General features: G+C 41.4%; 1 protein-coding gene across 1 annotated transcript; it reads right to left on the bottom strand.

Moving 5' to 3' along the window:
• Positions 1-22,782: 22,782 nt before the first annotated feature.
• On the bottom strand, positions 22,783-89,920 carry LOC132825062 (sodium- and chloride-dependent GABA transporter 2-like). The gene is made up of 13 exons (XM_060840069.1): positions 89,743-89,920; positions 75,618-75,752; positions 73,040-73,180; positions 63,039-63,126; positions 49,751-49,883; positions 47,807-47,941; positions 42,734-42,837; positions 42,393-42,517; positions 32,738-32,850; positions 31,688-31,825; positions 30,659-30,761; positions 29,070-29,170; positions 22,783-22,983 (listed from the first exon to the last, which is right to left on the bottom strand). The coding sequence occupies exons 1-13, from the start codon at positions 89,918-89,920 to the stop codon at positions 22,783-22,785; spliced, it is 1,695 nt and encodes a 564-aa protein (XP_060696052.1).
• Positions 89,921-144,179: the final 54,259 nt, after the last annotated feature.

Below are 144,179 nucleotides of genomic sequence, written 5' to 3'. Positions count from 1 at the left end.
ATGCCCTCCTTGTCACTTAAGAAAGAAATAGCACTTTGTGATACAATATGTAATGGCACGTCCACTGATAGAATACTACTGTATTCAGTAGCTTTCTGGTCAAACCCACTTCACATGAATCATCTAGTCAAATGCAGCACACAAATTAAATCTGTCCCCAGTCACAGGCTGATGGAGAGAAAAATCCAACTTGAGATATCCAGTCAATATCACATACTCATGATTAGATTTTTTTTTAGATTAGACTTACAGATTAGACTTACAGTGTGGAAACAGGCCCTTCGGCCCAACAAGTCTACACCGACCCGCCGAAGCGCAACCCACCCATACCCCTACATTTACCCCTTACCTAACACTACGGGCAATTTAGCATGGCCAATTTACCTGACCCACACATCTTTGGACTGTGGGAGGAAACCGGAGTACCCGGAGGAAACCCACGCAGACACGGGGAGAATGTGCAAACTCCACACAGTCAGTCGCCTGAGGCGGGAATTGAACCCAGGTCCCTGGCGCTGTGAGGCAGCAGTGCTAACCACTGTGCCACCGTGCCGCCCAATGAGTTATCCATTCAGCACTCGTGCATTGATGAAATAGCTGGTCAGCATCATATAGTAGGAAGCTATCTGGTTAGAGCTGCTATGTTGATTAATTGATTAGAGCAGATTCACTACAGTGTGGAAACAGGCCCTTCAGCCCAACAAGTCCACACCAACCCTCCGAAGAATAACCCACCCAGACTCATTTCCCTCTGACTAATGCACCTCACACTATGGGCAATTTAGCATAGCCAATTCACGTGACCAGCACATCTTTGGACAGTGGGACGAAACCAGAACATCTGAAGGAAACAAACGCAGACATGGGGAGAACATGCAAACTCCACACAGACAGTTGCCCAAGGCTGGAATCGAACCTAGGTCCCTGGTGCTGTGAGGCAGCAGTGCTAATGACTGAGCCACTGTGCCACCAATTGAATTGCTTTTCAATGCTAGTATAGCAATCACCATATCCCATGAGTGAATAAAAATAATAAAAAAAACCTGGCAGTGCTAGTACATCAATGAATGTGGTCAGCTCCAGTACATCAATGAGATAACCAACCAGAGTTAATATATTGGTGGCATATCCAGGCAACCCTGATAAATTAGCTACATCAGTATGTTATTGAGTCAGGAATGGTGCATCAACAGAATACTCCAATATCTACATCACTGAGGTATTCACTTGGCGCCAGTATACTGGTGAATTATTATACTGGACCATTTACTTGGGATATATTAGTAGAAAATTCTGCTGTTTAGCTAAGCAACATCAGTGATTTTCCATAGAGTACTAGCATGCTATCTCCTAGCATAAGCTGAGACGATTTTTCATTTATCTTCTTATTCTAATGTATCTAATAACTTATTTCTAGCCTATCATTCTATATTAAAATCACAAAGGATTATTTCAGATCCCTGCAATGCCCCAAAGCGTGGCTGATTATAATTTTATTAACCTTGGTGTATTGAAGTCTCAGATCTAACTGGTACTAACCCCATGATTTCCTAAAAAATCAAACATAGAGCAGTATTTTATCTACAGACAGCAACCCTCACTTTGAGCTCATTGCTTCCATTCTCTTGAGGACATTATGACTAAACATACTTTTTTGACACCTTGGATCTTACTCATCACAGTCACCATATAAAAAGTCCTGTGACTTGCAATTTGGCTCACTGATTCTGAAATGTTATTCATTCTGCAGATGTTGATATTTCTACTCCTCCCTGACAGAATAGATAATTCAATATTTACAGTCTTGCATACACATTCTCCTATCACTGAAAAAGAAATTGTCTTATTAGGCATACAGAAGTTCAAAGTTCTGTTGAAGATAATTTGGTGCTCAAAAGATCCTATCCTTGTCACTGCCACTCCAACCACCACTCCCCACTTGTATATATTTTTTTAAAAGAAAGAACTGCTTATCCTTTCAAATCCTCACACAACACAAAACTAACTGATGTTGCCTGCCTGAGAAATTCAAAAGCTTGTCTTGGACACTTTTGTTTTTCTGTCAGAATACAAATTGAAACTGAAAGAAAGGAACCAAGATGTCTCTGCTCTCTTTGAAATTTGCACATGATTGTTCTTATTTATGGGGTTTAATAGAAGTATATGTACATGTAAACATTGTCCTGCATTTGGAACTTGATGTAAACCTCTAATAGGAAGTATAAACTGTAGATCTGATCATCATGTGAAGAATGTCTAGGATACTTGATGGCATTTATCAGCTCCAGTTCTGAAGCTGTTGCAGGATTTAGCTGTCATTACTTCAGTATGTAAAGTATATAAAACCTACTGCACCATCTCAATTAAATGTCTTGAGATGGTCTTTTCCAGTTTGTTGATATACAAGAGGATGGGAAGACCCACTTATTTAAATGTTAGACATTATTTCTGAAGAATAAGAATACAAATGAAAGAAGAATCATTGGATATTTTAACATGAAATATTTACATTCATTTAGAGTTTCAAGCACTGATCAATAAATACCACATATCACGATAATTTGTTTTGTATCATTTATGTCTGCATCTAAAATAATGGCTCAGAAATAAACCTAATGGTGGAGTTTCAGTTTTCGACACAATCAGGAAGATCAGAAATTGTACTAGCAAAGTTATATTTAGGTTTTCAATATAATTGATGTGCACAAACTGAAATATAATGGACATGATCCAGGCATTTGGACAATAATATAAGATGCATCTTTTCCATTAAAAAAAAATTCCTGAATATGCTTGAGGCCACAATTGAAGTATAGTGAGCAGTTCATTACAGCACTACTTTGAAAGGATATATTGTTTTTCAGAATGCAGCATAGAGTGACCAAAATGGTACCAATTACTAGAAAGGTTAAATTACATGGGGATCACACAATTAGGAATGAAATTAGCAAATGATCCAGGAAGTGCAGTGCAAGTTTGGAATTCCCCTCCAAACACAGAATTTGATTCTGGATTAGCTGTTAATTTAACAATAGAAATTGATGTTTTCTTTTTTATTAACTAGAAGTATTAATGAATAGGAGACTAAGACACTAATTTGTAAGTCAGTCACTATTTTATTAAATGATGGATCGCGTTTGAGGGGCTACATAACCTAAGATGCAAAGATTTTGTTTTAGCTAAGTTTAAGTTGCATTGAGCTTTTTGGAGGGATTCTCAGTGCAGGCTCCATGTAATTTCTCACCACATTTTACCAAACGTATCTCATTAACACATGCCTTACCCCAACTGCATTCTTCTCATCTGATTCCAAACTTATCTTACCATTTGGTGTTCACACAACAACTTGTCATTCAGTGGATATTCACAGAAAGACCAGTCTCACTTGTACCTGCAAAGTCTACCTACAAAGTCTTTGAGAAGTCACTGCTTTCCACCTGGACAAATGTTGGCAATCTGATGATGACCCTCACTGGCAATGTAATGGCACAGCAGCTACAAAACCACACTGCTGGCAGCATGAAGCCAATATGCCTGATACTCTCCTTGCACATTCTCTCACTCTAGTTGTTGGTTAATCCCTAGACCACACAGTTTACCTGTCCTTAACTACGTCCCATCTGAAGATCCTCTCTGAGTCCCTGCTATTCTTTCCCCAATATCATTCCCCAATGGTCATCTATATCTTGTCTGTGAAAGGCCATCATCACATATAGGCAAGTATTCAGACAAGTGCACACAAAAGCTTTTATTGACAGCTAGTACAAAGGGAACATAAAGGAAACTAATACAGACTGCAGTTTGCATTCATAATGCAAACCAAAAGCTGGTATCAAGACCTTTACAGTGCATAATGGTCTTCTGCACACAGCTCACATCTACAAGAATTGAATGTCAGTGAGGCCCTATCTACCTTGTAGCGCCTGATGCACTGAACTCTATCATCCACAAGGGGAGCTTCCTCCAGCTCATGCCCTCACCCTTCTTCTAGGATGAGTGATCCCAATCCCTGGCTTCTCAACATCTATCACACTGCCTTGTTATCTGCTTCAAATGTACAGAGCACAGCCCACCAGGATATTATGGCACTATCTATCTGGACTTAACTGGAGGGATGACCCAAGACTAATCCAAATTTAGGAACTATCTCTTCAGGTGCCCTATTGTGTCTCATCATGGCTCAGGTCACAGCAACCAACTTGTAGAAGGTGCTGCACCAGTTCAGTGACAACCACATTACATCAAAAATGGAGTAGCTGTTGCTTTCTATCCCGTTCCGGATCCACTTCAACCATTCCACTTTCCATTGCATTCATTAGAGTTCACCATCATAGTGGCATGACTTATTTTACAGCCAATTTCCCCTGGGGGACCCATAGAACACTTGAAAGTTCCAAAAGTGATAGGATAGTGTTGACTAGCATTCATTCCCCTTTTAAGTTATTGCTGCCAACTCTTGTGTCACTGAGATGACAGTGTCTGTTTGTCAATTACCAATGGCTTGATGCAATATAGATTTGACCAGAATTTGATGCCTCACTATGTTCACTCTGTACTCATAGCACAAAAGTGGAGAAACATTTGCAAATTAAATGATCACTGCCTAAAAGGATGGGAGAGTCAAGATCAAGGTTGAGGTTAGGGAAAGCAACAGCATTTGCAGAGGTGGGAATAAGGATGGTAATGGGGAAATTCTCAAGGTATATTGGGGTATGTGTAACAGCACTAGATGGGATGGTAGGCTATGGTAGGGGGATTTTTGGCAGTGACTGCTACCATGACCTCCAGAAGTGGAGTGTAGAGGGAAAAGGTGGACATCATTAAGGTATAATGCCAGAGTTCAGTAGGCAGGGAGAACAGTTGGAGATAAAGTTCAATGTGTGTATCTCCACATCACAGGGATGGTTGCAAATGAGGCGTTGGAGTAGAACAAGACACCAAATGAATGGCAATATACATCCAAATCAGGATAGTGAGTAACTTGGAGGGGAATGGGTAGGTGGTAAGGTTTTCATGAATCTGCTGTCATTATCCTTCTACACCTATTCTTACAGCATTGTATTTACCTGACTAGGCCAGTTCAGTTTCTGGTTAATGATAACACCCAAGATATTGTTAGTGGGGAATTTAGTGATAGTAACGCCATTGAATGTCACTGATGATGGTTAGATTTTCCATTGTTGGAGGTGGTCATTGCCTGACACTTGAGAGGCATGAATGTTACTTTTCTGCATTTGAGCATGCACTGCCTCAGTTTTTGAGGATTTGTGAATGATGCTGACATTGTGAATCACCAGTGAACATCCACGCATGATGCTAATTTCCACGTGTTTCTTATTGATTCCAGTTTTGCAGACCACGTTGCGCTTATGTGATCACTATATGATCTTTGCTTTGACTTTGTCACCCAGAGCAACTCATTGACTACTTTGGGAAAGAGAATGAAGCAAATGGGGATAAGTTATGAATAATGAAGGCAGAATGGAAACTTCTTGCATGCCAGGTGTTGCTCTGTATGGTCAGTTGGTGGGTTGAGGTTTTCCAGGGATGGATCTGCACCCTTATTGCTGCAGAGTGGGGGCAGGTGGGTGGTGGGGAGTAATATCCAGTCACAGTCATGATCACTGAGTTGCAGGTTTTAAACAGATTGCTCCCAAACAATAGTTTCATTGAAGGCCTCAGACTAAACCAAGAAGTTAAGTAGATATGCTTCTTTGGCAATCATAAAGAGAGGGTAGCCCTCTACTAACCATCTCCTGCACAACAACTCCAGGTTCTGTCAGTTCCTTTCTCTTGGATCGCTCTGTGGCCAGCAGAAACACCAGATGTAAGAAGGTAAAAAGTCTGGAATCTGGGCCTGCATTTATGTGTATTACATGGCAGAGAGGTGACCAGGGGCTTTCACAGGAGATCAGGTACTGAAACTTATCTCCATATGATGAGAAGATATGGTAAAGACCTCACAGTGTGATCATACCCCATTTCCATTGTTCTTTGATTTAAGCTGAAGTGGTTGAGGAAAATGCAAGCCAAGCTATTTGCCTAAACTAAGGACATATTGTTGTAAGTGCTCTGTATTTTCTTATATTTTCAACTTTAAAATAAAATTAATCTTGTGAAATAGATGTTCCTCTTAAGCAATTATATCATATAAGATGTCAAAGAGTTAAACTCATGAACATTTGATGAAAATGGACACCACTTGAAAATGTATTACAAAATTGTACAAGAGAAGAATTTTAGTTAAATACATTTGATTTGGAGCATTTATTTAATAACTTTCCTACAGTGGCCTTAGCAACAAAACTGTCTTCATGATTTTTGAGATTTGTAGCTCAGGTTGATGATAAGTATGTAACCATGTAACTGTCTCCTCAATCCAGGACGAAACCTATTCTATGAATGATGACAAACATTTTCTGTACATTGAACAAGATGATTATACTTTCATTGAGATAATATTAAATATTAAATATTGCCTTAGAAAATTTCCTAAGAACATGAAATTTTATAGACAGACAGATTTCTCACTACAAAATTGACATTCTGTACAAATTAATTCCAACCATGCACCAGAGAATATATCTACTTCAAGGAATAAATTCTGTGGGTTTATTTGATAAATTGATTGCAATGCACAACTGGCATCTATTTGTTTTGATTCAGGAAATCGAGTGTAGAATATTTGGTGGATTTCTTTGCACAATGCACATGATGGACAGGTTGATGCCATGTCATGACTGAAATTGGGTCTCTGAAGGAGGCGAATCAAATTATTGACATTGTTTCAGCCTGGAATTGCTCTGAAGAGCATCAAACAGGCACACTCTCCAGTAGACCATCCTGAGCACCGAGTGGAGACGATTTGAGCTCAGAATTCAGGTTGCCACACATCAGTGGGTCTTTCCTCGATTTCTCGAACTGCAACAAGTCATCAGCCGGACGAATGTGGTGAAGAATGCGCTACAGGAGAAAAATATATTCATGGATTTGTAACCAACGTCAGAATGGATCATTGGCAGGTGCTTTAGCAGTGAATTTAAATGTTGCGTGTATTTTGACACAGTGGGCAAGCAAAACAGTTTAGCCTCAATCCTCACATGATACTCAGTTTAGTTAGGAATTTTGGTGCAACGTTCAATGTATCCTTTATGATTTTCCAGATGCTGGTTGTAATAGACAGAAAAATCATACAGGACTATCTGACTCTTGTGCCATGAGTCCCAATAAGGGCTCTCAGAATACAAAATGATGCACCAACAGCACTGACTCTTCATTTGCTAGTTGAGCCTGAAGTCACCCCAATGATCCTCATTCCACTTTCCTGCCTTCAAGCTAACTTTTCAAACTTCATTTGGTTCGTGCTGCAAGACTTAGGAACTGATTTTTCTTTTAAAGATACATATGTTAATATGTTTGATGTGCATGCTTCATAGAAGATGACGTCTAATAAACCAAACACAAACGTAATCATGATGCAAGTTTCTGCTATAAGCAAAAATCAGCTATTTGCAGCTTATCTCAAAGATTGAACTGTTTAAGCCGAAGTGCAACCCTGCTAAAATCAACCAGGGTGCTCAACAGCAGTACGGCTAAAACATAGATCAAGTCATGAAGTAACCTGTCAGACTTGAATTCTTTAAGAAATCAAGACAGACATTTTGGTACCTAACTTAAATCTCCCTTGGGGAGTGAATGAAAGAACAGGAGAAGCACTCCAACCTCATGAATGTCAATGGGTTGGACAGAAGGATTTTGCATTCTTCATCCCTTGTTGAATGTCCCAATGTCAGGAGCAGAAATATATGGGACCTTCACTCAGAGTCCAAACAAGTGGCTACATAAAAGAACACACTGGGCAATGAATTAGCTATGCAAAGATGAGCAGCTTGGTTAATCATGTGACAGGACAGACAGGAAGTCATCAGCCCCATAGGTACAGGAGCCAACATTCAACATCACCCATATAGACATTAACTTGCTGATATCTAGTGACATCTTTCAGGCTAGTTTTCACTGAAACTTCTGCCATTTCATTTTTGAATGATCTCCTAGGATCCCTAGAGCTGATGCTCCCTCATCCTTGCCCCATCCAAATGTAATAGACTCCCTCCTGAAGTCCTGAAAGTCTTGAACACCCCTCCAAATCCACCCTTTGACCTGCTGTCACCACCTTCCAACTACTGTAGCATTCCCTTATGCAGACAATGAGTGGCCCTACAATGTAGCAATGTCTCCTTGAAGATTCTCCTTCAGTTCCTCTGGGAAAGACAGGAAGCTCTGCTTTTCAATGATGGCAGCAGCTACAAGTGAATCTGGATCCATATCTACAAAAGGCTCAATAACTTCTTCCACTTTACAAGGTTAAATGCCATGGTGTAGTCACTGCAAAGGGCATCCACAAAGTAAACAAGACAGATATTTGCCAGATGGAGTTTGGGTTGAAGGCCTCAGCATTAAGTGGACAAAATAGCTGAATATGTGAGAGCCAGGTCATGTTCTGGAAATAATAACTATTGCAGGAATGGTTACTAGGGGATTGTACAACTAGAAACTATCACAGACCTACATGGTCATTCAGTGGTTATGGTCCATTGTGACTACACTCAATATTTCTATCAATCTGTGAGACAAAGGAAGGCATTAAAACACAGAAGAGGAGATGGCACAGAGATTTTTGTAACTCTGGCATCCAATGTATAGTTTAATAAATGTGGTGTACAGATGGGCTGTCACTCACTCTCTCAATGAAGGGAGCCATATACACACACACATGTCAGAGACTTAACTCACCTGAGGCTGGATGGGCTCCTTCACTCATGCATGGATATGGAAGCCATCTAGAAACACTGCCAGATGGGTACATTCCAGAGACATGTTATTAACCAAAAACCGAACAACACTGCCCCCTCCACACACTGCTCCCAGTGTGATTGACCAAAGCTCTGCTTGCCATTATCAGCAGTTAAGGCACATCTATATAATTTTCACCAGGTTTTGATCTTTTTGATAGTCACAAAGTGCGACCAAAATCCTTTGAGATTTCTATCTGTTTTGCAGAGATCCAAGGTTGTCCTAAAGGCTCTAAGGCTGCATGGAGACCTTTGAGAGATAAATGTGTACTGAAGAGGGAATGTACTTTCCAATACATCCATCTGACTACAGATCATCTGGAGTATTATATGACCAATGGTGGACATATGAATGCCATATTTTGCGCCTACTACTAGGATTTTGGTGTACACCCTCTAGGTTGCTAACTTTATTGGGGTTCCATACATTTTGCCAGGTATGTTACATTTTCCAAGCTCTAACACCTCTTCCTCCATTGGCAAAAGGCGGTCCATTTAAGGCACACCATCTTGTTCTCTCACTGAGTCTCTCATATCCTTCTTATGCTATGGGGCTGAGAGCTGAGGTTTGACAAGAATCTTGCATAAATTCAGCGTAAACACTTTGCTCTTATACTCTATGCCTCTATAAATACAGGATACTGTATGCTTTATTAACTACACTCTTCGTCCTGCCACCTCAGTGATCTATGCACATATACATCGATGTCCTACTTCTCCTTAAATGTTGTACCTGCCATTTTATATTGTTGGTCCATACTCCTCCTTCCAAACTCCTTCCAATCTCACACTTTTCCACATCAAATTTTGGCAGGCACCTGTCTGCACACCCCACCAACCTGTCTCTATTCTTCTGGAGTACAACACTATCCTCATGGATTATAATGATGTCACGTTTCACATCACACAAACTCTGAAATTGTCCCTGCATATCCAGATCTAGATTATTAACATATATACATATCAGGAAAAACAAGGATCCTAATACTGACTCCTTGGACTTCCATTATAAATCTTACCCTTTTTCCCAAAATATATGAATTAATCACCACTCTTTGCTTCCAATTAGTCAGCCAATTTTGCATCCTCATTGCTACTATTTCATTTTTTTATGAATTATAACTTTATTCATACATCTGTTGTACAGTATTGTCAAATGTCTTTTGAAAGTTCATGCAAAGCACATCAACAGAATTATCCTCATCAAGTCTCACTGTTACCTTTTCAAAAGAAACTCCAGCAAGTTAAACAGATAAGAAAGTATTTTGAAGCTGAGATTGTGTGTCCTGCATGGTCTGTTGCCTCCCAGATGCAAGGGAACAGCACATAACATAATGGCTGGATAAACTTCTGGGGAAAGTGAGGATGAACAACCAGTGTTTATGGTTCATGTAGGAATCAGCTTGGAGGATTTTCAGGATCAGTTTCAGGAATTAAGGATTAGGTTGAAGCTCAGTACCTCCAGGCCAGTAATCTCAGAAATACTACCTGTGCCACAAGCTTCACCAGTTAGGCAAAGGCAGATCAGAGAGGTAAATGCATGCCTTGTGAAATCGTGTAGAGGGGAGGAGGTTATATATTTGGGACACTGGGATCACAATGGGAAAGAAGAAAGCTGCTCAGAAGAGATGGCCTTTACGTGAGCTGAAATGTAAATAAATTCCTGGCTGGGAGACTAAATAATGCCGTGGGTTGACTAATGGGCCTAGTTTTAGAAGCACAGGGAATAAAGTCAGGGAATGAAGAAAAATAAGTGAGGGAAGGTTTGTACTTTGACAATAAACAAAGAAATGATCACTTACCAAAAGGCAGGAAAGAAATAAGGACAGGGTTAAGTCGTATGTATGTAAATATATAGAGTATAGTGAACAAAATTCAGGAACTCAAAGCAGAAATTGCTCTAGGGGCCTATGACATAACAGCATAGACAGAAATGTGGCTCAAGCCAGAACATTCCAACTTATAAGGTTTTTAGTAGGAATAGGGTGTGTTAAAAAGGAAAAGGGTGTAGCAGTCTTAGTAAGAGATATTATCACTACCCTTGAACGAGATACAGTTCCCACATTAGAAACTACAGTACAATGTTGATTATCCGAACATCGATTATCTGAATTTCAGTTTATCTGAACAAGATCTCAAGGTCCTGATGCCTGGGTAAACTGCGTTATCCAAATACTCGACTATCCAAACATTCGATTGTCCGAACAAAATACTGCCCGCCTGTGTCGTTTGGATAATCAAGTCTGCCCTGTATATGGTTGGAAGTGAGAAACAGGAAGGCAGTGGTGACTTTGTTGTCACAGTACATTTCCAGTCCTACATGGACGGAAGCTGTGCTGAATCCGTTCTTGGAAAATGAGATACGCCAAGTGGAGAATATCAGCATGGTGGAGCGACCATAACATAATAAGGCTCAATATTAGACTAGAAAAGGATAAAAATCAGTCAAGAAATAAGATTCCAGACTAGAAAAGGGCAAATTTTATGGGGATAAAACTTGAACTTGATCAGGTTGTTTGGGAACACACTTGGTGCCTAAGACTGTAGGTGACAAATGAGAGACTTTTAAAAGAATGATAAAGAGTGTGCAAGCTAGGTACATATTGTGAGAAATAAATATATCCATCCAGGATTTGGATACCCTAAGGATATGAGAAAACAAGAAAGAAAAATGAAACATATGGTATGTACCAGGCTAATACTAGCAATAGAAGTCAAGAAGAGTATCTCAAATGCAAGAGAGAGGCTCAGAGTAGAATAAGAAAGGTTACAAGGAAGTATGAGAAAAGAATGGCAGGCTGCGCTAAAACAAATAGCAAAATGTTCTTCAAACATACTTATAATAAAAGATTAGTCAAGGATAGAGTGGGCACCATAAGGAACAAGCACAGTAAGCTGGTTATCAAAGCAAAGGATATAGCAGGGTCACTCGATGAAGATGACAATGGCCCAGTTGAAAATGTGGATGCTGAGTGATCAATAAAGGAGAGATGTTAAAATGGTGAGTAGCACTCCAGGTAGAGAAGTTAACAGATCAGGGTGGTATGTATCCTAGATTTCTGAGGGAGCTAAGGGAGTAAATTGTGGAGCCATTAACAGAACTTTTTTGGGCCTCTCTGACACCGAATTAGTCCTGGGGGACTATTAGATTGCAAACATGACACCATCTATTAAAGGAAGGGACAAAGGATAACCCAGGAAACTACAAACCTGTCAGCTCAACATCAATAGTGGCAAAACAAAAGGAGTCCATAAGAAGATAAAAATACACAGAAAAATAAATTAGTACGAGACAGAAAACATGGCTTTGTTAAGGTAGGTCATGTATGACAAATTTAATTGAATTCTTTTTTGAGTTGACACGGGTGGTGGATAAGGATAGTGCTGAGGATGGTGTATATTTGAATTTACAGAACGCATTTGATACAGTGCCACATAACAAGTTGGTTTTCAAATTAGAAATACTTGGGATTGATGGGTTCTTGGCAGCATGGATTAGAAGTTGGCTTAAAAAATAGAAAACAGATGGACATTTCTCAGACTGAAGAGTTGAAAGTGATGCCCCTTGAGAATTGGTGTTTGAACCATTATGTTTTCTGATTAAATAAGCCATTTTGAGATGGTTACTGAGAGCAAAATCTCTAAATTTGTAGATGATATTAAGTTAAGAAGAATCTTAAATTGTGGGGATGACACTGAGCAACTTCATTGGGTAAATGCGAGCACAGACCTGGCCAATGCAGAGTAATATGAGGTAAACCATTTGGTAGAAGCAGCATGGAGAGATGACATTGGATCAATGGTACAAATTTGGAGGGCGAACTGGTGCAGATGGATCATGGCTTCAAGTGTGTAATTATCTGAAAGTGGCCAGGCAAGTTGAAACAGTTGTTAAGAAGGCTTATCGGATCCTTGGATTTATAAATAGAGGTGAAGAGTATAAAAGCAAAGAAGTAATTTCACACCTCTAAAAATCATGTGTCAAACCACATTTAATATTGTGTTCAGTTCTGGGCATTTTATTTAAAGGGAGGATGTTAAAGCCTTGGAGAGAGTTCAAAAGAGATTTACTATAATAATACTAGAAATGAGGGATTTTAGATACAAGGAAAGATTAGAGAAATTGTGCTTATTCTCCTTTGAGCAGAGAAGATTAAGAGGCAACCAGTGAAGCTCTCTTGCTCCAAGAATTGTTAAAAACTGCTAGTATCCAGTATATGCCCTAATTCAATTTATTGGCTTATCATGTGTCTCCTTCAGGGGTTTGTACCTTAAGAACTGAATGGATTCTACTGATCTCTAGTGATAAGATTGATCTTTGTCTCTTAGGTTTAAGCTCTGTCAATTCTCAACGTTTTGCTTCTCTCACCATGGATTCTCCAGAGTCAAATTTTCCATTGACTGGAATAAATCTGCCAAAGATTCATCAGCAATTCCATCAACAATTCTGTCTCTTATAAATTTTGACTTTAGTCACCAGAGTCACAGTTTTCCACCGGTCTGTAGAGTCACTAACCTAATTCTTTACAGATTTGCTTGGATGCTGAACTCTATCAAATATTGCGCTTTCATGAATTTTATTCATTCTGCAGTCTAAGCAATTGTTGTCAAAAATATAAATTGCTTCTTTTATACTTTCGTGACCTCCAATGCCATCAGCTACATTCCAAAATGTGCACAAAAGCATACTTCCTTGTCCAGCTTATGAATTAGTACCGAGTATGGGAGCAATTCTGTATCATAAAAATTGCATTCTCCAAATGTCTAATTCGATTTGGCCCAACTCGGAAATTAAATCTTCCTGGCAAAATAGCTTCTGTTTCCAAGTTGTTTGAACATGATTATTTGTTTTGCTTGTTTAAAAGATATTCTTCCATATAGCAAAGCTATTACTGCACTACTGTACTGGAAGCTTTTCCTGCACTTTTCCAGTTAAAGTGGAGAATTCCTACCATTTGAAGGTAAAATGAAATCATTCGAAGAGTAAGGGAATTTAGCAATACTGTCAGATTGGAAAAACTGGGGTAGTTCTTCACAGGGAAAAACAACATTGAGGGTGTGGTACAAGGATCTAAAAGAGTTAATACTGAAGATTTCCCCCGAGAATCACAGATTTCTCTAAATGGATTCTACTAATTGTGACCTTATTAAACAATTGCCAATTTCCTTAAAGGCTTTACTGAATGAGTCCCACTGTCTACAGGAAAGATTTCTATTCTCTTAAAGGGAATTGAATTCTTCATTATTCTGTATAAAAACCCTTGTTGCCATGTTGTCACAGTTTTTTCTGATGAATCCCATTATGCTAAATAAATTATTCCTGCCTTTATCATGGTTGAACTAATCAATCTCCAGTCTTTTTAAGGCCTCAATGGTATTCCATTAGGCTTTATCCATTTAAGCTTCTAAATTGCTCCTCCATCACTTTAATTCCCAATCTATGACAGCCTTGGAGCTGTCATTTTAAAAAAATTCTATTGTGGCCTGTGATTTCCCTGTCATCATGCCTGGCGGTGCTTTTTTACTATGATGGCGATACTTGATTTGAGCAGTAACTGTTTCACTTTCTTCTCTCTTTCCAAGACTGTAAATTGCACCAGTTTTTTTTTACTTTGAGACCTTAATCCTTTGAGGTCCTAAGCTGTTCTCCCAATCTAAATTCCCTTAATCTTCAAATGATTCTGGTAAAACCCTCTGAACCAGGAACTGAAATACACGTGTGCGCCTAAAAGCCCTAGTACTGCACTGGAAATTTCAATCATAGAGGAAACCACCCAGCAGGGTGACCCCTTTAGATGACAGAGACTGAACTGATGAGGAACAGGTCCTCCAATTGAAGAAGCTACATCTCTCTGCCTCCTCCAATGACATGTTTTCTCTCTCCCCTGCCCCTGGCCTGTCCTCAAATAATAGAAGTTCTGGGTATAGGAGCAGCCAAGACAGAGGGAAGGGAACATGTGAATGGATATGCTACTCTGGGTACAGGACCACAGCCTGAAGGAGGGTTTGTCAAGGTCAGAGCAGGACTGGGTGAATTGGCTGTCAGCCATTTGGAGCAAGAAAAATGCTTCTTTGTGGTTGGACTCATGTTTTAGCCTTGACAGAATAAGGGAGGTTCAAGGTCTAGTAGAATGAACACATGACACAGGTGGGGGCGGCCTGGTATTGAGAAGAGAGAAACTCACCCACCTTGGCCCAGGTCAGGTTACTCACATGGCTTTCCAGTCTGCTTAAAAGATGGAGATGAAGCTTTGGAGAGCTCTCCAACTCATTGTTCATGTGGATAAAGGAGATAGCCAGGAGTTGGGAAAGGAAAGGCTCACTAACTGTCACCAATGTTCAACCACGTCAGCCTGAAGTTGTGATGTCAAATGAGCAGTGGTTCAAAGCTGGAAAGTGGCATCATGAAGGAGACTGGTCTGGTATTGGAGAAGATTTCTGTGAACTCAGCATTGAAGATCATCCACTATCCAGGTAATTGAAAAGACGTTTTAGACGATTATGTTTCAACCCAGAGGCTGGAGCTGTCTAGATGTCAATTTTGGAATATATATCAATCTATGTTGGGAAAATAATGTGTTTATTTTTCTCAGGAAGAAACTATCAGCTCTCTTAGCTTTCTGTGATTCTAGTGGAAAAAGTGTATTAAAAATATGTTAATTAACATCAATACAGCAGAATATGAAGTCACTGCTAATAAAATTGAACAGATGGTTCATCAGCAGCTGCAGTACAATATTAAATCTGCAACTTACTTTCCACAAATTTGTGAAGATAAATGTCATTAATTAAATTGTAAACAGCTGAAATCCCTTTCAGCATTTTGTGCCCTTTATATTCTATTCCAGGAAAATGCAAGGGTTCATAATTAAGCATAGAGTGACTGAATATCCTAAAGATTTTTAGCCAATCAGAGAGAATTTGTAAATGATCAATAACGCCTGACAAACCTCAAGAATTTTTTGGAGTGCTGAATAAAGTGGTAACCAAGAGAATGTCTGTAGCTGTCATTTATATGGGCTTCCTGCAGGCATCAGATAAAGTCTTTCACAAGAAACTTGTTAAAGTTGAAGCTCATGAAAATGAAGAGACATAATTGACCTAGTTTAAGAAGTTGGCTGTGGCAAAAGAAAGCTTACTCAACTCAGATCACTGTAACAAAAAGACCTCAGTTATTCGCGTGTCTTCTCATAGCTAAAGCTATTTATCACTTGTGTCATCTTAATGAATTGTTTCTCCAGCCTCACGAAGGCCTTGACATCCCCCCCATAAAAAATCGCAACCCAGGAGAAGTTTGAGAAAGTCGACTTGGTTTTAATGGAGATCAACTTTGTTTTTGCTGAAAGGGGCTCTGCCACGATTTGCTCCAGAATTTACCTGGAATGTTCATTGATGCTGAATGAAGTGAAGCCAGAGACAAGTTAATCCTGCTGAACTGTTTAAAGTACTATATTTTATCTATTCTTTGTCACAATGATATAAAAAAAATGGGCTATTGAACTTTGAAGTCCATCTACCAATTTAATACTCATGACATTCATGAGCAGGAAGAGTTTTTAAAAAGGGCCACAGGGATTACCAGTCAGCCAAGTTTCATGACACTGAATCTAGATTCAACTAGACAGTCTAAGCTGAAATCAACATTTTCTACATGGAAGTGGAACTCGTCAGCCATCCCTATGGGAGGTACACAAGAGTCCTGATTTGCACCTTTATGAGAAATTGTTGGAGATGAAATATCACCTTCATTCACCATGCTGAGAAAACTAATATTAGCTGATGGAATATCCTACCAACTTTTATTTCATGAGCTTTTTTTGGCAGATGAGAAGAGATGGATTTTTGACCGTAGAACTGAATACAGGCTTGAAAAAGCTATCTCTCTCTCAAGAAGAAAAACACTCGGTAACAGCGCTGACTGGAAGGAAACATCAGAAAACAGAACTTAAAAGATGGCTCTGATATTCACTGCTGCCAAAGGCCAAGAAACTAAATAACCCATCGTGTTCTGAGACTAAAACTTTATGCCTTGGGAATACTCCGAAGACACTTAAACGTACATTTATTCATCTTCCCTTATACTGATCACAATCCATTTTTAACTCTTTGCGTGTCTGTGTGTGTGCATATGCTTTCTGGTGTGTGCCTAAATGACTACACAAAGGCCTTCAGTGTAATGTATGAGCTGGACGCTTAACAGGCAATAAACTTGTGCTTTTTTTTAACTTGAAGAATCTTCACAATTGGCTTTTTACTGATAAGAACTTAAAGCTTTGTTGTAACCAACCAAGGAGGTTGAGAAGTCAATATTGAAAGAACGTCAGTGGGCCTCTTCTAGTGTTTTGACTAACCTTCATTCCTCATCCATGATTTAAAAAAAACACTAATTCATCTCAGTATTGTTGGTATGACCATGCTTTGTACAAATCGATTCCCTGCATCAATACAGTGATTACACTTTCCTAGGGTGTCCGGAGGTCATAAAATGTGCTGTATAAATGCAAGTTCATTCTTTTTAAACAACCAGCTGCAGGGTACTAATGTACTCTGAAAGAAATAACTATTTATCAGAGTAAAACTGAATAAGCCCAACTATTAGTAAAGCAAAATCACTATAATACTTTAAACATTATTGATGTAAAGAGAGACACATTGTTAAAGCTGCTTGCCTTGAATTCATTAGGAGAAATGCATGAAACCCAAAAGGTCAAATCCCAAAAATGGGATACTGATTGCCGTAGTAGCGTTGTCTAAGGAGTCTTCCAAAAAGAAAGGAAGGAAGTAGGAATGAAAACTGTGGCAGTGGTACAAAGGGAACTTGTTTCCAGAAGAATGCACCACTGAGGAAGACATAGCTCATGACAGTCATGATAACTATTTTCCAAACAGGGAAAATACATCTGAGTCTGACTTATTCAATTATAGCATCAACTGGGATTATAATGCAATACATAGCTAAGAATGATCTGATCAGGATAATCTTTATACTGAAGAATAACTTTGATATAGTCAAGCTTGCACCTGACCAAATGACTCAAGTTCTATTGATAAGATCCATGGTACACATTCCTACTATTACAATCAGTATCCCACTTAATTTCCAACAATTGGATTTGATATGTGCAATCCTATTACAATGAAAGCATGTTAATTTCTTTACATCACTTTTTTTGTTTTGGATTCTCTCTTTTATTATTTTGATATCTTATGTCTGTTTCCTCAAACATAGTGCTTTGTCAATCCACAAATATTCTATTCCTCCTTTTCTCTATGTTGTGTCCACTAACAAGTGCAGATAGCTTTGTTATAGACAGAAACTGAAAAGGAAACAGCTAATTTCTTAACTAGCACACTGAGGAAACAGCACTACTCCACCTTTGGTCCGCACGGTGACACAGTGGTTAGCACTGCTACCTCTCAATGCCAGAGACCCGGGGTTCAATTCCCGCCTCAGGCAACTGTCGGTGTGGAGTTTGCACATTCTCCCTGTGTCTGCATGGATTTCCTCCAGGTGCTCCAGTTTCCTCCCATGGTCCAAAAAAAAATTTGCAGGTTAGGTGAATTGGCCATGTTAAATTGCCCGTAGTGTTAGGTGAAGGGGTAAATGTAAGGGAATGGGTCTGATTGAGTTGCTCTTCGGAGGGTCGGTGTGGACTTGTTGGGCTGAAGGGCCTGTTTCCGCACTGTAAGTAACCTAATCTACTACAACTCCCCAGGATATAGCAAAGTATGAAAAAAAATTGGAAAACAGAAGTTAAGCTAACATTCCATGTTGATACCATTCAATGGTTGCATGAGCAGTATTTTTCACTAATATGTCACTGCAATCAGCCCAAAAAGAGTTTTCTTTCATATCAAATGGTTGTACAGTGTGCAGTATGAATTTATGTGTGAGAGCAATGCTGGGTACTTAGAATATACATCTCAATGACTGACTGATTAAAGCAAATGTGTTCCTCTGGCTGTTTGTAATATACAGAACAGGTTGCACTCAACCAGGCCATCCTTGCAAACCCCAAAACTGAGCATTTGCTTTTTCATGTAATTCTGCTGTTAGGCAGCATTGCTGCACCGTTTTAAGTCCACTGACAGCTACACTAACAATCTAGTTAAGGTAATCAGTCATGTTTATAATGGGCTCAAAGAAATAGGAGGTGGTACACTGGTAAAGTCATTGGACTTGCAATTCAGAATCCCAATTGGGTTCAAGTCTAATCATTGGAGATGGTGAAATTTGAGTTAAACAAAATATAATGGTGATAGCGTAATCTCTATTTTCATTAAAACCCCATCTCGTTCACTAATTTCCTATTGGGAATGAAAACTACCATTCTGGTTTGGTCCAAATGTGACATCAGACCCGCTAAAATGTGCTTGGCTCTTAACTGCCCTCCAGGCAATTGAGGAGGCCAATAAATGTTCACCTAGGTAATGGTCTTACATTCCATTAATGAAATGAAAAAATGATTGCTCTGTGGTGCTGTGGAGTCTATGTGGGTGTGGGTATCTGCACTCCCTTTTTGCTTTCCTCAAGAACCTTCTTTTATGTTTTTGGTTGCACTTCATTCCCATGCTTCTGATCTTTGGCCATCTGGTGCGGAGGTGGAAGGGTAGGTTAGAGGACCTCCTTGTGGATTTGCTCCTGGGCCTGGCCAGGCTGGCCATAAACAGGTCCAGGCAGCGGGCCATGGAAGGGGTCATTATGGCCGATTACCTGCCCCCTTCCATAGTTCTTTCGAGCCCGGGTGTCCCTGGAGGAGTATGTGGTGTCTGCCAACATTGGAAATTGCAAAACCGTTGGCAATGATCTTTTCATCTTCACTGTCAATGGGGTGGTGCCAGGGACTGGAGAGTGGCGAATGTTGTGCCCCTGTTCAAAAAAGGGAATAGGGATAACCTCGGGAATTACAGGCCAGTTAGTCTTACTTTGGTGGTAGGCAAAGAAATGGAAAGGGTACAAAGGGATAGGATTTATGAGTATCTGGAAAGACACTGCTTGATTAGGGACAGCCAGCACGGATTTGTGAAGGGTAGGTCTTGCCTTACAAGTCTTATTGAATTCTTTGAGGAGGTGACCAAGCATGTGGATGAGGGTAGAGTAATAGATGTAGTGTACATGGATTTTAGTAAGGCATTTGATAAGATTCCCCATGGTAGGCCTATGCGGAAAGTCAGGAGGCATGGGATAGTGGGAAGTTTGGCCAGTTGGATTGAGAACTGGCTAACCGGTCGAAGTCAGAGAGTGGTGGTAGATGGTAAATATTCAGCCTGGTGGTGTTCTGCAGGGATCAGTTTTGGGTCCTCCGCTGTTTGTAATTTTTATTAATGACTTGGAAGAGGGAGTCGAAGGGTGGGTCAGTAAATTTGCAGACAATACGAAGATTGGTGGATAGTGAGGAGGGCTGTTGTCGGCTGCAAAGGGACTTAGATATGATGCAGAGCTGGGCTGAGGAGTGGCAGATGGAGTTCAACCCTGTCAAGTGTGAGGTTGTCCATTTTGGAAGGACAAATAAGAATGCGAAACACAGGGTTAACGGTAGAGTTCTTAGTAAGGTGGAGGAGCAGAGGGATCTTGGGGTCTATGTTCATAGATCTTTGAAAGTTGCCACTCAGGTGGATAGAGCTTGTAAGAAGGCCTATGGTGTATTAGCGTTCATTAGCAGAGGAATTGAATTCAAGAGTCGTGAGGTGATGTTGCAGCTGTATAGGACCTTGGTAAGGCCACATTTGGAGTACTGTGTGCAGTTCTGGTTGCCTCATTTTAGGAAAGATGTGGAAGCTTTGGAGAGGATGCAGAGGAGATTTACCAGGATGTTGGCTGGAATGGAGAATAGGTCGTACGAAGATAGGTTGAGAGTGCTCGGCGTTTCTCATTGGGATGGCGAAGGATGAGGGGTGGCTTGATAGAGGTTTCTAAGATGATCAGGGGAATAGATAGAGTAGACAGTCAGAGACTTTTTCCCCGGGTACAACAGAGTGTTACAAGGGGACATAAATTTAAGGTGAAGGGTGGAAGGTATAGGGGGGATGTCAGGGGTAGGTTCTTTACCCAGAGAGTAATGGGGTTATGGAATGCGCTGCCTGTGGGAGTGGCAGAGGCAGAATCATTGGTGACCTTTAAGCGGCAATTGGATAGGTACATGGATAGGTGCTTAAGCTAGGACAAATGTTCGGCACAACATCGTGGGCCAAAGGGCCTGTTCTGTGCTGTATTGTTCTATGTTCTACCCTCAAGGTTTTCAAGGAGTGGTGGGCACTGCGGTGTGTGGAATGTTTTATTTCACCCTCCAATTCTGAATTGATTTAATTCCAACCTCCTCCCCGTGCTTCACTTTTTCAATCACCTAGGCATTGCTCTTTGATGAGAAGGGCACTGTTTGTCACTGGTCACTCGGATGTCTCCTTTCTTTCTGGTGATGGAATATGAATAAAGTTTTCTGCACTCGTTGTTTCTTCACTGTGTCCCACACCTGCACACACATGACATGGGTGCTGGGGAAAAATAAGTACTACCGCTCTTTGGCAGTAGTGTAGGGGCTTACAAGAGATTTTTTTTAAAAATTGATTTATTCACACTTGCTAAAAATAACACATTTCATGTGGAGGGATCTGTTCTCTGCATAAAAAACAAAAGACGTGCTCAAGTCTTACACCTTTCTTGAATTACTTGGAAATATGGGGAACTCACAATTCACTGTTACCTTCTGCATGACAATAACTTGGTCAATCAAAGATGACACTATCAACTAGTAGCACCCTTAACTCTCATATTTTAACTCGATTAAAATTTGTAACTTTTGTATTTGTCCCCATATGAGCGAGAAGGAAAACTTTGACAACATGTCTCATCTCAACAATAAAAATGATATTTGAAATACTTACACAAAAGTAAAGCACTTATTTTCTATTGTTACTATAACAATTTATGTGAAAGGAAATTGCCTGATATAGCTCAGTGATTCAATTTTTAGCTTAAGGGTTTAAAATCTCCTATTGCAGTATTTCATGATGGCAATAAATTGTCATCCCTCAGTCCTGTGGTTGCAAATCTTTTAGTAACTATTCTGCAGATGCATGACAGCAGCAGGGAAGCTTCTGTAAAACTGAAAAGCACTTGTATGTAAATTACTAAGTTCCTCTGCCACTGGAGGGGTTTGGACATAAAATTGAATGTATCAGCCCAATTCTTTATATGAGGCTATCGGTTATTTTATATTCAATGTAGAACCAACAACAAGGGCACACCCTAGACATGTGCATCTTATTTACAAATCACATTATGAAGTTGGCACAAATAATTTGATTTTTGTCCACAGTGTGAACTTTGCCCATAAAGGTAGTGTGCAGGGATTCCTTTTACTAGGTGTTCCTGCTCCCTGATATTTTCTGAACTTAATATGCATTGTTTGATAGTCCAGATCCCAAAATTAATTAATTAATCATTTCGTTTCAAAAGAGAATGTGGCTAGAGTCTAGTGTGGACAGGGGAATAAAGGAGTTTTGAGCACCCTCACTTCAATATTAGGTGTCAGCTATATTTGCTAGCTCAATGAGAAGGAGTATCCCATGAAAACACCGGAAAATTAATGGTAATATTTCGACCTCATGAAATGCTGTCATTACTGGACAGTATCAGCGAATATGTCAATCCTAAAGTTATCATCCTAGTCTGAGGACTTTCTGAACCCATGCTGATTGTGACACGTATAGGCTTTTATAACATACCATTCAGACATAGTAGTCATGATTTGGAGATGCCGGTTGTTGGACTGGGGTGTACAAAGTTACAAATCACACAACACCAGGTTATAGTCCAACAGGTTTAATTGGAAGCACTAGCATGTTGGACTATAACCTGATGTTGTGTGATTTGTAACTTTATACAATCAGACATAATCCTGGTTTTAGCACAGTTAGTAATTGTTACCATTCAAAGTCTATAAACAAAATAATGCATTACCTCTTTAAGGGTGCCTTCAGTCGTGCAGATCTTATAAAGCATCCAAAAAGGAACACATGACACGGAGGAGATTGCAAGAAACCATCCCAAAGCATAGCCCCATATTGGATATACATACGTTTTGTTGTATTTGAGAGGGCTGTATTTAATCAGTGAGAAAAAACAAGTACCCTGAAAGAAAAGGACACGAAGAAGTTACCAGCTGTGATGCATTATGCAGAAGGGCAAATTGAAGAGAAAGCACATTGGAACTACGAAGGAAGAGAGAGGATTTGGAGTTCAATGTGAGGTATGGCAATGTTACTGATCCTGGCCAGGACAGAATCAGAGGTCAGCAACTTGTCTACTTCAGGAGTTTACAAAAATGAAACCAAATGACTTGCAGAGGTAACTTCAACATACACCTTGCCAGTCGGTTATTTGATATCATTGAATTAGCTTTGGAAGCTTGCCCTCAAGCCATATCATGTGATACAGAGAGAAAGAAAAATGAAAGAAAATAAATTATATATTTCAAACAAAAAAAAGCCAAGAGAAAATAAGCATTTTGGGGGCAACTTAAACCATACCCACCTTGACTGGAATTTAATGGGATCAATCAGCCATCATTTGGAACTTGCCTGAATTTTCCTCTCAAAACAATTTGACTGAGTTCTTTGATGAAGTAACCTTGAAGGTGGATGAGGGTAGTGCAGATGAAGGAGTGCATCTGAACTTGCCAAAGGCTTTTGATGACGTACCACGTAAAAAACTTTGTTAGCAATCTCGTGAGATTGAAGGGTTTGAGGCAGAACAGATGCAAAATCAGGTAAGGGGCAAGAAGGTAGTGGTGAACAGCTGCTTATCAGGCTGGAGGAAAGTACACAGTGGTGTCCCTCAGAATGTGGAGGTGCCGGTGTTGGACTGGCGTAGACAAGGTCAAAAGTCACATGACACCAGGTTACAGTCCAATAGGTTTAGTTGAAATCACAAGCTTTCTGAGCGCTACCCCTTCGGCAGGTGAAGTGAGGAAAGGCAAACAGACACAGAATTTATAAGCAGAGAGATCAAAAGATCATACAAATGGTGTGAGCGGACTGTCGATAGATTGAAGAATAGGTCTCTGCAGAGCGTCAGATAGTGTGAGTAAAGTGCCAATAGTTAAATTGCAAGTGAAGGGATGACCTGTAATCTGACTAATTGAAGCAGCGAGATAACTACAAGAAAATAAAGCCAGGGTGGAGCTGGAGACAAATCAAAAGACTGGAATAATATGGGTATAAAGACTCTTATGCCAAGAGTCTAACCAAAGTAACAAGTAATCAAAAACTTTACAAACTAATTAAGGTAGAATAAGTTATCAAGGTGATGGTGTCAAAATTGGACAGGAAGGAAGATATTACAGATACAAAACAGACACAAGACATCACAGACAGAGTGCAGAAAATCCTCAAGGACAAAGGTGAAGAACCAGAGGTGGTGGTACATGTCGGCACAAATGATGTCGGGAAGATGAGGAGGAACATACTACAGCGAGACTTCGGAGAACAAGGAAGAAGGCTGAAAAGCAGGACGTCCAAGGTGGTTATCTCTGGTTTGCTTCCAGTTCCTCAGGCTGGTGAGGCCAGAAACAGGGAGATAATGGACTTGAACGTGTGGCTGGGGAACTGGTGCAGGAAGCAAGGATTTAAATTATTGGATCACTGGGGTATGTTTTGTGGTAAATTCTACAAGACAGACTGTTTGCACCTTAATAGGTTAGGGACCAGCATTCTGGCAGGCAGGTTTGCTACTGCAACACAGCTATGTTTAAACTAAGTAGCTTCAAGTGGACAGGGCCTGGGAAATGAACATTCAAGGCTACACGTGCTACCGTAAGGACAGACTGCGGGCAGAGGGGGTGGGTGGCCATGTTGGTAAGGGATGATATTCAGTCCCTTGCGCGGGGGTCCTAGAATCAGGGGATGTAGAGTCAGTGTGGATAGAGCTGAGAAATACTAAGGGTAAAAAGACCCTCTTGGGAGTTATCTACAGGCCCCCAAACAGTAGTCTGGATGTCGGATGCAAATTAAATCAGGAGCTGAAATTGGCTTGTCGCAGAGATGTTACTACAGTTGTTATGGGGGATTTCAACATGCAGGTAGACTGGGAGAATCAGGATGGTATTGGACCTCAAGAAAGAGACTTTGTGGAGTGCCTCAGAGATGGATTCTTAGAACAGCTGGTGCTGAAGCCGAGTAGTGATAAAAGGCTCCATTTTGGAATGGTAGGCAGTGACCAGCGGGATACCACAGGGATCAGTACAGGGACCACAGCTTTTTACAATATATGTTTATGATATAGAAGATGGTATTAGTAATAACATTAGCAAATTTGCTGATGATACTAAGCTGGGTGGGGATGAGGATGTTAGGAGATTACAGGGTGACCTGGACAAGTTAGGTGAGTGGTCAGATGCAAGGCAGATGCAGTTTAATGTGGATAAATGTATGGTTATCCACTTTGGTGGCTAGAACAGGAAGGCAGATTACTACCCTAAATGGAATCAATTTAGGTAAAGGGGCAGTACAGAGAGATCTGGGTGTTCTTGTACACCAGTCAATGAAGATAAGCATGCAGGTACAGCAGGAAGTGAAGAAGGCTAATAGCATGCTGGCCTTCATAACAAGAGGGATTGAGTATAGAAGCAAAGAGGTTCTTCTGCAGCTGTACAGGGCCCTGGTGAGACCACACCTGGAGTACTGTGCGCAGTTCTGGTCTCCAAATTTGAGGAAAGATACTTGGCTATTGAGGGAGTGCAACGTAGGTTCACAAGGTCAATTCCTGGAATGGCGGGATTACCTTACACTGAAAGACTGGAGCGAGCGGGTTTGTATACCCTTGAGTTTAGAAGACTGAGAGGGGATCTGACTGAGACATGTAAGATTATTAAAGGATTGGACACTCTGGAGGCAAGAAACATGTTTCTGCTGCTGGGTGAGTGCCGAACCAGAGGACACAGCTTAAAAATACGGAGTAGACCATTTAGGACAGAGATGAGGAGAAACTTCTTCACCCAGAGAGTAGTGGCTGTATTGGAATGCTCTGCCCCAGAGGCCCAGTCTCTGGATTCATTTAAGAAAGAGTTGGATTGAGCGCTCAAGGATAGTGCAATCAAGGGTTATGGAGATAAGGCAGGAACAGGATACTGATTAAGGATGATCAGCCATGATCATATTGAATGGTGGTGCAGGCTTGAAGGGCAGAATGGCCTACTCCTGCACCTATTGTCTATTGTCTATTGTCTAAAACAGTATGATAGGGGTCACGTGTAGCGTGACATGAACCCAAGATCACCTTCACATCTTGGCTATTACATTCTGTTTGGTGATTCTGCGTATCTCGAAGGCCAAGAAGCTTACTCAAAGATAGGAGGCTGAATGTCCTTGACTGCTGAAGTGTTCCCTGACTGGGAGGGAACATCTCTGTCTGGCGATTGTTGTGCAGTGTCCGTTCATCCATTGTTGTAGCATCTGCATGGTCTCACCAATATACCATGCCTCGGGGCATCCTTGCCTGCAGCATATGAGGTATGCAACATTGGCAGAATCATATGAGTATCTGTCACATACATGGTGGGTGGTGTTCTCAATTGTGATGGTAGTATCCATGTTGATGATCTGGCATGTCTTGCAGAGATTTGTGTGGTGTTGTGCTTAATGTTGTCCTGAAGTTTGCTGTGAATGATGGTCTGTTCAAGATTTGGTGGTTGTTTGAAGGCAAGAAGTGGGGGTGTAGAGATAATCTTGGTGAGACATTCGTCATCATTGATGCCATGTTGAAGGCTGCAAAAAACATGGTTCCATTTCTCTGCTCTGGGGAAATACTGTATGATAAAGGGTACTTGACTGGTTGTATCCTGTCTCTTTTAAGGAGGTCGTTGTGGTTTCTTGCTGTAGCATGTCAGAACTGGCGATTGATGAGTTGCGCATCGAATGCCATTTTTAAGGGGGTGTCTTTCGGCATCTTTAGATGTCCATCATGTTCTTCCTCATCTGAACAATGCTTGTCCATAGGGGATGGCTTCTTCAACATGTTTAATGTGGATGTTAGAGAAGTGCAGCATTGTGAGGGTACCTATAAGCTTGTGGTAGAGTGAGATACTGAGGTGTCTGTCCTTGACAGAGATACATACATTGAAAAACGATTTTGAAGAGTAACCCATGGTAAGTCTGATGCTGTGATGAAACTTGTTGATATCATTGTGTAGTTGTTTCAGTGATTCCTCACCATGAGTCCAAAGGAAGAAAATGTTGTCAATATATCTGGTGTATAACATTGGTTGAAGATCCAAAGTGAGCAAAGGTGTCTTATTTGAATGTGTGCATAAAAATGTTGGCAAATGTTATCCCCAAACCTGTTCCATGTGTCTGGATGAAGAACTGATTGTCGAATATGAAGAAGTTATGGTTGCGGGTGTAGCAGATGAGTTGTAGGATGATGCCTTTATTTGCAGTTATTAGTATTGAGTACTGAGGCTATTGTAGCAATGCCATCATTGTGGGTCATGCTGTGTACAGTGCCAAAATGCCCATTGTGACAAGAAATGTTCCTGGTTTGACTAGCCCATGGGTGCTGAGTTTCTGTAAGAAATCTAGAGCGCCATGATAGAAGCTTGGGGTTCCTTGCACAATGGGTATCAAAATACCTTCAACATAGTCAGAGAGATTCTCACAGAGGGCTCCATTGCCTGATATGATGAGGTGTCCAGGTGTGTTGGCTTTGTGTATCTTTGGAAGGCAGCAGACGTCACCTATGCAAGAAGCACACAGGATGAGAGTCCTTAGGGTACTCAGAAGGGCTGGATCAAAAGTCTTGATCAGTCTGTTGAGTTGACAGGTTTGTTCTTTGTTTGAGTAAAAAATGAGGTCTGCAGATGCTGGAGATCACAGCTGCAAATGTGTTGCTGGTCAAAGCACAGCAGGCCAGGCAGCATCTCAGGAATAGAGAATTCGATGTTTCGAGCATAAGCCCTTCATCCGTGTTCTTTGTTTGGATCGGCAGGTTTTTGTCTGTAGTTCTCCAGGCTGTTCAGTTGTCGCTACACTTCTTTGCAGTAGTCCACTCTATTCTGTATGACGATGGTTCCTCCTTTGTCTGCTAGCTTGATGACAATGTTGCAATTGGTCTTGAGAGCATGGATGGTGTTGTGTTGTGCTTAGGTGACATTCTGCACTATCTTGTGAGTGCGGCTGATGAAGCTGCCATTAATGCATCTCCTGATGGCTTGTTTTGATGAAATCCAAATTTTGCAGGGTTTGCAGATGATAAAACTTTAAATTGTAATAAACAACGAGGGGGATAGCAGCAAGACTTTTGGAAAACATTTACTGACTGGAGAAATTAGCAGACCCAAATAGGTAGCAGTATAGTGAAAACATTGCTGGACTAGTAATCAAGAGATCCAGATTAATACTCTAATACCATGGTTCATATCTCTTCACGGAAGATGGTTGAGTTTGAATTAATAATTCCTAATTGTTCTTCAACAATATTGGCTCCAGAATCTGACAGTTATATCCATTAATAGCTGGAACCTACCTTCTGGGCATACTCTGTCCAATTGTCTAGAGCAACCTTTCCCTGGCTGTACTGCCCCAGTACGCTGGAGAAGACCTATTCCTGTTCAGAGTCTGGTTTGCTGAGTGCTTATTCACTCTCCCTGCCACTTATGCATTGGCAAAAGCAGTCCCTTATCATGAACACCAAATTGTCCTTTATAACTTTTCGACCCTTTTATAGGGTATTGGAGATGCCCTATAGGATCTGTGACTTGCTCCCTACATGATATGAGAAGTACAATGGGAAAAAAGGTATGGATGACTGCCCCAGGAAAACGTGGGCTGAGATAGAGACAAAGTTGGTCAATGTAACAAACAAAGAAATAGGCAATCTTAACAGTGGGCTGCTGGGGTGGAAGCTCATTTCAGAGTCAAAATGATGCCAAGACCACAAACAACCTGTTTCAACCTCAGACAGGAAGAGGAATGGAATTGGTAATGAGAAAATGAGTTTTTCCATTATAATTAAAGTGAATGGCTAGTACGAACAATTGCAGAAAGTCACTTTGACATGGATGGCCATTTGTATTTGCAATTCTGCAAACCTTTGTACCTATTTGAACAGTTTTAGATGTATTACATTGTGAAAAAAAATTTGTAACATAATTGAAACCTTACCTGACGTGCTTTCATTTATATAACTATTTGGACTGAAATTGGAAGAAATGAGAAGCTTACAAGACATATGCCAGGAGTAAAGACGAGCCAACACCACTTCATGTATGACCAGGGCCTGTATCCAATCATTGCCTCAATGTTGTCATAGATACGGTTGACACCTGAACAGTAAAATACAGTGTACAGTTAGTTTGATTATAACCTGATTATGACATGATATTTCATATTCTAATATGAAATCTCCCGTGCATCTTGTCGATGTCATACACTGCTGCTATTGAACGTAAGTCATGGAGAGACTATTTATGAGAATGTTGTGGATGTTGTGCCAATCAAGCAGGCAGTTTTGTCCTGGATGGTCTCAGGCTTCTTAGGTGTTGTTGGAGCTGCAGTTATCCAGGCAAGTGGGGAGTATTCCAACACATTCCTGACTAGTCCAGTTCAGTTCCTAGTCAATGATAACCCTAGCATGTTGATAGTGGAAAATTCACGGATGGGTATTAATTCCACTTGTATAAAGCAATGAATATTTGTCTGTTAGCTTCAGAAGTTTGGAAAACTGGAATCTGTACGCTGAACAAAATATAAAGTTTGGCACTTTATCATTACAGTTTCCAGCTTTACCGTAAGAATTCCATAATGAACAATGCTGAAAGCCTTAAAACCAAATAAAAATTGTACTGGGGGATTAACTCTCTTTGGGAACAATCAGCAATCCATGAAGCAGCTACAATTTGTCTACATGTTATTTAATGCAGCAAGGAGTAACTAGTTCCTTTACATCTATTCTCTAATCCCTAAAATTTAACAACATACACACAACAATTTTGGTATTATTGAAGATCACAGAGAGGCACTACATATTTAAGACAGATAAATGGCAGCATCCTATAAATGTTCTCATCTACTTTATATACTGTAAGTTTATTGGTCATCCAGTCTGATAGCCACAATTGGGCTGACAAGAGGTCAGACAGTTAGTCAGTCAACTAAATGTCTAATGTAATACCAATATAAGCAAGCATGAAGCCCAGACTAGTGCAAATCTGAGATATAATCCGTTATTAGTAAACTTCCAGATATCTGTCTCATTCAGCACATGAGGCTCTGTGGTATATGTTAAGTGGGCTAATATATAGAAATCTCTGCATCAACAATAACTTGAAGAGCCTGGATCTTTTGAGGAGTCAAATTATCTGTGTTTCTACTAGGGTCTTCTGAAACCACTGACTGTGAGAAGTTTGTACATTCTCCCCATTTCTGTATGGGTTTCCTCTGGATGCTTCAGTTTCCTCCCACAGTCCAAAAATATGCAGGTAAGATGGATTGGCCATGCTAAATTGCCCATAGTGTTATTGATTTGCAGGGTTAAAGGAATAGGAGCGGGTGGATCTACGTGGGATGCTCTTCAGAGGTTCAGTGTGAACTTGATGGGCAGAATGAGCAGATTCCATTGTTGGAATTCTATGAATATGGTTGGTTGAGGAAGCAAATGTGCTTATGACACATGCTGTTCTCAATAAATAAAGCACCCACCCAAAGCCCACTTAGAATTAAAATCAGGGTCACAGTATCTCCTCCCTCAGTCATAATCAATTTTTGATACCAGCCTGTAATGTTCTGTCATGTGTCTAAAGTCATATACATACCATATACCCAACTGACACAGGTTGTTTCAAACAATGACAGGAGCAGAATAGATGTTCCACTGACTGCGTAGGTATCGAAAAGTTGAAAAACATATATCCCACCCTGAAGAAAAAAAATCAGAAATAAAAGTCACAGGTTCTATCTCACGAAGACTACCATACTTCAACTGGAAGACAAGAATAAACAATTGAATTCAAATCAGTTATTCCTTCTGAAAAAATATAATGCAAATTAAAATGTCGACTAAACCTTCTTGCTGCTAAGGGAGTAACATTTGGAATTTTTATTCTTAGACATTTTGTACTTTTCAACAAACTCAGAAATTAAAACTTCACTGTGATCTTCCAAAGCAGGAAACATTTAAGAACAGAAAAACAGACCTTCATCCTGCACTTGGAGGTGGGGTGGGTGTGGGGGGTTAGGTCAGGGCTTGTGAGGCGGAGGGGGGAGCTGGGGTGACCAGTCAGGGTCCCCGACATGGAGGTGAGCGGAGTGACTGGTCAGGGTCCCCAACATGGAGGCAGTTTGGGTGTGACCAGTCATTGTCCCCGACATGGAGGCGATTTGGGGGTGACCAGTCTGTGTCCCCGACATAGGGAGGAGGTGGGGTGGGGTGACCGGTCAGGGTCCCCGACATGGAGGTGAGCAGAGTGACCGGTTAGGGTCCCCAACATGGAGGTGAGCAGAGTGACTGGTTAGGGTCCCCGACATCGAGCTGGGGTGGGGCTGACCAGTCAGGGTCCCCAACATGGAGGCGGGGGCCAGTCTTAATCTCTATCCAAGTGAGAAGAACAGCCAAAGTTCCAGACTCATGAAAGAAGACCTGTAGAAATCCGACTAAAATTTCCTTACTGGAAATTTGACCAATATACTGCTGTATTTACAAATTGTGGTCGAGAAAGGACAATCATGATGCCAGTTTAGTTTGGAACCTTCAAGCTGTTACAGTTTACCCAAACCGACAGATTGAGCTTGCACACAATTTCAATCTCAGTTTATTCGAGACATTAAGAAAAAAAACTTCTCACCTCTGTCAGCATTAATAGACCAATAGCAAATGAAAAGATTGAGATGCCCATGATAACTATCATCCTGGAATATTTTCTTTGGGAAATCTCAGGAAACATATCCAATATTGCTGTTGCCAGGCTTTCTATACCTACAAACTAAAACAAGAACTAATTACCAAGCAGAAAACTGAACAAAACAAAATTTCAAGGATCACATAAATTTCAATTATCTAAAGGTAAGATTTTAGAATTAGTTTTTGGATATCCTTTTGATTCAGGGAGTCTTACAGCATAAAAGAACACTAATCTATTGCACCTATATTAGCTTGCTGTTCAAATCTCTTCACTATACTACTCTGTTCCTATAATCCTGCAGATGATCCTTTTCAGTTTTAATAACTAATTTAATGTTAAAATGCTTCGCTGAATTTAGTTACACTACAGTTTCAAATAATGCATTTCAGTTCATCACACAACACATTGTCAAAGAAATTCTCATCATCTTCTTGTTCTTCTGCCAATTACCATAAACCTGAGTCCTTTGGTCATCAACCCTCCCATTTACTCTAGCAAAACCATAAATCACATTGACCTTTGCTCCGTGGACAGAGTAAACCCAGAGTTTTCTAATCCTGACATAGCCAATTGTCAACCTCAAACTCAATCTTCCTCACTGCTGCACCATCCTCTGAGCCCAACCTCTAATCTCCCTCACTTTTGGCCCTTTGACTCAATCCTACACCTCTGATCTTCACCTGTTCCAAAAACCAATCTATCCCAGTACTTGGACTGTGACAGGATCAGCAACGCCAGAAACATGTACAAAGGTCAGTGTCATCAAACATTAAACAATTTAACATAATTAACTCTTAATACCTTTTAAAGATTTTAAGTAACCTTCTAAAGCTTTATTTTAATCAGTTCAAAAAATAAACATTGAGAGTTATTTTGAAAAGTAATAAAGTGAACTGTCATTAAAAAACTTGCATTCATTAACTCAGTCTAATGTCTTCCCTGTTTAGGAAAAGACAAAGCAGAGTTTAGTTCTTACAACTTTTTAAGCAGTACCTGACTGTCCAGCCCCAGGAGGATAATCATGATAAAGAACAAACAGGCCCAAAGCTGAGGGAAAGCTATCAATGTAATTGCCTTTGGATAGACAATGAAAGCTAGACCAGGACCTACAAGAGATAGAGGCAGAGGGGTTAGAAAAAAAACAAAATTTAACAAGAAGTAAAATGTAAACTTCTTGCTTATTTATTGGCTTTTGTAGTCTGGCTGTCTTTAAGAAGCTCAGGATCCCATTTGCTGCTTTAATGACATTCTCAAGCTGCCTTGCCAATTTCAAAACTTTGTGCATGTTTAAGCCAGGTATCTCTGTACCTGCCTCCCCTCATTCTTCCTACTAAATGTAGTATTCCTCTATTCACACGGAACTTCACTGCCACACATCCATCAGATCCACCAACCTGTTTCAGTCCTTTTGAAGATTATCACTATTCTCTTCTTAATTCACAATCCTTCTGGGTTTTGTGTTATTTGCGAATTTTGCCCTGCACATACAGGTTTAAATCATTAATATAAATCAAGAAAAGCAATGATCATAGTACTGATCCCTGTGGACATTCACTACATAACAACTGTGAGTCTGAGAAATAACAGTCAGCCCTTGTCACTCAACAATCTTGATATCCACGATCCCATTTTCACTTTTATTCCATCAGTTTTAATTTTGCAGAAAATCTATTGTATGAGACTTTATAAAATATTTTTGGAATTCGGTTTAGAAACACATCAATCATATTAGTTTCATGTACTATTTCTACTAACTCATTTCTGATCCTCTTCCCTAATTAATCCAGTTAATTACATCCCTGATCATTGTTACATTCTCCTTTTAGATATTTGTGGGGATTGTGAAATAGTAATATGGGTTCTTAATTTGAAGTTAAAGAGTATAGTTAGTATGTGCAGGGACCTAAATACATCTTGCACGTATCACTTCTACTTCAGATTGCTCAATAAGTCAAGGGAATACTACGTATATCCAGGTGAGGCAGTGTCTGGAGGAGGTGTTGATGTAGATTTTGTTCCACAAATCCGGACGACACAAGTTTCAGTACAACAGTGGATACTTTATTATTGGACAGTGGACAAGAGATTCTCAATGTCCCCAAAAGTAGTCATGCATCTACTTGTGGTGACACTTCTCTGCGAATCTCTTCTCTACACACAAAGACAATCCATTTTAATAGAAATAATACAAAAGGTCTATAAGTCACATGGTTGATTGTTGTCATATTGTTTAAGGTGGGTAATTATAATTTTACAAGGTCCGGTAAATGTTGATATCCTGTGATAACGAGTGAATGAATACAGGGATTGATTATGTATTCTTCATGATCATGTGTTGATGGGACGAGATTAAAACAGAAGGGTTTTGCCTGTTCTCAATGGGTGATTCATATACCTATGCTAATACAGAGGGGAAGCAAGATAATGGAGCAGGAGGCAGTTTAACAAGGTTGTGGCCAAGGTTATCAGTCTTGTCTGAGGAGGACAAATACCTTTGCCTGAGGCTGCAGAGAAATTCACATGTGTACTTCCAATAGATTCCTTCTCTAAGATTCAGTCAGCTTCCTCCCTACTGAGATGTTCTGAATATTCTGTAAGAGGACAGATATGCTATTGACACTGCAGGGAATCTCTTTGGTAGTGGAATGTTTTACCCTGAGCCCCCAGTATGCCTTGAAAAGAGAAGTAAAACATGGAACTGATCCCTTTGTGGTTTTCGAACTTGCTCAGAAGAACACCTCATCTTCCATCTTGGGATACTCCAGTCATACAGAATCAATGTCGATTTCACCACTTTGCTCATCTCCTCTCCCCCCACATTATCCCAGATTCCACCATCCAACTCTGCACCGCCTTCTTGAACTGTCCTACTTGTCCAGCTTCCTTCCTACCTATCCACTCCGACCTATCACCATCACTCCTCATGTTCATCTAACTTTTGCATTCCTCCCATTTATTTCTCAGTCCCCTTGGGCACACCCCACATTCCTGGTGAAGAGCTCATGCTGGAAACATCAACTCTCCTGCTCCTCAGATGCTGCGTGACTGGCTGTGATTTTCCAGCTCCACACTCTTTGATGCAAATCTCCAGCATCTGCAGTCCTTACACTCTCCTCGTAGCTTAAAGCATTCTTCCTTAAAAAGTACAGGGCTGTCATGTTACAACATCACCTTTTTTCCTAGACAAAAGGTTTGGCCTTAAAGAATCTAACAAATTACAAAATAAACTACATTGTGTTTTCATGTATTTTAACATATTGCAATTAATTTACAAGCAAAGACAGAAATTGCTGGTGAAACTCAGCAGGACTGTCAACATCTGTGGAAAGAGGAAGGTTCTGGATTCTGAAGGACGGTCATTGGACTCACAACATTAGCTCTGTTTCTCTCTCCACAGATAAGACAATAATAAATAGGAACAAGTGTTGGCTATTTGGCCCTCGAACCTGCTCCACTATTCAATAAGATCATGGCTAATGTGATATTCAGTTTCCTGCCCTTCCCCTGTAACCCCTGATACCGTACTATCAAAAATATTCCTCAACCTTAAATGTACACAAGCAATCTGCCCCCATTGTTCTTTCGTGGCAAGGAGTTCCAAAAATCTGTATCCCTCAGAGAACAAGTTCTTCCACATCTCAGTCTTAAACTGGTGACCCTTTATTCCGAGACAAAGCCATCTGACCCTCTTAGCATTTACCCTGTCAAGCCTCTCAAGAGTCTTATATGTTTCAATGAGATCACCTCTCATTCTTCTAAACTCCAGGGAGTAGACCAGTTTAGCCTTTATTCTTAAAATAATCCCTTCAGACCAAAGATCACCATAGCGAACATGTTCTGAAATGCCCCCAATGAAATTATATTTTACTTTAAATAAGGGGACAAAAACTGCTCTCAGTAGTTCAAGTATGATCTCACCAGCATCTTGGATTGTTGCAGTAAGAATTTCCTACTCATACATTCTTGGTTTCGAGCACATCAACAATTTGTACTGGCTTGCCTGTGCCATCAGTCTGGTGTTGTAAATAGAGTCCAATATTCCATTAGTCTTCCTGATTGGTTACACATTTGACTAAAATATATAGCAGAAATAAAGGAAACAAAGCCAAAAGGAATCAGAAACATCCAGATGTTAAAGTCTTCTTTAAGTCATATCTTCATGCAGGCACCCGGATCAAGCCACAGGCCTGGAGTCCTGGAAGGAGCTTGATGGCACCAGAGAATGGCAACAGTGTACACTTTTCAGTGTATTCCTGTATTCCTACACTTCAGTTTACATGACTACAACACCTAATATGAATTCTAATTCTGATTACCTGCTGCACCTCTGTGCTACGTTTATGTTTCATGCACAAATATCCCAAAGTCCCTTTATGTTGCAACTTTCTTCAGCTTTTCTCTATTTAATTGATATTCTGCTCTTTTGTTTTCCCTTCTAAATGAATAATTACACATTTTCCCAAATTATACTCCATTTGCCAACATGTGCCAACTTACTGAACCTATCGATATCTCTCTGTGAACAGTTTGTATCACTCTCACAACCTGCCTTCCACCTATTTTAGTGTCATCTGCAAATTTGGCTACAGTATATTTACTTCCTTCTTCCAAATCATGAACATATAGTATAAACAGTTATAGTCCCAACACTCATCCCTCTGGAACCCTTTGGTCATGTGTCAGGATCATGTAGCACAGAACCAGACTCTTCAGTCCAACTTGGCCATGCAGACCAGTTTTCCCCAAGTTAAAATAATCCCATTTACCTGTGTTTGGCCTAAATCCCACTAAACTTTTTTTATTTGTGTACTTGTCTAAATGTCTTTTAAATATTATAACAGTTCCTGCATTTATCACTTCCTCTGGCAATACATTCCACATATGCATCACCCTCTGTGTGAAAAAGTTGGCCCCCAGGCCCCTTTTAAATCTTTCCTCTCTCACTTTAAAGCTCTGCCCCTTGTCTTGAAATTCCCTACCCTCGGGAGAAGATGCCTATCATTCACCTTAACAATCCCGTCATGATTTTATAAGCCCCTATAAAATTACCCTTCAACCTCCCAGCCTATCCGGCCTCTCCTTAGAACTCAAACCTCCAGTCCCAGTAACATCCTTGTGAACCCTTCATCCCCACTTGACACTTCTAGCCAATGAGCCAATTCTCTATCTATACCATCTCCAACACTGTGGGCTCTTAGCTTATAAATTAACTTTGTCAAACAACACATTTACTAATTCCCCGCTATTCACTTTGGTTGAGACTTCCTCCAAAAACTCTAATAAATTAGTCAGACACAATTCACTTTCATGAAGCCATGCTAACTCTGCTTGATTAGATCATGATTTTCCTAATGTGCTGTTATTACTTCCTTAATGATTGATTTTAATACTTTTCGACAATAGATGTTAGACTAATCAGCTTTTCATTGACACCTATTTTTGAATAGGGATATCACATTAGCAATTTTCCTCTGGAACTTCTCCAGAATGCAATGATTGTTGGAGGTGTTGCCAAACCTGTTGAGATTTTCCAGCAATTTCTGTTTTTGTTTCATTTTACATTCAGTTTACAGATCTCTAAAATATATTGACAGTCTGCTTATCATATAGCTTTAGTTTAGGTGATTCTTGCTGAAGGCAGCTACATAGTTTTGGCATGCTGGTTAAGGTTCTTTTCTGTTCCATCTTAGAGCATGATTCCGTCATAAGAAATCATGTTTGGTCTTTCTGTTTGTGGTCTCCTTCTGTTTCATCACACTACAGCATCATTTGGTGCTTGTACTTTCTAAAATCTTGGTTTCGAGCACATCAACAATTTGTACTGGCTTGCCTGTGCCATCAGTCTGGTGTTGTAAGCCAACTTTCTGTCCAACTTGCAGCTTGAGTAAAACCAAAAGAACTGTGGGGGCTGGAAATCAGAAACAAAACCAGAAATTGCTGGAAGAGCTAAGCAAGTCAGACAACATCTGTGTAGAGAAGTTAATGTCTTAGGTCCAGTGATCCTTCCTCAGGACTGGTGTTTGATTCAGCTTGAGTAACTGGTTTTCAGCAAGCCAATTATAGCCATCTTTAATCTTCCCTTTTTGTGAGTACTGCATAACATACTCCTGAAAGTATCAATGATTGTTAACAGGGTAGCTTTTCCACTTGTCTACCGAGTAATAATTTCACATGGTTCTGATGTACAATGGACATACACAGTGGTTCAAAGTTGTGCAGTCTATTGGCTGACATCCTTTGTCAGAGAGTTAGGTGATCTCTTCACAGTGTAGTACAAGGTTTCTGATGGTTGCCTCTAATGTTCCTGGTCCTCATTGTTATCTTGATACCAGAGATTGACCAAACCAAAACAGCAATTACTGGAGAAATTCACCAGGTCTGGCAGCAGTGGAGAGCAAATAAAGTGAATGTTATGAGTTCAGTGATTCTTCTTCCAAATATGATCATGCACAATGGCCATCACTGGAGCAATGGTATTCACAATATACACTACCTGGCATGATCAGGTGAATCTTTGATACAATAAAAATGCAACATATTGTTGGGATCCATTATTAAGGTTAGGTAGTGTAAGAAACTTTATTGTTAGGTAGTGCTCACGTAAGGTAGTATTAGCAAGTCTGGAACTTGTTAGCTTCACTAGACAACAGTAAGCCATTATGTTACACTAAGAACAGACTGAAAAGCTGATGGCATAGCCTGAAGAGGCCCCAGGGAGGGTGAGAGATAACAGGACATTAGAGCCGTGTCTAGATACACGTAGCTCAAACTGAGGTAATAGAACGTTATCAGGCGAGACCCAATCACATACGAAAATTCTGCTTTTTACCAAATAAGGATGTAACTCTGGAATGTGAGAGAACAAAAGGATAGACAAATTTAAAAAATAGTCAGAACGCCTTCTCCAGCAAGCCTGATACCTTGCTGTAACTCGATTCTCTCTCAAATAAAGCTGTCTGTTTCTTAGAATCTGACCCGGTGTCTCATTCCTCCGAAACGAACACGGGGACGGTAGAACCGTCCTAACAGTATCCAGAATTGAAAATCTTCAAGACATTGTGTGCAATGAGTTCACTATTGGTAGTCATTTGCCATTTTTTTGAGGGGTATGTATATTTCAGTGCACAAAATGGAAAGAGTTGAGTTTATCATATATTTATGCTGACTGTTTCAGACAAGTTGTGTTGTACAACCTGGCTTGTGGCAAAGGCTTCTTTTTGTACCACTGTGCCAATCCACACTTTGATGATCCTGTACTAAATGTTGAGGGAATGGTTATTTTCATCATTTAACTAAGCAGCTTAGCTGGATATAAAGCTAAATGTTTGTCATAATAATTATCACAGCTTCAAGCTGTCACATCATGAGGATTAAATTGATTGGTCCATTCTTGTAGGGTTATCTTTAGATCCTTTGTTGAATAATGATATAATATGTGCAATTTTCTAGTTCTTTGATGAGGATTTGAGGAGGAATGGAAAATTATGACAAGTACCTCTACAATTTCCAACTTATATTCCTCAGCACCCTCAGATTCAGCTGATCTGGACCTAGTGATTTATTCAGTTTTGGTACAGCCAACCATTTCAAATGACCCTTTATCAGTTGTGTAGAATCTTCTTAAAAAACAGTTAGAAGTATTTATTTAGCTCCTCAGTCAAGGCCACTACATCCATGTGTAGATTTGGTCAGTGACTGCACTCCCTCCCCCACTGGTCTCTTGCTTTCTACCCTTATTATTTATATGGATATAGGTGATATTGGGTTCTTTTATGTCAGCTACCTGTCTTTTCTCAGATTCTCCCATTGCTTCTGTATTCTTTTTCATTTTTGTTCTGAACTTATTATATTCAGTCTAGCTGTCACTTGTACTATATCATTAACCTGGCATTTGTCACATGCTCCTTATCATCTGCTTCATCTTATTCTCTCTCTCTCATCATTCAGAGAGTTCTGGTTTTGCTTGTCCCATCTTTCTCCTTGCCAAGAACCAGCACAAAAATTACAACCCTTTTGTTATATCAAAAATAAGATAATAAAGTCTGCATTGGATGATTCACTAAACACACATGGACAAGAGTTGGTGGAGGTAGAGAGGACTGCTCAAAAAATAGTTCAATAGAAGGCCATCGGCTAATGTGGTTAGATTTCAGAGGTTATGTACATCATCATAGGCAAACAGGAGGCTGGAAGAGCACAGCAAACCAGGCAGCATCAGGAGGTGGAAAAGTCAATATTTCGGGTATAACCCTTCTTCAGGAATGGAGGTGGGTGTAGGTGAGCTGCAGATAAAGACAAGGTGGAGGAAGGGTTAAGGGTGGGGAGAGGGGCAGACTGGAGAGGTACTGATGGGTTAAGACAGATGGTAGATACGACTTGGAAGGACGATATGAAGTAGGTTGATACCGGTTTCATTCCTCTTAATGATCTACTAGGTCATATCTACCACTTGTATTCACCTATCACTACTTCACCACACTGCCTCTCTCTCCGCCCATAACCTTCCCCCCACTTCTCTTTATTTGCAGTTCCCCCAACCCCACCTCCATTCCTGAAGGGTTATACTTGAAATGTCAAATTCTCCATCTCCTGATGCTGCCTGGTTTGCTGTTCTCTTCCTGCCTCCTGCTTGTCTATGTTGGATTCCAGCATCTGTAGGGTTTTTTTGTCTCGAACTACATTTATGTGCATCAGCAATCATGCATGCATTTGACTATCTACTAGGGGAGTTCTATAGCATAGTGTATAGGTGATTTATAACTTATTTGAACTGAGTACAGTCTAAAGGATAATGTCAACTACAGGCAACTATAAAATGGTCATTTCAATCGTCACTGAAGATGGTTCTTTCCTGCAGGGCTTATGGCATCTGGAATGGTCTAGACCTTAGATTTCTTTATACTGAGGTCAGGAGACATCAGGGTTCTACAAACCCTTCCTCATTGCACATTAGAAAAGAGAGTGATTTCATAGATCTTTAGTCAGATGCCAGATATCCTAAAGTCTGTCCTCCTCAAGATGAGTAGGAAAATTACTGATTAGAAATCAAGAGTAATCGCTACAACAGTATCCAGGTGGACCTGTAACATTGGATGAATATCATTGTATAAGATTGCTCTGCACTTTTACACTTATCCATCTCCATTAATATTTATGAAGATTCATTGTCAGGCAATAAAGAATTCCTGGTTTGTGCGTATGTTTTACTTACGTTTATACTTGGTAGAGGGGAGGCTTTCGCAATAATGATTGAACATGAGAGCATTTCTAAGGATGACAGCACATTTGAAGTTTTGTGATCCCTGAATCCATGATTTGCAAAGAATGTTAAATTAAGCTCTAACAGTTATTGTAGTCTGTAACTGGACTCTGTCAGGCCTAATAGCCTGAAGGTTGCTAATCATGGGCAACTAATAGTCCCTAATTAAGCCACAGCTTCCCTCTACCTCACATGCTTTAGCCATTCAAAAGAGTCTTACTGAAGGATTATGGTAAGGATAGATGGTGGTGTAGTGATAGTGTCACTGAATCTAGACTCTATAGTCTAACTAAATGAGAGCACTTTGTTATCATTCAAATAGCAACAAATAATCTAATTCAAGTATAAACAAGCAAATTAAACCTATGCACTACATGAAGATTATAAAGCATGGTTTCTTTATTCCATGGCAATTAACAGAATTAACAGAAAAGTGTAGCTTTGTGGAACAAACTATTTACAATTGATATGTTGCAAGTCTACCATGATACTGTAAAGATTAACTCTTTATATCTAATCAGTTGATGGAGTTTCTACTGCTAACTTCCCGTAACTATGTCATACAGATAATCTTGTCTACCAGACAAAAAAGGGATCTCCTTCTTCTTAGCCTTTTAAACACAAAGGCCATGCTAAGATCCATCTAACTCTATTGCAGCTTTTTGCCTTGCCCATTATAATTCTCAGCTCTCTGGCCACCTGCAGTAGCTCTGCAATATTTGTGGTCTTGGTTCCTTAAATCACCAGTCTCAGGCTGCTGCTGCAGCCCTGCTTTTCATTCTTCACTGAGCTTCCCCAGACCCAGGAGTGCTGCCAATCAGCCTACCTAGGTATCTAAGAACTGCGTGCTCTACTTCCCCTTGCTGGTTCTTTGGCCACTATCAGAAGCTTCCAGCTGCCCTATTCTGAACTTTTCATCTTTGGCTTTTCTTCCCCCTCACCTCAAGCCTCTTCCAGTTGAGCCAATGCATTTCTCTGAACTGAATTGTCTCTCACTGCCACTACCTGCTGTCAAAGGCTCGACTACACAAGCTAGATGTCTGTTGAAGTATACTGTAGATTTTCTGAGGCCAGCTGAAGTTCCTGCTGTTGACAGCAGGGCAGGTAGGTTTCAAATCAGCATCAGATCCTTGATCCCAACTTGAATATGTGAATAAGATTCTCGCCTCTTCGGAGTTTTAACCATCTAGATCTAGCTCCATCCAAAATGAATGATTTAAAATCAATGAGTATGATGTTGCTTTAGCCATATACTCTTGTAGCATATGTAACTATTTCATTTTTAAACATTATTTCTCTATTATTATACTCTGGTATCCTCACTCCTAAGCCAAATAAAGCTGATAAATATTGCATTAACATTGAATTTCAAAAGGGAATTCTCCATACCAGAAGTAGCCACATCAGAAATGGGCACTCCTTCCTCAAGTGCCATAAATCCAAGGACAGAAAAGATGGCAAACCCAGATATGAAGCTGGTTCCACTATTCAAGGCACTCATGAACAAACAGTCTCTAAGAAGAAGGAATAAAATTAGTTGACCTGTATAGCTTTATAAACAGTATTTTGGTGGTAAGAATGAAATAATGAACAAAAATAAATTCTTTTTTCACAATATTAACTCAGGGATAGCTGAGGTGTCCTAGAAATGAAATTAATCTTCATTATATTCCAAACTAAAGAAACATTATAGGATGATTGGAAATGACATTACATAAATAGTAGAATACCTATAACAGTTATTATTGAAGTCATTGTAGCTCCCCAAAGCAATGAGGGCACCCAAACAGACAGCAAAGCTAAACAAGACCTGGGTACCAGCATCCATCCATACCTGAAGATGAAAAGAAGTGAACATGTGGAAGTGAACATATAGGCGAAAAGAAGTGAACAATTATCAGTTTCATTAACACATACAAATAAAAATGCCTCTTAAATTAACAGTGCAGTAAAAAAAAGTTTCAGGCAAAATTAAGTTTCACAGCAGTCAAAATCTTTGAGTTCAATGCAGGAACTGGTGAATAATGAGCACAATTTCTCTCATCTTTGACTCAAACATTCATTCCATTGTAGAATAATCAAGTACAAACTCTATATAGTCTATTTCATTTATAGATTCACGAGGGATAGACCAACAGTCTGTCCCAAATTAAACAGGGATATGACCAATTCAATCTGTGGCCTGGATGAGTCATGTTAATAAGATGTTTCAGTCAACCTTCCTGAATGATCTGATAATTGTGCTGCTGTTCTGATAATAGAAAGTCAGCCCACAAAAGTGAAAAAAATGAACGGGCAAGTTGACTGCTTAGGTAATAGCTCCATCCCTTTTGGGATTCATTACCTTTTACTACTATAGCTAAAGTGCCTTCTTTACAGGGACTGAAATGAGATCCCAACTAGTGGGAGAGTTGCCTTGAGATCTTAAAAGAATGATTGGGTTTCCTGCTATAGTCTTGGTAGAATTTCACAGCTGTTATCTCTTTCAGTTACAAATATTTTTATGTCTATTTAACAAATTAATACACTGTGGGCATTGCCCTGTTTAATATTTGCTCCACCCAAAATAGGTTTAAGTGAGCAGTTTTATATGGTACCAGGAGATTAGCTTAAAGTTAAACAGATTAAACAGATACAACTGAATCAGCTTGAGCTAATGTTGAAGGCTCAGATGAAACCACTGTTGAAAATAAACAATTTGTCACCAGCTTTTTATGGCGCTGATGCAAAATTTGAAATCAAGGCATGTGTCTTTGTAACATCAACTGCAAAATAACAAGAATAACCAACAATTAATAAAACTTGCTGGTTTTCCACATATTCCTACCAAGGTGTTGTTCGTGCTTTGGATACCTCGAACAGCTTACGTACTAAAACACTTTACCCAAGTACTCTTGTCAGTGAGATGGACAGAGGGACACAGAATTCAGTTTGCAGTTCAACTCAATATTGTTAGTTAAATTCTCCAAATTAAAAATGTCATGTGATCATTTTCCAAATTCCCATAATATTTACTCTCTATCAAACTGTGTGTGCGAAAGGATATGACCAATAACAATCCACAAATTTGAATTGGGCTAATGGAATCACTTTCCTTTCTGATGTAGGGTTGGCTATTTTCCATCAAGGTGGGTCTTGCACATCAGGGTGCATCTTCTCCTGGGTTCTTGGTTGCCATATGATCTTCTGCCACAAGTCATGCTGTGAGTCTTCACAAGGGGGTGGCATACAGTTGGGTATTTTTATTCCCCTCATCCTGCACCTTTCAGAATATTCTGTGATCTTTGGTCAATGGGCTCATGAACTGGGTTCAAAGCATCCAATGGGGTTGCACAACACCCTTCACTGTTGCCATGCTGGGGAGGTGTAAAGTGCACAACCTCAGGCACTGATCGACACTTCTCCAAAACAAAACCCTCAGGCTAGTTATAACTGCTGTCTCTGAACTTTTGTAACCACAAGAACCAAAGAAGGCTGTGCGCACAGCCAGACCATCACAGAAGCCAACATCCCAACCATGGACTCCATTTGGACAGCACGTTACCATGGAAAGGCTGCCAACATCAAAGGCCCACCCTGGTAATGCTCTGGTAATGCTCTCCTACAACCTCTTCCATCAGACAAAATATACAGAAGCTTGAACACATGCACCAGTAGGTTCAAGATGAGCTTCCTTGCCATTATTAGACTGCTGAATGGACTCTAAGTTCAAATAATGTTGATGTTCATGTTGACCTTGCCTAGCGTACACCCTGTATGGTGTAATCTGCATGCCTCTGTCCAAGTTTTTTTTCCACTCTATATCCTTGCTTACTATGATCTGTCTGTACTGCTCATTATCAAGCTTTCCACTGTATTTAGATACATGTGACAATAAATCAAATTAAATGATCTGAGAGTCTTAGAGACAGTAACATGGAAGAAGCTTGTGCAAGAGAATGTTCACAGAACTGTAAATAGAGTTCAATGATAACAGACTGTTTATGGATAGCTGGGATTTTTGAGCAATTATTGAAACTGCTCCCACCCAAACTAACACATTAGTAAATGATGGCAAGCAGTGATGGAAAACTTGTACTGTAGAGTTTCCAGAAAGTTGCAAACCTGAATCAGGCTGAAGCATGACCAAATTTGTACAAGCGATCCACTCAATTTTGGGGTCTAGCAGCAAAAAAAATAGATTGTGAACAGGTCAGTCCACTTTTGTACACAATGAGGGACTGTTGTGGTCATACCATTTCAGTTTTGATCTGGGAATCAATGTCATTTACCAAAAAATATTGATGTTTTGTAGACACATTTCAATCTCAGGAAGAACATATCACAATAATGCAAAAATTCAAAAAACATACTCAGAGATATGGGGTAAATATCAGTGTATTTATTCATGATTTGTGCGGATTAGCAGAAGACTGATTATAGTAATTTGAAAGAGGAGATAATTTGCAATGAAATAGTGGTCAGAGTAATGGATGATACGTTATCAGGTAGCTTGCAGTTCTGAAAAGATTTAATGTTAGCAAAGGCAAATCATCTTTGTCTGAAGTGTCCAGCGATGTACAGGTCAAATGGACTGGTCATGGTATATGCGAGGCTGTGGGGGGTGGTTTGGGGGCTCACCTTGGGCTAAATGCACTTCAGAGCCTCAAATGGGCCAAATAGAGGGAGATGGTCCAAATTTTGAAGCTAACACAGACAGTTAAACTTGTCAAACATTTAAAAAAAAGAAGAGACGAGGAGATGTGTCCTACACAAAAGCAATTGATAGTGGCAATCCAATCTAACTGCTTGGTGTGGAAAATTATCAAGCCAAAGACATGCAATGGCATTGATGTAAAGAAGGGCATTTTCAAGCAAAGTATTACAGAAGAAGAATAGGCAGAACATTCAAACAGAAAGTTTAAAAAGGAAAAAAAGTGTTCACAATGTCAAAGACTCACACGATATTGTTAATTGAAATTATTACAGTGCACAGACCCTGTGAAAATGATACAATACTTGCTTTAAAGTAAATTCTGGTGCAATGGTTTTAGCTTTTCTCAGATGCTGAATTGTGGTTAAAAAAGAGAGTTATTTATGCATCTTGCAATGAGTTGAAGGTTCTTGGAGAACCATAATCTTAGAGGACTATAGCCATGACCTCTCACGTGAGTGTGAGACAGAGACAGAGAGAGAGAAAGACAGAGACAGAGAGATAGATACAGGGACAGCATTGACACTTGAGATCTTACAATACATGAAAAAGGTCATTTGCATATTACTGTGCACAGATTTCAAGCATGGTATTCAGTTTAGAGGCTAGGTCTCCTGAAGCCCATGGAAAGAAATGATAGCTGGGCATGTTATATGTATCATTCAGAGACAGAAATCAAAAGAACCATAAATGAACTGATTTTTCCTCTAATACCATGGGAATCCCACATAATGGATTATTTGAGCACAAAAGAACATGTTCACAATATTGTGGATTACTAGTTGAGGTGGATTAAGGTGAAACAATTGCATGGTCACATATCTGAAGCAGTGATAAGGACATTGAAAGTAATTTATGCATTTCCTAATATTATAACAGATAACAACACACAATTAGTGAACATGGAGCTTCAAAGTTTACAGAATTATTTGGATTTATTCACATAAGTTCATTAAAGCTAATGGAAACTAATCTGAAAGGGAAGTCAAAACTATAGATGCATTCCTAAACAAAAAAGCATTGCTAACTGGTGTTCTTGAGTTACAGATCGTCACCTTTGCAAGATAATCATTGAAAGACAGTTTCAAAAACAGATTTATACCCTTCAACATACATTGATGCCACAAGTCAAACAAAAAGTACAAGCAAGAGAGGAAAGTAAGCAAATGGAAAACTGATAGTCATCATAAAATAACAACATTGAAACAATCAGATCTTCAACAGGGAGAACAGGTTTGAGTCAGAAATCAGTCAGATTTGGAAAAATGATCACACCTAAAATCTTACATGGTCAAGACAGAATAACGCAGTACTAAAATAAAACCCAGAAAAGCTTTGATACAACTGAGCAGCAGAGTGGGAATCAGAGTTGATGAAATAAGCATCGATGAAAGAAGACATTGAAGCAGATGATTCCAGTTTGAATTCTGTTCAACTGAGTCCAGAGAACCAATAGCAGAAAAGAACATTTTATTCTCTAAATACGAAAGTGAGAGGTACCACAGGTTAGTCAAACCACAGACAGTTAAGTGGTACAGAGGCAAGAATTTTTAAAAGAAACTGAGGATAAAGAGAAGGAAAAACAAGAGAACATGAAAGAGAGAGAATTACCTAAGAGAACAAAGAGAGGCTAAGAGACTTTAGATGCACAGAAACACTAGGAGAGTGATGCACTGGGTTTCCAGAATGTTATAGAACATTGAAATCTGAACAGATACTTGGTGAAGATGTACAATGGAGTATGTTAAGCAAATTGCCATAAAGGGTTAACTACAACAGTCTCTGATTCTTGCCAGAAAGAGATATGTAACCATTTGATCTGGGACACTTAGAGGAAGTACCATGGAAAGAAGTTAATGTAAGAGACTGTTCCCCTACCAGTAATTATGGTGTAATAAAGTTAGACTGTTTTATGGTTAGCAATCTTCATGAGTCATTAACACTACTCCAACAACACAGAATATATTCAAAAGTGCTAGATCTCACAAAGAACTTGACAGCCAGTTTCTGAAATGCAGTCATTGTTGTAACATAAGAAACACAACCAATTTATACATAGCAAGCTCCCACAAATAACAATATGATAATGACATGTTTTTGGACCTATTACCTGAGGGTCAGCTAGCCTGGAAATATCAGGGGATAAATAGAACTTAACTCCTTCAGCAGCACCTGGCAAAGTTAATCCTCTGATGAGAAGAATGGAAAGCATCACGTAAGGGAAGATAGCAGTGAAGTATACAACCTGAAAAGCAAATAAACAGAACAGAAATCATAGCTAACTTCATTTCTGCATGCTCCTTCACACTGTTATATGCTCTAGTTTCATAATTGATATTGTCATCTAACAAGATACTGCTGCCAAGCCAAAAGTCTTTGCTTACCGATCCAAATGAGTACAGTGGTAAGAGAGTTTCCAAGCCAGTGCAATGCCAGGAACAGAGGTTGTCAAGTTCCCACATTCCCAAATGAATCCTAAATTCAAATAATTGGTCTAATGGCTGTCTGAAGCTTCTATTGAGAGACTGTGACTTACTGAATATAGCCAGCACCAGCTCTAAATGTAGCTGCTACAACACAGGGTAAACTCTTCTGCTAATTAAACCAAACACACAGAAAAGCTTACCTCACCTTGCAATCTGCTAAAGTATGAATGACAGAGAACTACTAAATTCTGCTATTAAAAAAAATTAACAATTTATTCTTTATTTCCATAAGATAACATTAAATAACAATAATTTACAACTGTAAGTCTCCTTTCTCTTAAAAACTTGTTATCCACCTCCCACCTTATAAAAATATACTAACAATAAAGTCCCCATTAAAGTTACAGCAAATCAATTTTCAAAACCAGTTGTCATCTTCAGGTGTCAAACTTCCTCTGTTTGCAGATTCCCCTGGTCTTCTTCAGTCTTCTGCTGCAAAGATGTTTCATGTAAAAAAAGGTACCTTTTAGAAAGAGGGTCTGCAGGCAGTCTGACAATGGCCGTAGGTGCTCGTTGTCTCTGGCTAACTGTCTAAAATTGAGAGTGTAGTGCTCTACGGAAAAGCACCGTAGGTCAGACAGCATCCAAGGAGCAGGAGAATCAATGTTTTGGGATGTCTTACGAAGGGCTTATGCCTGAAATATTGATTCTCCTGCTCCTCAGATGCTACCTGACCTGCTGTACTTTTTCAGCACTATATTCTCGCCTCTGAGCTCCAACATCTGCAGTCCTCACTTTCTCATAACTGTCCAAAATGCCTGCTTTTTCTACCCCAAAACATTGGATCATCTCATTGGTTTAATGTTGTCAAAACTGTAAAATTAAAATTTGATTGGGTTTGAGTATATTGAGACAAAATTTAAACTGATTGGTTGAATTTGAATTGTTGTGAAAACAACTTAGTATCTGAGTTACAGCTCAAATGTTACACCTTCAAATTGTCCAGTACACTTTATGCCTACAGTCAGTCACATGACAGGTGCCTGCATTCACTCTCTCTTAAAGATACAGTACATGCCTTCAACTTCATAACATAACCTATTCTTATGTTAATGCTTTAGGGGACGTCTACTGGCTTCAAAGAAAAAAAGTAAGAGCTTAAAATAAACTTTTTAAAGTAGAGTCGGGAAAGAATGGGAGCGATCTCGAAATCCCAAATTAGAATCATATCAACAGCTGCTAATCGCTTCTCTGCTGCAAGGTTGCATTTGGACGCCACTCCGTAATGCACCGACCAACACACCCAAATATCAACACAGCCATCCTTCCTGTCTCAGTCCTTTAATTCAACTTCTTTTGAATGTGCGGCTTCAGTCATGTGACACTTTAATGAAAATGAAGGACAAAAGAAGTCATATCGATAATAGTAGTAATAACTTCTTATCGCAGGCCCACTGTTGATCAAATGAAAATGCACAATGAAATATTTTACCATTTATAAATTGATTGGACTCCTTTTTGCTCATCATATGTAGAATCAGGCTGTATAATAGTGTTCCACAAATAAAACATGATTCTTAGTGTCGCTCAGCATTCTTTCAAGGAATTAATCCACTTCAGCACCTTACCTTGCCAGTTAACTTAACTCCCTTCCAGATACAGAAGAAGCAAATAATCCAGATCAACAGAAGGCAAAGTGCTAGTTGCCAATGGATAGTACCTACATGCTCAATTCCAGCTGACACCCTCAGTACACGTTTCCTATATAGAACAAGAACCCCATGAAAGAGAGTTAGTGTTATTAATGTTATTAATAACATTATATTTTGTCACATTATTTTGAAAAAGACATGCTTAAAAACCTCTGTTTGTGATCTATGGGTTGTGAGGTACAGCATCCAACCAAACAGCAACACCATTGAGAGCAGAGACACTAAATATCAATATCTCAATTTTCAGATCTCAATAATTAAACTGACATTTGTTATTTATTCTTCAATTTTTTCAGGTTTACTCTCCTCTGCCAAGTGAAGTCTATTGTGTGGATAATTAATATGGTCACTCCTTTCACAGTTTCTGAGGGCACTAAGCACGATCAGGCAGAGAGTTTAAGATGGAAAAACAAATACACAGTGGCAAGATACATGGAGATACTTGCCCTTTCATTCAATTGTCGCTTGTTCAAGGATTAAGGTAGTACTTGCAACCAATCTGTGAGCAGAATGTTCCCCTCCTTGCTGTGACATGAGTAATGATGAAAAAGGTGCAAAAAAATGATGAGAATGAAAAAGTCTTATTCTCAAGTTCCAGAAAAATGTTTCCAATCTTCTTGTATGTCACTTCCAATTTTCATGTTTTCCACTAAGAAACCAGACTGTGAAAATTTCTACAACATAAATCAGAGGAGGTGCCCAGTTCATGCAGCTTGCCAAATGCTTATTTTGGCCATCAATCAACCGCTTCTTCACAACAACATCCCCACATTCTACTTAGCCACCATCCTCACTAGCATCCACACTAGTCAGCACCAGCAAACCACCAGCCTCACAATGTCGTGGTGGCAGCTCTCAAACTATCATGCACATCACTTCAGTCCTTCATGCTTTACTTTCGGAGCTCAGGAACACCTTTAACCTGCAAGCTTTTGCCAGGCTGCATTGTATGTAGGTAGAGATGTGTATCTGATACATCTACATAGGATGCCTTTGCACTCACATGGACCCATGCATCCTTGGGCTCCCATCTTAAATTCTTAGTGTTCATTTATTTTACAGCTTACTTGGAGGAAGCCAAGTTCAGTCTGCTTCACATTGTTTCCTTTGGATACACTCATTGACATGAGCATTGACTTCTAGGCTGCCAGTCTTTGTGGAGCTTGCATTACTTTCTAAGCACACAAGGTCTTCAGTGCTAAGTTACAGGTCACCAGCTACTATCATTTGTGTGACATTTGAATGAAGAGACAGAAAGGAGTTCAAACATTTAGTGCTCTTGGACAGCATAGAGTAGTTAAGGAATAGACACTGTGTGGCACCATCTTAAATTAACATTTATGTGCTCAAAGTACATGTGCTTCATGCAAATACCCATATGTGAAATTCAAAGATGAGTAGCCCTGAGCAGGGTGAGAGGGGACTACAGCCAGTCAAGGTGTAATGCCTTGGTCAATTAAGGAACTCATGTGATTCCAGTCTAAAGGATTGGCCACTCTTAGGCAGACATTGGATCCTTCCAGTGTCAGAGGATCTAAATCCTTGCAATCATGCACTGGTTCACGGTCAGTACTTGCAGGTCAAGTATCAGCAGTCCTGGGATTGTAGGTCCATCCATGAAGGACTCCATGGACTGCCATGTGATAAGTTCCCTAACCATTATTGACTCCCATGACTGAGCATGACCTACTCTTCAGACTGATCCATGGTAGGCTATTATCCAAAATACTGAGCAATGGGATTGAGGTGATTTAACAGTTCTGATCAGACATTGACTAGCTGAAAGAAGACAGAGGGTGGTGGTTGATGGAGTTCAGTTACTAGTGGTGTACCACAAACATCTGTTTTGGGCCACTGCTGTTTGTCATTTTTATGAATGACCTAGATGAAAGCATAGAAGGATGGGTTAGTAAATTTGCGATGACATTAAGGTCGATGCAGTTGTGTATAGTGTTGCAGGTTACAGACAGATATAGATAAGCTGCAAAGCTGGGCTGAGAGATAGAAAATGGAGTTTAATATGCAAAAGTGTGAGATGATTCACGTTGGAATGAACAACAGGAATAAAGAGTACAGGGCTAATGGTAAGATTCTTGGTAGTGTGGATGAGCAGAGGTCTAGATGTCCATGTACATAGATCCCTGAAAGTTGCCACCCAGGTTGATAAGGTTGTTAAGAAGGCATACGGTGTGTTAGCTTTTATTGGTAGAGGGATTGAGTTTCGGACCCATGGGGTCATACTGCAGCTGTACAAAATCTGGTGCAGCTGCACTTGGAATATTGCGTACAGTTCTGGTCACCACATTATAGGAAGGATGTGGAAGCTTTGGAAAGGATTCAGAGGAGATTTACTAGGATATTGCCTGGCATGAAGGTAAGGTCTTATGAAGAAAGGCTGAGGGACTTGAGGTTGTTTTCGTTAGAGAGAAGAAGATTGAGAGGTGACTTAGTTGAGACATACAAGATGATTAGAGGGTTAGATAGGGTGGACAGTCAGAGCCTTTTTCTTTGGATGGCAATGGCTAGCGCAAGGGGACATAGCTTTAAATTGGGGGGTGATAGATATAGGTCAGATGTCAGAGGTAGTTTCTTTACTCAGAGAGTAGTAAAAGCTTGGAACACACTGCCTATAATAATAGTAGATTCACCAACTTTAAGGGTACTTAAATGGTAATTGGATTAACATATGGATGAAAATGGAATAGTGTAGGATAGGTGGGGTTCAGATTAGTTCCACAATTCAGTGCAACATCGAGGGCCGGAGTGCCCATACTGCACTGTAATATTCTATGTTCATCACAATTTCTTCTGAATGTAATTATTCATCCATCATTTGGGCACTTAAATGAAAACAAAAAGTGGGCAATGCAAGTTTGAATGTGGGTTTCATTATATTGGATCGCAGAGAACACACACCTTGATATAGGGCACCTCATTAAATCGAAGCAGATTAGGAGTGCCAGATGTTGGGGGTGTGCAGTTCAAACAGGTCATAGTAACTCTGACCACTTCATAAAAAGGGTGTAGGACCAACAAGTACATGGAAATGTCCAATGTCATGGGCTCTAGGGTAAACAGGGAACATTTACAGTGGGTAATTCACACCTCCCAACATTGAATGTCAATGCACTGTCTTGAAAAGCTGATAGGTAGAACAAGCCATTCTTTGAAGAGGTATATGGAATCATCACTGATTCAGTACTCTCACTCATAAGGTGGGTATACATGAGCAATGACATGTACAAGCCCGACACTGGAAGGTTTCTTGCACATTATGCTGAGCTTCGTTGTTGTCCATATTAAAGTGCAATACCTTGGCTGCAGTCCTCAATGCCACAGTTCAAGATCCCTGATACAGAGGCTCTTGACAATCAAGCAATTGGCAAGCAATCAGTTGCTTGAGAGAACAACAGTGCTTGGTCATTACAAGTCAGTTCATGCTTGGAATATCTAAAGAGGCTACTTATCTCTCCCATGGTTGTGATTTAATGAGTTAAGACGATGAAAATTATGCTGCAGCAGACATTCCAACAAGCTTTATTCTTCCTTAGCTTCATAACACACCTATTGCAGTCCCACTGTTTGTAGTTAGGATGGAGGGAGCCTACTCTGTGCTTGGCCTCCTTAGCCTAGAAGGTGTTTGCCTCCTAGTGCCTCTGGGCCTGTGGAGCCTCCTGCACATGCTTAACCTCTTCAGTTTGAACTTCTGCAGGTTTTGGAAGCACTGGAAAAAGGTAGAGGGTTCAGGTACCTTTGGTGTGCCCTCAAAAGGAGTTTCTGAGAGAGTTTCTGTAGGAAGGGGTGTTTGCAGTGAAGGGAAGGTCCCTTGTCCCCCCTCACCTTCAAATAGATGCTAAATACCTGCAGCTAGAAGGACTGAGTGCAGACACCCTGATTGGTTCTCCATGGCAGTTGTCATCCTGCCCACTGATAACATTGGTGGGCTCCTCCTTCCTTCAATCCAGCATACCCACTGACTCTGACAAACATTGCTGCTGCTCTTGTGCCCATTTGTGCAGTTTGATGAAGTCATCAGTGGCCAAGAACCGAGGTTCATCTTCAGTCTGGACTGGAACAGGGGCCTGGTATCCAGCTGTCCGCTGAGGCACCAGCGATCTAAGGCACTTCTTCCTCGTTCAGGTGTAGAGATGTGTCAGATTGTGAACCCAAGTCTAACCTGGAAACTGAACCCACCGAGGTGAAAATCTCTGAGCTCGTTGATGATAAAGGTGAAAGCCTTGCTGGTGTATCATCTGAGGAGACAGAAATGGTTTCTTCCTCAGAATTGGAGAGGAACAGAGGATCTCTGGTGCTTGCCTCTTTGCAGGAATCTGTTGAATGCTTTTATAAGAGGAGAGAGAACTAATTATCAAAGAAGGACAAACATTTGTTCACATTAATGATGAGTAACACAGGTGGCAATGAGAGAAAAAGCACAGCACAGTATAATGAAGCTCACTGGGTTGCTTGCTCATTGAAGTCTCTCTAACTGCAAATCAACAGTTATGTTCTTCTCTGGCCATATCCAGGATTTTCCCCTCATACAACATGAGCAGATGATGTCCATCAGCCCTTTCTGGTCTTGGACCTGTCGGCCCAGTAAAGGGCCATTTTTTTCTGCAACAAAGACTAAGGGATGGCTTGATAATATGATGGATGTGTTTGTGTCCATTTTTGTTTATTTGTTGCTAAATGTTGTCTTGTGTAATTTATGTGTTTTAGTTCGCTGGAGCTCAAGATCTGAGGATATTTTGAATTCAGTTTATGTTTTGCAAATGTACGACAATGTAAAAGTGTAATGAATATGTTCCTATCAGTTTGAAACATGTATGGTTAATGTGAGAACCCTTTAAGGAACTCAGTAGACATTAAAAGAAAGCCTATTACAAAATGTTCATTTAGAATTTGTTTTCCAGAAGCAGGTTTTTTAAAAAATTACCTTTCTGGAATCATTTGAATAAAACCAGTTGAAGATGGAAAAACCAAGTCAAATGACATAACTTATTTCCTCTTTCCTTAAAATACTGTAAATTTGTGTTTTGTGCAGTTTGAGGAAAAAGTTCTGGGTAAATGCCTAATTTCAGAATCTTTATGATTGAATAATCATGTTTTGAATTCCTTTTTCTGACCAGAATGAACTTCCAAATATTATTTTGACCATGAGTGAATCTTTAATTCCGGATGATAAATCTGTTCATCCTAAATGTCGACTGATGTGAATCGTGCTTTAAAAATAAGGAAAACTGGAATTTTGAATAAATATATTGAGTATCAGGCATTTCAAAACCACTAGGCCTGGGCATATATAAGCATATCATAGTAAGAAATTCACATGGTCTGGCATTCTATAACATTTAAAGGGAAATAGTTACTTAAAATTTAAAATAATAACAAATGCACGCATACAGCCTGGAATCAAACAGAAATGTTTTATTTCTGTTTTAAGATATTATATGAACATGCTTCAATGGACTGCAAATTTCTTCAGGGCTCAGGAATGAGATAGGTGACTAGTTGAATTGCAAAATTGGATGAGAACCAGTGATGAAGGGGTAGACTGGTGGCAGAAGAAGCCAAACAAAATTAATATAACGGGTTGTAATGCCACTTTGAGGTTAACATGCATTCTAATGAAAGGGAAGTTTGGATGAGAACACTAAACTGTTAGCTTTTTTTTGGTGACGTTTATGCCCTTGCTTTCAAAAGAATGGAATTTGATGATCAATCCACCAACCAAGGCATTGGGACCATACATAGAGAGGTAAGTAAAACTTCACAGATCTTTTCATTAGATCACATGAGAATCAAGAATGTGGAATGATATTGAGATAATGCATAAATATACAAAGATATTCTGAGACTAGTCCAAGATTGCTTGGTACAAAGAAAGGGAAAATGCACTGAGAGACAGGTTGCAATCATGTGTACCTTCTTGAGAAATAGCATGGCATGAAATAGTTAATTTGGGCAGCAAAGTGAGAAAACATTTTTTGTTAACAAGACCTATTCTCGAGAGGAAATTACCGTAAATAATTGGGATAGACCAAAGAGTGGAATTGCAAAGGAGAATTTAAATTTAAACATTCAAGAGCTTTGAGATTGGAAGATGGCTAAAGATGAAAGAGAACTGGAGAATTTTAAGTCATTGTATGATGTTATTGCTAATGAGTAAGGCGATCTGTAGATGGTAAACTGGAGGATAACAAACCAAAGTAAGGAGTATAGAATTTATAATATTCAGAGGATATGTATGACAGAATAAAGCAAATTTTAGTACAAGTTATGAAACAAATTAACAAACAAAATACAAATATAAACAATTTGAGTTGATCATCACACAAACATTAAGGGGAGAGGAACAAAATGTTTGAGAGGAATTGATAATGGAGAGAGTGTGGCAGGATAACTGAGGAAATATTAGAAGGAGACAGAGTGATGAATTTATTTGTAGGTTTAGCTAAAAAATATTATGAGGGACCGATTCACACTGGATGGGCTGTGGTAGATGTTCAGGAAGACGTGAAAGGAGGGCAGATCCCTGGAATATACTCAGCCAATGTAGCAGATTTAACGCTGTGAAACAAGCACTGAAATTAGTCAGGGGAGAGAGAGTTAGTCTATATACAGATACGAGGTATGAGCTGAAACTGTGTTGCTGGAAAAGCGCAGCAGGTCAGGCAACATCCAAGGAGCAAGAGAATTGACGTTTCGGATATGAGCCCTTCTTCAGGAATGAGGAGAGTGTGCCAAGCAGGCTAAGATAAAAGGTAGGGAGGAGGGACTTGGGGGAGGGGTGTTCGAAATGCGATAGGTGGAAGGAGGTTAAGGTGAGAATGATAGGCTGGAGTGGGGGTGGGGGCGGAGAGGTCAGGAAGAAGATTGCAGGTTAGGAAGGTGGTGCTGAGTTCAAGGGTTGGGACTGAGACAGGGTGGGGGGAGGGAAATGAGGAAATTGAGAAATCTGAGTTCATCCCTTGTGGTTGGAGGGTTCCGAGGCGGAAGATGAGGCGCTCTTCCTCCAGCCGTCGTGTTGTTATGGTCTGGCGATGGAGGAGTCCAAGGACCTGCATGTACTTGATGGAGTGGGAGGGGGAGTTGAAGTGTTGAACCATGGGGTGGTTGGGTTGGTTGGTCTGGGTGTCCCAGAGGTGTTCTCTGAAACATTCCGCAAGTAGGCGGCCTGTCTCCCCAATATACAGGAGGCCACATCGGGTGCAGCGGATGCAGTAAATGATGTGTGTGGAGGTGCAGGTGAATTTGTGGCGGATATGGAAGGATCCCTTGGGGCCTTGGAGGGAAATAAGGGGGCAAGTGTGGGTGCAGGTTTTGCATTTCATGCGTTGCAGGGGAAGGTGCCGGGAGTGGAGGTTGGGTTGGTGGACCTGACAAGGGAGTCACGGAGGGAGTGGTCTTTTTGGGACGCTGATAGGGGAGGGGAGGGAAATATATCCCTGGTGGTGGGTCCGTTTGGAGGTGGCGGAAATGACGATGGATGATACGATGTATATGGAGGTTGGTGGGCTGGTAGGTGAGGACCAGTGGGGTTCTGTCCTGGTGGCAATTGGAGAGGTGGGGCTCAAGGCTGGAGGAGCGGGAAGTGAAGGAGATGCGGTGGAGAGCATCGTCGATCACGTCTGGGGGAAAATTGCGGTCTTTGAAGAAGGAGGCCATCTGGGTTGTTCGGTATTGGAGCTGGTCCTCCTGGGAGTAGATGCGGCGGAGACGAAGGAATTGGGAATATGGGATGGGGTTTTTACAGGGGGCAGGGTGGGAGGAGGTGTAGTCTAGTTACCTGTGGGAGTCGGTTGGTTTATAGTAAATGTCTGTGTTGATTCGATCGTCTGAGAGAGAAATGGAGAGGTCTAGGAAATGCACTTTTCCAGCAACACATTTTCAGCTCTGATCTCCAGCATCTGCAGTCCTCACTTTCTCCTAACAGATAAGAGGTATGCCTAGCACAATACTATATGGTGGCCTGGACTCTGCGAGGGTGTATCACCTTGCCCAGGGACCACACACAACATGAAGAGCAGATTAAAGTTTTAGTGGAAGCAGCAAAACTACCCTGTTATTGAAATTACAGAAAGCACTGTACCCAATTAGAGGTAAATCTTCGAGGAGAAAGTGAGGACTGCAGATGCTGGAGATCAGAGCTTAAAATGTCTTGCTGAAAAAGCGCAGCAGGTCAGGCAGCATCCAAAGAGCAGGAGAATCGACATTTCGGGCATGAGCCTTCTTGAAGAAGGGCTGATGCCCGAAACATCGATTCTCCTGCTCTTTGGATGCTGCCTGACCAGCTGCCCTTTTCCACCAATATGAGGTAAAGCCAACATTGTGCCTGGAAAAAATGGATATTGATGTTGGAACTGATGATGAAATGAATCTCCTCTGATATCGAAAAAAATCAAAACATTCCTTTGTCTCCACCGATCTGCTCCCAGGAGGAGCAGTTCCAATACCGAACAACCCAGATGGCCTCCTTCTTCAAAGACCGCAATTTCCCCCCAGACGTGATCGACGATGCTCTCCACCGCATCTCCTCCACTTCCCGCTCCTCCGCCCTTGAGCCCCGCCCCTCCAATCGCCACCAGGTCAGAACCCCACTGGCTCTCACCTACCACTCTGTAGAAATCTGTGGGAGCCAAACAAGAGGCCGGACGAACACAGCAATCTAGGCAGCATCTGAAGGTGAAGAAGTCAACACTTTGGGTGTAACTCTAGTTCAGGACTGGGGATAGGTGTAATGGGAGCTGCAGATAAAGGTAGGGGGGAAGGAGGAAGGAATGTCACAGTGCTCTGGCAGTGAAAAAGGGACTCACTGAGTGCACGTCTGAGGGAGACCTTGAGAATATCGATGGCTGCATTTCCCCCATTTCATCGCTGTGTGGTGAGACAAAACCAGGGTTTAATGTCAACCATGAGCCAGAAACTGTAGACAAAGGGGTATGACCCAGAGGTAGAGTTAGAGAAGAAATGAACAAGACCCTATCCCTCAATGGAATTTAAAAAAGCCCTCTGTGAAAATGGGATTGTTATCACAGAGTATTCCCATAACAGTTACAAGGAGAGCATCCCTTACGTTCGACTGAAGTAAGTACTAAAATAAAGAGTGGTCTGAAAGTATCATAGATTCAAGACTTTCAAATCTTACTTCATTGAAAAGTTTAGAATTTTTTTAAAGATGATGTAGAAAAAATGTTGTAAAAAAATGGTTTAACTTTTTTGAGAACAAGTTAAACCATTTTTTTCCAACTTGAACTTCAAGTGAGAAATGTTTTGTCCATATACCTATTTAGAAGATGCTTTCTTTAAGAGAATAGAAATTTAAAATAGCATCTTGAGATTATTGAAAGATTTTGACAGGTTTATTTTAGATTTAATTCATGAAAGTATGACATGATATCAGCTTGTGACCTGGGCTCTGCTCCTTCCGAGACCAGCAGAGTTAACTCTTCCTACTGTCAGTTTAAAATCTTCTCACACACCTTGTGTGTGGTGAGATATGTTGTGGTGTGGATATTATTAATCCATAGGTTTCATGAACCCAACAAGGGAGCTGGAAGTCTTGTGGAGGCAAAGTCTTTTCTGAAACTGGGATTGATAAAATTACAAGATATATGCACAAACACACAATGGAAAATTCAATTGAATATTGGAGGTCAAATAAATTTAAATATTTAAATTTTAATTTAAAGCAAGAGCCAATGGAAGCAAATAGTCTAGATGGTTTTAATTTGTATCAGGAAATATTGGGATAGATTGTCTTGGAGGAAATTAGTTGAAACCCATTAGCCCAAACACTGCAGGGTTGTACACAAAATTAGTTGTTGTCAAGTTCGAATTTGGAATCCTTTTGAAAGGAAGGAAAAGCAAGTATAATCTAGCAAGTTACATTTGCGGAAATTATATGTACCTCATGTAAGTAAGGCCAAACATTCAAAATTCACTAATGCTTGAAATCACCCAGTAATAATATTTGATGTCTTTTTAAAAATTACTGTGAAAATATGCTATTTTGCTCTCTATTCTGGACAGTAAGGTTTCTGCAGTGTTTCTGAATCAGTTGTAATGGTAACTAGCTGGGCTACTTTTGGGAAAAAATGCATAGTAACAGGGGAAAAAAGGTGACAGCATCAAATGGAAATGGGGATTACTTACCTTGACTTTAATGCAATGGAATATATCCAATGACATCAAAGTATGAATAGAATTAGATAATTATCAGTGTTCTCTTGGAGCTATGTGAGCCCTGAGAGTTTTTGTAAGGAAACTGAATTGGCTGATCTGGCCACATTTGGAAAACTAGACCATGTGAGGAAGGTGCACAGGTCCTCTCCAGTAACTTCTGATCTTTTGAAAAGATCACCCGAAAGTCAAGAATGCATGGCATGATCTTGAGAAACTGATGTAAGAGTGCAGTGACAGTTGCTACATTGAAAGTAACTAACGTGCAGGAATGAATAGCAAAAATGCACTGAAGAACAGACCTCAGATAAAGAACAAAGAACAAAGGAACTGAACTAATCCAAATCCACTATCTAAACCTGTCACCCAATTCCTAAGCATTTGTATCCCTCTGCTCCCCCCATCCATGCATCTGTCCAGATGCACCTTAAATGAATCTACCATGCCTGCTTCTACTACCTCTGCTGACAACACATTCGAGGCACCTCCACACTCTATGTAAAGTACTTGTCACGTGTATCCCCCTTAAACTTTTCATCTCTCACCTTGAAAGCGTGACATCTTGTTATTAATCCTTCACCCTGGGAAAAAGCTTATTTCTATCTACCCTGTCTATACCCTTCATGATTTTGTAGACCTCAATCAGGTCCCCCTTCAATCTCCTCTTCCTCATGAAAACAATCCTAACCTACTCAACCTCTCTTCATAGCTAGCACCTTCCATACTTGGCAACATCCTCATAAACCTTCTCTGCACCTTCTCCAAAGCATCCACATCCTTTTGGTAATGTGGCAACCAGAACTGTACACAGTGTTCCAATTTGGCCGAACCAATGTCTTGTACAATTTTAACATGACCTGCCAGCTCTTGTACTCAGTAGCCCATCCAATGAAGGCAAGCATACCATATGCCATCTTGACCACTCTATCCAACTGTGCAGGGTACAATGGACCTGAACTCCCAGATCTCTCTGCTCATTAACCTTTCCCAAGGTTTTTCCGTTTACTGTATATTTCACTCTAGAATTAGACTTCCCAAAATGTATCGCCTCACCTTTGCCTGGATTGAACTCCATCTGCCACTTCTCCGCCTAACTTTCCAGTCTATCTATATCCTCCTGTATTCTTTGACAGTCCACTATGCTTTCTGCTACTCTACCAATCTTTGTGTCATCTGCAAACTTGAACCAATCTTCGTGTCATCTACAAATTTAACATGTAGACCTATTTGACAAAATGATTATGGTGGCCCGGAAGAGCACAAAAACATATTTTAAATGATAAGGCACTGATATATAATCCATAGAGAAATTGATTTTTGGTTTTGGTGAGAAGGAAAAGATTGCAATTGGAGACAGAGAGGGAAAACTGCTGAAGAAATATCCACAAGATGGGTAAAAATGAAGTAAGAACTGGAGAATCTTTGAAGTCCATGTACAATCTGTCACCAGTTAAGCACGAGCTGATCTTAAACTTTAAATGTATTATCACCTTGCAATTATTGGACAACACGTATGTCCTTATGCAAGGCCTTGATTCAGAGTGGATACAGTGGTAGGATCAAAAATAGTGTCTTCAAAACATGCCGTTAAGGTTGTGGTTCTGTTCGCCGAGCTGGAAGTTTTTGCTGCAAACGTTTCGTTCCCTGGCTAGGGAACATCATCAGTGCTATTGGAGCCTCCTGTGAAGCGCTGCTTTGATGTTTCTTCCGGTATTTATAGTGGTTTGTTCTTGCCGCTTCCGGGTGTCAGTTTCAGCTGTAGTGGTTTGTATATGGGGTCCAGGTCCATGTGTCTGTTAATGGAGTTTGTGGATGAATGCCATGCCTCTAGGAATTCCCTGGCTGTTCTCTGTCTGGCTTGTCCTATGATGGTAGTGTTTTCCCAGTCAAATTCATGTTCCTGGTTGTCTGAGTGTATAGCTACTAGGGATAGCTGGTCGTGTCGTTTTGTGGCTAGCTGATGTTCATGGATGCGGATTGTTAGCTGTCTTCCTGTTTGTCCTATATAGTGTTTTGTGCAGTCCTTGCATGGTATTTTGTAAACTACGTTAGTTTGGCTCGTGCTGGCTATTGGGTCCTTTGTTCTAGTGAGTTGTTGTCTGAGTGTGGAAGTTGGCTTGTGTGCTGTTATAAGTCCTAAGGGTCGCAGTAGTCTGGCTGTCAGTTCTGAGATGCTCCTGACGTATGGTAGTGTGGCTAGTCCTTTTGGTTGTGGCATGTCCTCGTTCCGTGGTCTATCTCTTAGGCATCTGGTGATAAAGTTGCGTGGGTATCCGTTTTTGGCGAATACCTTGTTATGCCGTTAAGGGTTAATCATTAAAGGTTAATGAGCAGGCGGTAAAGAGTTGGAAAACAGGCGTTATTGACAAGGTCAATTACCGTAAGATATAGGTCAACTGAGTGCTTGGTGTTTTCTTTATAACTGGCCCAGAAAAATGAAGGAAATTTTAGCTTATGCTGCATTTCATATCATTCAAATCACGGCTTTCACAGACAGACAACAAAATGTCTTTAAATCTAAGTAAGAAGGGAAGAGAATGCAAACAGTAAGACTCTGATAAGGCATGAAAACTGTATGATCTGAGATTTTTGATTTTTATATGAAAGAGAAAGGGAAAGCTTGACCTACCTGATATGAGGCTTTTTAAAATAGTTATAATTACAAATACATACAATAAATAGAAGCAGCAGGTGTTGAATGCAATCTGGCAGGTTACATTGCCATTTTAAACATTCCCAATGGAAGGTCATTTTTACTTTACTCATTATCCATGGCCGTTTGATATAGTCAGGAATATTCAATACTGGCTTTGAAATTAATCTACGATCAGTCGCAGAAAAAGGAATTTCAGATGAACATAAATGTTTGTGTAGCGATATCATTTCAGGGCCATGGAACTGACTGTAATTTTGTCTATCTCTACATACTCAAACATACTGCATCCTTTCTTGAGACAAACTAGCTCAACTGGCAAATGCAGTAGCATTTCATTAGTAGTAGTAATTGAGTTTTACTTACTCCCAAAACTCAATGATGGGCTTGGTGGCATTTTCTCCTTTTGTCCAATTGCTAGCTGAGGAGTTCTTAGTAAATTCCACACAGTTATCTGTAAATCCATAAGTAAGGAATGGTTAGATGCTAACAGTTTTTTGGGGGCTAATATCAAACCAACAAGTTGGATTTTCTATCTTGGAACTACGCTAGAACTCAGCTTCAGAGGAGGGTGGTTGTCTTCTCCAAAACAATTGATTGCTCTGGGCAAGATTTTCAAAATTGATTCATTGAATGGAAGGATTTGTACTGAGATTTTTGCCACAGATAATGTCCCCCTGTTTAGCACTGGAATTTTGAGCAGGGAGCAGGTTTTTTTTTGCAATATTATGAAACCTGCTCTATAAGAAAACCCCATCAGGAAGATTTAGCACAAGAAGCAACATTAAAATTGACTGTGTTAAGATACTCTGGGTTACCCAAAGACAGGAAATTCAGAATGAATCTCTCAGGTTTAATTTTCTTAAATGTTTTAACTTCCTTTAAAAAATCCTTTAATTTAGACGTTACCTTATATTCTAGCTAGTTAAAATTATAATCTGGTTTTATGTGTGTGCATAACCAATTGGCCAATTTTCACAACTGCATGGTTTCTTTAAGTCTATCATTTTCTACAATGACTTATTTCAGTTTAGGAGTAACACACTGAATTCATTTTAAATTAGAAAGTAATAATACAAGAACTAAGAGCAGGAGTAAGCAATTCAGTCCCTTGAGTTATTCCTGACCTACCCTGCTTCAATACCTACGCTGCTATATTTAAAAGCTCCATAGCCTGACTTATCAAAATCACAGCTCTCAGTTCTGTAGGACCATACTTTTAAAAAAGTTAATGCGTGATGAAGATACCTATATGTTTGCCTTTAGTTAAAACATTGGTTAATCAAATTTCAGCTGGACATAATCTGTTTTCAGGAAAACAGATCTCACAAAAAAAGGATACCCTTGAAACATCATTCGGGCCATTAACACACTTGGTCAGGTTTGGTTTCCTTCCAATAGTCATTGCGCATTTGGATATCTTCAGAGATACTTCTCTCTGAAAAGTTTCACCTGTAAAAACATGACTTTGTGATCAAAGGATTTTTAAGATGACTTAATCCAACTGAGGGAAAGTGCACCCTAGCATCTTTGTCACTCAACCATTCCCTAAAACTCCTCATTTTATTTTCACAAAGCTCCATTTTGAGGGAGCTTTTCAGTACAAATCCATCTATGAGACAAAACTGGTTGCCCCGTGTCTGCTACCTTAGATTAACTCCAAACACTCTCCAAATATCTAATTCACTTTTTTTGTCTCTGTTATTAGGTCATCCTCAAGTTTATTAGCAGTCACCAAAAATTCTCAACTATGAAGATTTCCATTTTTACTTCTGGCCCAACAGAGTCCTGTGGTCTTTATTTTATTACTCAATAATATCAGCTATGGCCTCTAGCTGGGCCTTATTTTTTGTCAGGGAGGACTCTTATTGTCCTACCGCCATTTTGTCCTGTCAGAGTTTGATTTTTTGCTATAAGATCCTTTAGTCAAATAAACAGCCCACTTTCTGGAAACAAAAAAAAATCTGGAGATCACAGCAGGTTGGGCAGCATTCATGGAGAGAAAGAAAGCTAGCATTTGAAGACTAGATGAGTTTATCAAAGCTAAAATGAAGTGCGTGCCCCGTTATCACTTTCACCCTAATTATGGACTGTGAATTTAACCATCATCTTGAGCATTAAATCAATATTAAATTTGCCTGTACCCTGTCCTATACCTTCCACGTGACCGCATTCCTCCTCTCATGGAATTCTTTTATATATGTGGCAACATATATATAGTATATATAGGGATATAGTAACATTGTCCTGTGTGGCACAATCACTCATCACTTTTAATTCTTGAACTACTATATTCTATTTTTAAAACACTCATCACAAAGGATATGTACTTGGGAGGTATAAGATGCCACATTGTTTTCGATCAGCCATTTAGAGTTTGTGATTTAACAGTTAATTTTGATTAATCATAATCTTGATGAATTAATTGATTTCCACATTTGTTAAGTATTCTTACTATTATGACAATGACATAATAATGTGTTATGACTTAAACCAGCAACACAGAAAAGATTTATCCCATGTAGTAACCTGTGAAAATTCGAGAAGCCAAGAACTATTTAAAGTAAAACTTAACAGCTTTATTTCTTAAAATATAGAGACATAGAGTCATAGAGGCATACAGCACAGAAACAGACCCTTTGGTCCAACTCATCCATGCTGATCAGATATCCCAACCCAATCTAGTCACACCTGCCAGCATCCGGCCCATATCCCTCTAAATCTTTCCTATTCATATACACATCCAGATGCCTTTTAAAAGTTGCAATTGTACCAGCCTCCACCACTTCCTCTGGCAGCTCATTCCCTACACGTACCACGCTCTGAGTGAAAAAATTGCCCCTTAGGTCTCTTTTATATCTTTCCCTTCTCACCATAAACCTATACCCTCTTGTTCTGGACTCCCCCACCGGGGAAAAGATTTCGTCCATTTATCCTATCCGTGACCCTCATGATTTTATAAACCTCTATAAGGTCAACCCTCAGCTTCCGACGCTCCAGGGAAAACAGCCCTAACCTATTCAACCTCTCTCTGTAGCTCAAATCCTCCAACCCTGTCAGCATGCTTGTAAATCTTTTCTGAACCCTTTCAAGTTTCACAAAATCTTTCTGATAGGAAAGAGACCAGAATTTCATGCAATATTTCAACTATGGCCTAACCAATGTCCTGTACAGCCGCAACATGATCTCCCAACTCCTGTACTCAATACTCTGACCAATAAAGGAAAGCATACCAAACGCTTTCTTCACAATCCTATCTGTGACTCCACTTTCAAGGAGCTATGAACCTGCACTCCAAGATCTCTTTGATCAGCAATACTCCAGGACATTACTATTCAGTATATAAATCCTGCTAAGATTTGCTTTCTCAAAATGCAGCACCTCGCATTTATCTGAATTAAACTCCATCTGCCACTTCTCAGCCCATTAGTCTGTCTGATTAAAATCCTGTTATAATCAGACGGAACCTTCTTCTTTGTCCACTAAACTTCTAATTTTGGTGACTTCAGCAAACTTACTAACTATACCTCTTATGCTCACATTCAAATCATTTATACAAATGATGAAAAGCAGTGGACTCAGCACCAATCCTTGTGGCACTCCACTGGTCACAGGCCTCCAGTCTGAAAAACAATTCCCCACCACCACCCTCTGTCTTCTACTTTTGAGCCAGTTCTATATCCAAATGTTGAGTTCTCTCTGAATTCCATGAGATCTAATCTTGCAAAAACAGTCTCCCGTGGGGAACCTTGTTGAATGCCTTACTTAAGTCCATATAATTAATTAACAGCTATAACACAAACTTTGAGGTATTCTTCCTCTAGTCTATCTTTTACCTTACCTTCTACAATACTAGTCCAATAAAATCCCCCAATTAAGATTTACCAAAATTTCAAGTTTTCAGAACCAGCCAGCCGTCGCATCTTCTGTTTGGGTCTTCTTGTATCTTCTTTTCTTCTTCTTGGGGATTATGCTTCACATGTCATGGATTGATAAAGGTACCTTTAAGAGAGCTATTTTTGAGCAATCTCTACATGTTGGTGGCATGGCGGTTCTCCTCTCAACTGTTCAATTTTACCCCATCTTATACCCCCAAAGCATCGGATTATGTCATTGGCTTTTAAGATTGTCAATACACTAAATTCAAACTTGATTGGAATTTGGTATTTTTGGGGGTATAATTTAGACTGATTGGCCTAATTCAAACCTGTTTTTGTCTTCAGGCAACCAGCCAAATTAACTGCTGGACCATGTGCTACATTGTATCTTTTTGAGAACATGTGGTACTGTCAAGTAGTTCTGCCAGATTTTAACTTTCTTAAAGGCACAGTACATCCACATCTTCAAAACAAATGTAACAAATAAGAACATGTCTAGGTCATTCAGTTCTTCAAGGCTGCTCCAGCAATGAGATTGTGGCTCATCTTCTAACTCAACACTATTTCCTTGTATCAGCTCCACATCCCTTTGATGTTTTTAATATGTAGTAATCAGTCGATCTCAGTCTTGAACACTCAGTTGAACCTTCACAGCCCTCAGGAGCTTTCCAAGGCCTTTCCATTCCTTCACGGGGCTTGCTTTTAAAATAAACCAAATCTACTGAATTAAATTCTGCCCCAATATAATGCAATATCTCAAAGTCCTCCAAATTTTTATCAAGACATCAACTTTTATGAAAGCTTGTTTCTTTTCATGGAAAGCAGCCAAACATGCAGAATAAAATATAATTGTTGAGCAATTACTTGTTGAGCAGAAGGATCATTACAGCACAGAAAGCAGCTTTGCATTTTAACCAGAGACCAATAAATATCGACAATACCCTTCAATTATCTAGAATTAAATATTTCAGTGGATTGCCGAAGAAAAGAAAGTTGTCAACTTGTGTTCTGTTGATTAGTTAAAAATGTTCATAGCATTTAATTGAAATTCTGTGAAAGGAATCATATGAGAATATCAACTGCAGCATTCATGATCATGATATCCAGGTGTTCACACACTTCTTTGAAATCATTATTGATAAATGCCTTTCCATCATCGCACAGAATCTTTAATAGTGTCCCATGTCAGGTCCCTCTCCTATTTTTCCACAAATCTATCTAAAACTTATCCCTCGGTCCTGACTATATATTAGATCTACAGCATGCAGAGTAAAAATACTTTTGTCTTTATCCTATCCTATAAATCCATGGCAACCAACTTGTTCCAATGAAACCTGACAAAAGAAATGACCGTGTTCTCTGGTTCTTTTCAGAGATTTCACACTTCCCGATATACCTATCTATTAGCATCATATGTTCTTCATTAACCACAACTGCATCTTTTAGCAGGATCTTAGCCCTTGTCAAGTATGGAAAGTGAACTTTTTATGTGACATTAAGATCATGTTTTTTTTCTCTCTCCAATTTACTTAATGCCTTTAGCATTGGTCTAAAGCCCTGATGAGAAACATCAGGTTTCATTAAGGGAATACCACAATATCCTGACTGGGTAAACTACAGGTCTATTAATATCAAAATCACAGCTGCCTTTTTAAGCTTCATATCAAATTTAATTATTTAGTCTTTTTCACAAAATGTTCATTCAGTTGAAGAAGTATCTCATCAGAGACTACATCAGTACTTATAAAATAGCTTACTCTAGCTACTTTATGGAATTATTACCTGCTTTAATGGTCTCAACGAATTGCAACCATCAAACCTAAAGTAAAGTACTTTTACAGTCATTAGCTTTGCATCAATCTTCACCACTTAGTGAATCAAGATAACATTTTAATCAATCCAGTCAACATATCATTGAAGTGCAGGCATTATCTAAAACTGAGCAGTTACATGATTCCACAACCAGCATATTCAGAGTAAGGAAACTTATGACCAGTGTAGTTTATTTGGATTCATCATTAGTTTCATTCTCTTTTCAGTTCTTTACATCATGTATCATTTTCAGAACCCGATCTCTCTATACTTGGTTGCATAAAGCTATTTGGTATCTCAACTAAAACATTTACCAATCATCTTTGGACTTTCCTGAGATTAATTTCCCATTATTATTGCTCTAATGCTGCTGCAATAGCCAAATCTGTTAAATATGCTTTCACTATCATTCTGCCAATTTTTGGCCTTTTCAACGTATTGACACTTACTGCTTAAACTTGGGCCTCTTTACACTTTAACAATCATTGAATCTTCTAACCTTTTGGACACCATAAAGAATCCTATTCATTCCATAAAGGTTGAAGAAAATTATTATTTCCCCTGATTCATTTTTAAGGCAGTAAACATCTGATAAAACAGGGGTCTTCCACGCTGAGAACCAAACACCAGTTCATACTAGGAGTCTGGCAAAAGTCAACAGATCTGACATCATTTGTGGAGAGAAAGCAGAGTTATCGTTTCGAGTCCAATGACCCACCTTCAGAAGAAGGGTCTGAAGAAGAGTCACTGGACCCAAAACCTTCATCCAGTCGAAGCATCTGGTGTAATACTGGCTATTTGAGAACAAAGGCTGCTCAGTTGAAGCATGGCTCTTATTAGGAACATGAGCACAGACACCAAGGAACACCTCTACTAAGGCTCCAACTGAACAAACAATTGACACTTTGAAGCAGGTGTTCCATTGCCTTGACAGGTTTAGAGTACCAGCCTGAGAGTGTCACTCAGTACCATTCAGCTGAATGTTCCATAACAGCAATCAAATAGGATGCAATTGTCAATATGACTTGTGCCTCTATTTCATAAGGTTAAGTACGTGTGTAAGGTCAAATTTGAATACTTCCAAGATTAGTGCAATAAGCTGGGGAACCTGCAAATCTGGAAATTTGTTCAATTTAATTCAACACTCAGAAATGAAATGCAGATATCAGACTGTAGTTAATGGACACGAAAAGAATTGGCTTGCTAAAGTCTTTTGTTGAAAGATGAAGCGCTCTATAGCCCTTAACCCCATAGTAAAGCTAAATCAGATTGGGTAAATTCCCCTAGCAATCTCTCTCACTTAAATTCATGCTATTCAGATCTCACAGGCATATTTCTGAGTCAATCATATCAAATGAGTCGAATTAGTTATCCTTGAGGAAAATAAAATCAGCAGAGGATATTAGCATCTTCCAAATAGCTTACTTTTTGAATGTAAATTACCTATACCTAAATACATGAAATAACATAGGTTCTGGGAAACTCTGTTAAAAGGTATACCTCACCACTTATGGAGTGCATAGGTGAATGGTTTGTGAAATTGTATTCAGAAAATTATATAAGACAAATTAATAATTTTTACAAGTGCATTAATTTTTTAAGCTGAAAATGTGTTGCTGGAAAAGCGCAGCAGGTCAGGCAGCATCCAAGGAGCAGGCGAATCGTCGTTTTGGGAATGAGCCCTTCTTCAGGAAGCCCTTCTTTGGGCTCATGCCCGAAACGTCGATATTCCTGCTCCTTAGATGCTGCCTGACCTGCTGTGCTTTTCCAGCAACACATTTTCAGCTCTGATCTCCAGCATGTGCAGTCCTCACTTTCTCCAGTAATTTTCTAAGACTATCAAAGAATGGAAAACAAAATCTTACTCCTAATATAGAATTGGAAAGTTCAATGTTACACTGTTAGAGTATCCAAAATTCGGTGTAAAATGTAACTTTAAATTCCTTATGTAGGTAGCAAGTTATTCTCTCTTGTTTATAAAAAGAAATACCTACCACACTATGTATTGTCTGATGAAGCCCAACACCTCCATTTCCAGTATTTGGGTTTAAACTGTTCTTAATCTACTTATTTCATACCTTACAAATTTCATACCTTTCCTTTCATTACCTCTCTGTGTGGGTTCATTATCCAAATAAGATCAGTCAGTTATTCTCAAATTATTTAATTGATGAAAAGTCCCTTATAATGAATTTGTGAACTTTTATCTGGTCAAACTCTTTATAGTATCTTATAGTAGGCAAACTATGACTTTGGTTTATTGATTAATTATTGTGTTTAATTAAAGTCATTTCTCTTTGAAAAAAATTATTAACTACTCTTTTTCATTAACTAAAATTTACATACCATCTGTCTTTTATTATGGTTGATCAGTTTGGTTTGGTTCTTGTGATTGATCATGCTTACTTGAATTGGTTAGAGTTAACAAAACTTTGAGATGCCATTTTGTATTTTCCCTTTAAGCTGAACTTGGGTCCTATGCCTAAAGACCATAAGACCATAAGAGATAGGAGTGGAAGTAAGACGTATTGGCCGATTGAGTCCACTCCATCATTCAATCTCTGCTGGACATGCCCCAGTGCCAGTATGTCCTTCCTGAGGTGTGGGGCCCAAAACTGGACACAGTATTCTAAATGGGGCCTAACTAGAGCTTTATAAAGTCTCAGTAGCACATCACTGCTTTTACATTCCAACCCTCTTGAGTTGAATGACATTGCATTTGCTTTCTTAGCGAGATTTGAGAAGATTTGTAGTTCAGGTTGAGGTTCTGGATGTAGGTTTGCTCGCTGAGCTGGAAGGTTCATTTTCAGACGTTTCATCACCACACTTCAGTGAGCCTCTGGATGAAGCATTGCTGATGATTCCTGCTTTCTGTTTATATGTTTGGGTTTCTTTGGGTTGGTGATGTCATTTCCTGTGGTGATGTCATTTCCTATGTTGATGTTATATTCTGTTTTTTTCTCAGGTAAATCGGGTCCAAGTCAATGTGTTTGATGATAGAGTTCCGGTTGCTTTCTTAACCATGATACAACCTTCCAATCAACCTTTAGAGAAACCTGTACTAGCACTCCCAGATCCCTTTGTACTTTGGCGTTATGAACTTTCTCACCATTTATAAAATAGTCCATGCCTAAATTCTTTTTTCCAAAGTGCAAGACATCACATTTGCTCACACTGAATTTCATCAGCCATTTCCTGGACCATTCTCCGAAACTGTCTAAATCTTTCTGTAGCCTCCCCACCTCTGTAGAACTACCCACTTGTCCACCTAACTTCGCCAGAATGCCCCCAAGTCTCTTCATCCAGATCATTTATATATAAAGTGAACAGCTGTGGCCCCAATTCTGAACCTTGTGGGACACCACTTGTCACCAGCTGCCATTCTGAAAAAGTACCTTTTTATCCCAACTCTTTGCCTTCTGTCAGACAGCCAATCCTCAATCCATGCCAGTAGCTCACCTTGAACACTATTGGCCCTCACCTTACTCAGCAGCCTTCTGTGCGACACTTTATCAAAGGCCTTTTGGAAATCTAGGTAGATAACTTCCACTGGATTTCCCTGGTTTAATCTACTTGTTACCCCTTCAAAGAATTCTAACAGGTTTGTCAGGCATGACCTCCCCTTAATAAATCCATGCTGACTTGTTCTAATTCAATCCTGTACTTCCAAGAATTTAGAAATTTAATCCTTAATGATGGATTTTAGAATTTTATCTACAACTGAGGTTAGGCTAATTGGCCTATAATTTTCATCTTTTGTCTGGGGTTCCTCAGCATGCTCTTTTAAATGTAAGAAAACTATTATCATGGGACCTTAAGTGATGGTCTGTTCTACTTGATTAATTTAATTTAACAGAATATTTGTAATAGCTTTATATTTTTTTCTAGACTTGTCTTGGTCAAATCCATTTTTTTGCAGATTTCAATGTAGCAGAGATGCTGGGATGGATTTTTAACTAAAAAGCTTTTCTAACCAATGTCTTCAGAAATGGAATCCATGGAAACGTTTGTTTTACTTTTACATGTATTGAATGAATTATTTTACAAGTGTAACATATTCTGCCCAATTTTCTATATTTTTTTCCAAATTAAACCTATATTCCTACACTTCTTTCCAAGGAAACCTCTTGTTCTTGTTTAGTCCATGACACCTGCCAAAAGGGTGGCATGGTGGCTCAGTGGTTAGCACTGCTGCCTCACAGGACCTGGGTTCGATTCTAGCCTTGGGTGACTGTCTGTGTGGATTTTGCACATTCTCCCCGTATCTGCGTGGCTTTCCTCTGGGTGCTCCGGTTTCCTCCCACAGTCCAAAGATGTGCAGGTGAGGTGATTTGGCCATGCTAAATTGCCCACAATGTTCAGGGATGTGTAGATTAGCAGCATTAGTCAGTGGTAAATGTAGGATATTAGGGTAGGGGAATGGGTCTGGGTGGGTTTCCCTTCAGAGGGTCAGTGTGGACTTGTTGGGCCAAAGGGCCTATTTCCACACTGTATGACTCTATATGACTCTATGAAAATGAAATACATGATTTTCACCTTATCTTTACTTATTAAAAATGTTATACTTGAGACAAGGCAGCTAGGATTGAGTAATAGTTTCCTGCATCCCAAGAATTAATGTAAAAAACAATTTAATAGCAGAATTCTTCTCAAGATCTGTGCCATCTACGGTGTTACCTGTGTTCCATTGTTGTCCACATTGAATCCATGGCAGTTCAGCAAAGAATGAATTGAAGAAGTAGAAGATAGACCAAGTGAGAATAATGATGTAATAAATAGTCTGATACAAATCAATGAGTATTGTTCCATAACCTATACCTGCCAAAAGGAAGAGAGAGTGAAAGTACACTGAATGTAAGTTTGTTTAAATAGTGCAGATTACCAACTCAATAAAAACAGTCACTATTATGGGATAAACTTTAAGCTACACTAAAATAATTATTATCTTTGTACTATAATTTATCTTACACAGGGAGGAAAGAAAAAATGATATTAACAATTTATGTATTTTGGAAAATTAGCTCAGTTAAGAATACTCAAATCGGAGATGAGATGAGTATTAATTAAAATTTTAGGGGAAATTTTGAGTTGGCAATCTTGGGACTGCCTGCAAATTGAAACAATAGTGTCCTGCAGCCGATATCTCGGTAACTCCACACCTCAACAAAGGAATCTAAGTTTGTTGAAATTGTTCATTGGCTTCATATTAGCTCTAGCTGTTCAGCTATGGCAGGCACAACATCCAAACATGCTGAAATTCCATTCATGTCATTCTGGCTTCTCTCTTGAAGAACATAGTGGAAAATAATTAAACACAACAGAACAGAATTGGTCAGGAGCAAGGATGCCTACATTTCCTCAACCACCTACAAGGAGGTTTGTTGGTCACGACACCACCTGAACATGAACGGTGACTACAGTATTTCATGTTATGTTCCTTTTCAACGTCGAACTTATCATCAATTTGGCATAATTAACAAGATATGATTAATACTGCTGACAGTATTAGCAAGGTCATCTTGCTTTCCACCCACTCCCTTTCCACACACCAACATTCCCCTTCCCCTCAGACACTCAAGGAGTGCAGCCTTCCCAGCAGATAGCCCAAAGAAGGCAGAGAGCAGAGCATTTATGAAAGGTCATCACCACTGATATGACGCTTGCAACCACCAACTGAGATATTGGTAATACACATAACTTGGATGCAAGTATGGAGTGGTTATCAGCACATGATGGGTCAGCTGGCTGTGAATTGGAGAAAGGATAATTTGTATACCAGATCACATATGATCTCTGCTAAAGGAAAGTGCTGATGGACATACACAGCAAAATGCATCCTCACAAGGACAACTTCATGACACTGTCAAGGAGCATGGAGCAGTCCAGCTCCAGACTAGCAGAAGGCATGGCCTATTATCTACGTCCATATTAAAATGCAGACCCAGAGACACACTATTTCTTTTATAGTGATGGACAGACTACCTAGGCCTTGAGAGATTGTAGCAATGTTCTGTGGAAAACCCAGCACAAAATCCCCAAATAAAAGTTCCACAGTACTTCCTGATACTTCCCAATTTGGGGCACCAATTTTTTTTTTAAAATAACAAGTGCAAGGGCAATCTTAGAGCAGAACATTGCCTGACTCTGTGGGGCATCCTGGCATTGTATTTGCTGGTTGGGAAATCAGGGTAATGTTAGCTCAAGGCCCTTTGGCACACACTTGCCAATTTCATCCCTGAATACAAAGCTACTATTGGCACAAGACAACCCAAAAGAAGGAGTATTTTAACAGCAGTAAAATTCGATAAGAAAGAGAAACATGATCAATGATGAACCACGTATGTTAACTGTTTAAAAAATTGGACTAAAATGTCCATCTTTTAAGAAAGCTGATGAAGGACATACAAAGGTTAATATTTAGCAAGGTGGTAAAATAATTTGAGGCAGAGTTCTCTCTTTTATACTTGGGCCTAAGTAATCACCTGGTCATAATGTATTGACGAAAATTAGAAAGGTGGTAATATTTACACCCACATTGAGTCTAAAGTGTGATTACTTCTAACTTATGGAAACCAATGGCATAGCATGATGAGGTGGCCTATTGTTGTCATTACTTTTTCTAATTGTTCATATCCTATTCCTTACCAATTCACACTGTTCTGGGAAAGGAGACTGAACAGGCAAACACCCACTACCAATGCTGTCCTGGAAAAGGAATATCTTGAAGGGTACCAGAAACTCATTCAACTCTCTGCTCCTGAAAGGATGTGTCTTGCTTTTGAGTAGTACATTGGTAAATTATTCTTTGGGACAAACTGGGCATGGCACAAAGTCATATTGATCTCTGTGGCAGCTCCTTAATATGAAACCAATCTTCAATATTGAGAGGCTAACTCAGACTCCACGGAGCTTTTTTGTTGCATGATGATTCCAACAAGATACATTTCATATTTCAGAGATTGTGGAGCAGTTATAGTGAAGTCAAATTACTTGTGTGTTTAAATTCTAATGACAGTTCTATCAGTTCACCTTTCCTCAGTTCCAACAAAATTTACCATTCAAGTTTATTGCTGGCACTGAAGCAAATCATAAAATCAGGCATTTGCTACAAAGGAGCAGACACCAAATAATTTTTAAGTCAATTCTAGTTACCTTTAATAATCTCTGACTCTATTTGCTTATCTCTGAACCTCTCTTTGTCTAATTTCCATTGTAGTTCCTTCTAATTGCTTTGAACTTTATTTAATCAACTTACCCTCAAAGAGGGGACAGATCTTTCTCCAAGCTGTTATTCCACCTTGACTTGTATACTGTCCAAGTGCAATTTCAAGGAAAAACACTGGAATTCCACAGGTAAAGAGGAATAAAAAATATGGAATGAGGAATGCACCTAGATGGAAACAAAATGGTCAAAAAGATCAATCAACTTATGCCGAACACAACCTGCTTTTAGGTAGATCGTCCTATAGTTGTGCAAAGTCATAGGATACTGCAAGCTGTGTTAATGTCATTGCATATTGATAAATTAACTCTTTTTCAATTTTGACCCTAATATAGAACAAGTGCTATTCATAATTCATATTCACTTGAGGTTCAAATTATGTATCAAGGCCTTCATAATTACTGCCGTCTGTTTTTTCTGTTCTTCAGAAGTAAAGTACCTTCAAAAGTCTCTCTCCAAGTGATGGCATGATAGAGAGTGAGGAGATTTTCTAAGATTACAAAGGGATATTGATCAAATGGTTCAATGGGCTGAAAAATGGAGTTCAATCTGGATAAATGCAAGGTATTACATATTAGTACAACAAACAAGGGGGCCACTTACACTAGGGCCTTAGGACTGTGGAACACATAGACAGCATGGTTAAAAGGCAATTGGTATGCTTGCCTTCATTGCTCAGTCCTTTGAATAGAGGAGTTGGGAAGTCATGTTGAGTTTGTATAGAACATTGGTAAGTCCTCTTCTGGAACAGTGTGCCGAGTTCTAGTTTCCCAGTTAGAGGAGGGACATTATTAAGCTGGTGAGGGGTCAGAGAGATTTGCCAGAATGTTGCTGGAAAAGAAAGGTTTGAGTTATAAATAAAAGCTGGAGAGGTTGGAACTTCTATCACCGGACCATTAGAATTTGAGAGGTGACCTTATAGAAATTTATGAAATAATGAGGGTTAGTGGTAGTTGTCTTTTTGTTAGGATGGGGGATTTCAAGACTAGAGGATACTTTTTTCAGGGGAGAGGAGAGAGATTTATAAAAAGACATGAGAGGCAAATGTTTTCACACACCAAGTGGTGGTTGTATGTACAATTACAGTGTTTAAAAGGCATATGGATAAGTACATGAATAGGAGAAAGTGAGAACTGCAGATGCCGGAGATCAGAGCTGAAAATGTGTTGCTGGAAAAGCGCAGCAGGTCAGGCAGCATCCAAGGAGCAGGAGAATTGACGTTTCGGGCATGAGCCCCTGCTTCAGGAATGAGGTAAGTGTGTCCAGCAGGCTAAGATAAAAGGTAGGGAGGAGGGACTTGGGGGAGGGGCGATGGAGATGTGATAGGTGGAAGGAGGTCAAGGTGAGGGTGATAGGCCGGAGCGGGGGTGGGGCGAAGAGGTCACGAAGAAGATTGCAGGTGAGGAAGGTGGTGCTGAGTTTGAGGGATTTGACTGAGACAAGGTGGGGGGAGGGGAAATTAGGAAACTGGAGAAATCTGAGTTCATCCCTTGTGGTTGGAGGGTTGCTAGGCAGAAGATGAGGTGTTCTTCCTCCAGCCATCATGTTGCTATGGTCTGGTGATGGAGGAGTCCAAGGACCTGCATGTCCTTGGTGGAGTGGGAGGGGGAGTTGAAGTGTTGAGCCACGGGGTGGTTGGGTTGGTTGGTCCGGGGTGTCCCAGAGATCCCACTTCCTCCAAACCAAAGGAGTAGCCATGGGCACCCGCATGGGCCCCAGCTATGCCTGCCTCTTCGTAGGATATGTGGAACAGTCCATCTCGCGCAGCTACACTGGCACCACCCCCCATCTTTTCCTCCGCTACATCTGTATTGGCGCTGCCCCGTGCTCCCACGAGGAGGTTGAACAGTTCATCCACTTTACCAACACCTTCCACCCCGACTTCAAATTTTCCTGGACCATCTCAGACTCCTGCCTCCCCTTCCTAGACCTCTCCATTTCTATCTCGGGCGACCAAATCAACACGGACATTTACTATAAACCGACCGACTCCCACAGCTACCCAGACTACACCTCCTCCCACCCTGCCCCCTGTAAAAACGCCATCCCAATTCCTTCGTCTCTACGCATATGCTTCCAGGAGGACCAGTTCCAATACCGAACAACCCACACAGCCTCCTTCTTCAAAGACCGCAATTTACCCTCAGACGTGATTGACGAAGCTCTCCACCGCATGACCTGCTGCACTTTTCCAGCAACACATTTTCAGTTAAGTACATGAATATAAAAGGTTTAGAGGGATATATATCTGGAGCAGGCAAGTGGGACTAGTTTAGTTTGGGATTCTATTTGGCACGGACTGATTGGACCAAAGGGTCTGTTTCTGTACTATATGATTCTCTGACTCTATATCTGTAGCAATTTTGTAATTTTTCCATTGGAAAATGTAATTGTTCTTCTATATTAAATTGACATGCTACTCCGATTGGTTTACCATTATCAGCAGTTCATGTTTGGGGCAAGAGATCCATACAGTTCTTCTCTCCCACATGCTCACCACCCAATCTTATGTACATCAAGTCCTGCAACAGAATTCATTTCATATTCAATTTGCATATCATCAGCCACCATCACACTTGACAATGACTCAAATACTCAAAATAGCATACCAGACGACAACTTATGCGCATTCATTCACAACAACAGGAGGCATACCTAGTGTACACCATAGAGTAAAACTACAAGTCTTGCTAAATGTAAAGGGACTAGAACTGGTTGACTTCTACTCCCGAGTCATTATCTGAATGTTTAAGAGACAAAATATCTATATGAATCCTTGCATAGTTTTATCTGCAAATTGGTTCCCACTGTTAAGAGAGGTAAGGAAGAATGTTGTATTGTGGCATAGATTCTAGATTTGAAAGATAGTTACACGACATCACAACATGTGACATTTCAATGTAAAAGATACCCACCTCACCTTCATTCACACTGTCCATGCAATGGAATCAGTGTATTTCCTTCAGTTAATCAATCATGTGTATGTCTGGAGATATCAATAATCAGATAACTCAGAATTTGTAAAATTACAGTCATTCAAATAAACCTCAAGACATCTGTCTCAACAAGATTCCAAATCTCTATGGTATATATTTTGCCAACTAACATAGAGAAAGTGCTAAAGTTCATGAATTTCGATTCGCACTTGCAGAAGTTACTACCATTTTATCTTATCCAGTGTTTCGGATATAGTTAGCTTCCTTGTTCTTTCTCAGTTGCTAGTTGTGGCATTTACAGTCTGAACATTCTTACATCCCTCTGACTGTAAGTGCTTTATTTTTTGCAGTTTTTCTACACACATTCTGTCACCATGTCACAAACTCTCAAAACAACAGCCTGACCTGTACACTAATTTCATCGAAACAGGCTGCTAGATGGATGTTTCTATGTTAGAAAGATCATATGACTATAGGAAGACAGAAAGTTCATTTGTACAGCATTGAATTTTATCCCAAACATATTTATACAAGAAATTGCTTTGTCTGTTCTGGAATATCAGTGTTCTTACATATTAACAATTCTGTGTGGAAAAATGTGTCTTTCCTACAAAAAAAAGTTTTCAGCTTCATTGGTTGTCATCTCATTATGGATCAGATAAACAAGTTTCTAGAACTAAAGCTTCTAAAATAAGTCCCAGTACTGCAGTGATATCTCTCTTTTGTTTGCTATGCCTTTGAAATGTTTTCAACTATCAAAAGCAAACAAAAGATATATCAGTTTATTAAACTGTCTTATCGTGCATTAATACATCCTTCTCAAGGAATAGAAATGGCAAAACTGGTAGAATTTTAATGATTACATTGTTGATTGCCACTGTACTATACAGAAAATGCACAACATGATTCTAATCCCTCTTTGGATTTGCTTGTGAAGCAAAAATCAGACAATAGTTAAAAATAAAGATTTATTCTCCACCTAAATTTTCAAAAGCTGCACATGATCACTGAGAATATTTTAGACACCAGCATGGGTGCCCTTTGATTTTTTTTTAACTAAACAATGACCAGAAATATCGAGAGTCTAAGCATAATTGCTTAACAAGAGACCTCCCTAAAGATGAATTTGTGTATTAGGAGCTCTGTTAATCTTAGTCATTCATCAACATGTGCATCCATTGTGACATTTCCAATTACAAGTCATGTAAGAAAGTAGAAAAAAAACATGCTACAATTCACCTTTGGCTGTTCTTTGCATCACATTGACTGAGACAGGTCAGGGGTGTTCAAGATTCATCTGCCTTGCAACAGCATGATGTGATATGATAACTGGCATCAGAATTTGAAGGATTTTATGAGTTTCAGACTCAGGCTGTAATTCAGGGAATTATTTACAATCCTGCAAATTAATTACTATTTCCTTAATTTTGTGATAACCTGACTTCTTGATGAGCACATATTTTGCTAGGGTCATCAGTAGACACTGAAGTATATCCTTTTGGACTAGTTTATAAAAATGCAAAATGACTCATTATTGTTTCATTGACGTCATATTAAAACATGCTGAAAATATATTACCAATTGAAAGTACTCTTTGCCAACATTCTGGCAGTTATTAAAATTAAGTTACCAATTCATTTTTAACATTCATGGAAACATACATGAACCAGGATTGCAAAAAGAAATGATTTAGAGGTGACATTTTTCAGCCCATAATCTGATGCGATTCATTTTGAACGTTCCTTATGTTTCAGTGTGTAAGTGTGTTGTGGTTAATTTTAAGCTTCAAAACAATCTCCAAATCAACAGCTTCCAGCTCCCAGAGGCACAGCACAAACAAGAATTTGAAAAGTTGACCATCTGAGCAAAACTTAGCAGCTTGACGAAAATACAGACAGCAGGTGCAATATGCAGTGTGGAAAACTGAGAGGTAACATACAATAGGTAGAGAAAAGGGGAACAGAAAGGTTCATTTAAGTTGTGTAACCTTGAAGAGTGGAGATCATTGGAGTGAGCTAGGAATTTATATGTGTGTCTAATTCTTTGAAAATAGTAATGTCAGTAGACAAAGTTATAAAAAGAACAATGACATTTTGAGTCCTATGAATGAGATTTATAGTACAAGAGTAAAGAAGTAGTGATAAATTTAAAGAAGTTAGTGGTTATAAGCCCACAGTTAGAATACCGTGTGAAGTTTTGAATGCCTCATTTTAAAAAGGACATTAACACGACAGAGAATGTAAAGTATTGTTTCACCAAGGTTAGCGGGCATGGAAAACGAGTTAAGGAGCTGGATATCAGATATTGAAATACTTTACACTGGAGCAGTGGGACTTTGAAAAAATGAGTAGGAGGAAAGATAACATCTTTGGATTGTGCAGACAATGAAGTCGTCAACTTAAAATCATTGCTGAAAGTGAGGAGAAATATCTCTACGCAATTTGTGTTGGAGTATGGTTTGGTTTGCTGCAGGGCATACTTAATGTAGAGGTCATCATTTTTTTTAAGGGATAAATATATGAAAAAGAATAAGATAATGATTATTGGAGGACACATATAGAATGAATTTAAATGTTGATGCAATTAAAAAAGTTAAAAGACATCTGGATGGATATATGATAGGAAGGGTTTAGAGGGATATGGGCCAAATACTGGCAAATGGGACTAGGTCAGATTGGGATGTCTGGTCAGCATGGACAAGTTGGAGTGATAGGCCTGTTTCCATGCTGTATGACTCTATGACGCACTCTAAGTCTTCCAAATTCCCGCCCTTCATCTCCTTTCATATGAACTCTTTTCATTTTGTCTTCCATCCCATCTTGCTTCATGTTTAACACACTATCTTCTACTTCTGCTACCTCCAACCTTGTTCCAATATTGATCACATCATGCATCTTTTCTTTCTCAACTCTCTGAAGAGATCATTGGATCTGTGACACAATGGTTTATTCCTCCATGACTAACAACATGTACCTCCCTATGTGTGAAGAGCAGGAACACGATTGTTCATTCAACTCTTCTTAAACACCACTGTCCTGTGACCAAAATACTCTAAGGGCTGAATTTTATGAGGGGCATATTGGTTTATTTATCCCTTTATCTTTTCTATCTATTATTCACCAACTGGCTTTTTAAAAAGGCTGCCCTGCAGCAAAACATAGTCCCAAGGCCTAAACAGGCTGAAGACTGGACTTCTGCCCCTCAGCAGAAGGAAGTCATGACTTAAGAGTTCCTAGCCGATCTGATTGGCCACAAACGTGTGCAATCCCAGCAGTACCAAAATCGATTAACTAGTGCTGCTATCTATTTATCACATTTTAGGTTGGCTCCAGTCAAAAATCACAATCATTAGGGAACTAATCCCTAACCCTCACCCTAACCCAGTCTTTATTTAGGTAAAGTTGAAATTTGTGGTCTTTTCCTAGTTTTGGATTTATCACTCACTGTTTGGTCACTGCAACACTGGAAACACCAAATGTAGATTTGGTGATTGTTTTGAACATTTCCACTTCTTTGTGTAAGTGGAGGCCCCCTGAACATTCACATTTGATTTCTCTATCTCATTCTCACTTTGTTCTCTGCATCTGTCTTGGTTGAGGAGCACCCCTGGTTCCACATGCTTCACAAGAATGACTTTTAATATTTTTTAATTTCAATTTACTTCTCATTGCAGTCTTTACTTAAGGCACAATGACTACTGAGGAATCTTAAGCAATCGAGGGAGCTCTGTTGAACATGTTGATTGGAAAATATCTACAGAAGCGACATTATGTAACCCAGAGATGTTCAAGTAATGAAAATCCTCCAACAATACTGTGAGTTATATTGCTCCAAGACTTTGATCCAGAGATTATGAAAGAATAACAAAGATGGGGTTGCAAATAATTTGAATCCAAACTAGACTAATTTTCCAAACCTAGTGTAAAAGCCAAGTGAAAATTATAATTTTAATCATATTTTAATTCACTATTTTTTAAAAAGTGCAATAAAAAAAAGGTTGCAATAAGTTTAATAATGGCATGAAATATATTTAATGTTTGTCTCTGGTAAATTTACCAACAGTGGTGGCACATATTCAAGGTGAGACGGAGAAAGATTAGGTGAGAAGTGCGGGGGCAATTTTTCAGACAGAAGGTGGTGGATGCCTGGAACATACTGCCAATGGAGGTGATGGATGCTGGCCTGTAAACAGCATTGAAGACGTAACTTGATAGACCCATGAACAGGAGGCGAACAGAGGGATAGAAACTGCGCAGTGACGTTAAGAGTGGGTTTAAATAAGGATTTGAATTGATGGAGGCTTGGTAGATCGAAGGGCATGTTCCTGTCCTTCATTGAATCATATGGGTTCTCTCTCAATCTGTAGGAAAACAGCACCTTTAATGTCAATCTGATCCTGTTATAAATAAGGAATTTACAAAGTGAGTAAAATAAAATTAATAAAATGTTGTCTGTCTGAGTTTTCTAATAACTATGCATTCAAAGCAGAGATCTAGGGTCACAAAACTGCACTATCACTGCTTCAGTTGAAAAGGTTAAGAGACTAAACAAGAAGAAATAAATTCCACAAAGTTACTCAGCAATGAACAGACATGCATTCAATACTCTGAACAGTGCACTAGTCACGTATTGTTAAAAACTACCAATGTTTTACAGTTAACGGGAAATTTCAAATACATTAGTGTAGGATGTGTAAAACCAAGTGGACTTTAAAGGAACTATGAACCTGCACTCCAAGGTCTCATTGTTCAGCAACACTTCCCAATACCTTACCATTAAGTGTATAGGTCCTGCTCTGATTTGCTTTCCCAAAATGTAGCACCTTGCATTTATCTAAATTAAACTCCATCTGCCACTCCACAGCCCATTGGTCCATCTGATCAAGATCCCGTTGTACTCTGAAGCAACCTTCTTTGCTGTCTACTACATCTCCAATTTTGGTGTCATCTGCAAACTTATCAACTCATCTCTTATGCTCACATTCAAACCATTTATATAAATGATGAAAGGTAGTGGACCCAGCACCGATCCTTGTGGCACTCTCCTGGTCACCGGCCTCCAGTCTGAAAAGTAACCCTCCACTACTACCCTCTCTCTTCTACCTTTGAGCCAGTTTTGTATCCAAATGGCTAGCTCTCCATGTATTCCATGAGATTTAACCTTGCTAACCAGTATCCCATGAGAAACCTTGTTGAACGCCTTACTGAACTCCATATAGATCTTATCTACCGCTCTGCCCTCATCAATCCTCTTTGTTACTTCTTCAAAAAACTCAATCAAGTTCATGAGACGTGATTTCCCACGCATAGAGCCATGCTGACTATCCCCAATCAGTCCTTGCCTTTCCAAATACATGTAAATCCTGTCCCTCAGGATCCCCTCCAACAACCTGCCCGCCACTGACATCAGACTCACTGGTCTATAGTTCCCTGGGTTTTCCTTACCGTCTTTCTTAAATAGTAGCACCACGTTAGCCGACCTCCAGTCTTCCGGCACCTCACCTGTGACTATCGGTGACACAAATATCTCAATGAGGGGCCCAGCAATCACTCCTCCAGCTTCCCACAGCATTCTAGGGTACACCTGATCAGGTCCTGTGGATTTATCCACTTTTATGCATTTCAAGACATCCAGCACCTCCTCCTATGTAAGAAGGACATTTTTCAAGATGTCACCATCTATTTCCCGATATTCTCTATCTTCCATGTCTTTCTCCACAGTAAGCACTGATGCAAAATATTCGTTTAGTATCTCCCCCATCTCCTGTGGCACCACACATAGGCTGCCTTGCTGATCTTATTTTCTCCGTAGTTACCCTTTTGTCCTTAATGCATTTGTAAAAACCCTTTGGAGTCTCCTTAACCCTATTGCCAAAGCTATCTCACGTCTTCTTTTTGCCCTCCTGATTTCCCTGTTAGTTATACTCCTATTGCCATTATACTCTTCTAAGGATTCACTCGATCAATCCTGTCTATACCTGACATATGCTTCCTTCTTTTTCTTAACTGAACTCTCAATTTCTCTAGGCATTCCCTACACCTACCAGCCTTTCCTTTTACGCTAACAGGAATATACTCTCTCTGGACTCTCATTATCTCATTTTTGAAGGCTTCCCATTTTCTAACTGTCCCTTTACCAGTGAACATCTGCCCCCAGTCAGCTTTTGAAAGTTCTTGCATTAAAATCATCAAAATTAGGCTTCCTCCAATTTTGAACTTTACCTTTTAGATCCTGTCTATTCTTGTCCATCACTATTTAAAACTAATAGAATTACGGTCACTGGCCCCAAAGTGCTCCCCCATTGACACCTCAGTCACCTGCTCTGCTTTATTTCCCAAGAGTAGAAGAAGTTTTGCACCTTCTCGAGTAGCTACATCCACATACTGAATCAGAAAATTTTCTTGTACACACTTAACAATTTCCTCTCCATCTAAACCCTTAACACTATGGCAGTCCCAGTCTATTTTTGGAAAGTTAAAATCTCCTACCATAATATTCTTACAGATAACTGTAATCTCCTTACAAATTTGTTTCTCAATTTGCCGCTGATGATTAGGGGTTATATAATATAATCCTAATAAGGTGACTATCCCTTCTTATTTCTCAGTTCCACCTAAATAACTTCCCTGGATGTATTCCCAGGAATTTCGTCCCTCAGTACAGCAGTAATGCTATCTCTTATCAAAACCGCCACTCCCTCCTCTCTTGCCATCTTTCTGTCCTTCCTGTAGCATTTGTATCCTGGAACATTAAGCTGCCAGTCCTGCCCATCCCTGAGCCACATTTCTGTAATCACTATGATATCCCAGTCCCATGTTCCTGACCATGCTCTGAGTTCATCTGCCTTCCTGTTTTGATCCTCTTGCATTGAAGTAACTACAGTTTAATTTATTAGTCCTACCTTGTTCTCTGCTTTGTCCCTGCCTTGACTGTTTGACTTGCTCCCTTTCCCAACTGTACCAGCCTCAGATTGATCTCTTTCCTCACTATTTCCCTGGGTCCCACCCCACCTTACTAGTTTAAATCCTCCTGAGCAAATCTCCCTGCCAGTATATTAGTCCCCTTCCAATTCAGGGCCAATCCATCCTTCTTGAACAGGTTACATCTACCCCAGAAGAGATTCCAGTGATCCAAAACTGTGAACCCTTTACCCTTGTACCAGCTCCTCAGCCATGCATTCATCTGCTTTATCCTCCTATTCCTACACTCACTAGCTCATAACACAGGGAGTAATCCAGATATTACTACCCTCGAGGGCCTCCTTTTTAAATTCCTGCTGAACTTTCTGGGTAGTGAAGAAGGCATTTGGCATGCTTTCCTTTATTGGTCAGAGTATTGAGTATAGGAGTTGGAGTCGTGTTGCAGCTGTACAGGACATTGGTTAAGCCACTCTTGGAATATTGCGTGCAGTTCTGGTCTCCTTCCTATCGGAATGATGTTGTGTAACTTGAAAGTGTTCAGAAAAGATTAACAAGGATGTTGCCAGGGTTGGAGGATTCGAGCTACAGGGAGATGCTGAACATGCTGGGCTTGTTTTCCCTGGAGCATTGGGGAGGCTGAGGGGTGACTTTATAGAGGTTTACAAAATCTTGGGGGGGCATGGATAGGACAAATAGACAAGGTATTTTCCCTGGGGTGAGGGTGTCAAGAATTAGAGGGCATAGGTTTAGGGCGAGAGGGGAAACATATAAAAAGGGACCTAACTTTTTCACAGAGAGGTGGGGTGTCTATGGAATGGGCTGCCAGAGGAGGTGGTGGAGGCTAGTAAATTACAACATTTAAAAGGCATCTGGATGGATTTATGAATAGGAAGGGTTTAGAGGGATATGGGTCAGGTGCTGGCAAATGGGATTAGACTAGGTTAGGATATTTGGTCGGCATGAACGAGTTGGACCAAAGGATCTGTTTCATGCTGTACATCTCTGTGACTCTATGACTGTAAGTGCACCTTGACTGAAATAATCATTTCAGGAAAAAAAACCTACTTCATCAAATACTATTAAAGTAACTCAGACAAAAGTCCTCTGTGTCATGTTGATCTTCTCACCCAATCAATTTCTCTTTCAAAACACAGGGCCACTTGGAGTTCACAATTGTAAAGCTCAGTCAATTGACTTCTCTCCTTATGATCCAAGCAGTTTCTCACTCTCTTATTCTCATTCTTAGACAGGTGCTCAGCAAACCCAAAAGTCTATCCAGGTAAGCAATGTCTCCCTGCTAAAATGGATGAACTCAATGTTGACAGACTTTTACTTGTCCTATTTCCAATACCTTTGACCCTGCAACATGAATCATTTGCCATTTAATCTCTCCATCTTCCATCTTTTCTTCCCACGGACACTGCCTGACCAGCTGAGTAATTCTGCCCTCTCCATTCTACAGGGAATGATGTCCTTTCATCATTGTCTGCAACTTTGGAAGCAAGAAGCTACTTTTCACTCAAATATTATGTAGGACTCACAATTACTTTGAGTTTGAGAATCCCACAATGTTTCTATTATCGGGCTCCAGTAAGTTGAATAAATACTTGAAAATTTGGGACTAGAGATTTCTAATAACCTGTTCTCTCACGTTTTCTCTTTATATCATTGTAATGAAAGATTTATATAGCACCTGTCAAGACCTCGGGGTAACCCAAGGAGCTATGAGGCTAATGATGTACTCTGAAGTGTAGTCACTGCTGTAATATGGATATGGGCTTCATTATTAGGAACATCTTCAACTGTCAAGTGAAGCTTTGCAGGAGCACCAACCATAACTATAGGAATAAATCCTGCTCACAATCAGTCATATTGATGAATGGTTGTAAGATTAGTCTTTTGAATTGTTGAATGCATAAATATCTAATACTTGTGAGCAAATTAAGATGCTTAATACTACACACAGACTGAATATTCATAGAATGGAAATATTTCTTAGTCAAAAATTCAGCCATTTATTATATTGCTGCTTGCACCTGTGTGACCCTGACAGGCTGTAGAATTCAATGGTCCATCTTTGTCTATGTCCTTCCATTAGAAGGGATATAAATTGAGCAACCCTCTTGAATAAAGCATTTTGATGCAAAGAACAGCAACTGCTGGGTGAATGTGGCAAAGGAAACCTGAAAGGACCCAGTTGCAAAATAATTATAAATGATCATTGCATGGAATTACATGGAAAATAGAGGATGAAAACAATTCATTTAACCTGGTATTTAATCATTCACTGTAACCCCTTCCAATGCACTTATCTTGTTCCTATATACCCTCATTATGCTTTTCTTTTGACCATCTACCTAACCTTTTTGTCATATACATAAATGATTTGGATGCGAGCATAAGAAGTACAGTTAGTAAGTTTGCAGATGACACCAAAATTGGAGATGTAGTGGACAGTGTACAGGGTTACCTCAGATTACAACAGGACCTGGACAAGATGGACCAATGGGCTGAGAAGTGGCAGATGGAGTTTAATTCAGATAAATGTGAGGTGCTGTATTTTGAGAAAGCAAATCTTAGCAGGACTTATACACTTAATGGTAAGGTCCTAGGGACTGTTGCTGAACAAAGAGACCTTGGAGTGTAGGTTCATAGCTCCTTAAAAGTGGAGTCGCAGGTAGATAGGATAGTGAAGAAGGCATTTGGTATGTTTTCCTTTATTGGTCAGAGTATTGAGTACAGGAGTTGGGAGGTCATGTTGCGGCTGTACAGGACATTGGTTAGGCTACTGTTGGAATATTGCATGCAATTCTGGTCTCCTTCCTATTGGAAAGATGTTGTGAAACTTGAAAGGGTTCAGAAAAGATTTACAAGGATGTTGCCAGAGTTAGAGGATCTGAGCTTTAGGGAGAGGCTGAACAGGCTGGGGCTGTTTTCCCTGGAGCGTCGGAGGCTGAGGGGTGACCTTATAGAGGTTTACGAAATTATGAGGGGCATGAATAGGATAAATAGACAAAGTCTTTTCCGTGGGGTCTGGGAGTCCAGAACTAGAGGGCATAGGTTTAGGGTGAGAGAGGAAAGATAAAAGAAACCTATGGGGCAACTTTTTCACTCAGATGGTAGTATGTGTATGGAATGAGCTGCCAGATGATGTGGTGAGGCTGGTACAATTGCAACATTTAAGAGGCATTTGGATGTGTATATGAATAGGAAGGGTTTGGAGGGATATGGGCTGGGCACTGGCAGGTGGGACTAGATTGGGTTGGGATATCTGGTCGGCATGGACGGGTTGGACCGAAGGGTTTGTTTCCATGCTGTACATCTCTATGACTCTATTCTAGCATGCTGACCTGAGCTTTGCTTCAGTCACTAACGCCTGTGTTGCATTCCAACATTTTGTATCCTTCAATCTGATAAGCTTTCTCCATCTCTGTTTTAAATCTCTTATATTTAATCTTATATCTTCATTCTCTCTTCCTGTCTACCCTATCTATCCCTATTCAGAGGATTAGATAGGGTAGACAGTGAAAGTCTTTTTCCTAGGATGATGACATCAGCTTGTACGAGGGGGCATAACTACAGATTGAGGGGTAATAGATTTAAGACAGATGTCAGAGACAGGTTCTTTACTCAGAGAGTGGTAAGGGCATGGAATGCCCTACCTGCCAATGTAGTCAACTCAGCCACATTAAGGAGATTTAAACAATTCTTGGATAAGCACATGGATGATTTTGGGCTAGTGTAGGGGATGAGCTGAGAATAGTTCACAGGACAGCGCAACATCGAGGGCCAAAGGGCCTGTTCTGCATTGTATTGTTCTCTTTTCTATGTTCTATGTTCTACGTTCTATTTATTTGGTCTCATCCATTCATACTTATAACCCAACTATCAATTATACTTTAATAAAAATCAAAAAACTTGTAGCTGTTGTAAATCAGAAACAAAACCAGAAATTGCTGGAAAAGCTCAGCAGGTCTGGCAGCATCAGCAGAGAGAAATCAGAGTTATCAGTTCAGGTCAGATTATTCTTCCTCAGAATGAGTTACTCATCGGTTTGAATGAGAATAGGCCTAATTTCTCAAGTTTGCCTTTCTATTATTACTTTCATAACTGAGGTAGCATCCCAATGAACATGCACTGTGTGTTCACTATTGCTTCAGCTTTTTTTTAATTGAATAGAACTCAAAACCACATATGGTATCCCACTTGTGTTCTTACTATGGTTTTCACCATATTCACCATTTCAACTTTACTGTTGTATTCTTTATCTTAATCTTGCATTCATTTCATTTCACAACCTACCTCCTCCATTCTTGTAACAGAGATAAGGAAACCTCCAAATGTTGCCCAGTCCAATAATTCCTCCAACAACTGACAGGACGAATTCCAATTTGTTGCTCCATTTCTCTCTTTCTATGAACTTCCTTTTCTTTTCACAAAAGTAGCTCTGGGATAAGGCGTTCTCATTCACTCCTTCCATGTTGCTATTCGTTTTCTGAAATTCTTCAGCTGAGTAAATGAAGAAAAATAATTTGAGATGTAATAAATAGCAAACAGAATAGTGGTTAAATTATTCACACTACCATGATTAAAATATTCACACCAGGTGTATGTCATGGACATGCCTAGTAATTTTCCTTGGGTCAAGGGCAAATTGCAAAACAAACAATAATTATAACAAGCACCAGGAAAAATCAGTTAGTTGAGTAAAGCATTCAGAAATGGTTTGGGAGTTAACAATTATCAATCAGTCAACCAAATATTGATAAGTAAAAGAAACAAAATGAACTCTGATCACAGCCAATATAACTGCTTTACTATTTAACAGCAGATCAAATGTTACATTACAAGATGCACATGATTTACTAGTTCAAATGAAATTATGCAGATATCGTTGTAATCGCATGATTCCAGTAAATGCTTGAGGTTGTTAGAGTCTGGATTCTCTCGTCATAACGGGAGAGAAGTTGAATTCAGGCAGCTCACCACCTGTCTTGCCCCTTTCTGTCCTATTATGAATTGCTTTCCTCCTGGAATGAGAGACATGGAAGAATTAAGGAAGATGCAAGTGAGTGACACAACTGTTCCCTTTGGTGCAGGTAGGGAGATGCCCTGATTGAGTAGGCAATGCAGTGAGTATGAAGGGGTAGTGTTGTTGGGAGTTGGGATGATGACAGTGAGTCAGGGAAGGCATTACAGCTGGTAGAAACTGTGGTGGGTCTGGGTCTTTATAGGAGATGGGTACAATGTTAGAAATAGAGTGAGGTAATAGAATATGGAACTGTACAGCACAGTACAGACCATTCAATCCTTGATGTTGTGCCAGCCTTTTATCCTACTCTATGATAAAACAAACCTACATACCCCTCATTGCGCTATCATCCATGTGCCGAACCAAGCATCGCTTAAATGTCCGTAATGTATCTGACTCTACTACCACTGCTGGCAGAGCATTCCACACACCCACCAGTCTCTGTGTAAAGAACACCACTCCTCAACCTTCTTCTAATCACCTGAATATTATGCCCCTCATGATAGCCATTTCCGCCTGGGACAAAGTTTCTGACTATCCACTCTATCTATGCTTTCCATCATCTTGTACACCTCTACCAAGCCATCTCTCATCCTTCTTCACTCCAAAGAGAAAAGCTCTAGCTCCATCAATCTTTCTTCATAAGACTTGCTCTCCAGTCTAAGCAGCATCCTGGTACATCTCCTCTGCACCCTCTCTAAAGCTTCTACAATCTTCCTATAATGAGTCGACCAGAACTGAACACAATACTCCAAGTATGATCTAACCAGGACTTTATAGAGTTGCGGCTCTTAAACTCAATCCTCTTGCTAATGAGAGCCAATGCACTATATCCCTTCTTAACAACCCTGTCAACTTGAGTGGCAACTTTGAAGGATCAATGGACGTGGACCCCAAGATCCCTTTGTTCTACCATAATGCCAAGAACCCGGCCTTTAACCCTATAATCTGCATTCAAATTCATCCTTCCAAAATGAATTACTTCACACTTTTCTAGGTTGAACTCCATCTATCACTTCTCAGCTCAGCTCTGCATCCTGTCAATGTCCCCTTGCAACCTACAACATTCCTCCACACTATCCACAACTCCACCAATCTTTGATTCATCAGCAAACTTACTAACCCACTGTTCCACTTTTTTATCCAAGTCATTTATAAAAATCACAAACTGCAGAGGTCCCAGAACAAATCCGTGCTGAAACCACTGGTCACCGAGCTCCAGGCTGAATACTTTTTATCTACTACCACCCTTGTCTTCTATGGGCCAGCCAATTCTGTATCCAAATAGCCAGATTTCCCTGTATCCCATACCTCCTTACTTTCTAAATGAGCCTACTATTGCTAAAATCTACATAGCTGAAAATGTGTTGCTGGAAAGGCACAGCAGGTCAGGCAGCATCCAAGGTGCAGGAGAATCGACATTTCGGGCATGAGCCCTTCTTCAGGAATGAGGAAAGTGTGCCAAGCAGGCTAAGATAAAAGGTAGGGAGGAGGGAATTGGGGGAGGGGCATTGGAAATGCGATAGGTGGAAGGAGGTAAAGGTGAGGGTGATAGGCCGGAGTGGGGGTGGAGAGGTCAGGAAGAAGATTGCAGGTTAGGAAGGTGGTGCTGAGTTCGAGGGTTGGGACTGAGACAAGGTGGGGGAAGGGGAAATGGGGAAACTGGAGAAATCTGAGTTCACCCCTTGTGGTTGGAGGGTTCCTAGTTGGAAGATGAGATGCTCTTCCTCCAGCCGTCGTGTTGCTATGGTCTGGCGATGGAGGAGTCCAAGGACCTGCATGTCCTTGGTGGAGTGGGAGGGGGAGTTGAAGTGTTGAGCCACAGGGTGGTTTGGTTAGTTGGTCCAGGTGTCCCAAAGATGTTCTCTGAAACATTCCGCAAGTAGGCGGCCTGTCTCCCCAACATAGAGGAGGCCACATCGGGTGCAGTGGATGCAGTAATTTATGTGTGTGGAGGTGCAGTTGAATTTGTGGCGGATATGGAAGGATCCCTTGGGTCCTTGGAGGGAAGTAAGGGGGAGGTGTGGGCATTGCATTTCTTGCGGTTGCAGGGGAAGGTACAGGGAGTGGAGGTTGGGATGGTGGGGGGTGTGGACCTGACAAGGGAGTCACGGAGGGAGTGGTCTTTTTGGAACGCTGATAGGGGAGGAGAGGGAAATATATCCCTGGTGGTGGGGTCCGTTTGGAGGTGGCGGAAATGATGACGGATGATATGATGTATATGAAGGTTGGTGGGGTGGTAGGTGAGGACCAGTGGGGTTCTGTCCTGGTGGCGATTGGAGGGGCGGGGCTCAAGTAGTGGAGGAGCGGGAAGTGGAGGAGATGCGGTGGAGAGCATCGTCGATCACGTCTGGGGGGAGTTTGCGGTCTTTGAAGAAGGAGGCCATGTAGGTTGTTCAGTATTGGAACTGCTCCTCCTGGGAGCAGATGTGGTGGAGACAAAGGAATTGGGAATATGGGATGGCGTTTTTACAAGGGGCAGGGTGAGAGGAGGTGTAGTCTAGGTAGCTGTGGTAGTCGGTCAGTTTATAGTAAATGTCCGTGTTGCTTCGGTTGCCCGAGATAGAAATGGAGAGGTCTAGGAAGGGGAGGGAGGAGTCTGAGATGGTCCAGGTAAATTTGAGGTCGGGGTGGAAGGTGTTGGTAAAGTCGATGAATTGTTCAACCTCCTCGTGGGAGCACGAGGCAGCGCCGATACAGTCATCAATGTAGTGGAGGAAAAGGTGGGGGGTGGTGCCAGTGTAGCTACGGAAGATGGACTGTTCCACATATCCTACAAAGAGACAGGCATAGCTGGGGCCCATGCGGGTGCCCATGGTTACTCCTTTGGTTTGGAGGAAGTGGGAGGATTGGAAAGATAAGTTGTTCAGAGTGAGGACCAGTTCAGTCAGTCGAAGGAGGGTGTCAGTGGAAGGGTACTGGTTGGTACGGCGGGAAAGGAAGAAGCGGAGGGCTTTGAGTCCTTCATGGTGGGGGATGGAAGTGTATAGGGACTGGATGTCCATGGTGAAGATAAGGCATTGGGGACCGGGGAAGCGAAAATCATGGAGGAGGTTGAGGGCGTGGGTGGTGTCCCGAATGTAGGTAGGGTGTTCTTGGACTAAAGGGGACAGGAACGTGTTGAGGTATGCAGAGATGAGTTCGGTGGGGCATGAGCAGGCTGAGACAATGGGTCGGCCGGGGCAGTCAGGTTTGTGGATTTTGGGCAGGAGGTAGAAATGGGTGGTGTGGCGTTGTGGGACTATGAGGTTGAAGGCGGTGGATGGGAGATCCCCTGAGGTGATGAGGTTATGGATGGTCTGGGAGATGATGGTATGGTAGTGGAAGGTGGGGTCATGGTCAAGGGGCAGTAGGAGGAGGTGTCCGCAAGCTGGCGTTTAGCCTCAGCGGTGTAAAGGTCGTTGGGCCAAACTACTACCGCGCCTTCTTTGTCTGCTGGTTTGATAGTGAGGTTGGGGTTAGAACGGAGGGAGTGGAGGGCTGCACGTTCGAGGGTGAGGGGTTGGAGTGGGTGAGAGGGGTGGAGAGGTTGAGGCAGTTGGCTATGAAGAGATCGAGGGCAGGTAAGAGGCCAGCATGGGGTGTCCAGGTGGATGGGTGTGTTGGAGGCGGGAGAAGGGGTCGTCAGAGAGTGGGCAAGAATCCTGGTTGAAGAGGTAGGCACGGAGGCGAAGGCGGCGGTAGAATTGTTCAATGTCTCGCCGTGTGTTGAACTCGTTAATCCGAAAGCGTAGGAGAATGAAGGTGAGGCCTCTGCCGAGGACTGATCTTTCATCCTCAGAGAGGGGTAGTTCTGGAGGGATGGTGAAAACACTGCAGGGCTAGGAGCTAGGACCTGGTGTGGGGCTGGAGCTGGAAGTGGGGGCGGGGTTAGGCGTAGGGGCGGGAACGGAGATCAGGGCGGGGGTGGGGTTAGGCGTGGGGGCGGGGTTATGCGTGGTGACAGAGATCGACGTGGGGGCGGAGACGCACGCGTCGTGGTCATTGTGCAGGTGAGTGGTGTCACTGGGGGCGGAAGTGGCTGTGGCGATAGCAGAAACGGTGTTGTTTCCAATAGCCGTGCACCCCGCGGAGGCGGCGAATCTGTCGGTGATGGTCTTCCTGGCGATCGTGGAGGTGGTTGTCTGGGCGACGATCGCGGAGGCTGCAAGGTTGGTGGGGGCGGAAGTGACATCATGGTTCACAGCGGGGGTTGCTGCCACGAGCTCTACAGCGGCCGGATGGTTAATGGCGCCCGAGTGATTTCGGAGGCCGGTGGAAGATTCTGGAACAGTTGAGGAACTCAGAGTGTGGGGGTAAGTACATGAAAGTTTTTGGTACTTACTGTCTTTGATTTCAGATATGGCTAGGAAGAACTGTTTGTTTAGTGCATGGATTCTTCTGTGAATAAAGAACAGTAGAGGTCCTTTGCAAGTCTGTGAGAGTGTTGTCCTGAGAGCTGGGGAAGGTCTAATTGCAGGGAATGTAGGTAGCAGCACATGGCTGCAAGCGTGTAGCAGAGGATCCGGAGGGAGGTCTGTTGCTGGAATAAGTACTGGTCCAAATTTTGTTGGTCTGATCGTAGTCTGGAGTCCGTGCGGGGTCAGTCGGTTCCGTAGGCAGGTGCTGAGGAAGGAGATGTTGCTGTGGTAGCGAGTCTGTTTGAGAACGTGGCTGAAGAGCTTCTGTGCAGAGGAGATAACCTGGGGGGTGCACTGAGAGAGGGACTCACTGAACTCCTTGTAGATGGAGGAAGAGAACTTCTTCAAGGAAGGCATCCTTGCAAGAGGATTCGCAGTAGGTTAAAATCTTCTAGGAGAAAGTGAGGACTGCAGATACTGGAGATCAGAGCTGAAAATGTGTTGCTGGACAGGTGGAGCAGGTCACAGTTGAAAATGTGTTGCTGGTTAAAGCACAGCAGGTTAGGCAGCATCCAAGGAATAGGAAATTCGACGTTTCAGGCATGAGCCCTTCTTCAGGAATGAGGAAGGTGTGCCAAGCAGGCTAAGATAAAAGATAGGGAGGAGGGATTGGGGGAGGGGCGTTGGAAATGCGATAAATGGAAGGATGTAAAGGTGAAGGTGATAGGCCGGAGTGGGGGGCAGAGAGGTCAGGAAGAAGATTGCAGGTTAGGAAGGTGGTGCTGAGTTCGAGGGTTGGGACTGAGACAAGGTGGGGGGAGGGGAAATGAGGATACTGGAGAAATCTGAGTTCATCCCTTGTGGTTAGAGGGTTCCTAGGTGGACGATGAGGCGCTCTTCCTCCAGCCATCATGTTGCTATGGTCTGGCGATGGAGGAGTCCAAGGACCTGCAGGTCCTTGGTGGAGTGGGAGGGGGAGTTGAAGTGTTGAGCCACGGGCTAGTTGGGTTGGTTGTCCCAGAGGTGTTCTCTGAAATGTTCCGCAAGTAGGCGGCCTGTCTCCCCAATATAGAGGAGGTCACATTGGATGCAGCAGATGCAGTATGTGATGTGTGTGGCGGTGCAGGTACAGAAGAGTCGCTTGGGGCCTTGGAGGGAAGTAAGGGGGGGAGGTGTGGGCACAAGTTTTGCATTTCTTGCAGTTGCAGGGGAAGGTGCCGGGAGTGAAGATTGGGTTGGTGGGCGGTATGGACCTGACAAGGGAGTCACGGAGGGACCCTGCAACTGCAAGAAATGCAAAACTACCAGTCCCTCCTTGACTCCCTCATCAGGTCCACACCCCCCACCAAGCCAACCTCCACTCCCGGCACCTTCCCCGCAACTGCAAGAAATGCAAAACTTGCGCCCACACCTCCCCCCTTACTTCCCTCCAAGACCCTGTTGGGGAGAATCTGCTATCGGGGTACCTACATTGGGGCTAGGGAGGGGAGCACCATTATTAAAGCAGACACTGTCAGATACCAGCTAAAACACAGCCATGTAAAGTAAACCCAGCCACTGCAGGACTGTCTGCCTGGGGCCACATTCCTGGGGGATTAGAACATGTCCGTCAGTTTCAGATCATCCTATTACTCTCATTGTTAATAAAGGAAACCGGTAACTATCGGATAGTGTAAATCGCACCGATACTACACTTGATTGATAAAGTACTTGCTAATGCCTCCGCTGACGTCAAACTCATTCGGGTCCTATGTTAAATGATAATATCTGTATATTCAACTATGGAGAACTATTGTGAACGCCCAGACAGCCAGACGCATGGCAATGAGGAATCCCTTCCAACAATAAACCTTTAATTTACAAGATCGGAAACTGCCGAATCCAGGATGTCTACCCATTGTTCGGCACAGCAGGAGTGGGACAGGTATCTCGGGGCAGCCAATAGAGACACTAATCCCTTCACAGACAGGTGAACCGACCAATGAAAGAGCCGAACAAGGGGAACCTGACCGGGAACTCGAGGGAGCGCGAAGTATAACTGCACCAGATCCGAAGGGAGAGGGAGAACGCCTTCTCCAATGAATTTGCATGCTTTTGAATTCGTTGTATAGTTTGCCAGTCTTGATTCTGTAATAAACGGTGTTTTTGCTCCAAACTCTAGCCGGTTTGATCTCTCCTTCCAACGAACACGTAGAGACGAGACCATTTGGTTTCCGTCTCAACAGATGGTGAGCCTGAACGTGGGAAGGGAAAGAGACGACCGCAAGTTGTCCACGTTGGCGGACCGGAGGGCAGACAAACTTTCGGCCGAACTTTTAAAAGGTGAGGAAGCGCCTGTTAAAGCAAAGACTTCCAGTAGGTAAATTTTTTCAGTTAGTCAGTCTTTGTCTGCTCCCTGATCCTCACCAACACAAACAGTACTTTTAAATCAGTTTGGCAGCAACGTTGCAGAGTCCATACTGGTAAGCTATTCTCTCACTTCTTCACTAATACCTGCCTGTTTTCGCGGTACTGAAGTGACTAACTGATCCATGGCTAGCCTTCAGTTAATGCGCGCTTTTTGAGTCGACTTACTGCGTGGATTTCGGATCCTGGACGCAGCTTTTTGAGTTTGAGTATTACGCGTGGATTTCGGATCCTGGACGCGGTTTTTGAGTTAAGTTAATGCGTGGATTTCGGATCCTGGACGCAGCTTTTTGAGTTTGAGTTTTACGCGTGGATTTCGGATCCTGGACGCGGTTTTTGAGTTAAGTTAATGCGTGGATTTCGGATCCTGGACGCAGCTTTTTGAGTTTGAGTTTTACGCGTGGATTTCGGATCCTGGACGCGGTTTTTGAGTTCGAGTTTTACGCGTGGATTTCGGATCCTGGACGCGGTTTTTGAGTTAAGTTAATGCGTGGATTTCGGATCCTGGACGCAGCTTTTTGAGTTTGAGTTTTACGCGTGGATTTCGGATCCTGGACGCGGTTTTTGAGTTAAGTTAATGCGTGGATTTCGGATCCTGGACGCAGCTTTTTGAGTTTGAGTTTTACGCGTGGATTTCGGATCCTGGACGCGGTTTTTGAGTTAAGTTAATGCGTGGATTTCGGATCCTGGACGCAGCTTTTTGAGTTTGAGTTTTACGCGTGGATTTCGGATCCTGGACGCGGTTTTTGAGTTAAGTTAATGCGTGGATTTCGGATCCTGGACGCAGCTTTTTGAGTTGAGTTTTACGTGTGGATTTCGGATCCTGGACGCGGTTTTTGAGTTAAGTTAATGCGTGGATTTCGGATCCTGGACGCAGTTTTTGAGTTTGAGTTTTACGCGTGGATTTCGGATCCTGGACGCGGGTTTTTCAGTAAAGTTTATGCGTGGATTTCGGATCCTGGACGCAGCTTTCTGAGTTAAGGTAAAAGCGTGGCTTACGGAGCCTGGACGCTTAGTGAAATTAATTAAGACAGCGCTGACCGCACTTGACTGATTGGATCCTTTCTCTTTTTATTAAGCACTTTAACTCCGACAACTATCGATAGACACACTCGCTGCTAGCATTCTAAGGGGACAGAGGGCGGATCTCATCTCCTGGATAGGGTTTACCTGCACAGGCGTTTGCCTTAGACCGGTTGTTAAGAGCAGAAATCTGCCACGCGAAGGTCAGGCTTTTGAAAAACGCACTGGGTTTAAAGCAGTACCCACCAGGTGAGATCCGTCATGGGGGATTTGAACTTTGGACCACCAAAAATGACCCAATTTCGACCATTACGCCCCGGAGTGCCCTGGTGGCACCTCACGGTTGGCACAGACGTAACTTGGCATGCCCATTTATTACTGGACAGTGTAACAGTGCACAAGACAGCACTGGATCAAGTGTTTAACCAAGCGCCCGCCCAAAAAGACCTGATATTGACGAGACTAAAAGAGACCTTCACAGATACGGCGCTAATGACCAAAATTTTAAACGGTCTCCTACTCGCGCCGCAATATTCAGCGCGGCAAACGATAGGCCTAGGGGAACCCCCTACTGATTGGGCACCACCGACCGCCGGAAAATCCCTGGGGTGGAAGACGAAACTGTTAGTAACATTGAACCCACAGTGGCAAGGGGGCCACTGTACCTCCACCACGGCCCCAGTCATCTCGGACGCCCCTGCCCTAGAGTTGCACCACCTCACTGCTGCTGTTTCCATTCCAGCTGATGCACACACCACCGAGTACACCCCACTCCCGAACACCCCGGCACCTCAACCCCTTATGGGAAAGGTGCTAAACGGGATTCGTGCACAGCTCAGAGAAAACAACACCACCAAAGAGGCCCAGTGGACACTCCGCTACATCGACAACAACCTCAATTTGTGGCGGCGCAAGGGCTGCTTCCCTGCTGCTCACCAGCCCTTTTTCACACCAGTACATTCAGAAAACTTCCAAACCAGTCTCCACACCTACTTACATGGGAAAAGAGATGGGAAGAAGGAAGTTCTTTTCAATCTGTCGAGGCCTTCTGCTAAGGCAGCTGACGATTCTGTCTCCCTACGGGAGCTCTTAGTAAGGTCTCTGACCCACTTGCCAGCCCCGCTCGCAGAGACGCCCAGTCAGAGCGAGCGCGACCCCCTCCCGGAGTATGAACCCGAGTGGGTTCCCAACCAGACCCCACTTTACCCCCTTCCCCCTACCCCTCACACGCCCACTATCCAACACCCTGCCCCAGCTGAACTGCTCAAGCCCAGTCCGCCGCCCCCTTCTCTGGATGCGCTGGGCACCCTCAGGCTAAAGTTCGGGGACGGTGTACATGAATATCTGGTGAGGGCCACGGACCTTTGGGAGACTGGCACAGGGGAAAGGCCCAATGGCTCCCCCTTGCCAATAGCACATTTTCAACGGGGGTTAATGGAAGAACTTCCCGCCCCAGTACAGAGCAAATTGAATGACCTTGTGGGGGTACACTCAGTGCCGGAGGACCAGGGCAAAACACAGACACACCACTATCTATCCAGGTGCCGAGCATCAGAAAAGGCGGAAACTGAGAGACAGGCTTCCAAACTGCCTATGCAACTTATAGAGCGACTCGAAAAGGTTCTTCTACTGCTGGAGACGAAGGGCACAGCGCAGGGGCTTATGCCTCCGGCTCCACAGCCGTGTAGTTCCCCTTCGCCCTACGCCCAGGCACTATTGCCCTCGCCCTCCCTTAGCAGGGCGGGCAGTCCTCAGTACCACATGCCTGGCCGCAGTAGATCGACCGGGCCGCCCGCTGGGATACGAAAGGGGGGAAGGACAGATCCATTACCCGGGCGTTGTTGGAAGTGTCGCGAAATTGGACATAATTCTTATAGATGCGATATGGAGACAGATGACTCATGCTGGATTTGTAAAGGGACAGGACATAAAGCCCGCCACTGCGGCAGGGAAAGGGTGCAACAAGCGGGGTCCACACTCCCAGTTGGCTCACCCTCTTATAGACACCCTGAGTATAGACGTGGCAGACCCCGACAACGGGGGGAAACAACCAAGGGATTATGGAAAAGGGCCCCAGGACGCGGGATAGACAGGAAGGGGTGGATGGGTCTTGCCTAAGAATGGAGAACCACAAGGATTACTTGACGGGCCCATGACAGATGGGGATAGCATGGTGAGCTGCGCAACTAGTAAGAGCAGTTTTACTGGGGATCGACTGTGTAAGTTTTCCTCCTTGCACCTCACGGTCCATGCCTCGTTCGATTGGGACTTCCCTACAATCTCACATTGATTTGTTTTAGGATTGGTAACTTCTGTCCACCCACAACTACAAAACTGCTTCACTATCAGCCTTTTAATCAATCTTTTGTCCTTTCACAACAACAACACACAGGAGATTATACATCATGCTTCCAATTACATCCTTCCCAACAGGTTGTAATCTTTACTTCTTACTGAACACCAAGCAGTGGCGTGTTTTTGTAAGGCCGACTTTATTCGGGATTATAGAAACCGTTTTTCGGCTACGGTTTCACACAGATTGTCAGTTTCTGCGAGTATGTAATGCCCCGGAACATGTCACTAAAACTGGGGACAAGGGACTGCGACAGGCTGAGACGAGAGTACGGACACACCGACAGTATGCGTGGGTTGGCATGTATGTGGATGAAAACCAGTGTGGGGCCGGCCCAGTGAAAGAGGGAGTGAGTGAGTGAGTGCAGTGCTTTTAACAGACGTGGCGAACGGAGGTGTCGCAACAAATGTTTCATCCCAGGTCTCGGTGTACAGTGGACCGGCACCGACAGCCTGAGTGACGGGACAGGGACCGTGGGAAGCCGCCCAGCAGCCGAAAGCAGTTTTACTGGTATCGGAGTACGTGAGTGTTGTTCTCTACACTTAGCGGTTTGGGATTGATAACTTAACGGTCTGGGATTTTTCTCCATACTCTCGTCTTGATTTTTAGGATTAAATGCCGCTTGTCCCCCCACTATCACTTTTAATTACTCTTATACTTGGAAAGGAATACCTGAATGTCGGGAGGGGGCGCAGGAAGGGATGGTGGAGCTTTTACTTTAATAACACTACAGTTGTGGAATCCTAAGACGGCAAATCCCGGGGTGTCCCATGCTCACCCTAGTTTTGGCGGGTCACCCTTCTCTGGGCGGGTCACCTTAGTTCTTGGCGGGCTTTCTTGCTTTTGGCGCGAAGACTCAGGTTGGGCGGGGCCAGCTGACTTTTGGCGCGAACGCTCAGTTGGGGCAGTGCCCGTTCGCTTTTGGCGCCAATGCTCACTCTTGGCAGTATTGCACAGTCTAGAAGGAGCTGCTCGCCTGCGGACGTTCCGCCACCCCTTTTAGCTCAACTACCGTGCCACCACTACACTGATGGGTCTCTCAAGCGTCATTGCCCTACTTCATGGGATTACTCGATGAACAGGTCCTCTTCAGTTACTGGGATGTCGATATGAATCATGCCTCTAACCACATCTTCTCTGACAGGTTGTACCTTTCTAACTCTAACGTCCCGACCGACAACATGCGCATTGCCGTATCGCCATATTGTGCGTTTTCATTTACAACGTTTTGTATGTCCAGTGTTTGGCCGTCCCACTGCCCGAATATCCCCCAGCCCACTTATTTTGTCTCTCTCTTTTTCCCCCGCTGGTCACAGGCCTCAGGCCTCCAGCTAGGATGTGCTACTCAGCACACAGCAGGGTGCTTGGCCCATCTCTCTTCCTCGCGGCCGCTCACTCATCTTTTTGTCCACCGGCATGGGTGTTTAGGCCATCCCTTTTCCCCTCGTGTTCACAAAGTGCCAAGAACGAGGGGGGGCCCACCTACTCCTTCTTCCGTCTATGCCCTCCACATTTTTCTGCCCCCTCTCACGAACCCATTTTTATCTTTTCTCCCAAGTCCACAGATTTTTTCATTCGCTAAAGCATTATGGGCGCTCATTTTAAAGTAATTTTCTCCTGCTACTTGTCCCCCCTCCCCAACTTTGCGGCTAGGGAGGGTTGAGCTACTGCTGCCACAGACACGGCCATTTCCAGTCCCTGAAGCGGGTGTTGGCAACCATGCGGGTTGAAGATGCCAGCCAGTCTACCTGTCTGAGGCTACACTCTCCAATGCTTTGAACATGCAACCTGTAACTGCCAGTCAGTACCAAACCTTCCCATTGAAATCTCGTACAGACTCCTCTTGCCGATTGTACTGCCCTATCCTACAACCCCGCTCCCCATTCCCCACGCCGTGGTCACGCCCCTTCATCGTTTTCTCCCAAACCCACACACTTTATGTTCACCGCCGGATCTGAGGTCGTCTTAGTTCTGTCTTTCATTCAGCTTGCAGGAATTCAACTGGGTCTTGCTGAATAGAAGATCCGCGGATCCTTACGCTCCATCTCTTTTCAAGGTTTTAAGCTCCCTGAGGTTTTTCTACCAGGGCACAGTAACTCATCTTCTGGCCTCATCTCTCCATTAGGGCATTTCACTCACTATGCTTCTACTGCCTTGCTCTGCGCCCCATCTTCTTTCCAAAGTCTCATGCTCCCTGAGGTTTGCTACCAGGACTTCCCAACCCTCATGCCCTCCCCAAATCCTTCAGCCTCCTCAGCTGCGAGTGCTCCTCGCCAATTCATCTGTTCATATCTTTTGCGACGCACAGGTACGCACTGAGAACGGCAGGGTGACCAGGTTCCTTTATGATCCTTTTCCCGGGGTATCTTTTAAAGGCTGTTACTTCCCTCAAACTGATCAAATCCTCAAGTGTCAAACGGAGGAAAGTGCTGCACAGACAATTTCTGTCCTGACCCGTCTGACCATCCTTTTATGATACTCTCCCTCTCCCTCTCCTTTACACAGGGATGAAGTCCGATATGCCCGCAGCACCTGCGCATTCTCTTTTGTCTATGCCACACGGCCCTACACACACACAGATTCTTGCATACACAAGGATTATACTTGCACCTCTCGTTTTGTATCTCGTTTGGGGGGACAAGTCCCCTCAGGCAAACAGTCCAATTTCATCCCACCGCAAATCTCCTAATTGCCCAGAGTTTTACATTGTCCCCCTCTCCATAATCATCATCATCATTTCTTATACTGAGCTGGCTGGAAACACATAGGCCACCGCACGCACCACTTCTCTCATTGCTCCAGGTCGGCGCAACCTAATATATCCCTGAAGTCACTCGATGAGACGGGACCTGACGGGGAGGTGCAGAAAGAGAGGGGATCATGCAACCCCGCCTTGGCACGGTTTCTACGTAGAGTTGGGGTTGCTGCCCTTCTACACCGACATGGCTCTGTTTCACTGATATCTTTGCTCTTCTTGTACTTTATTCTGCTGTCTAAACTCTTCATTGGGCCTTCTCTTGGGAGGTCCACCTGGTTTATCATAGACTCCGCTTCGAGCGGGCAAATAGCCGCCAGGATAAGTTTGTGCCCTTTAACTGGTGACTCAACCCCTTTTTATCTACATTGGTCTTTCTCCATTGTATAGGCGCCTTTCCCGATGTTACCAATACTGTCTGCCTCACAGTCGCGGTTCGCTCCAATATCATACCCAAGTGTCTGGGGGCGAAAATCCCCGCCCTGCCTGCTAGACGGGGTCCCGGCCGCCTTGAAGCTTACGCTGCACGCCCTGAGAGGTTAGGGGGATCTCCTGCGCTGTGTCTTCCCTAACCACACGGTGGAAATTTACCTACTCTATTGTCCTGTTGCCACAGAGTTGATGGGGATCCTCATCATTTCCACCTTTATACTAAACGGTCTCCTTGGGCGCCTCATCGAACGATTGTCCTACGACAACACCATTAGTTGTGCGCCCCGAGCACCGGCAGTTCCCCGGTCTGCTAATCGAAACTACTTGTGTCCCTTACTGTGCATTATCATCGCGTACCGTTTGCCTTCCCCTATGCAGTCTATTGTGGTTACCTTCTCACTGTTACCAATCCCACTTCCCTCTCGAGGGACTTACTCTATTTTTTCGACACAACTTCTGGACGAATGTGTTTACTCTTCGAACATTGCGTTTTAAAACATACAGGCGCCTGCGCTCCTGCAGCTGCGAGCACACATTCCCACCGAGTCATAACTGCCACTCGTACTATCTTGCATTTGTATCAGTGTCCCGACTTTCATCTCCCCCGTGTAGTGCTGCTGCTCAAATGGACACGGATTATCCTACTAATTGTCTTCCACACTATGCGCACACTTGATTTTAACTTTGTCAGAATATTGCGACTTGACACCGTTTGCGTGACTGCTCCCCGCAATTACCTCACCGACACTGGACCAGTGTCATGATTACGTTTTTTACATTTTTCCTCTGCCTCTTCGTAATTCGACGAACATTAAAACACCTACAGTATAATCTGGCTACCCCTGCCTCGACTGCCTTTTTGTGGCAGCCCGTGCTGGGGAGCCTTTTTTCTCTGATTTGAGATCACGAATCCCTCTGACTACCTTTGTGTAAAGTTGTACCCTTTCCCTTACATGAAACCACTCCTTCTACCTCACACAGAGTTCTCTCTATTTTGATGTGACTCCTTTTTGTGGAATACTGCCACGTACAGGTCCGCAACTCATAAGAAAGGTTAAGGGTTTCAGACTACCTTCATTATTTTCACCATTGTCTTTTTATATCTGCTCCCTCCATTCCTCTTACACAGATGGTTGAGTGCACTCTTACTGGTTGCATTTGACATTCCACATGAGCACAGACCTCATGTTCAGGAGTACTGACTGGAGACTTTGGGGACTGCCTCCTGTCCATTCCGGTCTCCCAGACATGCCACCCCAAAGACCCCTTACAACACAACACTTTATTTCCCATAGTAGTCACATGGTTCCTGACTGACCCCGCCATATATCACCCTGGCAATGCGGGGACTCCTTTTTACTGCATTCCCACAGCCCCATCTCACTGATTTAAAGGTGATGAGGTATCATTACTTTTCAACCGGACCCCCATCCGTTGAGCTCCACCGGGAGACGCCGCTGCCACCAACTCCAACAACACGACAGCCTGTGTGTGACCTCCTACAAATGGACAGGGACACATCCAATACATGCTGTAATGCGACATCCGCTCGTGAGCCATGATACCGGGTTTCTTGCTTACGGCTGGTTGCGATAAGGGCTGGCGAGTGGGGATCTCCCAATTCTTTTCTTCATTGCTATAGTACCGCCTTTGCATAAGCTCGCGGTTCGGGCGTAGTAAATCCTATCTCACCGGTGCGTGTCAGCTCCCTCAATGACTTTCTTTCGAATTCGTCTGATCCTGTTGTACTCATGACTAACTTTTCATCTTCATGTACGATAAATGCAGCCTGGTTGTCCAAAGAGCCCCCACTTATTTATTTTGCCCGTTTAAATTGGGGATATGTGAATTGATCCTTCCATAACAGCGGGTGGGTGAAATGTACTGTGTGCCTTGGCAATTGAGACACTGCTGTTCTCGCAGGCGGCCTTTGCGGACTGTCCAGTATTCCTGACTGCCCTCAGCCACCCTCGGAGGCCACTGACCATGCTACTGAGCTGCCCATGCCTGTCCTTGGGGTGGTGAAATGGATGTCGCCATCTATTACTCAATGCAGCACGACTGGTTAGCCAATGACGGGTAAGATCCCTCGGGCGAGGGACAACCTAAGACAGGCACAGTCGCGCATTGACATCGGAACGCGTGGTCTCCGTTCGTCTCCATTTGATGAGATTTCTGCCTGCTTGCATCCGTGTCGGACGGTTGAACAGCACTGCTGCTCTCTGGAGCATACTGATCTATGGGACCACCGGGGCACAGTACAGTTTCACACTGGGTTTCACATCTCTAGCGGGTACCTAGCTGCTGGTACCAGGCTGTTCCTACTCCCTTTCCAAACTTACAACACCTACTTACAATTGCCGGCTCTTTGGACTACAGACTTCCGTTTACTAAATGGCTTACTCATTCTAACGCACTCGCGTACATTTCGCCAGCTCTGAATGACTTATTGCAATGCTTGTCTAATCCTGTGCTTTTCGTTATTTCTGCAGACACTGCCTCAATTACTTCAACTATTAGTTTAGCTTAACATGCAGCTGTGACCATCTATTGCTTAAATGTGTAGCGGCGCGTTTTTCAGGGCACCCTTTATCCCCATATGGCTGTCTCCTTAGAACCAGTGAGTCTGGGCGATACAACACCGGACACCGGTCGCCTCGTGGGGTTGCGTTCCTTACGGGATAAGGGGGTGTGGCCTCTTTCGAGGCCAAGGGAGGGAATGTTGGGGAGAATCTGCTATCGGGGTACCTACATTGGGGCTAGGGAGGGGAGCACCATTATTAAAGCAGACACTGTCAGATACCAGCTAAAACACAGCCATGTAAAGTAAACCCAGCCACTGCAGGACTGTCTGCCTGGGGCCACATTCCTGGGGGATTAGAACATGTCCGTCAGTTTCAGATCATCCTATTACACTCTCATTGTTAATAAAGGAAACCGGTAACTATCGGATAGTGTAAATCGCACCGATACTACACTTGATTGATAAAGTACTTGCTAATGCCTCCGCTGACGTCAAACTCATTCGGGTCCTATGTTAAATGATAATATCTGTATATTCAACTATGGAGAATTATTGTGAACGCCCAGACAGCCAGACGCATGGCAATGAGGAAACCCTTCCAACAATAAACCTTTAATTTACAAGATCGGAAACTGCCGAATCCAGGATGTCTACCCATTGTTCGGCACAGCAGGAGTGGGACGGGTATCTCGGGGCAGCCAATAGAGACACTAATCCCTTCACAGACAGGTGAACCGACCAATGAAAGAGCCGAACAAGGGGAACCTGACCGGGAACTCGAGGGAGCGCGAAGTATAACTGCACCAGATCCGAAGGGAGAGGGAGAACGCCTTCTCCAATGAATTTGCATGCTTTTGAATTCGTTGTATAGTTTGCCAGTCTTGATTCTGTAATAAACGGTGTTTTTGCTCCAAACTCTAGCCGGTTTGATCTCTCCTTCCAACGAACACGTAGAGACGAGACCATTTGGTTTCCGTCTCAACAACCCCAAGGGGTCCTTCTATATCTGCCACAAATTTACCTCCATACACATCACATACTGCATCTGCTGAACCCACCCCCCACCTTGTCTCAGTCCCAACCCTCGAACTCAGCATCACCTTCCTAACCTGCAATCTTCTTCCTGACCTCTCCACCCTCACTCCGGCCTATCACCCTCACCTTTACCTCCTTCCACCTATCGCATTTCCAATGCCCCTCCCCCAAGTCCCTCCTCCCAACTTTTATCTTAGCCTGCTTGGCACACCTTCCTCATTCCTGAAGAAGAGCTCATGCCCGAAATGTCAATTCTTCTGCTCCTTGGATGCTGCCTGACCTGCTGCATCTTTCCAGCAACACATTTTCAGCTCTGATCTCCAGCATCTGCAGTCCTCACTTTGTCCTAAAATCTAATACACCACATCCACTGCTCTACCTTTATTAATTCATTTTGTCACATCCTCAAAGAATTCAATAAGGTTTGTGAGGCATGACCTACCCCTCACAAAGCCATGCTGACTATTTCTAATCAAACTATAGTTTTCCAAATAATCATAAACCCTGTCTCTCAGCAACCTCTCCAGTAATTTGCCCATCACTGACATAAGACTGACTGTCTGTAATTCCCAGGATTATCCCTATCCCCTTTCTTGAACAAGGAAATAACATTTGCCAACCTCCAATCATCTGGTACTACTCCAGTGAAGAGTGAGGACACAAAGATCATCGCCAAAGGCGAGCAGTCTCTTCCCTCGTTTCCTGTAGTAACCTTGAGTATATCTTGTCTGGTCGAATGGGACTTATCTATCCTCATGTTTTTCAAAATTTCCAGCACATCCTCCTTCTTAACATCAACCTGTTCGAGCATATCAGCCTGCTTCATACTGTCTTCACAAACGATGAGGTCCCTCTCACTAGTGAATACTGAAGCAAAGTATTCATTTAAGGACCTCCCCTATCTCATCTGACTCCAGGCACAAGTTCCTTCTGCTATTTCTGATCAGCCCTACTTTCACTCTCGCCATCCTTTTGTTTCTCATCTAAGTGTAGAATGCCTTGGGGTTTTCCTTAATTCTACAAGCTAAGACCTTTCCACGCCCCCTTCTAGCTCTCCTAAGTTAATTCTTCAGTTCCATCCTGACTATCTTGTAACTGTCTAAAACCCTGTCTGATTCTTGCCTCCTCAACCTTAAGTAAGCTTCCTTCTTTCTGTTGACTAGATGTTCCACATCCTTTGTCACCCAAGGTTCCTTCACCCTATCATCCTTTCCTTGCCTCAGTGGGACAACCTGTCCAGCACTAACAGCAGGTGCTTGCTAAACAATCTCCACACTTCTGTCGTGCATTTCCCTGAGAACACCAGTTCCCAATTTATGCTCCACAGTTCCTGCCTAATAACATTGTAATTTCCCCTCCCCCAATTAAATACTTCCCCATACAGTCAATTCCTATCCCTCTCCATGTCCATAGTAAAGCTCAGGGAGTTGTGACCACTATCACCGAAATGCTCTCCTATCAAGAGATCTGATACCTGACCTAGTTCATTATCAAGCACCAAATCCAATATGGTCTCCCCTCTCATCGGCTTATCCGCAATTTGAGTCAGCAATTCTTCCTGGACATACCTGACAAACTCTGCTCCATCCAAACTATTTGGACTAAAGAGGTTACAATCAATATTACAGAAGTTAAAGTCACTCAGAACAACAACCCAGTTACTTCTGTATCTTTCCAAAATCTGCTTCCCAATCTGCTCCTCCGTGTCTCTGTTGTTATTTGGTGATCTAAAGAAAATTGCCAATAAAGTGACTGCTCCTTTCCTATTTCTGACTTCCACCCATACTGACTCAGTGAACAAAGCTTCCTCAATGACCTCCCTTTCTGCAGCTGTGATACTATTCCTGATTAGCAATGCCATTCCCCCACCTCTTTTACTTCCCTCCTTATTCCTTTTGAAGCACCTAAATCCCAGAACATCCAACAACCATTCCTGCCCCTGTGATATCCAAGTCTCTGTGATGGCCACAACATCGCAGCTCCAAGTACTGATCTATATTCTAAGTTCATCACTATTATTCCTGACACTTCTTGCATTAAAATAGACACACTTCAGCCCATCACACTGACTGCAACTATGCCCTATCAACTGTCTATCCTTCCTCACAGACTCTCCACATGCTGTATCTGCCTGTTCACCAGCTACCCCATCCTCCCATCCATAGCTCCGGTTCCCATTCCCCTTCCAAACTAGTTTAGACCCTCCTGAAGAGCTCGAGCAAACCACCCATTCAGGATATTGTTGCCACTCCAGTTCAGGTGCACCCATCCTCCTTCTACAGGTCTCACCTTCTCCAGAAAATATCCCAATGATCCACATATCTGAAGCCCTCCCCCTTTTACCAGTTCTGCAGGCAGATGTTCAGCTGCACTCGCTGTCTGTTCCTAGCCTCACTAGCCCATGGCACCGGAAGCAGTCCTGAGATTACTACTCTGCTCATCCTACCTTTTAGCTTGCAAACCAACTCCCTATATTTACTTTTCAGGTCCTCATCTCTTTTCTGAGCTATGACATTGGTATCGATGTGTACCACAATTTCTGGCTGCTCACCCTCCCCCTTAAGAATCCTGTAGACGTCATCCGAGACTTCCCTAACTGTGGCACCCAGAACACAATATACTATCCAAGAGTCTTGGTTATGACCACAGAATCTCCTGTCTGTTCCTCCAACTTATTGAATCTCCTATCACTATCACTCTCCTAACCTCATCTCTTCCTTTCTGAGCCACAGAGCCAGTTTCAGTGCCAGTGACCCGGCCGCTGTGGCTTTCCCCAGTAGGTTGCTCTCCAAAATTATCCAAAACAAGATACTAATTATTGAGGGGCATGGCCACAGGGGTTCCCTGTACTGTCTGCCCAATCACTTTCCCTCTCCTGATGGTCACCCAGCTACCTTTGTCCTGTAACTTAGGTGTGACAACCTCCCTTTCATGCCTCTCTATCACCTCCTCAACTTCCCAAATGACCTGAAGTTCATCCAACTCCAGCTTTAGTTCCCTAATACAGTCTGTGAGGAGCTGGAGTTGGGTACATTTCTCACAGACGAAGTTAGCAGGGACACCAGCGTTGACACTCCTACATCCTGCAAGGGGAAATTATAACTGCCTTAGACTCCATCCCCTCTATATTACCAAAAACACTTTACCTTACCAATCCTCCGCACAGAATCTATTTGTTTGATTCGCGGAGGAGGATGGATAGGAGACATTACACGTGCAGTCTTTTGGGTTTAGCCACTGGCCGAATATGTTATTTCACTTACTCAGCAGTCCCTGTGTCTGCTTCTGCTCCTGTTCAGCCTTCATTCCACTGATTCGTAAGATAAGTATTTTATATTCTAATATACCTTCCTGGCTGCCCCTGCCTTGTGCTGTCTTGACTTAATAGAGAGAAGATGATGGCACTTGCGTCAGTGAGGGGCAGGGTTGTTATTGATCTTTCTACATTGCTGGTCATTCCTTCAGACAGCTGAACTGCACTGACTTGGGTGGTAACCCCAGAATATACTGTCATGGTCTGCTATGGTGGCTTCCTTTGCTGGCCCTGGGGAAGATGTCCATCCTCCGTCACCCTATTTAGCAGGACCTCCAGACCTCTGTACACAAAGCAGGATGCACATGTTCCCTTGTCTGCCATGTCCAGGGAAAACCTCAGGAACTGTACAGGACAGTTCCAGATCGACAGTCCTCATTCGGGCACACAGCAGCCTTTTGAAGATGGTGCTGGACCCAGGTTATGGTCCATACTAGGATATCTCAGCAGTGCTGAATTGTTCCAGGTACATCAAGTGGTAGAATGGGCCTTCAATTAAACAAGAGGGAAGCCATAGAGACAAGATAGTTAGCTAGTTTGGTATGAAACTTGCTAGGTCTTGCTAAGAGAGACCATTCATGAAATTAAAACTTTGCCAAAAAGAATAAGCTTCATCCTGTCACAAAGCTGGTCCTTTTTTTCTAAAAGCTGTTCCTTTTCTCAAGGATACTGTGTCCTTGGTTTTTCCAGAGGGGTCATGAAACAGTCCGGACTCTGCAACAACTGGTTTGGTACAGAGATGAAAGGGTTTATTGAGAGGCCTTTTTGTTAATACATAAACAGATGAGACTTCAGGCCAAAGTTTTTATGTTTTAGATGTATAATGAAAAGGGAGTGGTCAGTCCTAAAAGCTGAAGTCTTGTTTGAGTCCGTTCAGCAGTGGGCTGTGTGGAAACAGGTTGCCAGACTCTCTCTCCTTCTGTCCTTCTAACTTCAACATGTAAGCCTTTGTTTTATTTTTGCTCTGTGTTAAAGGGGTTCATTTATTGGAACTGTTGCATGTATTTTTCAGAACAATATAATTAAATCTAGTTTGGGTGGACTTAAATCTGTGGGTATTCTATATTCTGTTCTTTGTGTTTCATTCTGTAATTTTGTGAATAAATTTTTGTTTGTTTTTAAAACCTAGTAGTCAACCTAGCTAACTTACTCTGGGTAATTTTCACTGTACACTTGCTGAAGCAAATAGTGAAGTTACGGTCTGGGCTGCCTGCTTAAGAATGTTTTGAGTGGTCTGGCCTAGTCCATAACAAGCCTCAAACCTTCATTCCATCTCTGGTGCTGGGTCAGAACACTGGAACTATTTTCCTAATGGCACCTTGGTTGTTCATAGGACTGGAGCAGTTCAGAAAAATAGCTCACCACCACCTTTTGCTGGGTAATTAGGCATGAACAATCAATGAAGTTCTAGCCAGTGAAGTCCACATCCCACGAATAAATTTTTTAAAAAACCATAAAAGTATAAATGTATAGTTTATAAAAGGAGTGTCTGTTACAAACAGGAAGAATAAAATCTGCACAGTTTTATGTAATAAGAGTCCTCGGGGTGTCAGATTTTATTGTGAGATCACAATTGTTTAATGGTTAACTTGTATCCTCAGCAGTGGTGAAATTTGTAAATATCTTTGAGTTTTTGGTGATTGATCACTTCTCCTGTTTGTTTTTTCAATGAATGCCATTTTTGAGATGAACAGGGAAGGGAGAGAGATTCCCACCCATTGCTGGTAACATACCATATTTTGTCTCCCTTTCTCCAGTTTGCCAAGTAGCAACTGAAATATCGGTTATTTAAGTACTTTTGAGTCTAACTCCATTGTCTTCTTAAGCTAGAAATTTGAAGCAAACCTTTAATGTCTTATATGTGTAACTTGTTATTCATTCTCATTCTAAATTAAAACATGAAAAGCAAGTTTCTTGGCACATGACACATTGACTGATTTCAATGTCTTTAGATAAATGTACATCTTACCATTATGATTGAACAGACAGTTGGTGCCATTGACATCATTGTGTGTCCACATGCAGAACTGAAACTGGAAACGGAAGTGAAAGTAATGCATCCAGCTGTTGTTTCCTCTCTTTCTACCTGCTGGTTGCCCTCTTTGCAGCTGGCCTCTCCCCCTGCTGTCCTATTGGGTACATTAATCGCCACTCCCCTCACAATACTGCTTGGTGGCGACTATCAGTCTCCCTTAGCTCCAAATTCCATTACAGTTTGCCAGACACTTGGGCATGTTCCCAGTATTCAAACCCTTCAGCAGTTTAATCCAACCATTCTCTTCCATTGCTTTCATAAAAGCATCCAAACCTGGACAAAACAGAGAAGTCACCTTGCAGGCATATGGGATATGACTCAATATCTGGGGAGTTCTGTCAAAGGTATTTCAATTTGTGGTACACTAGAAGTTACCCTGAATAATTCTAATCTCCATATAATAAAAAAATATTGAGGTATGACAAAAGATGCAAAAAAAGTAACATAAATAATCCAAGAACTGAGAGGTTATAACTTGCAGTAGAAACTGAACAGGCTTGGGATGCTTGCTCTAGAAAATAAAAGATTGAAGGCTGACCTGACGGAGGGACTTGAGTAATATGAAAGTGATTCAATGGGAAGATTTATGATTTCCATTTGTGGTGGAGGCCAGAATTAGGGGCTCATAAAAATAAGATGGTCACTAATACAGCCAATAGTGAATTTAGGAGAAATATTCTTTCCCAAACATTAGTGAGAATATGGAACTCTCTATAAGAAAATGAATCACTATTAAATGAACAAGTATAGAATTCATATGGAATTGACCTATGTGCCGTAAATCACCCTCAGCAGAAAAACTGTTTTCTTTATTTCTCTGATAAAACACATAAACTGACTCTACAAATGTTGAGGTCTCTTGGTTCATGCTTCCATTTTGACTTTCTTCTGTCAGTAAACTAATGCTCTGTGTGCCCTTTTATCTATATGAGCATTTCATAAAGGCTAACAAATGACCCTCAGTAAGAGGTAAACTGAAAAGTAGACTTGGGCGAAGGGATTGATGGCTTGTGGCATGATGACCATCATGAACATTCCTGATGAAGGACTTGTGCCTGAAATGTCAATTCTCCTGCTCCTCAGATGCTGCCTGACCTGCTGTGCTTTTCCAGCATTACATTTTCAACTCTGATCTCCAGCATCTGCAGTCCTCACTGTATCCATCATGACCATCTGTCTTGTATTAATTGTTTGGAAAGATTCAAGCAAGTAATTGATATAAGGTAATCTATCAATCCCTAGAAATAGTATATAATAATGAGTGCTCAGTGACATGGGTCAATGTTTGTCAGGCAGCCACCTTCATAAGATGGAAAAGAGAACGGAGCAAGGGTTCCCCAACATTTCTTCTACAGAACAAAATGTTGCCATCTCAAGTTACTGAAATCGACACTATCAACTGGTCATCTTCTGGTAGCAATGAAACAACTCTCAAATGGTATTCTTTCCTGTCTATTCAGCCAATGCATCATATTTCATCTGTTGCTTCTTAGTAAACAACCTGAAATTTCTTATATGTACTCAACTGCCTAGGTTAGCTTTCTGTGGCTGTCAAACTCAAGATCTTACATTATTACTACTAGAAGTGGCTGAGGTAAATATCATAAATGTATACGAGAAGTCGCTGGTTAAACCCACAAAGGAGAATAGAATAGAAAGGTTATGAGAGGAAATCAGAGTGGGAAGAGTCTCAGAGTATAAACAAAGACTTGTTGGACAGAGTAACATGTTGCTGTACTGTGGACTTGATACATTCTTAATGTTGAACAATTATTGATCACTAGAATGAAATAATTAATTAGTATAAAATACTCATTATTCAGGAATCTGTCCATGAAGCTTCAAATATTGTGATAGACAAACTGACAAAAATCTCTAAATTTGCAGGTATACTCAGTGCAGAATAAAGTTGGTCAACAGGATGTACTGATCCACACAGTGTGGGAGAATGTTGGCAGGGAGGACTGTTATAAAATGCTTAAAGTTTACTACTGTCTTAAACACAACCTTCTATAAACAACTACCTCTGATCAAAATGTTCCCCTTCTCCTTTTCTATTATTGGACTGAAATGTGCACATTTGAAATGGAATTGACTAAATATTCAAAAAGAATGTAAAATTAGACTGGGAATTGGGATTTGTGTATCGACTTCAGTTGAAAAGTGAATTGCTGCTTTTGGTGAGGCAGTTTTGGTGCATTTTAACTTCCATCGGTGCTACTGAATTACCTTCTTTTTGTTAAGCAGTTGAGGCATTCACCTGAAACTTAAGAAAACCAGAGTTCACCCAATTGCTTAATGAGCCCATTGAGTCCTCTGCGGCAATCAGCCCAAGGCACGCAGAGGCCAATCCAACTTAGCCCAATGTGCCCTGACCACACATTCTAATAAAGCTGCTGTTGTGAGATTTAGAAGATTGCAAAAAATGCTTTTCATAAGCTGGGAAGAACAGAAACAGATATTTTCAGAAATCATAGAGCAAGTTTAAACCACTGTCATCTTGTGATTTCCCCTTAACCCACATCTACCCTGGGAGGCACAACAGTTACCAAGCTTTGAATGTTTGTTCCCGGTGGGCTGTTTGCCCTATGTTGATGAGGCTGGGTCATTAAAATGGATTAGGTCTCCTCTAACACTTCCCGTGAGTTAAAATTTGCACTTCAATATATAAGCATGGCTCCCTGTCAGTGCATTTGCCTCGTTAATTTCAAGTTTTGAATATTAATTTTGGAGCTTTGAATATTTTAAGTCTCCTATTTGGCGGCTATATATGGGTGTTCGAACGTGGTACATTGGACTGAGCTGTTGACCAATGACAAATTCTCAACAGAATAATACTGGATATTGTCTGCAGGGGGAGCTTATATTCTGCAGTCAGTCAGTTCCACGATAAACAAATTACAGTGAAACAGTTGGATTTCCAGAACTCTTCATTCTTTCAGGATGCTACAGTGGTTCATGGCTAATTTTAAGGTCAGAATGATGGCAGATATTTTATGGGCAGCAGGATCTCGCAATAGCTATCTTACCAGTTCATTTGCTTTTATTTACCAGAATACAGATTTACCAGAATACAGTACAGAGGAAAACATCTTCCTCTAGTTGAACAGTTCTATGGGATTAATGTCAGAGGTTTAACATTAGGTTTGAAAAACAGAAACGCTACAGTTGTGTCTCAATGCTGCACCGAATTATCAGCCTTGATAATACTTGAAGTTCCCCATGGGAGACTGATTAGCAAGGTTAGATCTCATGGAATACAAGGATAACTAGCCATTTGGATACAGAACTGGCTCAAAGGTAGAAGAAAGAGGGTGGTGGTGGAGGGTTGCTTTTTAGACTTGAGGTCTGTGACCAGTGGAGTGCCACAAGAATCGGTGGTGGGCCCTCTACTTTTTGTCATTTACATAAATGATTTGGATGCAAGCATAAGAGGTACAGTTAGTAAGTTTGCAGATGACACCAAAATTGCAGGTGTAGTGGACAGCGAAGAAGCTTACCTCAGATTACAACAGGATCTGGACCAGATGGGCCAATGGGCTGAGAAATGGCAGATGGAGTTTAATTCAGATAAATGTGAGGTGCTGCATTTTGGGAATGTAAATCTTAGCAGGACCTATACACTTAATGGTAAGATCCTAGGGAGTGTTGCTGAACAAACAAACCTTGCAGTGCAGGTTCATAGCTCCTTGAATGTGGAGTTGCAGATAGATAGGATAATGAGAAGGCGTTTGTTATGCTTTCCTTTATTGGTCAGAGTACTGAGTACAGGAGTTGGGAGGCCATGTTGCGTCTGTACAGGACATTGGTTAGGCCACTGTTAAAATATTGCATGCAATTCTGGACTCCTTCCTATTGGAAAGATGTTGTGAAACTTGAAAGGGTTCAGAAAAGATTTACAAGGATGTTGCCAGGGTTGGAGGATCTGAGCTAGAGGGAGAGGCTGAACAGGCTGGGGCTGTTTTCCCTGGAGCATCAGAGGCTGAGGGGTGACCTTATAGAGGTTTACAAAATTATGAGGGGCATGGATAGGATTAATAGACAAAGTCTTTTCCGTGGGGTCGGGGAGTCCAGAACTAGAGGGCATAGGTTTAGAGTGAGAGGGGAAAGATATAAAAGAGACCTAAGGGGCAACTTTTTCATGCAGAGGGTGGTACGTGTATGGAATGAGCTGCTAGAGGATGCGGTGGAGGCTGGTACAATTGCAACATTTAAGAGGAATTTGGATGGGTATATGAATAGGAAGGGTTTGGAGGGATATGGGCCGGGCACTGGCAGGTGGGACTAGATTGGGTTGGGATATCTGATCGGCCTGGACTCTATGACACTATCTGGAGTAGGGCTTGAACCTACAATGTTTGAAACTGATCCCAAACATCAGGATAATCCTTATGCTCCAAATAGAAGCATTGCTAGAAGCCAGAGACAGGGATTATCCAGAATTTCCTGTAATAGGGCATCTAAAGGCATCCACCATTAGTTAGGCTGGCCACTGTAGCTTTCAGACTAAGAAATGCTTGTTCACTCAGTTGCTGAAAGTGCAGGGTGATACCATGCAGCTAGTAAACAGTTGAAGAGTGTGGAGTTGGAAAAGCACAGTCAGTCAGGCAGTATCTGAGGAGCAGAAGAGTCAAAATTTCAGGAATTCCTGATGAAGGACATATGCCCGAAATATCGATTCTCCTGCTCCTCGAATGCTGCCTGACCTGCTGTGCTTTACCAGCATCATACTCTTCCACTCTGACCTCCAGCATCTGCAATCCTCACTTTCTCCCAGTGAGTAAGGTATAAGACAGAGGGTGGTGGTGGTGGGTTAATTTTCAAACTGGAGTCCCATGACCAGTGGAGTGCCACAAGGATCAGTACTGGATCATTTATATAAATGATTCGGATGTGAGCATAACAGGTATAGTTAGTAAGTATGCAGATGACACCAAAATTGGAGGTGTAGTGGACAGAAAAGAAAGTTACCTCAGATTACAACGGATCTTGATCAGATGGGCCAATGGGCTGAGAAACGGCAAATGGAGTTTAATTCAGATAAATGCAAGGTGCTGCATTTTGGAAAAGCAAATTTTAGCAGGACTTCTGCACTTAATGGCAAGGTCCGAGGGAGTGTTGCTGAACAAATAGTCATTGGAGTCCAGGTTCATGGTTCCTTGAATGTGGAGTCGTAGGTAGATAGGATAGTGAAGAAGGTGTTTGGTATGCTTCCTATATTTGTCAGAGTATTGAGTACAGGAGTTGGGAGGTCATGTTGTGGCTGTACAGGACATTGGTAAGGCCACTGTTGGAATATTGTGAGCAATACTGGTCTCTTTCCTATCGGAAAGATGTTGTGAAACTTGAAAGGGTTCAGAAAAGATTTACAAGGATGTTGCCAGGATTGGAGGATATGAGCTATAGGGAGAGGCTGAACAGGCTGGGGATGTTTTCCCTAAAGTGTTGGAGGCTGAGGGGTGACCATACAAAGATTTACAAAATCATGAGGGGCATAGGTTTAGGGTGAGAGGGGAAAGATATAAGAAAGACCTAAGCGGCAACATTTTCAAGCAGAGGGTGGTACATGTATGGAGTGAGCTGCCAGAGGAAGTGGTGGAGGCTGGTACAATTCCAACATTTAAAAGACATTTGGATGGGTATATTAATAGGAAGGGTTAGGAGGATTATGGGCCGGGTGCCGTCAGGTGGGACTAGATTGGGTTGGAATATCTGCTTAGCATGGACGGGTTGGACCGAAGGGTCTGTTTCTGTGCTGTACATCTCTTTGACTCTATGAGTAAACAGGAACACCTACAGGGTGTCCTCAGAACCATAAATGTAATGTTTGGGGTGTCCCTCCCGACCTGCCTTTGTCTCCCTGGCCATGGAAGGGTGCAGCACGGTGGGTCAGTAGTTAGCACTGCTGCCTCACAGCACCAGGATCCCAGGTTCGATTTAGACTCGCGTGACTGTCTGTGTGGAGTTTGCACATTCTCCTCGTGTCTGCATGGGTTTCCTCCGGGTGCTCTGGTTTCCTCCCACACTCCGAAGATGTGCAGGTCAGGTGAATTGGCCATGCTAAATTGCTCATAGTGTTAGCTGCATTCGTCAGCGGGAAATGGGTCCGGGTGGGTTACTCTTCAGAGGGTCGGCGTGGACTTGTTGGGTTGCAGGGCCTGTTTCCATGCTGTAGGGAATCTAATCTGAAAAAAAGAATGAATTCAATGTCAAAAAATGCAATTTCAACTAAAATACAGACTGTAACTCATGGCATTAATAGCTGTTCTGTTAGATGTTAGATGTTTGATGTTGGGCCACCTAGTTGGTCATCACCCAAGCTGGGTACATGCTCCTGCACCTGTCTACCCATTATCCCTCGCTTTCCCCTAGAACCCCTTCATCATTAAATCTGTAAATAGGTAACAGGACTACTGTGGCTCACCCCAGACAATGGTGGATCAAGAATCTTAAGGGGTGAGCCACAGTTGTCCTGTCACCTATTTACAGATTTATTGAGGTAGGGGTTCTGGGGGAAAGGGGGAGATAATGGATAGATAGGTGCAGGAGCATGTACACAGCTTGGGTGATGACTGGGAAAAGCCTATGGGGCTGATGAAAAGGTCACCTAGAAAGGTGAGGGTAATGTTGGGGATCTCTGCAGCAGGTTTACACTGAAGCTAGAAGTCACTCATGTTGGATTACTGATGGTCATGTCAATCATAAAGCTCATCGATAGCGTACAATCTTGAGGACAATGGCTGTAAAGGAGCTAATAATGTTTAGGGTAAGTGAACAAATTTGTGAGGGAAGGGGCTACATCTGCAACCAGTCACTGGACATTCGTGTGGGAACAATATTGTCCTCCAACACATGATATGTTGGTCACAGAGGCATGCAGCATGCCTCCTCCCGGGGCATCCCGTAGCATTGACCATCTCTCTGTGTTGCATCTCCATGACACCATCATTGCTGGGGAACTCCTTCCAATGTCCAGTACAGTGCACACAGCCAGCCACACAGGATGCAGTTTTGAAGGGTGGGTCATCTGAAGTGTCAGAGTGACCTGATGTCATGCACATACATTGCTGCCTCTGCTTCCAGATGAAATCTTTGGTGCTTAATCTATGCCCCTACAATTGCACCTCATTAATACCCAAGGTGTGATGCTTCAGAGTGCAATGGAGCATTCAGAGCTGAAACAGAATCAGGGATACCCTCAAAAATGATTAAAATAAAGGGCTTATGAGAAAAGGGGATGAGCACAAAGCAAAGTGTGTAAAGCAAGCTATTTGCATAACATTGTTCGCTGTTGTCACCCTTACGTGCTTGGTACTATTTTCTCTTCTTCTCCTTCCTCCTGCAATTTGCTGAGAAACCCTGATCTACAGACAGGGTGGGGTGAGCCTGATCCTTGCTGAAGACCATTGGACCTAGAGGTTTAGTTGGGTGTCCTTGGGAAGTGTTTGGCTCTGGACAGGGCACACATGCTAAGGGTTTACTTGCCAGGGTGTAGTTCAAGGTAACAGAGAGCAGAGTATTGGCAGAACAGTGTATGTTATTCACCTTCCTCTACACTGCAGTCCTTCTCACCTTGGAGATGGCACTAACCCATGTGGCATGGTGTGGTGGGCTGACCTCCTCTGATGAGTTGGCGAGTTGCTCTGAGAACAGTGCATAGTAAGCTGTGGCAGATGTCAGATGTGATTTTCACCACAAGGACTGAAATGCCATTTATGTGGTTAAAATCTTGATGAGAAAATCCAATTGGTCTAACAGTGAGAACCTGTTCACTGGACGCAAAATGACTCACACTTTGCCAAAAACCTGCAAGTTTCAAATCACAGACTCTGACAGCTGAACTTAAATTTGAGATAAAAATTGTATCACAGAGTTACTGGGAAAAAAAACTTACACAATGAATTAGTCTGAAGAAGTAAAGACCAATAGGGTGTTTGTACAAAGAAAATGACAAATGCACCTTTCTTTTCAATTCATTTACAATTTAACTTTAATTCATAGCATTCACTTGGTCATGCTGGAGGACCTACGCTCATTGATTGCTTGGCTGCTCTGTATTATCTTTCCTCTGTGTGGCAATCGATAGTGAAATGAAGCATTACATTGTTGTAATCCATCATAGACACTCACTTGCCTACTAATCATTGTTTCTCCCTTAGCACTTTCCCTTAACTGTCACAAGCAAGAGCTCATAAATAATTTTTGAACGTAAAGGAAGCTATACAGCTGAAGTTGTACTTCTGCAGCCTGGAGTACAATTACACTCCATGCCTAATCCCCTGTGATGCTCAAAGATTTAGACCATTTTGGCCATTATGGTGACAGATGTTGTATCATTGTATATAGCCTACAAATAAGATGCCAGTTTCTAAAGAAAAAGCAAAAGTAGTGTATTTCAGAAATATTAAATGCAGCAAATGCAAGAAAATCCCAGTAGGTAGAATATAGAACATAGAACGTTACAATGCAGTGCAGACCCTTCGGCCCTCGATGTTGCGTCGACCTGTGGAACCAATCTGAAGCCCATCTAACCTATACTATTCCATTCTTGTCCACATGCTTACCCAATGACCATTTAAATGTTCTTAAAGTTAGTGAATCTATTACTGTTGTAGGCAATGCTTTCCACATCCCCATACTACTCTCTGAGTAAAGAAACTACCTCTGACACCTGTCCTATATCTATCATCCTTCAATTTAAAGCTATGTCCCCTCACACTAACCATCACTATCCAAGGAAAAAGGCTCTCGCTGTCCAACCTATCTAACCACCTGATTATCTTATATGTCTTAATTAAGTTGCCTCTCTAATAAGAACAGCCTCAAGCCCCTCAGCCTTTTTTTGTAAGACCTTCCCTCCATACCAGGCAACATCCTAGTAAATCTCCACTGAACCCTTTCCAAAGCTTCCACACCCTTCCTATAATGCGGTGACCAGAACTGTATGCAATACTCCAAATGTGGCCGCATCAGGGTTTTGTACAGCTGCAGCATGATCTTATGGTTCTGAAACTCAATCCCTCTACCAATAAAAGCTAACACACCGTATGCCTTCTTAACAACCCTATCAATTTGGGTGGCAATTTTCAAGGATCTATATACCTGGACATTGAGATCTCTCTGCTTATCTACACTACCAAGACTTGTGCTATTAGCTCTGTACTCTGCATTCCTGTTACTTCTTCCAAAGTGAATCACCTCATACTTTTCCACATTAAACTCCATTAGCCACCTCTCAGCCCAGCACTGCAGGTTATCTACGTCTCTCTGTAATCTACAACATCTTTCATCACTATCCATAACTCTACTGACCTTAGTGTCATTCACAAATTTACCATCCTTCTAGGCCCTCATCCAGGTCATTTATATAAATGACAAACAACAGTGGACCCAAAACAGATTCTTGCAGTACACCACTAGTCACTGAACTCCAGGATGAATTTTTCCCATCAACCACCAAACTCTGCCTTCTTTCAGCTAGCCAATTTCTGATCCAAACCACTAAATCACCTTCAATCCCATGCCTCCATATTTTGTGCAATATCCTTCTGTGGGGAACCTTATCAAACACCTTACTGAAATCCATATACACCACCTCAACCACTTTACCCTCATCCACTTGTTTGGTCACTTTCACAAAGAATTCAATAAAGTTTGTGAGGCACGACCTACCCTTCACAAAACAGTGTTGTCTATCCTGAATCAACTTATTCCTTTCTAGGTTATTATAAATCCTATCTCTAATAACCCTTTCCAACACTTTACCCACAACCAAAGTAAGGCTCACTGATCTAGAACTTCCAGTGTTGTCTCTACTTCCCTTTTTGAACAAGGGAACAACATTTGCTGTCCTCTTATCTTCTGACACTACTCCTGTCTACAATGACGACATAAAGATCAAAGCCAAAGGCTCGGCAAACTCCTCCCTGACTTTCCAGTGAATCTTAGGATAAATCACATCCAACCCAGGGGACGGATTTATTTTTACGCTTTCCAGGTAAGCCAATATTCAAAAGAAAGTCCAGTTTTTAAATTGGAGTGCTTTATCAGCCCTATTTTCACTGTCCAAGAAACTCATATATGTAAACTCTCTCAGTCTCATTGATCTGACTGATCGAGGACACAGAAATTCTCAGCATGGGGCATCCCACCCCTATTATATTCTCGAGTGCCAATGCTGCCACCATATTATTATGGCATGGTTGGGGTCAACCTGACCCATTTGGGATACTTGGATAGAGTCCCTGCCACATATCCTTCTTGCTGGTATTAGTCTAGATCGCTGATATAATGTGGGGAAAGATGCCCACGTAAAGTCTTCAGCAGAAGACTAGTTCAATCTTGATAAACAAGAAAGATTTGTTACATAGTACTTATTTGCTAGTTACACTACATCATTCTGCAAACATAATGGCATAGTAGATGTGTCACTATTCTAATAATCCTGTGTCCTAGGTTAATATCCTGGAAACATGGGTGCAAACACTACCATCGAGATGGTGAAATTTGATTCAGTTAAAATCTGGAATGATTCTTATGGAGACCATGTTACCACTATCAGTTGTTTTTATAAACCCAACTGGCTCACTAATGTCCTTTCGTGGAGGAGCTTTGCCGTCCTTACCTGGTCTGGGCCACATTTGACTCTGGACCCATAGCGACCCAAACCCTAACCCATAGCAATGCCATTGATACTGATGTCTGAGCAATAAATGCTCGGCTAGCTAGCAACACCCACACCATGTAATTGTTTTAAGAAATATGATTGTCTCTTGTGAGACATCAGGCTCAATGTAAGTACACATGATTGTTTGCAAAATGAATTTAGCATGAGAAACAACATTCCTATCAGAAAGATGTTGTGAAACTTGAAAGGGTTCAGTAAAGATTTACAAGGATGTTGCCAGGGTTGGAGGATTTGAGCTGTAGGGCGAGGCTGAATTGGCTGGGGATGTTTTCCCTGGAGCATCGGAGGCTGACGGGTGACCATATAGAGGTTTATAAAATTATGAGGGGCATTTAGATGGGTATATGAATAGGAAGGCTTTGGAGGGATATGGGCTGGGTGCTGTCAGGTGGGACTAGATTGGGTTAGGATATCTGGTTGGCATGGACAGGTTGGACTGATGGGTCTGTTTCCATGCTGTACATCTCTATGACTCTATGACTCTAAGTAAGAACCGATACTGCAACTGCTTCAAAAAGAGCAGAGATTGCTAGGAAACTCGACAGGTCTGACAGTGTATGTGGGAAGAAATTTTGAGTTAGCATAGGAAAATGTAATATTTATGCTGAAGAAACATTTGGGGTTGTGGGGTGGAAAGGGGACAAATTAGCATACAGATGAAGGTGGAGGCCAGAGAGAGAGATGTGAAAGTGGTAGGTAAACAAGGAGATTACGGATAACATGCCAGGGCAAAAGAAAAGATGAATAAGTGATAATAAGAGCGAAGATTGGGAGAAAACAGGTGAGCTGTATTGAAAGCAACTCATATAATGTGATAATGGGGCTAGAAGAAGGTGAGAATATGTGACTGTGTTAAAAGCAACCCATGACAATACAGGACCCAGTATAGGAGGGTGACATTTGTAAAAGGATGGAATCAGAATCTAAACTTATTGATCTTGATCCCAAAAGAGAAAATGCTGGAAAATCTCAGCAGGTCTGGCAGCATCTGTAAGGAGAGAAAAGAGCTGATGTTTCGAGTCTAACTGACCCTTTCTCAAAGCTTGATCTTGATGTTGAGTTCTAGAGGTTGCAAGGTCCGAAGCGATCTCAAGGTAGTGCTGAGCTTGCACTGAGGAACACTGCAGAAGGCCTGCGATAGCTAGTGTGTTGAAATGGCACACAACTGGAAGCTCAGGGGCATTTATGGGACAGAACATAAATGTTCTCCAAAACAGCCACTAGTCTGCGATTTGTCTCCACAGTATAAAAGAAACCACACTGTGGCAGCAAACACAGTTCACTGGATTGAATGAAGTGCAGGTAAAGCACTGTTTCATTTGGCAAGGTGTGTTTGGGACCTTGGATAGTAAGGAGGGAGGTGTTACGTTCTGTGATTGCAGGGGAGGTTTTGAGGGGGTATGGGGAGGTATTGGGAGTGGAGAAGGAGTGGACCACCGTGTCCTACTGAGAGTGTTCCCTGTAGAATGCTGACAAGGGATGGAAGGAGAGCGGAATATGTGTCTGGTTGTGACATTCCATTGGAGGTAACAGAAATGGTGACTTACAATGCTTGGATACAGAGACTGGTGGGATGGTAAGAGTCCTGTCATTGTTGTGTAAAAATGTAACTGTGGGAGTTGGTGGGTTTGTACTGGTTATTGGCGCGCATGTGTAAAAGAATTGCATGTCTAAGAACTGGGAACTCTACAACTGACATAAAACATCAGTAGAATTGCAGATGTAAGTGGGAAGGGACTGGACAAGGGAAGAAAAAATCAAGTTGAGGTAGCAAGAGATGAGTTGTGTGGGGGAGGAGAAAACAGAAAAAATGGGCCAGTCCAGGCTGCCCTGTATGTGAAACCTGGGGGAAAGGTAGACACGAGTTGTACTGCAGCTGCTTAGTTCATCCCCAGAACAGCCCTTTACGTTCAAAGGTTCTAACTGCCTTATACAGCAAACCCTGTCATACTGCCTTATACAACAACCCCCACCTAACTGGCTTTTGTTTGCTGTGAGGAGAGGCTTCCTATCCTCAATAACGCCAGTAGAAACTCAGGAGAAAGACAGGACACAGAAAAAGACAAATCTGAGCCCGTTTTACAGCTGTTCCACTGTAACCTGCAGAAGTCCAGCAGCAACATGCTGAAAAAGCTGTTGGTGTTTGGCTCCATTGATTCATTTAAACTAAGCATGCTTACTCTTAACCATGGGACAATGTAATTTTATTCCTCTTGTCTCATTGACAGCAACTTAATGTCATTTTGAACTGTGTAATCTTAAGGTTCTTCTATTTCTAGGCTTTCCAACTGGTGAGGTTTATATTTCAATATATGTCCACATGTATGAAATAAACCTGTAAATGTGTGAAGCGGAAAAGACCAACATATGTATCTATAATGTTCTGGTTAGGACTTTGTGAAATCTTATGCTCGAAAAGTTCATATGGCAGGTTGCATTCTTTCTGGAAAACGTAAGTAGTGAACTTCCTTCAAACGTTAAATAAAATTAGATATTTTCAACTTTCTAATTTGTTTGACAATCATCCATCTGATTTTTCCACAGCAGACTGAAAAAATAAAAAGTTTTGGACTGAGTCAACCTGCTTTCTGTCGTATTGATAAGGAGAAAGTGATACAAATAGTTTCCATTTGGCTCCTACACAAGCCTCTGAAGCTGATTAATTGCACATATATGGAGTTTTAAGACACAAGCAGCAATGACTTTGAAAGTAAATTTTTCATCCTTATCAGTATTACAGCAAAAGACAAATGCATTAAACAAATCCGTACCGTAGGTAGAAGTAGTTGAGCAAAAAAGCTGAACTTATTTTTGAAGGAAGAATCCAGCTCTCAATATTATTCTCCTTAAGGATAGTCATTAATTTCCATTAAAGTGGCTATTGTCCTTCTTCATCAGATTTCTCATCATTTTGGGTTGTTGGAACCTGCAGCATCAATGATAAATCAATTGAAAAACTAAAGGCAGAAGTAAACCATCTTCAAAGGCTTCAAGATACCAAGTGAAACTGTTATGATAGACAAAAATCATTTCTGTTGGTGAAGACAAATAGAATTTAAGGTTACAGTCTAAAAATTAGGAACAATCATTCAGCAGTAAAGTTAGGAAACTTTTATCTATATGCAAAGGATAAAAGTTTAGAAGTTTGAATCTTGGTCAACAGGCAATTTTAAAATGCAATTGATAGATTTTTGTTCACCAAAATTATTAGTGAATATAAGGGAAAGGTTTACATAAGGAGTTAAGTCACAGATAAGCAGTGATATCATCAGAGTATGAGAAGAGGAACAGGAAAGGGTTATTTAGCCCATTTTCACTATTCTACAAATTGATTGTGGCCTTAACAACACTTTCTTGCTTGTGCCTCCACAGCTCTTCAATCCCATCTGGATCAAAAGTCTATTCAATCCTTGAATATATTCAATGCCTCCACTGCTTTCCACGGAAGAGAACTCCAAAGATTAACAACTTTCTGCATGAAGGAATTTCTCCTCATTTCAATGGTAAGTAGAAGACCCCATGTTTTTAAATCATACCCTTAATCTTAGGATTCTTCAGGAGGTGAAGCATCTTCTTGGCATCTACCCTGCCAAGCACTTCGGAATCTTTAAAATTTCCATTACATGACCTCTCATTATTCAAAACTCCAGTTAGTACAGAGTAGGCCTGCACAACTTTTCCTCCCAATTATCAACCTCAATGCAAGTCCTCTGAATCTCTTTCAATATCAGGCACATTCTTCCTTCAATAATGAGACCAAGGGGCCCACAACACTCCAGGTGAAATCTTACCAACACTGTGTACAATTATAGCAAAATTTCCCTACTCTTATATTCCATCCCTCTTACAATAAATGATTACACTCTATTTGATTCTAATTGATTACTATTTCTGCAGTGCTAAATGTATGGAATTCATATACAAAGATACTCATTTTCTTTTATTGTTGAAATTACAATATCTCTCTCTAAACAAAAGTTTGGTTCATTATACTTTCTATCAAAATGGATAACTTTATATATTTTATGTGTATATACACTTTTTACTCCATCTGCCACTTTATTGACCATGTCATTTTGCAAACTCTTTACAAGTGGCTCTCCTACCTATTATTGGCAGGCAATTTTGGCTGCAGTATAAACAGTATTCTCATTGAAATACAGACCATAAGGGTTGAGGCCCCAGCACTGGTCCCTGTATCCATAAGTTATAGTTGGCAAGTTGAAAGTTGACACATTTATTCTACTTGCTCTCTCAGCTGAACTCAGGTAAGCCTTGACTGATGCTAATAGATATGTAAATATATTTAATGCCAGAATAAATTGAACAAACTAAATGGCATCTGCACCGAATTGATGATGCTACCTTAAGAGTCTAACTTTCTGAATTATAACGGTGTTGCTGTATCCTGAAAACAAATATTATTCCTGAGTGGACAAGGTTTAAAAGAAGAGTTTAGGTTCTAAGGAAATCTGTAGATAATTCATTAATGGCTCACAGATTGATAGAAAACTTTGTGACAATGGATATTTGAAGGCTGAATTGATAAGAGACAGAATTGCTGTTGGAATTACCGATAGTATTTTTTTTGGCAGATTTCTGTGTTCCAAGGAAGATTTAAGTTTGGCGAAAGCTTCTCAAATCATGCTGGAAGCAGAACTCAGACAGATTCACAACTAGGCTCAGAAAGAAGAAATACAGCTATACCTTAAAGTACCGTCACTTTAAAGAGGTACATGACAAGCATACACAGAGAGCGAGACAAACAGTACATACTAAGATTAAATGTCAGCACTGTGAAATGATATCACCTCATCAGCATAGAAAATAACTGGCTATGACATCTGTAAGACTATAGGTCACTTTCAGAAAATGTGCAAAAGTTGGACACAATTCCAGACTGTCATGAAGCCAAAGGCTTTTTCTTACAAATGGGTGAATGCATTTGGACCCATCACTTTAGAAAATAGTATCCACAGAAGACAATATATCTTAAGTTTTTTTTAAAAAGGAGATCTTCCCAGAGAATATGTAGAATTTAATAGATACTCATAATTCATCTGCATTGACTTTCACAGAGCATTTGTCTGTCAATAAACATCTTGTGAATTTGAACTTAGTGCAGGAATGAGTGTGGTTTTCTTGTCAGATCAAATGCCATGACTATAGAAACAAAAGTTGCAGACTACAAAGGTGAAACTATATGGCTTAACTCTGAACATTAAAGGAATGTTACATTGCAATATGAGAGCTGAAAATGGTTATTTGGTTCACAAGTAATTTTCTCCACTTTGAGCCTACACTAACTTCTTGGCCTCAACATCTTTGTGATAGTAGAAGGAATTCAACTAGTTCCCTGAGAACATCTGGTACAAAAACAACCCATTGCCAACCAACCAAGAAGCACTTGAAAGAAGATTTCATTTGGTTTATGAAACATGTAGTGAAACCCCAATGAAGCAGGATCCATTGCAATTCTATATGCTGGCTTAAGAGAATTGATTTATACTGTCACCACAGAGAAGGTTACAGATTTTACAGTACTTGTGGAAAAGTTTTCTTTTCCTATTATCAGCAAGAAACATTTCAATCCATTATCACTCACAGCAGAATGTTTGATATCATAGCAGTCCCATTGACACAGATAGTGCTGACCAAGCAGCAGTGCTGCAGAAACATAGCTCAGGATTTGAAAATACCGAGTTCACCAAGAAAACATCCACTGAGGTAAATGAAGACCTCCTATCTACTCAACGTGTTGAAGTAAAAAGCTTATACGGGTAGTTCTTCTATAGTGCAATAGTTGTGTTCTTGTGCAACCTCACATTATAGAAAAATCATTGTTGTATTTCCATTAATTTTAGTGAAACCCTTCAATTGCTGCTGTGTTTTCCACTTTGTTTCACTTTTGCATTTCACATTAACACTTGAACTCAGCAGAAAGTGCAGTCACATACTGGTCAAGATAAGTGATTAAGATATGTGAATTGACAATCCAGCTCTTCTGAGTGAGTTGTCTGCATGCAGCAGGAAGTTAGTTTCCAAACTTGTTGCAATTTTCCTGAAATTTAAGCCCCATTCATACCCTAGCCCATGGTTCCACCATATTAAACTTCCCCATTTTCTGCCCCTCACAAATTCGCTTCATTCTACATTTAGATGGCACAGACAATTATTTTTAAACATTTTGCACAAGTTCTGGGACATTGCACACCATGTGGAGATTTTCTTGTCGCAGTTAGTCTGCTGGCTTCTAAATGTTTCAACTTGTTCTATGCCTAAGTGACCTTGAAACTGCAAATGACCTGACTGCAAATATCTCTGCTATATCAGATTGTCTCTGCTCGGGTGTAATAAAAAGCTATCATTGATGTCTGTTTCCATGACATACTAAGAGCTTTCTCTACAGCTCAACAGTGTAAAATTGAAACTACTTTCTGGAGGCAAACTAAGGTTGGTTGTGTGTAATTTAATTAATGGTTCATCCTGCTTTCTTGAGATAATTATTTCAGAAATTAATTAAGACATAGACATAATGATATTCATCACTGGAAATGAAATCTCTATGGTACTACGAATAGTGTGCGCTTTATTAATTTACGCAATATTTACATTACTTGCTCTTTGAGGAAGATAAGATATTATTACAGCAGCTAATCTGGTTATTTTGTAACAACAGCAATAAAATTGGATGGAGGTAAATCTTTGCAATGTTATCAAAAAGCTGTCAGGTTTTCTTCATTCAGTTGTGGGAAATGGTGTGACTGGGTAGTGTAGTATTTATTGCCTGCCCTAATTAGGTGGTGAACTTCCATCATGAGCTATTACAGTCCATGTGCTGTAGATAGACCTTCAATACTGTTAAGGAGGGAAATACAGGATCTTGACCCAACTACATTGAAGGAATGACAATATATTTCCTGGTCAGAATTGTGAGTGGTTTAGAGGGAACTTCCAGGTAGTAGTATTCCCACGTATCTGCTGCCCTTGTCCTTCGAACTGGTGATGGTCATGGGTTTGGAAGATGCTGTCTAAAGTGCCTAGGTGAATTTCTGCTGCGCATCTTATAGGTGGCACAATGAACTTCACCTGGTCGGGAAGGAGGGATCACATGCAAAGTGAAACTTATAGTGAGTGTATAGTTTGGGGAATCTGGAGATAGCATGGGACTTCTGTGCAGAGAGAAAGAGGTGCTTTTTGCTTAATTTTGTGGTCATAGCTTGTGAAGTTTCTTTAACAGGATAAATTGAAGCTCAAGATCAAGGTCGAGAGTGTGGTGTTGGAAAAGCACATCAGGTCAGGCAGCATCTGAGGAGCAGGAGAATCGACGAGAATCCTGATGAAGGGCTCATCGCCTAAATGTCGACTCTCCTGTTCCTTGGATGCTGCCTGACCTGCTGTGCATTTCCAGCAACACACTCTCAGCTCTGATCTCCAGCATCTGCAGTCTTCGCTTTCTCCTAATGATAAGGAGCCCAGCACAGACAAGTGACATTACAAGTAAACCCTAAGTTCATTGATTACAGGTATTTTCAGATGGAAGATAAATAGGTAAAATATTCATAGGTTACAAACTAAAAGATGAGCATGAGCCTTATCAAAATCAAATTAAGTAACTAATATAGAGATGCGAGGCCGGGTGATTTATTGCACCTGCATCATGTGGGAGCTGATTGACTCTACTGTGGTGCATAGTAACCCTATCCATAGCAAGGGTTGCTTGCTTGAGGAACTCCAGCTCTGAGTTGATGAACTGGGGTCTGAGCTTCAATCACAGCAACACATCAGTGAGCAGGGACAGAGAGGTGGGATTATGAGCGAGACAAGTAGAGGGATCTAGGAGGTAGTGCTGAAGGAACCTCAGCTCTTGAGCTTGTTGAACAAATTTGAGATCCTTGCTCCCTGTGTGGGTGAGAGTGGACATTGTAGGAAGCATGAGCAAACTGACCATAGCACCATGGTGCAGGGAGCCATTCAAGAAAGTGGAGAAAGAGAAATGTAGCTGTAATCAGAGATAGTATATTCAAGGGAATCAATGCTGTTCTCTGTGACCAAGATTGAGAATCCCAAAGGCTGTGTTGCCTGTCTGGTGCCTGGGTTTTGGATATTTCCTCTGGGCTGCAAAACTTGGAGTAGGATGGGAAAGATCCAGTTGTCATGGATCCAGTTGTCCAAGCTCAAGAGCTGAGGCTCCTTCAGTACTATCTCCTAGATTCCTCTACTTGTCTTACTCATGGTCCCATCTCTCTGTCCCCGCTCACTGACCGAATTCGAGGTAGTTCATCTAAGGCACCAACAAGATAGGTTAAAAAAAAGAAAGAGGTTCTGCTGGGGAAGCATGAGTAGCTAGGAGCTAAATTAAAAAACAGAACCAAAAAGACAATCTCTGGATTACTATCTGAGCCCCAGTCAAATTTGCACAGGTTCAATAAGATTAAAGAGGTAAATGTGTGGCTTAAAGACTGATATGGGTGACATAAGTTTGAATTCATGAAACAATGGTACCAATACTAGGGAAGGAGGGAGCTGTTCTGATGGGTGGACGCCACCTGAATCAATCTGGGGCCAGAGGCCTGGCGAATTGTTTAAGTAGGATTTTTGATAGAGCTTTAAACTAAATAGTGGGGTGCATGGAAAATTATCGATAATATTAGAGGGGGTGGAGGACTCAGCAGAGGTTATTAAAGATTCCTGAACAAGTAATAGGCCAGAGAGTATGGAAAGGCTCAGGAATTTAACTTCAGCTACATCAGATGAGGGGACAGTAGTAGGAAAGTGTACAGAAAGCAGGACCAGTTGGTTTAACATCTTTCATTGGGTAAATCTTAAAATCTATTATTAAAAATTCAAAGTAATCAGTCTGAGTCAACACGGTCTTGTGAAAGTAAAATAATATTTAACCATTTTATTGGAATCCTTTGAAGAAATAACATGAGTTCTAGATAAAGGAGAATCAGTGAATGTGCTATTGTCTAGTTCCTCCATAAACAGTTTAGACAACTCCGACAAGAATGTTATGAATGAATGTACCCAAGTGTCCCATAATACCGAAGTGGTCAAATCAATACGAACAAAAGCCAGAATCAATGTGAAACAGTCTTAACTTTATTAGAAACAAAGTTACACTAACCGTTAATACTCAACATACTATGTCTAATCCTGTTTGGCCCCTTAAGACTAAAATACTCCCCAAGTCTGTTGTAGATTTATGCAGTTGCTCTCTCTCTGGCTCCATCTTTGGGTTTGCAAAGCTGATTTCTCTCTCTCATGCTCTCTCTCTCTCAGCTGGTGCCTGCCTCTTGTCATGCTGTTTTGTCAGAAGGCCTCTGCAGGTGAACCCTATTTTTATTCTGTTTAGATGGTTTTCTGGAACTTTCTATAGTTCTGGCCAATCAGAAAAATATGATTCATAGTTTGAAACAGAGTCAACCATTTGGATGGTATGCTACTGTTCTTTGTGTAGCAGGACCCAGTGCCTTTCTGTCTGGGCCCTCCTTTGTTTAGTGGATAAATTGTTATGGGTATGTCTGTCCAGGATGGCTGTCGTCTTGTACATTATGCTAATGTCATTAGCACCTGGGTGCTGTGTTTGCATTGTGCCTAGTGTGTGGATTTTGTGAATTCAGAATTTTACTTGGCCAAAGAGCAAGGGATGCTGGGTACAATGGCCAAGTCTTTCTGTGTTTTAGCAGCCAGGAGGTTGCCAAAGGACAGTACTTAAGCTTCCAGAGGCATTTGATAAGGAGCAACATCAAAGATAATTGTGGAAAATAAAAGATTGGATGGATAAAAGATTGCCAGAAATGGAGATAGGTATAACTGAATATCTTTCTGGTTGGTAAGATATAATGAGTGGTGTGCTCCACAGATCAGAGCTGGGGCCTCAGCTTTTTGCAATTTATATAAGTGACATGTATGAAGGGACAGTGGACATGATTGCTAAATTTAACATTGCACACCAAGGTAGGTAGAAAAGTAGGTTGTGAAAAGGACATCAGGATTCCAGAAAAGCTTATTAATAGGTTTAGTAATTGGCAAACTGTTACAAACGGTTGGAAAACGAAATGTTACAAACATGTGGGAAAATTTGCAATTTTCCATTTTGGCAAGAAGAAGAAGCATATTATCTAAATGGTGAGATTTTGCAGAGCTTTGAGATACAGCCAGAGTGTTTCAATGAATGAATTGCAAAATGCTAGTATTCAGATGGAGCAAATAATTAGGAAAGCTAATGTAGTATTATCAGTCACATGAATTGTGATCAGTTATCAATATTTAAATTGGATAGAAAAGTGGGGAAGTTACACTTCAGTTATGTAAGAGTTTTGGTGAGATCACACTTGGAGTACCTGGAGTGCAACATAGTTATCATTATTTTGGAAAGGATATATATTAGATGGAAGCAGTTCAGAAAAATATTTATTACACCAATACTTAGAATAGTTGGGTTGTCCTAAGAGGAAATGTTGGACTGGCTAAGCTTATATACATAATATTTAGAAGAATAATATGTAACTTGACTGAAACATAAAAGATTCTGAGAGGTCTTGAAAGGCTGGAAATAAAGGGAATCAAGTGTGAGGTGTCACTGTCTAAACATAAAATAAGAGGTTGCTTGTTTAAGACAGAAATGAGGTACTTTTTCTCTTTCAGAGGATCATGAGACTTCAGAACATTTTACCGCAAGAAGAAGTAGAAGCAGAATCTCTGAATATTTAAGAATGATGTGGATACATTTTTGGTGAGCAAGACAATGGTGGATTGTCATGATTAGATAAGAATGTAGAGTTGAGCTTAGAATCAGATCAGTCATGATCTGATTGAAAGAAGGAGTAAGCTAAAGAGTTTGAGGAGCCTACTCCTACTCTTAACTTCACATGGTCATGGAAATTGTTGACCTGACTTCAAGGTTTACTTCACTCAGGCCCTTTCCACCAATCTGTCGTTCTATGGGTCTGATCAATTTTACCACCGTATAGTTAGATTTAATCTACAGTCCTGGGTGTACATAGCAAAAACCTTTATTGAACAGTAGTATGAACAGAAAGAGGACATGTTACTTGCTATCCTTCATATGTAGTCTCCAATTCCATGTGATCTGACATCACTATGAAATAAAAACAGAAATTGCTGGAAAAGTTCAGCAGGTCTAGCAACATCTATGCAGAGACATCAGAGTTAATGCACCTGATCGAGTGACTATTCCTTAGAACTGAGTGACCCTGCCACACTATGAAATGGTTCAATTTACACATGTGTAGTAATTATACCCTGAATAAAAGGATTTTTCCTTTTACTCTACATCTGAAAAAAATATATCCTGGCCATTGCTTATACAACTACATGCTTCACCCTCAGCAACATCATATGAAATCACAAGTAAATCCTCACACATTAGCTGATGACCTCCAGTTCTACCTCACCATCGTATATTTCAAATTCACCACTGCCTCCAAATTATCAGTCTGTTCATCTGACATCCAAAACTGTATATGCAGATATTTTTCTCCAACTAAACACTGGGAAAACCAAAGTCATTGTTGTCAACCTCTACTTTAACCTCCATGCCATCAGTTCCATCCCTCCCTGTGACAGGTGTCACAGGCTGAACTGGAATCAGATATTAAGTGTGCAAAGTATTAGTAAATATATATAACTTGCATAATGTGTAAATGAGTATAACATTATGGGGTGGCAAGGTGGCTCAGTGGTTAGCACTGATGCTTCACAGCAACAGGGATCCGGGTTGGATTTCAGCCTTGGATGTCTGTCTTTGTGGAGTTTGCACATTCTCCCTGTGCCTGCATACATTTCCTCCGGGTGGTCCAGTTTCCTCCCACAATCCAAAAGATGTGCAGGTCAAGTGAATTGGCCATGCTAAATTGCCCATATTGTTAGGTACATTAGTCAGGGGTAATTATAGGGTAGGGAAATTGGTCTGGGTGGGTTACTCTTCGGAGGGTCAGTGTGCCCTTGGTGGGTCAAAGGGCCTGTTTCCATACAGTAGGGAATATAATCTAATCATTAGTGTTGCATCTGACCAGGACATAAGCTTTTGACCACATATCCATGCTGTCACTTAAATTGACTGATCTCAACTTCATAACATTGCTTGACTCCATCTCGCTGCAGTTCATCAGCTGCTAAAATCCTTTTCAGTGCCTGTTATTGCTATACTTGACTTTTATATGCTCTTCTAGCTAGCCTCTCACACTTGATCTTCTGTCAACTGGAAGTCATCGAGAAGTCTACTACCTGTGTCTAATCGCACAACATGTGCTATTCCCCATCACCCCTTGCTCACAAACTTGCAGTGGATCATGGTAAAGTGGTGCATCAGTTTTAAAATTCTCTACCTTGTCTTGAAATCTCATTCTGGGCTGGCCCTTCTTTGCAATCTCCTCCAGCCCACAGCTCTCTGAGATACCTGCACTCCTCTAATTCTGTACACTATTGCTCACCCAACTTTCATTGCTCTGCCTTCAGTGGTTGTGCTTTCAGCTGCCTGGGCTTCAAGTTGTGACATTCTCTTATTTCATACCTATGTCTGTGGCTACATTTCAAAAACATTTTATTGTCTGTAAAGTGCTTTGAGACAATGAAAGTTGTCATTGTTACTGTGAATTATTTCCAGATTGATCCCTCAACTACCAATCATCAAAGTAAAACCAAAAGAACTCAGGATGCTGTAAATCAGAAACAAAAACAGAAATTGCTGGTGAAGCTCAGCAAGTCTGGCAGCATGTGTGCAGAGAAATCAGAGTTAACATTTCATGTCCAGTGAGCTTTCCTCAGAACTGATGGTAGCTAGGAAAATGTCATTTTTTTAATGCAAAAGTTAGGATGGAGGGAAGATTAAGGAGTAAACTATAGATGGGGATAGAGCCCAAAGAGAGAGAAGAAAGGTTGGACAGACAAAGGAGTGAATAATGATCCGGCCATGAGGGTGAATAACTGTTAATGAGAACTGTAGTGGCTAACAATTGGGTGTGTGTAATAGCTGACTATGTGATAACAGGGCCTGGGGTTTGGGGTAGTGGGCTCGGACAAGAGGGAGTTCGGGCCCTAAAGTTATTGAACTCAATTTTGAGTCCAGAAGGCTGAGGACTCCCCAAGTGGAAAATGAAATATTGTTCATCCAGCTTGTGCTGAGCTTTGCTGGAGCACTGCAGCAATCCTGAGACAGTGATATTGGCCATTTTAACAAACCACCCTGTTCCCAGGCCAATATCTCTGTCTCAAGTTTGCTGCAGTACTCCAGCAAAGCTCACCATAACCTGGAAGAACAGCACCTTATTTTCCACTTGCAGAACCTGCAGCCCTCATGACTCAATATCAAGCTGAATAACTCTCGGGCTTGAACTCTCCTATGTCCTAGCCTGCACACCCACACAACAAGTCCTGTTATCACATAGCCAGCTATTACACATAACCCATTGTTAGCCACTAACAGTCTCCATTAACAGCTGTTCACCCTACTAGCCAGATCGTTATCCACTCCTTTGTCCGACCAACTGTTCTTCTTTCGCTTTGGGCTCCATCCCCAACTATCATTTACTCCTTACCCCCTCCCCCAAAAAGATTAAATTGAGTACAAGTAGTTATGACATATAACTTTACAAATTGAATTAGGAAATTATATTCAGAAATTGTTGACACAATTAGTACAACAGAAACATAACCACAATAAGTTAATATGATGCACCTATTTTTTTGCAACTTTTTAAAACCATCACTCTTTGTAAACAGTTTTTAACACAGCCATATGATTTTTCTAATATGTGCTTCCGACCAGTGTGGCTACAGTCAGACTACATAATCTGACAATTTGTCTCTGCATCTTTTCATGAGTTTAGACAGAAAATGTGACTGTGCCTTAAAACTAACTAGAGTTAATGCAGAGGCCATGTTTTCTCACTAAATTAGAAGCTACACAGAGATATGAGCTCAGTTAACTGCAGGACAGCACGTCAATCAAATTGCAGACATCTGACAATGGAGTTAATCAAATTTTAAGTGGACGAAATATTAGTAAACATATGGCTTGCATAAGGTATAAAAAGAAAGTGATTCAGTTCCCAGGATGCACATCTGAATCCTTGAACTTCACTGATTGACAATCTTCATTTAGAGGCTGGTTGATCAGAGAATATTTACTGAGTCGTCCTTCAATGTTTGCAGAACAGCAATATCAGGAGAATCGAAACTGACAGTTCAACTTCACACAGTGGGCAAAAATAATTACCCTCCTCTAGCTTATCTCTCCACGCTTCAGGCTCTCTGCCTTTATTCCTGATGAAGGGCTTTTGCCTGAAACATCGATTTCGCTGCTCCTTGGATGCTGCCTGAACTGCTGTGCTCTTCCAGCACCACTAATCCAGAAAAATAATTGCCCCACCAATGTGCAGTGTTCACATGAAGCATCTGTGAAAGACTATTCCCTTCAAACATCTTGTAAATTATCAGACCATGTGAGAAATATTTGGTAAAAAAACTGTTTTTTGTTTTCTTCATTGCCTGTACAATTATTGTACTTACGCGAATCCTTGGAGGTAGCAGGTTCAGTTGAGAAGGTTTTAAAAAGACACATGGGGATCCTTGGTTTTAGCAAATAAAAGATAGGAGTACAATAGCAAGGAAGTTATTCTAAACTCCCAGTTGGAACATTATGGTCACTCTACTTTAGCAAGGATATCAAGCATGAGAGTGGTTGCTAAGCCAATTTACTGGAATGGCTTTGGGAATAAAAGATCAGTTACTTTGAAAGACTAAATAAATTGAGTTTGTTCTCCTTGAAGCAGGTAAATTAAGGGAACATTCAGTAAAGGTGTTCATAATATTGAAGGATTTTAATAAAGTCAATAGGGCTTCAGTGACAGAGGTTTCTATAATCTGAATACACAGATTTAAAATAATTCAGAAAAACACTTAAAGCGAACTAATATAACTGCACAAAGGCCATTATTCCATCACCAAGTCACATTTATTGACACGTACACAGTACCTGAACTCTGACCACCTACTTCAGAACCACTTCCTAGAGTGAGGAGACTGTCTAAGGCTCCTGTTTAAATCTGTCAGCCTGGGCTCCCTGATTGGCCCAGAATAACAGCTGCAATCAGGGGTATCATTGTCAACAAGATCCACCTGGCCAACCTCATTCCAATCACTATATCCTCCGCCCCCATGTCTGGGGATGCAGGCCTGTTTCTTTTCTTGTAGCTTTCACCCCTGGTCCGATTGCTCTGAATCTGACTTGGACATGGGTGACATGTACTGGACCGTAGCCAGTCTCTTATGCCTGTAGTGTGTCAGGAGAAATTCCTCTTCTTCTTCAGGCAGACAATGTCGAAGCTGCATCCATCTCAGGCTCTGATGTTTCTTTGATGCTGGACAAAAAGGTGAGCTCACCTTCTATGACAGGCGTTCTGGCTGCTCTGAGGGGCTGGGTGTGTTTTGCTCCTGCTTTATTTGCTAGGAAGCAGCTTTCATGTGACCTGACCACGCGTTAACATCCAGCTTTTACTGTAATCAATGGTAACTGCACCAACTGCTTCTAGAAGGTAACAGGAACTGAAGTCATACCTTAATTTGTAATAGTTCCCCAGTATATGTTCTCAATCTGGCCAAGGTATTGCACAAGATGAAGTGTTGGACTCCAGAGCGAATCTTGTTAAAGACCAGTTGTGCAACCATTAATACAACCACACCAGTATTGACGTCTTTAACTGGGTGACCACTTAACCAGGCATTAACTTTGATTGGTTCTGATTTAGATGCTGCTAAGCAATGTAACTATTCCAAACTACATTTAGGTGGACTTTCTAGGGGGTGCACGCTCCTGGATACTGGCTTACGAGTTCTCTTATTCAAGTCAGACCTCATAGAAATCTTTTGCTGTCTCAAGATTGCATACTAGTTTGCCGGCCTGGATGCTTGTGAACATTTCAGCTATTTGGCCGAGGTTCGGCTTTGTTTAGGATTTTGCTGTGGGCTGACCTTGGGTTCCTCTGCTCAGGATATGTACTGCGTAAGGTTCTGTGATTGTCTTCACTCAAGTGCTGTTCCTCAAGCTCAGTCTGACTGCTGAGGGTGTCCACTTCCACTGGGATACTCTGTAGCTCACAGGCTTTACTTGCTGCTTTTTGTAATGACACAGCTAGTTGCAGTGCCTGTTTGAAGACCAGTTGGACTTCAGCTAATAGACACTTTTGCATGGTTATGTCATTATTTCACACACCAAATGGTCTCTCAGCAACTCATTCAGGGTTAAGCCAATCATATGCCTCTGCCAATCACCTTAACCTTGGTCAAGAAGCTCAATACAGATTGCCCTGGTACTTGAACTGCTGAATAAAACCAATAGCATCTGAGAATATGAGGAGGCTTTGTGTTTTAGATTAGAGTGGTGCTGGAATAGTTGATGAAGGGCTTTTGCCCGACACGTCGATTTTCCTGTTCCTCGAATGCTGCCTGAACTGTTGTGCTTTTCCAGTACCACTCTAACCTAGAATCTGATTTCCAGCGTCTGCAGTCCTTGTTTTCACCTGGAGGCTTGGTGTTCCCTAACTAAATCTGTTAAGCTCTTGAAAGCTTTTAGTATCTGGTGCCTCAGGGAAATATAGACCCCTAATAACCAAAATTGCTAAGGGACACCAAGCAAACAGAAGGATTACTTGTTGCTTTTCCTCTGCACCATGTCATTTTGACTGGAAAAAATAACATGTTCTTTCAACATACTGGACACAGTCTTTGACAGCAGGATCAAATGAGTCAAGCTTCCCAAATAAAGTTATGATGCCAGAAATGCTAACCTCAACTCAAAGATGGCTGTTGTGAATGAAATTTCTTGAGGAGCATACTGCGTTCCTTCATCGCCACTGAAATAACTGCACAGAGGCATGTATAACGTCGTCAAGTCAGCCTTTATTTGCATGTACTCTGTACCTGGAATCTGACCAGCTAGCTCAGAGCCAGTCCCTAGAGTGAGGAGACCCTGAGACTCCTGTTTATTTTTTTTTTTTTTTTTCTCTGGGGATGCTCTGCTTTTTCTTTTTTTTATCTTTTTTTTTCTTTTTTTTCCCTTTTTTTTAAACCCCCACACTACCGCCTAACTGCGGTAGTGCTTATTTTTATCCCCAGCACCCATGGTGTGTGTGTGCAGGTGAGAGACACAAAGTGTACAAATCTTTATTCAATTCCCACCACCAGGAAAAGTAGGAAAACACCCGAGTGGCCTGTGGAGACTCCTGTTTATATCTGTCAGTCTGGGATCCCTGATTGGCCCAGATCAACAGCCCCAATCAGATCTCATATGCAATGAGATCCACCTTGGCCAATCACTGCATGACCTAAGGCAAAAAGAAAATATATTTTTGAGAATTCGAAGATGGTATTGTGAAAGCAAGTTCGATGATACCTTTCAAAAGGGAATTAGATGATTACTTAACAAGCAAATATTTTTGATCTACCAGAGAAGAACAGGAGAATAGGACCAAATGGATTGTTCTTGCAAAAAGACAGTACAGGCATAACATATAGTTTTTTTCATTGTTTCAGAGAAGAATCAATTTTGGTTAATAACACTGGGTTATGCTGTTAACATTTATTTTTTTAGGTTCCTCTGCACAGGAATGCAAGCTTTTGTAAGTTGGAAAGACCAGGTGAAAACCTTACTATTGTAATATTATATTTTTATAATATAAAGTCTTTTTTGGATTTAATTTGGAAAAATTCCTAATGGCTTCCCATTTGTGCTGTATCATTCCAAGAAGCTATGAATCTGTAAATTATATTGCCACTTATCTACCTCAACCCTTTTTCTCTGCTCTTTTCGCGAGTTATGCACTTTGAAAATCACCAATTGTAGCAAAGCATCATGATAGTTAAACGTTATGGCTAGGCTGTTACAGTGAATGTTAGTTAAAAAAAAGGCCATGATGAATTGAATTGAATTAAATTGAATTTATTGTCACATGTACTGAGGCACAGTGAAAAGCTTTGTCTTGCGAGCAATACAGGCAGACTACAGAGTTACGTAGCATAGATAAGTAAACAATAGATAAACAGCGGCAAAAACAAAAACACAGGTATAGGTGTATGTTAAGAGTTTGAGAGTCCATTCAGTATTCTAACAACAGTAGGGTAGAAACTGTTTTGAAACCTGCTGGTGTGTTTGTTTAGGCTTCTGTACGTTCTCCCCAATGGTAAAGGGTGTAGAAAAACATTGCCAGGGTGAGCTGGATCTTTGAGAGTGCTGGTGGCCTTTCCTTGACAACGGACCTGAAGAATTGTGGGATGATTGTGACAGGGGAGACCCAAAGATTTCTTCTGGTGCCCAGAGGAATATTCCTACTTCTCCTGGTCAACAAGAAATCCATGCGAAGAATAAAGTGTTGCTATTAACCATAGGGTCTTCTGACCACATCCTGCATACAGTCTTTAGCAGGTTGACACGAAGTGGAGTTCTTCAGAGTGGTCCGTGCTCAGGATACAAAAGAGTCATATAGTAACATCACCACTGTAAATTGCTTGGGGAAATTCATGAAATCATTTCACTTAAGTTGGTAAAATACTAATAGTTATCTTATATTAACCCTCCTTTATAAATTAACTTTGATTGCATTCCTTATTATATTTTAATTTAAATTCGCCTTAAAGCTTCTAGCTATTAAATAGGATGGTTGGGGCTTCATTTACACTTTCTCGCCTGCTCCTCAGCACCGATGATTTCCTAAGAGAACAAAATTGCTCATCCATCCATCCTGAATGTTGAGCCTCTGGTGTGGAACATTCTAACAATTCATGATGAGAGGTGAAATCTCTCCTTATCCCAGTTCCAAATGAATGGCCTGTAAACCTGGAACTTTGTCTCCTTGTTCTAGATTCCTCAATGGATTCTACAATGGGAGAAATAATGCTTCAGTGCTTCTCAACTCACTTCTTAATCTTGGACATTTTAATGAGATCTTCACTCAGTTTAAAAAATTCCAAGATTAAAAATCACACAACACCAGGTTATAGTCCAACAGGTTTAATTGGAAGCACACTAGCTTTCGGAGTGTCGCTCCTGATTAAGCTAGTGTGCTTCCAATTAAACCTGTTGGACTGTAACCTGGTGTTGTGTGATTTTTAACTTTGTACACCCCAGTCCAACACCAACATCTCCAAATGATTAAAAAAAGTTCCAGAGGTTATAAACAATTCATTCATCTTCTTATCACAGGATAATCCGCTCATCCTAGGCATCAATTTACTGGATGTTTATGGATTGCTTACAGCGCAAGAATAGCCTTCTTAATGATGGAAACCAACATTTACAGCATCACATAATTGCTACACATAGAGGAAGCCTTTGTAAATATTCTACTCATTGCATCTGTGTCACGTCTCCAAATAAGCATCTCATTTATTACAATCAGATCCCAGCCGGTTTCCCCAATTTGTTATGTTTTCAGTTAGGATATTCCAAATCATTCAGCTCCCAGGTGAGGAAGAATGACATTGACTCACTTCTCTGTTGGTCATGTTAAGACTAATTTAAAAAGAATCCTTTTCTTTCTTCCAGACCAAAGGAATTTAGCTTTTAAAAGGAACCAATTTAACCAGGCTTTCTTGAGTTAACAGAAGAATGAGTTTATTCGGTACTAAGCCCAAGAAAAAATAATAATGCAACACACATACACACAGATTTGAATAAGAATGATTCCAAGAAAAAAAGATAAAAGTTAAAAGAAAGATATATGAATCAGTCTCTGAAGTATTTGTGAAGAATAGATAGCCAAACATTGTGGCTATGGGCTGTTACAGTGAATATTATAGATAGCATTGGAGTTGGTAATCAATTTCAAAATTATTGACTTTGCAGGTCAACTATAATTATTATCTGTCTCACAGCACTTAGAAAGAGATATCTTATACCTTTCTTTAGCTGAAGAGCAGCAATGTTTAATAACTGTTCACAAAGTTGTGACCTTCATAGAACATTAATCCACACACTAGCACACACAGACCAAGACTGAAGTTTTCGTTTGACCCTGCGTTTTATATATACCTGTGTACAGGAGATGATCTATTTCTGAAAACAGTTTATATAGCCAGCCTCTTATTTCGTCTTCCTACTTAGTCTTTCCAGTTGAAATTTCTCTGACTCTGTACTGCAGAACTTCCCATTAAGCTGAGAGAATTTGCACATCCTCATGTCCCCACCCAACCTGTCTACAAAAGCCTGCACTTGCCCAATTGTTTCCCCCCTCTGCCAGTCCCTGGCATAGAGGTGACCATGCCAGGTGTGATCATGCATACCTTGTCCTCTCTGTGAAATCAGGATGCTCCTTCCCCTGGACAGCAGCCCAAGCACCCTACCTTTCCTATCCATTCTATGTTATCCTTGCAGATACTGCTGCCCTCCTTCACAGTTGTTATCCCCCTTTCCTACAACCTGCAGCCCCTAATCCTGGCAGCGGTCACCTTTGCCTCCCCAATGGCCCTGAATTACGATGTATTGACTTGATGGACCGAGTGTGGCCCAGCCCATTGAACAACCTAACTGGACAGTCCTGGCTAAGAGGTGCCCAGCTTCCTGACTGATGCCTGTACTGTGTTAGCTCTACCCTCTTGAACTGGCTTCTTGGAGCTGCTGGCCTGACTGTGTACCAATCTGAACTACAGGGACATAGACCCAAGGTCTGAGAACACCGAAACTAGAGACCTGACCATAGCTAATTGCCTGGACCGATATGGAGTGCTGTCCTCAACTCAGTACTGGAACCCCTGACTGATGGGTGAAATAATTCCACTGAGAC

Source organism: Hemiscyllium ocellatum, chromosome 19 (assembly GCF_020745735.1).
Source record: "Hemiscyllium ocellatum isolate sHemOce1 chromosome 19, sHemOce1.pat.X.cur, whole genome shotgun sequence".
In the NCBI taxonomy this organism is placed as follows: Eukaryota; Metazoa; Chordata; class Chondrichthyes; order Orectolobiformes; family Hemiscylliidae; genus Hemiscyllium; species Hemiscyllium ocellatum.
This window is presented reverse-complemented; position numbering and strand designations above follow the sequence as displayed.

What these genes read in the sequence shown, in the direction of transcription:
- LOC132825062 (XM_060840069.1), bottom strand. Translation starts at nt 89,920, where the DNA reads ATGGAAGGAGTGAATGAGAACGCCTTATCCCAGAGCTACTTTTGTGAA. An exon ending in TCCTGGGGCTGGACAGTCAG is followed by an intron (nt 31,826 to 32,737) that starts GTACTGCTTAAA and finishes TTCTTGTTTTAG; the next exon opens with TTTGTAGGTATAGAAAGCCT. An exon ending in GTCTATTAATGCTGACAGAG is followed by an intron (nt 30,762 to 31,687) that starts GTGAGAAGTTTT and finishes TTTTTTCTTCAG; the next exon opens with GGTGGGATATATGTTTTTCA.